The sequence below is a fragment of the Hyperolius riggenbachi genome, chromosome 6 (genome assembly GCF_040937935.1).
Source record: "Hyperolius riggenbachi isolate aHypRig1 chromosome 6, aHypRig1.pri, whole genome shotgun sequence".
NCBI lineage: Eukaryota > Metazoa > Chordata > Amphibia > Anura > Hyperoliidae > Hyperolius > Hyperolius riggenbachi.
Genome location: NC_090651.1, coordinates 133,330,534 through 133,474,712, shown reverse-complemented (window position 1 = coordinate 133,474,712; position 144,179 = coordinate 133,330,534). Strand labels below are relative to the sequence as shown.

Genomic DNA, 144,179 nt, shown 5'->3' with positions numbered 1-144,179 from the left:
TGGCCGCGTCCGCCGGAAGTGACGGGCCCGGTAACGGCGGTTCCAGGAAGCGGAGGATGGCGGCGTGGGAGCGATCCAGGCTTATGGGGCTGGAAGAAGCCCTAGGTATGTATAAAGGCTTGTTCTTTTTTTTTCAGCCCGTTCCTCTCTGGTTCCCTTTAAGGTGGCCAAACACCATACAATTAAAAGATCCAATTTTACACCAATTCGATAAATACGATCGGTGGTCCTGAAAAATCGAGAGTGAAAGTTTTTTTTTAGTTTTCGATCGAGAAATCTGATGGAATTTCCCGTTTATTTTCGTGGGTTTTTTTTTAGATTGGACATGTTGGAAAATTCATCCCAATTTTATCAAGAATTATATGGCATGGGATGGTGTAAGAGAACGCGGAAAAGCCGCCGCATGAACTGGCGGCAAGGCGGCTGATTCCGCGTCCAGCGTGGCGGTTTGTCCGCAGCAGCATGCGTCCAGCGCTGCGGTTTCTCCGCAGCAGCATGAGTCTGGTGTGGCTGGGTCTTTTAGTTCACATAGGCTGAGGAATACGCGCGCGCGCCGAGAGGCAGAGCCTTTATGTCAAACGGTGAGGGATCAGCTGACCAGGTAGGTCAGTTGATCTCAAGGCAGCTGACTATTGGTTGATCACATAGGGGTGGCGCTAGAGAGCGCTGCTCTATATATAGTCACTGCTGGGCACTTTCAGGTTGTCTGCCGTTGCGAACACTTACGTGGAAGCACTCAGACCTTAGTCAGATCCAACTGTGTGTTTGAACCAGGAGGACCTAGGAATTCACACTGAGCCAGATTACTTCTGTTTGTTATTGTGTTATCATTCTGTTATACCTCAGACCAGTTCCAGGGTGTCGAGACCACAGACCTCACACCGAGACTAGGGACTCTGTATTATCATTCTGTTATACCTCAGACTAGTTCCAGGGTGTCGAGACCATGGACCTCACACCCAGACTAGGGACTCTGTATTATCATTCTGTGATACCTCAGACTAGTTCCAGGGTGTCGAGACCACGGACCTCACACCCAATACTAGGGACTTGTGTTACCATTCTGTTATACCTCAGACTAGTTCCAGGGTGTCGAGACCACGGACCTCACACCCAAGACTAGGGACTTTTGTTACCATTCTGTTATACTTCAGACTAGTTCCAGGGTGTAGAGACCACAGACCTCACACCCAAGACTAGGCATTGTTGATATCTGTTATGACCTGTTGCATTTCTGACTTTCCCTCTGCTTTCGGATTCGGTACCTCGCACTTCTGATTACCTGTTGCCAGACCCTGCTCGCTTAGGATACCGAATCAGTCTTCTGTCTTTGTACCTTGACCTTGTACCTTGTCTCCTGACCTGGTAGTGACTACCACCTTCAGGTGTCACTCACTCACAGGTTAAGCCAACCTTACCCTGAAACTCCACACCTTTGGAGTTCTCAGGCTACTGGAAGGTCTCTGTTCCTCACAAAAGGCAGTATTGCCTGTACTGCCAAAGACCACCCGCTCCCCGGGTGGTCTTACTCAAAGTTATTACTGTTGCATCAAACACTCACACTATAAGGTGTCCAGAGGTTAGTTATACTTGGATTATCTGTGATTCTGCAGATCATCAATAATCAGGTATTATCTGTATTCTTGGTGATACTGCAGATCACCAATAATCAGATTCTCTCTGTGTGCTGACACCGATCGTTACAGATGGATTGTGAAATTGTATTCAACCAGAAAACACTGTATGTAACTATTTAGTACATTTTTCCCTTGATTTTTCTAACCTACCAATTTTTGGGACGTTTACAATCTTTTATCCCGAAATTGTAGCAATCTTAAAAATACGTGTGTGGTACCTTAAAGATTCTGATCGAAACTTCCAATCAATTGGAAAATTGGATTGGAATGTTCGAACCAAATCAAATTCAATAAATTGTATGGTGTGTGGCCACCTTTAGGCTAGGTCCGCAGTGGCCAGTTTTATAACACACTTGTTATGATGAGTGTAAACTGCAATGGAGACCAGATATAGACTTTAATACAAAACCTGCATGCAGCGTTGTTAGAAAAATGGGATCAGATACAATGCAGTACTGTGAACAGGCCCATAGATTTGTACGGGCAGTTAGTTAGTCATAATAGTTCATGGGTGGATCCAAAAATAACATAACAGCATAAAAAACAATGGTTGCATTTGTAGCACATATTTTCTACCTATTCATTATGTCTCATACACGACTGGGGTACAAGCAGCGTAAAGTGTACTGAGCAGCTTTTTTTTCTTTCTTAAAAAACAAACCTCCAGAACCTGAGGGGTGCGGGGGATGCTCCATCTTCTTCTGCCGGCATTTGTAATCCCCAGGTTGAGTCACTCGTGCACACTGAGATGCATGCTGGGAGAAGAAGTCAGGGCTTGCATCTCCCAGACTACATCTCCCGGCATGCATCACGGCATGCGAGCACAACCCTCACCCTCTTCAGGTATTAATGAGCTACAGCAAGGAGCCAGCCAGATACTATCAGTATGTTTACTGCCAAAAGTACCGATATGCAATATACACAACTGAGTGCATTATTAATTAAGGCAAATGTATTATCATATACATTTTGTTTATAAAATAGGTGGTGGAAATGGGACTTTCACAGTCTCACTGAAAGTCCAGAAATAAGAATAATTCCTCACACAAGTCATTTGAATGAAACAATGGCTAGCTTGATCACGCTATATGAGTAGAATTCCGGTACATCTTATAGCACCACACGGCTGGTGGAGACTCATTCATACAGAAGGCTAGATTGTACGTCTATATAACAAAAAAAAAGTGTCAGTTTCCATTAAAGGAAAGCTAAGTGTGTAGAAGAATGCACATGAGCATTCCCATAAATACTGGTAACCCTTGCATTGCAATGTTAGCTTTATACATTGCCTGTACCACACACACTAGCTTTGACTTTACCTTGTGCTGTTATTATTTGCTTGCTTATTTTTCATGTAGCCAAATTCTTTCCACTTGACCCCTTCATTCCCTCCTTCTTTCTTCTCTCCCTATTATTTCTGCTCATTCCTCCACTAACTCTCCTCCTAACTACCGCTCGCCGTTCTCCTCCCCTCGCCCTGTGGCTACTGTTATCTGCTGGAGCTTTGTCTGTGCGAATTATCTTCAGCCTGGTTCCATGGTCGTTGGTGGCTAAATATAGGCAACAGGACACGTCTGCCGGGCACAGAAGCCTTCACATGGTCATCGCCCAATGTCCCTACAGTGGAAATAAAGTGCCACATTGAGCTGGCCGTGTAGCCACAGGCACAAGACATCCCAAACACATAGAGCAGAGACACACTTGTGATTGGCTCGGGGACACAACCAGACAGCACCTTATCAGTGCCGCTCTTATGGTTGTGTATCACTATCTATATCATCAGATACATATACATACTCCACACATCCTCCCACTGTCTCCTGGGCTTGTTCTCACTGCTAGCGCTTCAGGATGTGTTTTTCATTAAATGGGAAGGTTAATGATTTCAATTATGTAAAAGGAAGGCAGCTAAATGCCTAGAAATAAACCCTTATGTGGGAGGGAGGGAGGCAGCAGAGTGGAAATGTCACGCACATGTACTTTCTAACAAAAGCCAATGTAAAGCTCATCACACACAAGAGATAAGCAAAAGCAGCGAGTTATTATTAGAACACAGACTACATGTTCGCTGACTGCTAGAGAGAATATCACCACTAAAAGAGGTTACTTGTTCGCAAATCAAATAGCCAACATAAATATTGCAGTTCTGATAGAAAATCATCAGAATAAACCACTTCCCACTTCTTTTATATCTTCAGAATTTCTCTATAGTATTTGAAGCTTAAAACAACTAGAAATGGGTTAAAATTGAACTATACCCAGTGATAAAAACTTAAGCCTTGTACACACGTTAGATAAAAATCATTTGAAACGTATGACGAATGACAGATATCTGTACAGCGGGAGACATGGCAGCGCTTTCATATAAAAGCGCTGCCATGTCTCCCACTGTACAAATTGAACGTAAGTATATCTGTGGCTAGCTGCATTCATTGCTTCAATGTGTATTCAAAATCTTTTAGATTAGAATTAGTACATAATTGCATCTGTTTTGCATTCAAGGCATGTATTTAGGGGCTCTGCATGCCTCTGTTGGTTTCCATTTCAGGTGCAGCCTTGAGCGCTGTCATTTGTTTGCCTGAATGACAGATATCGCCAAAACGAACAACAATCATTATAAAAATGGGTTTTTAAGAAGTTGGCGCTACACAGTATATTGAACTGTTCTACATAAGTAGAGTACGGATGTCGCCTTCCTTCCAAGGAGCTACTGATGAGTCATCTTATGACGAAACATGTTGGGCGGATCTGGATGCGGAAGTGACAGCTTGTGAGGAGGAACACGAGGTGGATGCATGTAGCTGAATCCCTCTGGTCGTGGCGTGCTGATAACTGAAGGGAACACTACCTGAGCCAGCCAATGCGCACCATACATAGAGAGCCCATCCAAAATCTCTAAGCAGATGTCTTTTTAAGGAATTTGTAAGAGCAATATTTTTTATAATCAATAAATGCCGAATGGTTTTACACTATTTGAGGCTTTTCTGATTTCAGAAAAATACTGCAAGAGGTTATAATACAAGGTGTGAAGAGGATTTTTATCTTGAAACCCAGTGCTGATTTTGATGCTGATACTACTTCAATTCATTACTGAAGTTTAAAGGATACCCAAACTGACATGTGACATGATGAGATAGACATGTGTATGTACAGTGCCTAGCACACAAATAACGATGCTGTGTTTCTTTTTTTCTTTCTCTGTCTGAAAGAGTTAAATATCAGGTATGCAAGTGGCTGACTCAGTCCTGACTCAGACAGGAAGTGACTACAGTGTGACCCTCACTGATAAGAAATTCCAACTATAAAACACTTTCCTAGCAGAAAATGGCTTCTGAGAGCAAGAAAGAGCTAAAAAAAAGAGGAATTTCTTATCAGTGAGGGTCACACTGTAGTCACTTCCTGTCTGAGTCAGGACTGAGTCGGCCACTTGCATACCTGATATTTAACTCTTTCAGGCAGAGAAAGAAAAAAAGGAACACAGCATAGTTATTTGTGTGCTAGACACTGTCCATACACATGCCTATCTCATCATGTCACATGTCAGTTCGGGTATCCTTTAAGCTGCGAATTTGCCAGAGAGGTGTGGAACAGCCTAGTGTGTCGGAGCATTTGTTGACCTACATATAGGTCAGAGGATCTGGTGAGTCCCCATACATTGGGTGTGGTGGTGGACTATCAACAGTGTTCTATAAAGAGATATGAATTGTGAGTGAAGATTTATCTATTGTTGGACAGTATTGGATGTGTAGCGCAGCATTATATAAAATGTAGCCAAATTACTGTAGCTAACCGTTGATTATGTAGTAGTGTCTCAGTTATTCAGCACTGACTGATGCCAGATAAGTGAGCTTTTTCGTTCCTTGAGATTCAGTTTAAAAATATACCTATCTAAAACAGTACTATACCCCCTCTATTTACAACCATGAAATCTGTATTTAATGATTAAAATACAGTAATTAAAATTAATTTAAAATAAAGTAATTGAAAGCCGTGGATCCCAGTCTTTAAGCACATCAGAGTCCAAAAAAGCCTAAAAAGCCTAAAAAGTTGGCCATCACCATTGCGGTTTGTGCTGGTTGGTTGAGACTGCTGGTTAGTTTAGTTCCGAATAACCAAGACTCTACTCTATATTTTATCATCATATGTGCCCCAATGCACCTCTGCTCTGCATCAGTATGATCAACTCACTTATTCAATGTCCCATCCAGTAGGGCAAATTCTTTTTGCTTCTTCAATACTTTTAATATAAGGTTGTGAGTGAAGTTCTACTCTCTAATATTGGGTCAAACTGAAAAGTCTGTAGTGGATCTCTTGAAATTATGGATAACCGAGCTAACTATGAGCCTCGCTCTCCTTCCATCCCTTATTCAATTCACCTTTTTCTTCTAAGTTTTCTCCTAGGAGATATTTTTTCATTTGCTGTTTAAAAATAACTTCTCAAAACTTTGCAATTCAAACAGTACCAAAAAGTAGAAGAAAAAGTACTGCCAAAATTATTTACTTGCTTGCTGGTGGCTTAAAAAGCATTTTATTGATAAATATGTCGCCTTGGGGAAAACTTGGGAGCAGTGGCGTAGATGTTGAGCTATGGGCCCCGGTGCCAGTTTTTCATTGGGCCCCCCCAAGCACTCTATACGTAACAATTGATACGGCGCAACAAAACCTGCCAAGGTCATCTACTGCAGGGGTCCCCAATCACCGGGCCGCGGCCCACTAGTGGTCCGTGGGCAGTTTTCTGATGGGCCGCGGCGGATCTGGCCTTTCTCCCTCTAGACTCCCCCCCCCCCCCACCGGGGCCGCCGCTCCTGTTACCTTATGAGCGGGCGGCCGCTTCCTTTCTTATATTCCCCGTAGCCGTTCTCCTCTTTGCAGCACCTTCACAGTAGATTCTACTGTATTAGAGGTGCAAGAAGGGGATGGGGAACGATTACTACTATTCAAAGCATCTATAGAAGTGATTATTACCACCACAGGACCAATAAACAGCTTATACTGTGGTTTAGGAAGGGCCCCATGGGGCCCCTCTGGCCTAAGGGTCCTGATGCGGTGGCTACCTCTGCAACCCCTATTGCTACGCCACTGCTTGGGAGGAAAAGTGTATTGAATAAGGGCCCTGGGCCCATAAGCAATTAACCTTTTCTCCTGGGTTTTCTTCTAGGTGGTAATTTTTTTTATCTACTATTTAAAATAACTTTCCAGCATTAACAAAGTAACAAAAAGTAGTTGAAAAAAATATTTTGTGTGTGTTTTTTTGCTTTCTGGGAGTTTAAAGGGCATTTTATTGACATGTTGTAAAAATATCAACTAGGAGAAAACTCAGGAGAAAAAGTTAATTGCATATAGGTCGCTGTGTGCTATTAGCTCCTCCCCCATTAGGTTGCTCTTTTTAAAATCAAAATTCAAGGGTTTTCTCCCCCTTCCATACTGCAAAACTTGCCTTGTATGCCAATCTGTCATGTCAAAATGTAGATCCTTATTGTGCTTCTCAATATGTTGCTGCATATGTTAGCTTTTAGATTTGTATTAAGTTGTGTCCTTAAATTCCTGGATTTGGATCAAGATCTTTTTATATTCTAATTAATGCTCACAATGTCTTCCTGTTCTTATTCCTGCATTATTTCCAGCATTTCTCTGTAGCATGATTCAAAATTATTGCATCTTAGAAGAAGTCGATTTTCTAGAAGAAAAATCGTTGTCCTAGATCACAAAGCAGCAAAGTTATCTTTTGAATACTGTTTATTATACTTGATCTTCCTTGAAATATGGTCAACAGGAGCTTAATGGAGATATAGAAGTTGAAACTTCAGAGAATCACATGTCATTCAAGGAATAAAAACTTCCATTTTTAAAAACTACATATCAGAAAACATCATAAAATCCACGTATATATATATATATATATATACACATACATATATATATATATATATATATATATATATATTATATATATCCTCTATAATAATCCCTAACTGTCCCTGCATCATCCTCCTCATGGCTGTGTGTCCGTGGTTTTGCGCTACTGTTTTGCGCATCTGTAGCCGACAGGAGAAGGACGATGGGGACAGAGGGAGTGGGCGGCCATTGGGGAGAGCGGCCGTTGGGGAGCGCGGCGGGGAGCTTCTTGGCCGTGCACGGTGGGGAGCGCGGCTGTGTGTCCCGACGTCATTGCCCTAGCGCCCGTTTTATATATATATATATATATATATATATATATATACTATATGTATGTACTGGGTATATATATATATATATATATATATATATATATATATATATATATGTATATGTAAATATATGTATATATATATATATATATATATATATATATATATATATATATATATGTATATGTAAATATATGTATATATATATATATATATATATATATATATATATACTGTATGTATGTACTGTGTGTACATATATATATATAATATAATATATATATATATATATATATATATATGTGTGTATATATATATATATATATATATGTGTATATATATATATATATATATGTGTGTGTGTGTGTATATATATATATATATATATATATATATACCTATACCATAGTGGCTGGATAGTGTACTGGTTAAGGGCTCTGCCTTTGACATGGGAGACCATATTTCGAATCCTGGCTAGGTCAAGTACCTATACAGTAAGGAGTTCAAGGCAAGACTCCCTAACACTTCAGGGTGGCCTCTTGAGCGCGTCCCAGTGGCTGCAGCTCTTGAGCGCTTTGAGTCCGACAGGAGAAGAGCGCTATATAAATGGTCGGATTATTATTATTATTAACCATGGCTGGTTCATGTGCAAAATGCCATTACATCACCATGTTCAGTTTTACAAACCACATAGAGCAGTAAATGTAAAATGCTCGGTAAATCACCACATTCGTTATTTTAGACTTTTGTGTGCTAATTCATAAAAATGTTCAAAGGTGCGGTAGAAAAATTTACAGGCTTCAATAGACAAAAACAGCAGAGCAGTGTGAAGCTGTCTGTTTTGTTACAAGTTGTTCTGAGCAGTGAGGGCATTACAATAGTAAGAGACATCCCAACATCCCTTTAGATGTACATGTTTGTTATACTGTTTTTGTTATACTGCCTCTGCTCGCTCTGAATATGTCTTTCTTAACATTTTATTTATTTTCCACAGCTTAGATGAACTCCAAGAAACTTTAAACATGCCCTGCTTAGATTATTTTCCCACTTGTTCTTCCGCATCTTCAAACAGGAACCTAAGGGGTTAAACGGCCAAACGGCCGCAAGGGAAAGGCCTCTTCTGTTCCTTTCTCTCTGCTCGCTGCCTGTGGGGTATAAAAGCTAGTTCCACCCGAGAAGCCTGCGCAACCTATCAAAATCTGATCATCGGGACTTGCAGGAAACAGGCACTGTTTCTATTGGCTTCTGCTCCTGTCAGTCATAGCTTATCCTTCTCTGCTTGTGTGAATCACGGCTGGCTTCCCACAGACTCTCCCACAGTATCCACTCTGATTTCACCACACCAGAGGTGCCGGTAAAATTTCATGCTTTTACGGGATGTTCTAGTCCTTATGAATTGACATTTACTGACATTTGTTGAGGTATTTACCGCACAAGTCGGTAATTTACCTCACTGCTTGGTAATTTCAGATTTTCATACAGTAACAGCCTTTATGAATTGAAATTTTCCTAAGCACTCGGTAAAGTCAGCTGTTTCCTGCATTACCAAATGCGGTAATGCTTTATGAATCGAGGCCAAAGGGTAGATAGAAGCAGTTCTCTTAATAGGATTGGGGTATCACCTCCTTTAATAACCTCTGAAAGAGTGACATTATAAAATTTGTAAACAATGTGTTTGCCAAGGGCAAGCACTTTTAGCTCGACGTGTTTAGTTAAGAAACCTTCACTTCCTCAGGAGGTGTTCAGCCCTGGATTGGTCAAGGTGTCCTGAAAGGAAAATATACACAGAAATACATATCACATTGTCCAATCAAGGCCAGGAGATCATGAAGTTGCTGGCAGAAATGTGGCTTGGTTCACATAATGTCGGACCAAGACAAACCAGGTAGCATATCCTATGTGCTGTACCCTCTCTAGTGGTCCATTTAGGTGTTCTCATAAAAATCACTCAAGACAAGAGTGTCCATTGTGATGCCACAATAGACAATCCTGGATATGTTACAAATGGACTTTGTGAATTAGCCCATAGGAAAGCATGGGTCCGTTCTACATGTCCAATGCTGCCTGATCTGGAAAAAAGTCAGTCAGAAGATCTGATGCAAACTAAGCCTAGACTAGGTTGACAGGAGTCAGGGAAAATCTACTATTGGCAAAGCAAAAGTCACCATCTCTGATCCTTCTCAGCAAAAACCTGCAGCAGGTCACCTCTGTGAATAAGATATGGTATGGCTATGTAAACATGCAAGATATTTGTTCCTAAGATGATTAGAGATTGCCCGAACGGTTCGCCGGCGAACGGTTCTAGGCGAACTTCCGAGGGTTCACAATCGCAGAGAACCGCGAACTTTACCGGAAGTTCGATTCGCCCCCATAGTGCACCATTAGGGTCAACTTTGACCCTCGACATCACAGTCAGCAGGCACATTGTAGCCAATCAGGCTACACTCCCTCCTGGTGCCACTCCCCCCCCCCCTTATAAAAGGCAGGCATCGCCGGCCATTTTACTCACTTGTGTGCCTGCAGTAAATAGAGAAGGGACAGCTGCTGCAGACTCTCTCATAGGAAAAAATTAGTTAGGCTCTTGTAGGCTTCTTAGTTTGCTCCTTGCTGATTCTTATTGCTAAAATAGCAACCCACAACAGCTCTTTTGAGAGCTTATCTTGTTCTTGTGATCTATTTTTTTTTCTGTGTGTCCCACTGACACTTGTGTTGCATGGACAGCCTTGATAATTCATACTGTGTGTGCCACTGCCACTCCCAGCACATTCAGTGACTACTTGTGTGTGTGACAGGTGCACATTACCCATCACTGCATATACCTACCTGTTGTTCACTGTGCACCCACCCACCTACGTGAGCGCACTGTGCCTGTCCGCTACCTGTCTGTGTGTGACAGGTGCACATTGTAATACCCATTACTGCATATACCTACCTACCTGTTGTTCACAGTGCACCCACCTACCTATGTGAGTTGAGCGCATGCAGTGTCACTGTGCCTGTCCGCTACCTGTCTGTGTGTGACATGTGCACATTGTAATAACCATCACTGCATATACCTACCTGTTGTGTTCAGTACACCCACCTCATCACTGCATATACCTACCTGTTGTGTTCAGTGCACCCACCTCATCACTGCATATACCTACCTGTTGTGTTCAGTGCACCCACCTTATCACTGCATATACCTACCTGTTGTGTTCAGTGCACCCACCTCATCACTGCATATACCTACCTGTTGTTTTCAGTGCACCCACATACCTACGTGAGTGCACGCAGTGTGATATACCACTCCGTGCATACCTGTTAACTGCACCTGCGTGACTGCACATTGTATTAGTCAAGTCAGTGCATACCTTTCACTTTATCCCCCCACCCCCCTGATATGGACAAAACTGACAAAACAGGTAGAGGCAGACCAGGAGGAAGGCCACCCGGCAGGTCTGTGCGAGGTTGCGCTGATGTGATTTCGTGCTGCCCTGGATCAAAGTACAGTGCTCAGAAGAAGGCACGTCCCATCAACTCCCAAGATTGTCCGGACGGTGGGTGACTATTTAACACAGAACACCTCATTTTCCGCAGCCACCAGCACTACTCCAAGTACTACATCCGCTACATTTGACAGTTCACAGGAGTTATTTGGTGGGGAAATCACTGATGCACAGCCATTATTGTTACAACCAGATGAAGGCGCTAAGCAAGTTACACCACCTCATATGTCTGAGTTAGGCGACACTATGGACGTAACATGTGCAGAGGGGGATGATGAACTACCTGCTGTTGGTGCAGTTTTGGAGGTGTCTGAGGCAAGCGAAGCTGGGCAGGATGATTATGATGATGACGATGATACGGATCCCACGTATGTTCCCAATAGAGGAGATGAACAGGCGGACAGTTCAGAGGGAGAGTCAGAGAGGAGTAGGGAGAGACGAGTTCCTGAAAGAAGAAGGGGGAGCTCGTTATCAGAAACAGCTGGTGGCATTGTCCGGCGGCATGTATCGCCACCTATGGACAACCAGCCAACATGCCCGTCAACGTCAGCTGCTGATGCCACCATAGTGCCATCACCCCAGGGGGGCTCAGCGGTTTGGAAATTTTTTAGTGCGTCTGCCTCAGATTGGAGCAATGCCATCTGTTCTCTCTGCCTCAAAAAATTGAGCCGTGGAAAGGCCAACACTCATGTAGGGACAAGTGCCTTACGAAGGCACATGGAGAAAAGGCACAAATTGCAATGGGAAGAGCACCTAAACAAAAGCAGCACACAAAAGAAAAGCCACCCTCCTTCTCCTCTTCCTCCTTCAGGTGCAGCATCTTCAGCCGCTTTCTCCCTTGCACCTTCACAGCTACCCTCCTCCACTCCACCTCTGCCCTTGAGCAGTTCCTGCTCCTCTGCCCACAGCAGCCAGGTGTACGTGAAGGAAATCTTTGAGTGGAAGAAGCCATTTTTTGCCAGTCATCCCCTTGCCCGGGGTCTGACAGCTGGCTTGGAACTGTTAGCTTGCCAGCTGTTACCATACCAGCTGGTGGACTCTGAGGCCTTCCAAAAATTTGTGGCCATTGGGACATCGCAGTGGAAGATACCAGGCTGCAATTATTTCTCTAAAAAGGTGATACCCAAACTGTACCGTGAAGTGAAGAGGCAAGTGGTGTCATCTCTGGCACACAGCATTGGGTCAAGGGTCCACCTGACCATGCATGCCTGGTCTGACAAGCATGGTCAGGGCCCCTACATAACTTACAAAGCCCATTGGGTCAACCTGGTGACTGATGGCAAGCATGGAGTACGTGGCTGTGCAGCAGACCAACTTGTGACACCTCAATGGCATGCAGGCAGGCCTCCTGCCACCTCCTCTCCTTCTCCTCCTGCTACATCCTCTTCGCTATCATCCTCCTCCTCCTCCTTGGCTAAATGGCAGTTCAACTCTACTGGTGCTGCAATCTCCTCTCCAGCTACACAGCCGCATCTCCCTAGGGCCTATGCTGCATGTCAGGTACATCTTAGACATGTCTTGCCTCAAAGCGGAGAGTCACACTGGACCAGCTCTCCTGGCTGCTCTTAACCACTTGAGGACCTAGGGCTTTCTACCCCTTAAGGACCGGCCACTTTTTTTCCATTCAGACCACTGCAGCTTTCACGGTTTATTGCTCGCTCATACAACCTACCACCTAAATGAATTTTGGCTCCTTTTCTTGTCACTAATAAAGCTTTCTTTTGATGCTATTTGATTGCTCCTGCGATTTTTACTTTTTATTATATTCATCAAAAAAGACATGAATTTTGGCAAAAAAATGATTTTTTTTAACTTTCTGTGCTGACATTTTTCAAATAAAGTAAAATTTCTGTATACATGCAGCGCGAAAAATGTGGACAAACATGTTTTTGATAAAAAAAAACCCATTCAGTGTATATTTATTGGTTTGGGTAAAAGTTATAGTGTTTACAAACTATGGTGCCAAAAGTGAATTTTCCCATTTTCAAGCATCTCTGACTTTTCTGACCCCCTGTCATGTTTCATGAGGGGCTAGAATTCCAGGATAGTATAAATACCCCCCAAATGACCCCATTTTGGAAAGAAGACATCCCAAAGTATTCACTGAGAGGCATAGTGAGTTCATAGAAGATATTATTTTTTGTCACAAGTAAGCGGAAAATGACACTTTGTGAGGAAAAAAAAAAAAAAAAAAAGTTTCCATTTCTTCTAACTTGCGACAAAAAAAAATGAAATCTGCCACGGACTCACCATGCCCCTCTCTGAATACCTTGAAGGGTCTACTTTCCAAAATGGGATCATTTGTGGGGTGTGTTTACTGTCCTGACATTTTGGGGGGTGCTAAATTGTAAGCACCCCTGTAAAGCCTAAAGGTGCTCATTGGACTTTGGACCCCTTAGCGCAGTTAGGCTGCAAAAAAGTGCCACACATGTGGTATTGCCGTACTCAGGAGAAGTAGTATAATGTGTTTTGGGGTGTATTTTTACACATACCCATGCTGGGTGGGAGAAATATCTCTGTAAATGACAATTTGTTAATTTTTTTTACACACAATTGTCCATTTACAGAGATATTTCTCCCACTCAGCATGGGTATGTGTAAAAATACACCACAAAACACATTATACTACTTCTCCTGAGTACGGCGATACCACATGTGTGGCACTTTTTTGCACCCTAACTGCGCTAAAGGGCCCAAAGTCCAATGAGTACCTTTAGGATTTCACAGGTCATTTTGAGAAATTTCGTTTCAAGACTACTCCTCACGGTTTAGGGCCCCTAAAATGCCAGGGCAGTATAGGAACCCCACAAATGACCCCATTTTAGAAAGAAGACACCCCAAGGTATTCCGTTAGTAGTATGGCGAGTTCATAGAAGATTTTATTTTTTGTCACAAGTTAGCGGAAAATGACACTTTGTGAAAAAACACAATTAAAATCAATTTCCGCTAACTTTTGACAAAAAATAAAATCTTCTATGAACTCACCATACTCCTAACGGAATACCTTGGGGTGTCTTCTTTCTAAAATGGGGTCATTTGTGGGGTTCCTATACTGCCCTGGCATTTTAGGGGCCCTAAACCGTGAGGAGTAGTCTTGAAACGAAATTTCTCAAAATGACCTGTGAAATCCTAAAGGTACTCATTGGACTTTGGGCCCTTTAGCGCAGTTAGGGTGCAAAAAAGTGCCACACATGTGGTATCGCCATACTCGGGAGAAGTAGTACAATGTGTTTTGGGGTGTATTTTTACACATACCCATGCTGGGTGGGAGAAATACCTCTGTAAATAGACAATTGTGTGTAAAAAAATCAAAAGATTGTCATTTACAGAGGTATTTCTCCCACCCAGCATGGGTATGTGTAAAAATACACCCCAAAACACATTGTACTACTTCTCCCGAGTACGGCGATACCACATGTGTGGCACTTTTTTGCACCCTAACTGCACTAAGGGGCCCAAAGTCCAATGAGTACCTTTAGGATTTCACAGGTCATTTTTGTTTCAAGACTACTCCTCACGGTTTAGGGCCCCTAAAATGCCAGGGCAGTATAGGAACCCCACTAATGACCCCATTTTAGAAAGAAGACACCCCAAGGTATTCCGTTAGGAGTATGGTGAGTTCATAGAAGTTTTTATTTTTTTGTCACAAGTTAGCGGAAATTGATTTTAATAGTTTTTTTTCACAAAGTGTCATTTTCCGCTAACTTGTGACAAAAAATAAAATCTTCTATGAACTCACCATACTCCGTACGGAATACCTTTGGGTGTCTTCTTTCTAGAATGGGGTCATTTGTGGGGTTCCTATACTGCCCTGGCATTTTAGGGGCCCTAAACCGTGAGGAGTAGTCTTGAAACCAAATGTCGCAAAATGACCTGTGAAATCCTAAAGGTACTCATTGGACTTTGGGCCCCTTAGCGTACTTAGGGTGTAAAAAAGTGCCACACATGTGGTACCGCTGTACTCAGGAGAAGTAGTATAATGCGTTTTGGGGTGTATTTTTACACATACCCATGCTAAGTGGGAGAAATATCTCTGTAAATGACAATTGTTTGATTTTTTTACACACAATTGTCCATTTACATAGAAATTTCTCCCACCCAGCATGGGTATGTGTAAAAATACACCCCAAAACACATTATACTACTTTTCCTGAGTACGGCGGTACCACATGTGTGACACTTTTTTGCAGCCTAGGTGCGCTAAGGGGCCCAACGTCCTATTCACAGGTCATTTTGAAGCATTTGTTTTCTAGACTACTCCTCGCGGTTTAGGGCCCCTAAAATGCCAGGGCAGTATAGGAACCCCACAAGTGACCCCATTTTAGAAAGAAGACACCCCAAGGTATTCCGTTAGGTGTATGGCGAGTTCATAGAAGATTTTATTTTTTGTCACAAGTTAGTGAAAAATGACACTTTGTGAAAAAAAACCAATAAAAATTAATTTCCGCTAACTTTTGACAAAAAATTAAATCTTCTATGAACTCGTCATACACCTAACATAATACCTTGGGGTGTCTTTTTTTCTAAAATGGGGTCACTTGTGGGGTTCCTATACCGCCCTGGCATTTTACAGGCCCAAAACCGTGAGTAGTCTGGAAACCAAATGTCTCAAAATGACTGTTCAGGGGTATAAGCATCTGCAAATTTTGATGACAGGTGGTCTATGAGGGGGCGAATTTTGTGGAACCGGTCATAAGCAGGGTGGCCTTTTAGATGACAGGTTGTATTGGGCCTGATCTGATGGATAGGAGTGCTAGGGGGGTGACAGGAGGTGATTGATGGGTGTCTCAGGGGGTGGTTAGAGGGGAAAATAGATGCAATCCATGCACTGGGGAGGTGATCGGAAGGGGGTCTGAGGGTTTGGCCGAGTGATCAGGAGCCCACACGGGGCAAATTGGGTCCTGATCTGATGGGTAGGTGTGCTAGGGGGTGACAGGAGGTGATTGATGGGTATCTCAAGGTGTGATTAGAGGGGGGAATGGATGCAAGCAATGCACTGGCGAGGTGATCAGGGCTGGGGTCTGAGGGCATGGGCGGGTGATTGAGTGCCCTAGGGGCAGATAGGGGTCTAATCTGATAGGTAGCAGTGACAGGGGGTGATTGATGGGTAATTAGTGGGTGTTTAGGGTAGAGAATGGATGGAAACACTGCGCTTGGGTGGTGATCTGATGTCGGATCTGCGGGCGATCTATTGGTGTGGGTGGGTGATCAGTTTGCCCGCAAGGGGCAGGTTAGGGGCTGATTGATGGGTGGCAGTGACAGCGGGTGATTGATGGGTGGCAGTGACAGGGGGTGATTGATGGGTGGCAGTGACAGGGGGTGATTGATGGGTGATTGATAGGTGATTGACAGGTAATCAGTGGGTTATTACAGGGGAGAACAGATGTAAATATTGCACTGGCGAATTGATAAGGGGGGGTCTGAGGGCAATCTGAGCGTGTAGGCGGTCGATTGGGTGCCCGCAAGGGGCAGATTAGGGTCTGATCTGATAGGTAACAGTGACAGGTGGTGATAGGGAGTGATTGATGGGTGATTGATGGGTAATTAGTGGGTGTTTAGAGGAGAGAATAGATGGAAACACTGCGCTTGGGTGGTGATCTGATGTCGGATCTGCGGGCGATCTATTGGTGTGGGTGGGTGATCAGATTGCCCGCAAGGGGCAGGTTAGGGGCTGATTGTTGGGTGGCAGTGACAGGGGGTGATTGATGGGTGATAGGTGATTGGCAGGTGATTGACAGGTGATCAGTGGGTTATTACAGGGAAGGACAGATGTAATTAATGCACTGGCGAATTGATAAGGGGGGGGGGGGGTCTGAGGGCAATCTGAGCGTGTGGGCGGGTGATTGGGTGCCCGCAAGGGGCAGATTAGGGTCTGATCTGATAGGTAACAGTGACAGGTGGTGATAGGGGGTGATTGATGGGTAATTAGTGGGTGTTTAGAGAAGATAACAGATGTAAACGATACATTTGGGAGGTAATCTGACGGCGGGTTTGCGGGCGATCTAATGGTGTGGGTGGGTGATCAGATTGCCCGCAAGGGGCAGGTTAGGGGCTGATTGATGGGTGGCAGTGACAGGGGGTGACAGGGGGTGATTGATGGGTGATAGGTGATTGGCAGGTGATTGACAGGTGATCAGTGGGTTATTACAGGGAAGAACAGATGTAATTAATGCACTGGTGAATTGATAAGGGGGGGTCAGAGGGCAATCTGAGCGTGTGGGCGGGTGATTGGGTGCCCGCAAGGGGCAGATTAGGGTCTGATCTGATAGGTAACAGTGACAGGTGGTGATAGGGGGTGATTGATGGGTAATTAGTGGGTGTTTAGAGAAGATAACAGATGTAAACGATACATTTGGGAGGTAATCTGACGGCGGGTTTGCGGGCGATCTAATGGTGTGGGTGGGTGATCAGATTGCCCGCAAGGGGCAGGTTAGGGGCTGATTGATGGGTGGCAGTGACAGGGGGTGACAGGGGGTGATTGATGGGTGATAGGTGATTGGCAGGTGATTGACAGGTGATCAGTGGGTTATTACAGGGAAGAACAGATGTAATTAATGCACTGGTGAATTGATAAGGGGGGGTCAGAGGGCAATCTGAGCGTGTGGGCGGGTGATTGGGTGCCCGCAAGGGGCAGATTAGGGTCTGATCTGATAGGTAAAAGTGACAAGTGGTGATAGGGGGTGATTGATGGGTGATTGATGGGTAATTAGTGGGTGTTTAGAGGAGAGAATAGATGTAAACAATGGATTTGGGAGGTGATCTGATGTCGGATCTGTGGGCGATCTATTGGTGTGGGGGGGTGATCAGATTGCCCGCAAGGGGCAGGTTAGGGGCTGATTGATGGGTGGCAGTGACAGGGGGTGATTGATGGGTGATTGATGGGTGATTGACGGGTGATTGACAGGTGATTGACAGGTGATTGACAGGTGATCAGGGGGATAGATGCATACAGTAAACAGGGGGGGGTGGTCTGGGGGGGGGGTCTGGGGAGAATCTGAGAGGTGGGGGGTGATCAGGAGGGGGCAGGGAGCAGGGGGGGGGGATAAAAAAAAAATAGCGTTGACAGATAGTGACAGGGAGTGATTGATGGGTGATTAGGGGGGTGATTGGGTGCAAACAGGGGTCTGGGGGGTGGGCAGGGGGGGGGTCTGATGGGTGCTGTGGGCGATCTGGGGCAGGGGGGGGAGAAATCAGTGTGCTTGGGTGCAGACTAGGGTGGCTGCAGCCTGCCCTGGTGGTCCCTCGGACACTGGGACCACCAGGGCAGGAGGCAGCCTGTATAATACACTTTGTAAACATTACAAAGTGTATTATACACTTTGTATGCGGCGATCGCGGGGTTAACATCCCGCCGGCGCTTCCGTATAGCCGGCGGGATGTTGCGGCGAGCGAGCGGTGACAGGCGCCGGCGGAGGATCGCGTCACGGATGACGCGATCGCTCCGCCCATGCCCTTAAATGGACCGCCGCCTCTGTGGGTGAGGCCGTCCTGCAGGGCTCCACTTCCCCGCCGCCCCTGTGTAGTGGGCGGTCGGGAAGTGGTTAACAAACAGGTGGATCAGTGGCTGACTCTGCACCAGCTGGAGATCGGCAACGTGGTGTGTGACAACGGCAGCAATCTCATTTCCACGTTGAATTTGGGAAAGCTGACACAAATGTACCCTGCATGGCACATGTGCTGAATCTAGTCATTCAAAGATATTAGTAGGTGAACAGAGGCGCCAGAAGGATAAAATTTTTAAAAAATTGCTGGGAGGAAGTGGTGGACTCGCCTCCGTTAAAGCAGACACCAAGGACTGTAAATATATAGATATACACATTTATTGAAAATACCCCAAAGATGCTAGTCATTCAAAGATTTGTGTCAAAGTACTCAGGCTTAGAGGACATCCTGAAGCAGGCCAGGAAGTTGTGTGGGCATTTCAGGCGGTCTTACACGGCCATGACACGCTTTGCGGACATTCAGCGGAGATACAACTTGCTGGTGAGACGCTTGATATGTGATAGCCCGACTCGCTGGAATTCGATCCTGGTCATGTTCTCTCGCCTGCTAGAACAGGAGAAAGCTGTAACCCAATACCTATACAATTACAGTAAAAGGACACAATCTGGGGATGTTCTGGCCCAACAACTGGACACTGATGCGAAATGCATGCAGGCTCATGCGGCCGTTTGAGGAGGTGACCAACCTGGTAAGTATTTAAAAAAATAGATGTAAGCTTTAACAATGGTAGAGAAAGAACCATTGAAAGTTGATAAGGCAGTCAGACATTACCTGACATCATTGAGTGAGGAAGAGCAATCTCGCCATGGTGCGCACCAGTCCAGCGTGGCCATCACTGCGCAAACAGCTGTTTGCGGTGCGTTACACAGTGAGTTTGGTGTGTCAGTGTGAAGCAGTACTCTACACTCCCTGATTGATGTATACACATGCAAGATGTTTTAAAGCATGTTAGGCCTGCAATTTAGCATTCAATATGATTTCTGCCCTTCAAACGCTGCTTTGCGTCCAATCCAGATTTGTCTCCGGGACTTTTGGCGTCTATCCCACTCATCCATGCAAAAACTCAGATGTTAGACCCCTTGAAACATCTTTTCATCACTTTTGTGGCCAGCATAAGTGTTTCTATTTTTCAAAGTTCGCCTCCCCATTGAAGTCTATTGCGGTTCGTGGAAGTTCACGTGAACCAAACTTTTGGCGGAACTTCGATAACCGAAAATCGGAGGTTCGGGCCATCTCTAAAGATGATCATTCATGATTGTTTCTGGCAAAAAAAAGTACAGGTGTTCTCCAATGTTTTGTGACTCTTCATGACATAAACAGCTGCTGATGTAGGGAGCCTCCTCTCATCTTCGACTCATTATCGCCCTCTCCTCTACATAGAACAGTACTCTGACTGCTTGGTGACTACTCCAGCTGACAGAAATTAAGCGTCTATGCCAGACATGGGCAAACTTAGCCCTCCAGCTGTTGAGGAACTACAAGTCCCACAATGTATTGCAGGAGTCTGACAGCCACAGTCATGACTCATAAAGGCAAATGCATTGTGGGATTTGTAGTTTCTTAAAGGGAACCAGAGACGCCAGAAAAAAGATTTTATACATACCTGGTGCTTCCTCCAGCCCCATACGCACGGATCGCTCCCACGCCGCCGTCCTCCGCTTCCTGTATACGCCGGTACCGGGTCCCGTAGTTTCGGCCAGTCGGCGTCAGCACGCGGCCAATTGTCCACATCACAGGGGCTCCCAGCATACCCTTACACGTGCGGCTGCATACTGCTCAGCCGCACGCATAAGGATATGGAGGGATCCCCTGATCATGCGGACAATTGCCCGCGTCCGCCGGAAGTGACGGGACCGGTACCGGCGGATCCAGGAAGCGGAGGATGGCGGCGTGGAAGCGATCCAGGCTTATGGGGCTGGAAGAAGCCCCAGGTATGTATGAAATTTTTTTTCTTTTTCCATGTCCGGCGTCTCTGGTTCCCTTTAACAGCTGGAGGGCCAAGTTTGCCCATGCCTGGTCTATGCCAAACTTTACTGTTGTTTTTAGCCACTGAGAGATTTTCCCATTGACCTGCCAGCTCAGTCTGATGCTACCAGTATGTGTCATTCATTATGCTGCATGTAACGTTAGTAGACCAGTAAATACAATCCATACCAGTAACTGCACACCTGGACATTACCACTAAGAATTTGCATATTGCCTTTTCCAACTATACGATGCAACTGGCACATAGGCTGATAAATGCCATTAAGACAATGGGCTCTATTCACAAAACTTCTCATAATGTCTTATTTATCACCTAATTATTAGAAATAACCTTTCAGCACATTTACAAGTAAAATAATCACTCAGAGTAAGTTGTTCCTGATTAACTTCTTTTCAATATTACTTTTCTTACCTTAATTGTTTTATATTTTTGCTCTTTGGGAGCTTAAGAACGTAACATAGATAAGGTGAGAACAGAGGAAAACGGGTGAAAAAGCTTTGTGAATCATGCCCAATGTGCTCTTTGCTTATCCTCACTGGCTTTGCTGCTAAATGTCATTTTTTTAATTATTTTAAGGCCTGGGACCCATTTGAGATTTTGCCACTTAAAAGCAGAGCGATTTCAGGGAAAGCAATTTTGGGCCCTGCTTTCCGTTATTAAATCTCTCTGAAAATGCTGCATGCAAGGTGACTGTGAATTTGGCAAATCGCAATCGCCTCTGTGGGCAGGGCCAGCACCACCATATGGGCAAAGTGGGAAATTCCCCAGGGCCCCAGCATCCATAGGGGCCCCCAAGTGTCCACGCCCCCAGCATTACAGAGGCAGTGGGGAGAGGCACAACCACCCCCTCCAGGTTCCAGGCATGCAGGTCCATCTGTCTCCTCTGACGTGTTGATGCCCTGCACTTCCTGTTTCTCACATTATGCACTGGAGCCCAAATGGAGAAGCAGGAAGTGTCGAGCAGAAACACTACTGAGGGGACAGATGGGACCTGCAGCTCCTGAAACTCGGAGGTGATGATTGTGCTGCTGCCTGTCACCCACTGCCTCCATAACATTACTGGGGTGGGGAAGGTCATTAGGGGCACATCTGGCTACAATAATACAGGGGGAGGGTTGTTAGGAGTGTAACTGGCTACTATACTGGGGGGAGGGAGGAGGCGCACATCTGGTTACTAAACGGGGTGAGGGGGTTGTTAGTTGCACATCTGACTACTATACTGGGGGGGGGGGGAGGGAAAGTGGGTGTCAGGAGGGCCCCTTTTACCCTGGGGCACCTTGTAGCTACAGCTGGCCCTCTCTGTGGGATAAAGACCATTCTCTTTCAGTAGCGAAACAGTTTTGGAATCCCCAGCGATTTCTAGAAAGCATAAATCGCTGCTGAAAGCGTTCTAGTGGGCCCCAGTTCTAAAGGAACTGTTAAAGCTCAGGCTACCTACAGACTTAACATAGTTCCCCAATCATGGCTGAACGTTCAATGGTCATATGCCAGTGGGTCCTTACACAAACTTTCAGTGAAGCTGGACACATATGGCAGGTTAGCATAGCTTTCATGATTACTATTGTGGTACTACTGAAAAGCAGCTGGTGGCGATGTCTGCTCCCAACTATCCCCTGCAGTCTGCATTACAGAGACAGGACTGCACAGCTAAACCTGCTAAGTGAAGGCTATACATACAGTATATATGCAGTTCTCCTTGCATCACTGTGTGATGGAATTCTCCTGCACTAATCACACTGGTCTGCAAATCTCAAGTACAGCAGTCTGCAGGAATACTCAGCTTCCAGCATTGGGAAAAATGGCTGATTCCTACTTTACTTCCACATCCATGCCTGCACTGGTAGTTATTCTTCATTAAATCATAATAACACAAGCTCTAATCCCAAGATAAATTATGTTAAGTTATTTTAGCAAAAAAATGGTACTGATGGTTTCATAGTTTAGTATTATGAAACTGGACGATTTACAACCATATGATGTTCTCTGCTTGTCAGGTCAAGTTATTGTTTGTGATTTGGGGTGGTTTTGTTATTTTTGTTTTTTGTCCTAACTTGTCTGATCTACCTCAATCTAGTGGAAGATGATGGTACTTTAGAAATAAAATAATAAAGTACAGTGTAATAATAATAATTGAATATGAAAGTTTAGACTTTAGGAGCTGGTGCCACATTTTGCAGTCAGAGATAAAGGTATGCAGTGTTCTACCTGGAGCCTTTTAGACGGCCGCTCCACCCAGCGAATTTTGGGGAGTGGCCAGGTGTCATCAATCACTTTTATACACACTCAGCTGTGAGGTGGATTTTGTACAGTGGGCAGTGGATGTGACATTGCAGCCAGCACGCTGTCACTCTCTGTGTCACTATCTGTGTGTGTGCGTGGAGGGTGAGATTTTCCTCCCCACCCCCCTCAGCAGTGGTAGCAATCAATGTGACTACTTTCCCATCCAGTATCACCCAGCAGTATCAACCCCCACCTTCCCCAGTCAGTAGAACCAGGCAGGGCCGGATTTACCATAAGGCACGTGCCTACAGGTGCCTGATGATGTAAAAGCGTCTCACTTCCATCTCCCTGAGTAGCTCCCTCTCTTATTCCCTATGCAGAGTCCAGAGCAGAGCGTAGATGAGAGGTTACTCACCCAGCTGTCATCATTCCACTGACTAGATCTCACTGACTAGATCTCCCTCCAGTCAGGGGCACCTTAATACTGAGGATAGCTCTGGCTACCTAATACTAAGGGCCACTGTAGCTACCTATGGCAGGCAAGGGAAGTAAGGGAAGAATGACAGCAGGGACAGTCAGCACACTTGTGGTGTGATTTGTAGGGGGTTTGTAGGTTCATGGAGTCAGTGTCAGACTGGGAGGTGGAAAAACTGAGGATATCCAACTGCTGGCCAAGCAGCAGAATCCCTATGTTATCACTCCCAATAGAAACCTGCAGCAAGTCTTTACTGTGAGTTGTAACACCTGAATACTGCTGCTTGGCCAGCAAGTGGATTTCCTCAGCTTTACCGCCTCCCAGGCTAACACTGCATGGAATGCGAAGTCTAAGGTGCCAAGACATCTATATAGTCTATAGTCTACACTGAGCACCTACATACTGCAGAACACTGGTGACTGCCAGGGGAGCGGTGCTAGCCTCAGCTGCAAAAGGAGAGGAATGAAAAAATCCCTTTTTCTCAGGAGCCCTGGCTAAGTGGACCTGAACTCTTGCACTGGACAGAAGGAAAACAGAGAGAAATGCACTGTATATGTACTTGGAGAGCCTGTGTAATTCCCCCTCATCTGTGTCTAATCACAAGTTGTAATATGATCCCTTAGCTGTGTCAGCTGACTGCCACGGCAGAAAACTCATTTGTAAATACAGCATGTTAACAATATGTCTGCTTCCATGAAAGCAGGAAGTAATCAAACTGCAGATTTATTGCAGGATTTGTATCAGTTGTAACAAAGACATGTTTTTCTGTAAAGGTTACTATGCTGTTGCTTATCTTTTAGGCCCAGTGCACACCAAAAACCTCTAGCAGATCTGCAAAACGCTAGAGGTTTTTGAAACAGATTACAGAGTGATTCCTAGGCATATTTAGAGAGGCTTTCTAAACATGCCTATCGTTTTTTGGAGCGTTTTTGTGTAGCAGATTTCATATATTGTTACAGTAAAGCTGTTACTGAACAGCTACTGTAACAAAAACGCCTGGAAAAACACTCTGATCTGGCGTTTTTCAGAGCGTTTTTCCTTTACTTAACATTGAAGGCAGAAACTCCTCAGAAATCCTAAAAATGCTGCAGCTGGGAGTTTGCATTTGGGGAAAAAAACGAGCCGCTCTGGTGTGCACCGTCCCATTCACTTTCATTAGCCAAGCGGTTTTCCCCCTGCAAGCGTTTTAAAAACCGCAGCAGAACCGCTCTGGTGTGCACCAGCCCTTTGAGCTGAGATAAAGTTCTGAGTCCAGGTCCACCTTACAAGGACAAAGCCTGTGAGCTGGTATACCCATACGGGCTAACCAGCACTATATCTAATATGGATGGAGCCACACAAATGTTACATAGAGAGTGGAGAGTAATGATAAAGTCAGAGCTCAGTAGGGTGCCTCCAATGCAGCTTTACTGTTGGGAGTTTTTTTTATGCAGTGATCAAATTCACTTTAAGGCTGCTTTCACAGTGGGACATTACAGGCGCACGTTAGAGCAGCCTGTAACGCAGCCCACCGCACAGTAATGAAAAATCAATGGGCTGTTCACAGTGCCCACGTTGCGTTACATAGTAACGCTGCGCCACCAGACAACGTACTGCATGCAGTACATTCTAAGCGGCAGAGCCGCGTTAGACTGTTTGCACATGCTCAGTAACGTTGGGGAGGAGCGGAGAGCGGCCAGGCACATGGCTAATTAATATTCTCTGCACTCAGTGACGTGCAGTGTTTACTTCCTGGAGCGGCCGCTCTGTGCAGCGATTGGCCGGCGGGACCACATGATGCCACATGCGCACAAGAGTACGCATCACGGCATCACGGACGCCAGAGTGAGCTGCACAACGCGGCTCACTCTGACGTCCAAAGCAGGGAGCACCAGGCGTTGCGTTAGGGGCACGTTATGCGACCATAACGTCCCCTAAAACGCAACGTCCTGATGTGAAACCAGCCTAAAATCCAACTCAGTTTAAGATTGAAGGCAATTTCTAATAGTATTAAGGTAATAATAGCATTAAAGTTTTAAAGATGGTAAGTGAATATAAATAGTATCTGTTTCATAGGCCAAGTGTGTTTCCCACTGCACTACAGCTTGGTTCCTTTCCTCCCTGGATGCAGCTAGTGAAAGGTCAATCGGGTTCTGCATTACAATAGAAACAATTGGCCTTATGCAATTAACTTTTTTTCCTGCGTTATCTCCTAGGAGATAATTTTTGCATCAGCACTTTGCACTTGAAAAAGTACTATCAAAATTATTTTGAGTGATTTCTTGCTTGCTGGTAGTTTAACCACATCACCATTGAGGTTTTTTTTTTTCCCTTATGGACCAGAGCAATTTTTATGTTTCAGCGCGCATCCGTTTAATTCGCCAATATCTTTATCACGACTTATCACAACAAAATTATATATATATCTTGTTATTTTCGCCACCGAAAAAGCTTTCTTTGGGTGATACATTTTGCTAAGAATTGTTTTACTCTAAATGCATTTCAAACGGGAATAATAATAAAAAAAAAAAGTTCAATATTTCTCAGTTTTCTGCTATTATAGTATTAAAATAATACTTGCTACCATAACTAAAACTCACATATTTTATTTGCCCAATTGTCCCAGTTAGTACACCATTTAAATTATGTCCCTATCACAATGTATGGCACTAATATTTTATTTGGAAATAAAGGTGCATTTTTTTTCAGTTTTGCATCCATCACTATTTACAAGCCCTTATTTTCAAAAATAACAGTAATATACCCTATTGAAATATATATTAAAAAAGGTCAGTTCCTAAGGTAGCTATTTATGTTTTTTTTTATGCAAAAGTTTTATTTGCTTATTTATGGGAGAGTGTGGGAGGTTAGGAGTTAATTTTAAATTATGTGTAGGTCTTTTTATTGACATAAATGTATGTAGGTAAACGTTTACTATTCAGCCACAAGATTTCCGCACACATTTTCCTCCTGCCGTGTACTTATAGTACGTGAACAGGAAGTAATGCATGCATGTGTAAATAAGTTTGTTACAATTATGCCTACGATAATGAACATGGGGACTTAGATCAATGAAAGGGATCTCCCCTCTAACGATCAGAGGCGAGAACACTGCGGGAGCGAGCAGTGGCAGGAGGCATATATCAATGCCCACGGGACGGGATCGTAGGTTAATAGGAATTTTATTTAGGTGTGAAAATATCACCTAGGAGAAAACTCAGGAGAAAAAATGCATATTATTATTATTATTAATTTATAAAGTGCCAACGTATTCCGTGGCACTGTACAAAGTAAGAAACGAACATGGGGTACATAATAATACAGACAATGGTGTACACCAATATACAAAATACATAATTAGTGAAAATAAAAAAATGATACAAAATACAGAATAAAAAATACAGAATTGGTAATGACAGTGATACAAATAACATGATGAATAAAATGTATAATAAATGTATAATAATTTCCAAGACACAAAAGGGGGAGAGAGCCCTGCCCTTGCAAGCTTACAATCTAAAGGTATGGGGCCAATGTATCTACATCTTGCATTTGTAGGTATCAGAAGTATTCGCCAAGTACAACGGGGGTTGTACCTGGATTTGTTTGGGGCATATACAGGGTCGGTGGGACCAGAGGGGTAGTCTGAGTGCTTATTGAGCAGCCTGCCATCTGTGGCACTCAGACACTGCACAGTGAGTACGCCATCTTTCCATGGGGTAGGGTAGGGACAAGATGCCAAAATGAATGGAGCCCACAACAAATGTACGCAGACTGTTCTGCTGGCCATAGTGGTGGAGTGAAGATCAGCAGCTGTAGGGCCATGAGAAACCCTGACAAAGGCAGCAATAGTAGGCCTGGCTTCCCTAGACGACCGAGCCAGAGATGGTGGTCTGGCTTCCTTGGGGGAGGGGGGGGGGGTTACAGTCAGCAGTGGTGTCAGGCTCACCTGAGCAGTGGTGGAGTTCCAGGGCACCTGGCAGAGGCAGACAACTAAGTCTGTGGGCTCCAAGACTGATGCAAACTGGCTCACTTGGCAATCCTCTGTGCTGCTAGGCTGGGATGCACTACGCATGCTTTGAGGCAATCGCAAAGTGCAACGATTTCATGGAGCGATTGTGATTTGGCTACTGTAGCCACCGCAAGCAGCGTTTTACGATCGCTCTGCTGCTAGTGCCCCCCCCCCCACCCATAGGGATCCACTGGTGTAGCGCCATCGATTGGCAAGTGCTGTCAAAGCGCTCCTAGTGGGTCCCAGCCCTAGAGCAGATGTAGGACCTCAACTTGCTAATAGAAAGCAGGGAAGATCCTATTTCTATACATAACAATGAATTTATTTTAAACAGTTCATTTATAATTATTAGTCAATATTTGCTCATTGTAAAATCTTACCTCACCCTGATTTACATACTTAAATGTATCAGTGTATATTTGCTACTGGCAAAGTGAATGGGTATAGAGTGTTTGTTCATCCCTATGTGAAGTGCGGAAGAATATCACCTGATTTTCTGGAATGCTCTGGGTCAGAAGGCTGAGTGATATCACAACCTAGGCTAATCATCAAGGGGAGGAGGAAGATGAAGAAGAGGAGGAAGAGGAAAAATAAGATGGAGGAGGAGGAGATCTCTGAAGCTAAAACCAGGATAATGGGCACCTTGAATCATTTATTCTGTTCTACTGCATGTTGATGCCTGGATAGGCAGGTGCACAGCTGTAGGGAAGCATAACTACACAATGGCTTTTCCAAAGGTAATACTGTATTTTTAGGGGTGTGATTATGTAATTGTTCATGTTATTTATTTGAATTCACATGATTGACATATTAGCACTCGATAAAGGTAGGCTGAACCGTTGGGTATTTTATGCTATGGTACTAAAGCTATAATTACTGAAATCCAGGTAGACACCTGGTCATTCTTGTCCTTTGCCTTTGAAAAAGCCATTGTGTAGCTATGCTTCCCTACAGCTGTGCACCTGTCTATGCAGACATAAAGAGGAACCGCGATGACATGTAGTGGAACACTTATGATTCAGTTTGGTGTTTTAGGTGGGCTTTAATGTATCTGTGCTCGGTTTTGTTCATACTAAATATGTTTGAGAATGTGAATACATATTTAATATACTTTGATCATATTTATGGGTCATTACGTTGCATAAATAATACATTAGCTCTAACAAGCTGCAAAAGGTTTAGATCGCAATGATAATTAATGGCTATTATTGGAGTAAACAAACAAAAGTAAAAATTATCACAGAAATCTTCTGGAATGGTAAAACAATTGTGTAACTGTGCATTCCATGGCCATGGACATAATGAAGATTGGAATTTGCACATAAACAGAGTATAATTCAGATATTGTAATTCTTTTAGATGCTGTCCCCATTTTTAATCCACAGGAAATTCAGTACTGTAAAAAAAAAAAAAAACAGACACTGTTTTGTGGATCAAAATTGTGTCTTATAATCATTTATGTTCAGTTGGTGCCCTCTAGAGGTCAAAAGTAAATACTGACTGAATTTCATGCCAGATGTAAGCATAGGTGTATGACACTAGCCTCTGTCTGTGCAATGATCCCAGAATGCAGAGGGCACATCTGGTCACAGGGGCATGAAATGAAGTATTGATTGCACTTCCATACATTCCTATAATTAAGGAATACATTGTGTTTGAAGAATTGCAAGGTGATAATATTCCACAACAAAGGAATTAGACTGACTTTAGTTTGAAGGTAGCAAACGCCAAGGAGCGCTCCAATAGAGCATTACTTTTTATTAACGATTAGTAAAAAAAGGCGTAAGGATACCAAAATGCACTGCGAGAGTACAGGTGTGCCAACAATGCACTGCGAGAGTACAGGTGTGCCAACAATGCACTGCGAGAGTACAGGTGTGCCAACAATGCACTGCGAGAGTACAGGTGTGCCAACAATGCACTGCGAGAGTACAGGTGTGCCAACAATGCACTGCGAGAGTACAGGTGTGCCAACAATGCACAGCGAGAGTACAGGTGTGCCAACAATGCACAGCGAGAGTACAGGTGTGCCAACAATGCACTGCGAGTACAGGTGTGCCAACAATGCACTGCGAGAGTACAGGTGTGCCAACAATGCACTGCGAGAGTACAGGTGTGCCAACAATGCACTGCGAGAGTACAGGTGTGCCAACAATGCACTGCGAGAGTACAGGTGTGCCAACAATGCACTGCGAGAGTACAGGTGTGCCAACAATGCACAGCGAGAGTACAGGTGTGCCAACAATGCACTGCGAGAGTACAGGTGTGCCAACAATGCACTGCGAGAGTACAGGTGTGCCAACAATGCACTGCGAGAGTACAGGTGTGCCAACAATGCACTGCGAGAGTACAGGTGTGCCAACAATGCACAGCGAGAGTACAGGTGTGCCAACAATGCACTGCGAGAGTACAGGTGTGCCAACAATGCACTGCGAGAGTACAGGTGTGCCAACAATGCACTGCGAGAGTACAGGTGTGCCAACAATGCACTGCGAGAGTACAGGTGTGCCAACAATGCACTGCGAGAGTACAGGTGTGCCAACAATGCACTGCGAGAGTACAGGTGTGCCAACAATGCACTGCGAGAGTACAGGTGTGCCAACAATGCACTGCGAGAGTACAGGTGTGCCAACAATGCACTGCGAGAGTACAGGTGTGCCAACAATGCGATCTGATCCAGCAGATCAACCATTAGCAGCCGGTAAGTGGAGGCCACGGGACACCTTGTGGACAAAAGTGCAGCACATCTTTCTTTGCATTTTGGCGCATTTAGAAGCAAATTGTCTTCAGACTTATTGAAAGGGCTTTTAATCTTTTTCTTTTTAGAATTGTGAATACTGTAAAAGGTAATGGCTTAGTGTAGTGCTTCCCCACTTTTGTTTATTTGCTGCACATGTCGTGCACTGATGAGGATCAGTCCGAAACAGTCTGTATGCATGTTGGATTATCGTGTCTCTATAATATTTAAGAGGATCTGCATAAAAAAAAAAACTCGGTGGGGGGGGGGGGGGGGGGGAGGGGGTACTTACCTCGGGAGGGGGAAGCCTCTGGATCCTAACGAGGCTTCCCCCGTCCCTTTGCCGGGAACCCCCGAATCGCGGCAAGGTAAATATTTACCTACCGCTATCCTGCGCAGGTGCACTAGCCACTCTTCATCCGAGTTAAGGGGAAAATAGCCGAACCCGATTGATCCAAAATGCGCACGACAGCGTGTATTGTGGGAACAAGGCCTAAATGTTAAAGCCTGATTTTAAAAAATCGGTTTGTGACTTAGACTATGTTTTAGATTTTGGCCCTTTACGGGTTGAGTTTGACACCCCAGATTTAGACAATGGACTAAAACCTGCCAGTTTGCCCAGCAAGCTTCTTTTGAACTTCTTCCAACATGCATTCTGCATCCCACACATGCTTCCAGCATGCACCCTGCATCCCACACGCTTCCAACATGCACCCTACATCCCACACATGCTTCCAACATGCATTCTGCATCCCACACATGCTTCCAGCATGCACCCTGCATCCCACACGCTTCCAACATGCACCCTGCATCCCACACATGCTTCCAACATGCATTCTGCATCCCACACATGCTTCCAGCATGCACCCTGCATCCCACACGCTTCCAACATGCACCCTGCATCCCACACATGCTTCCAACATGCATTCTGCATCCCACACATGCTTCCAACATGCACCCTGCATCCTACACATGCTTCTATTATGCACACTGCATAGTGGGCTAGAGGATGGACCTGAGGTTACCTTAGGGGTGGTGGAAGGGTGGATTATCAGCAGATCATATTGGCTTGCTGTTCCCTGGTGTCAGAGGTTGAGAAAGGAGGGGTTGAAAGACAGACCTCTTGCTTTATCCAAGGCCAAGGGGCCAGTCTGATTATCTCTGCTATACATAGGAGAACTCCAGGCTCTGCTGGAATTTCTAACCAAGAAGCCTAGTGTAGTTTACACACACATTCAGCCGGTTTAGATATTTATTTGCAAAATAAAAAAAAAACTTTTAAAGTGGAATGAAACCCAGCATTTCTCTTTTGCTCTAAAAGATTACTTACAGCATATAATATATACAACACAATTGATTTTTTTTTTTAGTAAAATAGCATTCAAAGGGTTAAATCACAGGACTGACTTTTTCTCCTGCAGGGGCAGCCGCATCCGAACTGGTGATAACCTTATCTTGTGATTACATTCTTCACTTGATACAATTAAGTAAACATTCTCTGACTGTGCAGAAACTTCGGCTAATGAGTCCTGAACTGAAACACTGCTCAGAAATCATTACTGGGTGCATTTACAATAGAAATACAACAGTTATGAATAAAATGCACCAGCAGCTTTCAAAGTAAATAAACTGAACTTGAGGAACTTATAATTTCTAAATGAATAATAATACTTGTGCACAAAAGCAAATATTATAATTGTATGGGTTATAAAAAGTAGGAAAACACATTTTTGTTGAATATTTTGTTAGCGTTTCAAACCGCTTTAAATAAATATCAAATGATGCGAAGCAGTTTAAAAATGTCTACATTATACTGCATTAATAAATTCATTAAAAAAAAGTTCTGCTTCTTTATAAACAAAGAGCAGCACTCTAATGTATAGCAACCCTTCACATGTAAGCAGAATAAGTAAGGCTACGTTTCCACTGCAGTGTTACATTTTTGCATCCCAAAAAATCGTACAAGATTTCTCCGAATGGTGAAAATTTGCATGTAAATTTGTACGTGTTTTATGCAAATTTTTGTACCTGAAAATTTGCATTAGTCAAATTTAACATAATCTGCCTAGTAACAGCTAAGTCATGACTGCTGATAACTTCCTGTAACCATGCATTTAATGAGAATTTTCCCACAAATAACGTGAAAATTTGCATTGCTATGAGATGCCAATTTATTTATTTATATAGCGCCGTCATATTACGCAGCGCTGTACAGAGTATATTGTGTTGTCACTAACTGTCCTTCAGAGGGGCTCATAATCTAGTCCCTACCACAGTCACATGTCTATGTATGTATCGTGTAATGCATGTATCATAGTCTAGGGCCAATTTAGAGGGAAGCCAGTTAACGTATCTGTATGTTTTTGCGATGTGGGAGGAAACCAGAACATACAAACTCCTTGCAGATGTTGACCTGGCTGGGATTCGAATTGGGGACCCAGCGCTTGCAAGGCGAGAGCGCTAACCACTACGCCACCGTGATGCCCATGCAAAGCATTATACGTGAATCGCGAGCCGATATGCAAAAAAGTGAAGCATTCCCTATGTTTTCGATCAATAAATCCAATCAAATCTCCCATTTTTGTTTTTGATTTGTGGAGATTGGACGTTAGAAATTTCAAACCAACTTTATCAAGAATTGTATGGTGTGTGATGGATTGTCAATTACTTGATGTACAGTTCCAATTATTTTTTTTCTGAGCTTTCAATTATTTTATTCATGATTGGGGAAAAATTGAACTTATTGTGTGGTGCATTGATCAGATTTTTGAATTGTTACAATCAGTCAGAAAAATTGGTTGCTATTCTTGAATTGAACAGATATTTAAAAGATTTAATGGGTGTGGCCATCTTTCCTTGAACCAGAAGTGCAACGCATTTTGCAGGCCGAGCCCGCTTCATCAGGTAATAAACGTGGGGACAAAACAAAATTCCGGCAATAGCAGGTGTTGCGCCTCAGGAATTCTGTTTTGTCCCCACGTTTATTGCCTGATGAAGCGGGCTTGGCCTGCGTAACGCGTTGCACTTTTGGGGTACTATATAATAAATGTGATTGCTACTTTTCAGTCTTTTGTGTCTGCTTTATGGAGGTAAGTCCACCACTTCCTCCAAGCAAATTTTAAACGTTTTATCCACTTTTATTCTGCTGGCGCCTGTTCTCCTACTGCAAAATCGTGTCCACCCCTGGTGGAGGGGTGATCTACCCCTTTTTCTCATCTACAGAGAGCGAATTCTTAGCCTTGTGTGAGGACAGGTCTAATCTCCTCACCTGCTTATACAGTGGTTGCCTGTGTGGTAACCCACGTTTGTGAATATATTCTTCTCACTGATTTGCCTTACTTCGTTTATGTTTTAACCTACTACACTATATTAGGCTCTCGGTTTCTCTACACTTTAGCATAGAACCAGCATCACTGCAGGCCGCTTCAGAATAGCCAGGAGTAAAAACACAACTTTCATCATTTTTCCTAACGATGGTTTAAAATGTCATATGCAATTTAATTACCTTTTTTTTTTTAACTACTACTTTCTACGACTACTATTACTAACTTTCCACGACCTCCTCGAGACCACCACTGGACAGCAGGACTCTTTGAATAAGGTTACTCTCTATTTATGGATGTGCATGGCACACATGGAATTGTCATAGAACGCTCCTTTTCTCTACAGTACAGACTGCAGTGATACACTTCCTATGGTCTACAGTCTACAGCGTTTGTATATTGTGTGCCTCCGAGGAAGCGGCTTTTTGGCCATGAAACATGTCAGGCAGTCTCCTTTGTAATTTGGAATCCTGAAATTGTGTCCGCAACTTAGAAGATTTGTGATTGAAGAATAATAGTGAAATTTTTCATAAAAAAACATTTTTTCCAGTGGATTTTGCTTGTTGCTACATTGTGGGTGGGACAGAACTAATTTTTATTGTGGTTGTTAGGACTTTCTGAATGTTCATGGCTGTGCTCCCGTCTGTGGACGAGCGTGACTGCACTGCTAAGGACGGCTCATGCTTGCGCAGCAGCACGGACCCTCTGGCTCGGCGAAAGCCGAGCCAGAGGGCTTGTTGATGAAGAACAACTGCACCGCAAAAGTGCAGATGGTTCGCACCTACGCAGTGTGGCTATTCTCCATTGACAGGCTCTTATCAAGGAGTCCCAGCAATGGAATGGCAAAGTGGACGGGGAAGCCTCTGGACTGTTTAGATGCTTCCCTATACTAACGTAAGTATCTACATTGGGCACGTTTTTCCTTACAGGTACACTTTTAAGTTATCTACATACTATTCTCATTTATAAAAATAGAGAAGAGGAAAGGTAGGAACTGCTGGCAGTCAAATTCATTGAAATCAAATTAATGACACCCATTTCATGCTTTTATGGAGCCTTGGTAGAAGTACACAAGTGCGTAGCCTGCACCACCTCCACATATCGTTACAGCACCTGCACCAATATGTGCATTGTGATGATGACAATGGCCTCGATTCATAACGCATTACCTCATATAGTAATGCAGAAAACAGCTGACTTTACCGAGCACTTAGGAAAATGTCAATTCATAGGGGCTGTTGGAAATGGAAAGCTGATATTACAGAGCAGTGAAGTAAATTACCGACTTAAATTCATAAAGACTACAACATGTGGTAAAGCCCATAAATATTACCTGCACCTCTGATGTGGCCTAAACAGTGCAGAGACTTTACGAGACTGAAAGAGGCAGAGCCAATAGAAACAGCCCGTCTCCTGCAAGTCCCGCTGATCGGCTTTTGATTTGGTTGCAAAGGCTTCTCGGGTGGAACAAGCTTTTCTATCCCCCAGGCAGCGAGCAGAGAACGGAACAAAAGAGGTTTCCCCTGGAGCCCTTCAGCTGTTTAGGTTCCTTTTTGAAGATGCGGAAGAACTAGTGGGGAAATCACCTAAGCATGGCATGTGTAATGTCTCCTGGAAGTTCTTCTAAGCTGTAGCAATTAAATAATGCGGTAATTTAACATCCAGATTTTTTTTTTATCGCACAGCCTTTTATGAATCGAGGCTATTATGTGTGATGTTGCAAACTTCATAGTTATAGAATACAATTCCTTGCCAGCGGTGCCAACTTTTCCTGTTCTCTGCTATACTTACACTGGACTTCTAAGGTTTTGGTAGCTCCAAGCAGCCCATAACTTGAGGCCCCCACACCCCTTCCATGAATGTAGTAGCGTGGCGAAAAATGGGTGTGATGCCATCAGTGAAGAAAGCATTGCGAAGCGCCATGGTGAAAAAGTGGGTGTGGCCAAATCATGATGTGGGTGGAGCCAAATTATAGCAAAATACAGGTAGTCCCCGGTTAACATATAGAATAGGGTACATTTGCCCTCAGTATACGTAGTGAGCTATAGGTACTGCAGAATAAGTTGCCAGGTACATGTAGTGCCCTCAGTATAGGTAACAAGCTATAAGTACTGCAGTATAGGTAGCCAGCTACATGTGGTGCCCTCAGTATAGGTGGCAAGCTATAGATGCTGCAGTATAGGTAGCCAGCTACATGTGGTGCCCTCAGTATAGATAGCGAGCTATATGTACTGCAGTATAGGTAGCCAGGTACATGTGGTGCCCCAGTATAGATAGTGATCTATAGGTGCCCTGTATAGGTAGCCAGGTGAATGGGGTTCCCTCAGTACAGATAGCGAACTATCGGCACTGCAGTATCGGATCAGCTTATTTCGATGCGCGTCTCTAAGAGCCGAGTGCTGAAACTGGGCACCCCTTTGCAGCAATGCTATGCTGCGTGGGGCGCGTAGCGGTAATTCGGGGCTCTGGCGGCCGCCAGACCCCGAATTACATCTCCCTCCGAGACAACTCGGAGGGGGAATAGTATTTAACGCCTCCTCGGAGTTTAGCGGCAGCGGTGAGAGCTGTCATTCGGCTCTCACCGTGCCGAACTGAGCGGCGACGAATCAATATGTACCCCTGCAGTATAGGTAGTCAGGTACATGTGGTGCCCCAGTATAGATAGTGATCTATAGGTCCCCAGTATAGGTAGCCAGGTGCATGGAGTGCCCTCAGTATAGATAGCAAGCTATAGGTACTACAGTACAGGTTAGTGACTTACATAAACTCGTTCTAACGTGGACTCCTCTCGCCGGGCTCTCCTCTTCCTCTCATCGCCTCGCCATGAACTATCGCCATGGTTACTTCCGGCGGCACCTCTGACGTTATGAGGTGCGCCACTGGGTAACCATGGAGACAAGACGTGATCTCAGTGGCGGAGACTGGAAGAGAGAGTGGGCCCGGCAACAGCAGGAGAGTGCAGCGAGAGGAGTCCGCACAGGAACGGGGCCACGTAAGTTACTGTGGAACCCCGGGGTTGCAACATGCAGATCGGCGGCCACCAGCAGCAGAGCTTATACGCTGGCGGCGCCCCTGTCTCTGGGCATCTATTATCATTTATATTTAAAGTTTATACGTTATTTAGGCTATGAACTTTATTACTGAAAATACGTAATAAGCAAGTCTTAAATAAAAACCACTAAAGGTGATATATTTTTTGTAATGAAAAAACAAACACTAAGGGCCTGTCTCCAATCGTTAGTTTTTCTGTGGGTCAGTTTTCTGCATGAGCTGTCTGACAGTTTTGCATTGCTGCCAATTGTTTTTCTGCATGTGAAAAATGCATTAAAGTGTAAACTAGCCCACTGATTGACATTGCTTGCAGTTTTCCTGTGTGGAAAATGCACAGAAAGACTGATGAGTGGAGACAGGCCCTGATGCACAAAGTACACTGACATTTAAAAAATAGAACGGACAACACACATAGAACTGAATGCACATTTTAAGACAATAGGGTGTGACGTGGCGGCGTAACCTCCGATTATCTCCGGCTTAATCTCCGACTGAGCTCAGCCATTTTTTCACGTTTCCGCTCAGTGCTGCGATCATACGTTTTTTGCAGATTGTCGTGGTATTGCTTCAGAGCATTTTTGAAGCTTGCCATAGTATCCTGCACAGAACAGTGAGAGATTAAATGGAAGAACAGCGATCTAATGCAATGGGTAAGGTACGCAAGAAAATCATCAGCTGAAAAGTCCAACACAACAAAGACAACACTTGTTCTACATGAATTTTGTTGCCGATACCTGGATTATTTTGACATTCAGATAATGTTAGATTTATCCTCCTGATTGTACGGTCCCAGAACCCTAAACCTAATGCCCACTCAATATCTGGACTAGAATAAAAATAAAGAAAAACTTTACATTAGAGATGGTCGACGAGATGAAAATAATTCTGACTTGCATACAAATATAAAAGGTTGCACTGTGATACTTACACAGTTTCTCCCTACAGGTAATTTGAGGCGCCCCTGAAGATTAGGGTGCCGCCATAGCATGGTGCAAGGAGGTTAACCCTGTTCAATCCTTTTTCTTGATAACTCACGTACCGCCAGCACTGAGTTGTTGGGGGGGGGAGGAATTGATGATTGGCTGCAGGGTTTTGAAGGCTCTGTACCTTCTTACTTCAGTGCGACGAGGTGATTAGACATCAGTGGCAAGTAGCGGGGCCAGTACCAGCTCATGCACTGTAGCCCCGCCCCCTTGCATGAGCACCAGCAAATTTGTTATTTCACGGCGCTCTGTGCTGCTGGAGGGAATCAAAGTGATGGAATTTGTCAGACACTTTGATGTTTATTGGCAACAGCGCCATTTTGGATCTATCGAGGAAAATGCCTAAGTCAGACATAGTCCAACACAGGATTAGAAAGGGTTCATTTGGACATTGGAAATAAAAATTGGTGCTCCAGAAATGCAGAATATCAGCGGAGGCCCTGGCAGGGGTAAGTAACCGGGCGCCTGGGGATTGGCTATTACTTTAAGTAGCTTGATCCCACCTCGGCTGTAGTGTTAGGTAGGTAGGAGGGAGGTTAGTTCTCCGGTGCCTTGCCATGCTTGCTATGTGCTGAGTTCTGCTTCAATAGCTACCTTGCTTGGTAAACAAAAAAAATGCTGCAGATCTGCAATACTCACGTATAAGCCTCCTCCCCAGTATAGCCCCCTCCACAGTAGCCAGATGTACCCCCATTATAAGTTATCCCCTCTCCCTATAGCCAGCTGTGTCCCAAGGATGATACAGCTCTGTCTTAAGACGCCCACAGGATGGTGTGTCAGATATGAGACACAGCGATTGCCACACAGGAAGAATCCCCAATCATTGCACTAATGACACGTTACTTCACAAGTCACGGGACACAAGTATTCTTAAGCAGCGCACTCTGCACACCATGTTGCAGGGGATGGGCAGCAGGGAGCCAGCTGGCAAGAGTAGGATCACTAGTGCAAGATCCTTACACACGCCAGTAACAAAACCTGCTCCACCATCCTTTCTGCTCCACTGATGACTCGCATATAGGCCAAGGGGTAACTTTTCAGCACTTAACTTTTTGTGCTAAAAATGAAGGTTTATACGCGAGTATATAAGGTAGTATCATAGGAACTTGGTGGCCTTTCAAAGTGGCTGCACTTCAACAGTCCTCATGACCTGGTTACCTTATGAAGCCAGAGAAGTACCCTTTGAGTCACATTTAACATTGATCACACAAAATACTTCTTGGACCTACTTGATATTCCTTCTTCTTTCTTTCTGCCATATCAATGAGCTGTTCCTTTTTACTGTTTGTCTGCTGTATCTCTTGAAGAACTTGTGACACCCGCCCACCCATAGCCTGTCTCTTCTCCTGGATGCGATTACAGCTCCTGTGTACAAAGACGAAAGGGTTACACCAAAACAGACTTACTGAAAAATTACACCTTGTCCAAAAATGTGCTATAAACATGCATCAATGCTGCACAAATAATTTCAAAATGTAATGTTATCAAAAATGATATTTTCATTTCAGTTTAAAGTCGTGTATGAATATCTAGAACGGTTGATAAGTTCAGTTTATTTTCTACTATGGAATGTGTACTCTGTGTTGCACTATTTCAGAATAGTCAGCTCACTTATTACCCTGTCTAAAGGCATAATTAGCTGTACAGTCCAGGGATGACTGCTGCTTATTTTCTACACCTGAACAAACTGAGTGACTGTAAGGAAGTTCTGACACTTCCATTTTTGTTGTGGTCATTGTGCTCAGAATTTGAATTCATATTTCCATGGTAAGCAATCTGAAAACAATGTGTGGATCGTAGCAATATACAGTATATGACTGAACTGAAAGGGTAACAAAAGGTGGATTTTCACTTTAAAGTGTACCTGAGGCAAAAGTTTTACATACCTGGGACTTCCACCAGCCCCCTTCACGCAGATTGGTCCCTCACAGCTGAAAGCTTACTGAATCCTCCAGTAGAAGTTCTGTCATCTTCGGCCAGTCGGCGTAGTACGCTCGACTAGCCGAAGATAACCATCCAGGAGGCCGAGGACGTTGGCAAGGGGGCTGGAGGAAGCCCAAGGTATGTAAAATAAAAAAAAAAGAAGAAAAAAAACAAAACAAACAAAAATAACTAACTCAAAAATGTCGGTCTTTCGCTGGTTTATCTCCTCTAGCTTCTTCTGGTGTTTTATATCAATTTTAGCTTGCTTCTCTTTTTTCATGAGAATGGTTCTCTTAAGTTGTGTCTCTTCAGATGATATAGACTTTAGCTCAAGGGTGGATTTTACTTTTTGGTCCTCCAATTGTCTCATCTGCCGAAAAAAAAGGCAAATTTTTTTTTATTGATATAAGCAGTGAAGGGACTAAATACAGTCAAGCAGAGGACACAGAGGAATGTACATTAATATACTGGAGTTAATATCAGGTACCTGTTCTTGGATCTTGCGGTATGTTTCCAGGCCTGCATCCATGATTTGCAACTTCCCATTGTAAGCCTGTGTGTCAGACAGCCACAGGCCAGCCAGCGACACCCTCTCTCTGTAATGCTCATAATTCTCATTTGTTTCTAGCTGCAAACAGAACAAAATAATCCTTAATTTTACTGAAGTTACGGCAAAATACGCAGTTTGAAATATGCGCCAAATGTCGTGCTTTAACTTACTCTGGCTTGCTTAAGCCTGTGCACGTTTTCCTTCATCCTCTCAGTCTTATTTTTACGCTCCTCAGGAGATTCCACAATCTGGGACTTCATGCGTTCCTGTTCTTCCTTCATTGTAGCAATAGCAAGCTTGTGCTGGTTCTGCGACACAAGAAATGTTAGCAATTAAAGGGCCTCTCAGAACTACAGTCACCACACAAATTATTAGGTGCAATTCAGTTTGCCAGCAGCTTTTTCTTACAACTCAGGGTTCAGCTAAACTCAGCCTCACTTTACTCTAAAGAGCACCCTTAACTTCCCTTCCCAAAATAAAAAACAGAAGTTTGCCTTCTTAAAACAGAAGGTATTTACAGCTATTTAGGTTGGAGGCAGCATGGGATGTCTCCTATGATGCATCACTGCTGAATATGCAAATAATCCATTGTTGTCCCTGTAAGTTAAACACACCTCCAGATCCGCTGGAATGCAATGATGTGTTAGCTTGTTAATATTACAGAGCCACACTAATCCAACATGCATGGCATGGATTAATGTGGCTCTTTTTAGCCACTTACACACTCCTGGTTCTTCATGAGCTTGCTGGGTGCTTCCCAAAATAAAGAAGGATCTATACTAAGGAAGATCCAAAGTAAAAGTAGACCTCTTAAATGAAAGCATATACATGGAGACAGACCGGGCATCAGTTCCTTTAAGCGCTTTATTGTATCGTCTTGCCAAAGAGAATAGCAGTAGTACATTCACAACAAATCAATATTGGATGCATCAAACCTGCATTGGTGAGGGTGTCGGGGGGTGCGAGATTCGGGTGACCAGGGTTGAATGGACACGAGCACGTGAGCAAGCGCCAGCTGGGCGCGAAACGGCTGTAGTGCCGTCCATTCATCCCTGGTCACCCGAATCCTGCACTCCCCTGACACCCTCACCAATGCAGGTTTGATGCATGAATGTACTACTGCTATACTCTTTGGCAAGACGATACAATAAAGCACTTAAAGGAACTGATGCCCGGTCTGTCTCCATGTATATACATTAATAGACTGTTGTTCACAGAACTTGGAACCGGTTGCACATTCCAGAGCCTAAGCTATATGCCACTGTATGGGTGTCCTGGAAAGGGGAAGTGATCACTGAACGTAAAGCAAGTGCAGAGCCTGCCTTCCACCTACACGGACTGGGTCTGAGTGCCGAGTGGTTTTAACTGCTCTATACTGTACCACTTAAATGAAACCTTGGTTCATATGCAGTCAATTATGAATCCAAAAGGTCCGCACACTCACTTGTAGAACAAGTCTGCTTTTATTCAATAGGCGTGACACAATTCCATTCTCCCCGGGACCCCGAAACGAGTCGTTGGCTTATGGAATGGAATTGCGTCACACCTATTGGATAAAAGCAGACTTGGTCTACAAGTGAGTGTGCGGACCTTTTGGATTTATCATTGACTGTATGTTTGGTCCTGTACCTCTATAGTGGTGTGAGATTCTTATTCTGGCATTGGTTCATATGCAGGTTAGTGCACAGTGCAAGTCCCCCTCCCCCCCTCCTACCAATGTACAACAATGATGAGTGCTATGCAGCAGAGCATGATCTGAAGAGGCCCCACCCATGTGCCAGTATCTTCTGGATCCTCTGCTGCTGAAATCATCCAGCCTTGCTTTCAGTCCTGCTTTTCACTGCAGACATGAAGATGAATATTGGCAATGGAATGCATGGCACAAAGTGTGGTTAGATGATATCAACAGTACAGGAATTACAGTTTTGAGATAGAAAATTTAGTTGTCTGTTGCTTTCTGAAAGAAAAAAAAAAGAAAGAAAAAAAAGTTTAAAGCCCTAATTCTCACTTTCATTTTTTTCCCCTTCCTTTATTGTTATTAGAAGTGAATGGGGACTACGCAGTTACTCATACATTTTTTTTTCACATTTGCAGATAGGTGTTAGAAAGAAATTGCCTTTGGAAAAGTCAGCCACATGACCCTCCTCAGAACACAGCCATCTCCTGACCATGCCTAAGTAAAATCAATAATGCAACAAAAAATAAACATTTTTTTGTGATCTTTAAAGGCAGATGCTGTATAACTAAAAGGCCTTGAACATCAGCTGTAAGCCAGTGTTTCTCAAACCTTTCCTCATGACTCCCTAAGGCCAGAAACCCACTAGAAACGATTTTCTGAGTGCTTAGCGATTTGAAAACTCTTGCTAATGCAATACTATAGGTTGGATCCCACTTGAGGGATGCGATTTTATAAAAATCCCCCATTGCATAATGCATTGCATTAGCAAGAGCTTGTTCAAATCACTAGCGATTAGAAATCGTAGTGGGTTTCTGGCCTAATAGTGCAGGCAACCTCACTTATGCACAGGTGGGGTAATAAGTGTCTCAGTTACATGGAATCTACTTAGCTGAGACACTAATTACCTATGCATAGGTGAAGTTGCCTGCAAAACATGCACCATTGGGGAGTCGTGAGGACAGGTTTGAGAAACACTGGAGTAAGCATTGGATATGTACCATTAACTTAACTACCTGTCCCCATGTCGTTTCCCCACCACGTGGTCTTATCCACAGATAACGGTAAACAAGATTTCATCTGTAAAACCTTCACTCACCAGTTTTTTACTGTTCTCTGCAAATTCCATTTTTTTCTGAGCCAGTTTTTCTTGGAAAGCCATCTACAGGAGAATAAGTGATACATTTAGTACAATAAATTACACACAAGAAACACATTAATTTCCTGACTATGACCACAGGTCTCATAATCTCAAGCTTCTGAAAATTACTATAATTACAAACAAAGGCGTTTTTAAAGTTGCCCATGCGCACCCCTGCCGAGCGTCATCTTGCCGGTCGGTGTAAGAGTCCTGTGCATGCACGGTTCTCTAAGACTGAACTGCACATGCGCAGGACTCTTACACTGGTCGGAGTGATGATGCGCAGTGGGGGGCGCACAGGGAACTTCAGCTAAAGTCATCGTATTACTGGAGCCAGGATCAGGACCACGGAAGGGACCAGGAGGACGACGAGGGGACTTTGCAGGCTACGGGTTAAAATCTCCCGGCACAGGGGACTTTGGAAGTCTTTGGGAGCACTCGGGCTTCCAAAGACAGGCAGTTCTGTACTGCACACCTGCGAGTTCACGCTCGTGCAGTACAGAGCAATCCCGAGGGCTTCCGAAGACTCCCTAAGCCCACCCAATGTAGAAGTGAGCAGTCTCTGATCGGTCGAAGGCCGCTAACGGGGGAGCCTGCGGGGGAACACGGGGACCGTGAAGGCTCTAAAGGACCCAGAGCCGTCCCTCTCCTTAGGGGAGTATCTGTTTTTCATTTTTATTTTCATTTCAGACTGGAGATTACTGGCTAGGATAACATAGAGCCCTATCCACTAAAAAAAAATAAAAGGAGAGGAACATCACATGGTGCTGTGCTAGGGGGCACAGTACAGGCACAGAGGCTGGTGATAGTATGCAGAACCAGAGGCTGGTGATAGTATGCAGAACCAGCCCCTGTGTCCTAATAGCATTCTTAAAACCCACCTCGGGTTCTCTTTAAAGGTAGGATAATAGCAGTGATGTCCTGGAAGATGCCTAGAAGTACTATTACTGATAGTCAACTTGGAATTTCCTCAATCATCCTCCAAAACGATAATAGTTTTAAGCCACCTTTTGAGTAGAATGATAAATTCTGAGTGGGTTCTACTGACAGGGGGGAGTTGTCTCTTTACCTTTTCATGAGTTTTAGAAATGTAATCCTAAAAATAGTCTTTTTCAATGTATGCAAAGCCTAAATAGGGACTGAGAATAATAATAAAAAAAAATACAGCAGATGAATCCTCAAAACTTTGGTTCTGTCCAAGTATGCCACAAGCGATTGTCTCTAACGGTAGCCATAGACTGTCTGGGACTTTTTTTGCCTTTTCGCCCTGGATACAAGTGGGATTACTCAATTCCTAATCATTTTTTTCTGTGGTATTTCCAACCAACAGTCTATTCTGGGAAGGGGTTTCCCCAAAGGGAGGTAAAATAGCAATTTCTAAAGGATCTCGGTCTTTACTAATGTTTCAAGTTATTTGACCAACTGGTCAAATACGCCTCCAAGAATCCTACTGAAGGCTGTGGAAGTACTGAAGCCACGAGTACTTCAGAAGACGACCGGGTATTGTGCACATCCGAGTCCAGGCTTGTGCATGCGTCTGTCCTCAGAAGCTCTCGGGGAAGTAAAGTTTTTACTGTATATGCTCTGCCGGTTTTGTCTTTTGTGTGTGTGTGTTCTAGGGGATCCTCGGCCATGATCACTGCTTGAAAACGCCAAGAAAGAGTTGTCAGATAGTTAAGGTAAATCTTAGCGGCCCATCAACCGTGCAATTCGACAATTACTGAATCGGATGAAAAAGAGTGCAGCCAAGTGCATGCACGATCGATGACGCAACCAATTTCGGGCTGAGCAAGTTGATCAGACATACTGCAAGATGTCGGGCTGTCATGGTCGATTGGGTGCGCAGTGATAACAGCAAGCTATAATCGGGAAGCGCAACAAATGCGACAAAACCCCCAGTACAGTTTCTACAGTGTATAAATGTGCATGTACTGTATGTGTGCATGTATACATTACCTGTCCTGTGTCGCATTGCCCGTCAGTCTTCTGAATATGCCACTCCTCCATTAGCCCTAAACAAGCGTGTGTATAGGACTAAAGGAAGAGCAGCAGATTCGGAAGACAGCACCCATACATGTACATTTATACATTAGGGGAACAGTGGTGAGGTGGCAGATGCGGTGGACTTCCCGAAAGATTTAAGCATGAAACTGATTGGGAATCAGACTGCGGTGTATGGGCAGTCAACAGATCTCTCTCTTGGTCGAACTGCCCATACATGGTCTGATGTATGGGTACCTTTAGTGCCCAAAATATACGTCTTTGCTAAACTGTGCAGTGGCAACAGGATTGTGGGAAGTCTTTTCTGTTATTTGCATTTGCAGATAAGCTTGTTACTGTAGCTTAACAGTAACAAGCTTATCTGCAAATACAAATAACAGAAACCTCCTATTTCTGATACGATAAGGACACTCTGGCCAGAAAGTAATTTAATCCTCCTCCCTTTGAACAGTATACACAGTGATTTAAGACAGTTATCTAGGTGATATTTGCTGGGGGAGGGGGGCCAGTAATCTGTAAAATAAACAGGAAATTAACACTAAGCTGGGTAAAAAAAAAAGCAGAAGAGATGTCACTTTTGGCATCACAGCGAAGCAGTAAAGATGGAAACCAGAAGAAATATTTTATTTTTTCATATCACATTTTTCTTAAATCTGTCAGTGAACACTAAAAACAATAGGATAGGTAAGCTAAATAAAAATTTCTTATTGGATGATTTATTTTTTTTCAATTAATATGGAGTTACATCCTAGGTTAATGACTATTGTACCCTGAGACAATTTCACTGTTATTACCATGTAACATGTGTAGCTTAATAATTGTAAAATTATGCCAACTTAGGTCTGCTGTATAGTACTATGAAGTTCAATAAGATATTAAAAACAAAAATAAAGTGGAATTACTCACATCTTTTGTACGATACTCTTGACTTAAAACCTGCTGCAGTTCTTGAATTTCACTTGAAAGCGTTTTGAACTCTGCTTGTTGTTCAGGTGGGATTGTCCTAAAGCAAGAAATTGGATCAAGGTTTACAGCTTGCAGAGGGGCAATGCAGACAAGTAAACAAGCAGGTGAAAATGACTGATCAGTTGTGAAAACCTCTCCTATGAGAAAACTTGGGTACAAGTTAGTTGTATCGGGCCCAGTTTCCACTAGCCGCCGAGCATCCTACGAGACGCGTGGCGGCACTTCCTCTTCTGTGAGTAAACAGCCGAATCCAGGAAGCCCCATGTATATCTATTTTGTGCGAATTTGCACGAAAACTGACAGCAATATCAGCCGAATTCCTATTGCAAGCGATCCTGCCGGCGGCACAATTATTCCCTATGGCAGGGTCTCCCCTCACGATTTGCCTGCAGGGGAAACTCTAGTGGAACTCCGCGCTAGTGGAAACATACATTTAGGGCTGAGATGAGAAAACTCAAGGAAAAGTTTAGTCGGGGCCTGGAGCATGAATGGTTGTCTTGGATGAAGAAAAATAAAATCTATTGTCTGCAAGTAGCTTCACTGCATTCATTACAAACCAGATAATGAAAGCAGCCTTCACTCTAATTATACTGAATTAGCACAGGACCTCTGTGAGACACATGGAAACTGCTCCTTGTGGAGTGCGCTTATTCTGACAGCCACCTTATTCCATTCTGCGCCAGCTCTCTATGGAAGGTTGTTTTTTATAAAGCACAGCAAACAAAGTTTATACCACTATCCTCATGGCCTGCAGGTTTTGTTACAGCAGCAGGGTCAGCCATACTATGCCAGGCAAAAAACACATATATGAGTAGATAACTACTTGTTTCCTATTACATGACAGATGTATTGCACTGTCCACCTTTTGGATTTCAGTGAATAAGGATTTTATATAGTAAATAAAGAGAATTCTGTTCCTGGCATTTGCCATTTTGATTCCCTCGACTGAAGCCAATCCTGATGTCGTTTCCCTTACTTTCTTCCTCCTCCTATAATCTGCACTGTCATAGCTAGCTTGCTTTGTAAACACGTTGGAGCACATACATTGATCGTGCTTCAGCTTCACACTCAACTGCATTCAGCCAATCAGTGAGGAGCAGAAATGTGGGAAGGGTAACGACAAGCTTCCTTCTCTCCATCTGCAATGTACCAAATAGAGCCAGTCTGACTGGGATGAGATTACTGCAGAGACATTTCTGAATAGATTGGAGTGCTTGCAATGCAGGGTCAAATGTTCCAGACAGGGATGCTCACTGGATGCTCTCACAAGTAATCATGAGTGATTACTCGTGATTCAAATGAGGTTTAATTGGCGCAGGTGTGCGGCGGGGATACAAGGGGTTCCAAAGGGCTAGCACGCGTCCTATTGGTCGCATTGCAAGTCTCACACAGGCGCACTTCCTCCTTCAACCCGGAAGGAGGAAGTGCGCCATGTGAGGCTTGCAACGCGACCAATAGGGCGCGTGCAAGCTCTTTGGAACACAGGGCGGTCAGCAGAATTATGAGTAAATAACCTCTTGTATCCCCGCCGCACACCTGCACCAATTACACCCCATTTATGAGTAATCACTCGTGAGAGCATCCAATGAGCATCCCTGGTTCCAGGCTACAAACACAGAGCAGTTGGTAAATGGAACTTATTTTGTGGCTGACAATCCCTCTTTAAGGGTACCTTAACAAAGGTTCAGAAAATCTGCAGCCCTCCTGGAACATTTGTGGAACATCCCATTTTACCACATCATGCAATCTGGATGAGCACATGGCAATTGAACTGGTTCCTACAAGACTTACGTGAGTTTCTCTTTCTTAGCTTCCAACTCTTGAATGGCCTTCTGCTGCTGGCACACATTTTCCAAAGCTGATTTCTGGAATAATACAGAATACTATAAGTCCAGTGTAACGTAAATGTATCAAAAAAAAAAGTGTTAAATCAACCCTGAAGTAACAAGTAACACAAAAAGATGCATGTGAAGTCTCAATCCTACTTAGGACTATCCTGAGTGCAAGGTACAGATAAGAAGTTCAATAGTTCAAGGTTTATCTGAAAAAGTTAGCCATACATCTAACGATGATGAGCAAATTCGATCAAGAGACAAATCTCTCTCCAGTTTGATTAGAGAGTTGTGCCAGCTGCCCATACACCGCGGGATGATTCCTGATCAATTTCATGCTGACCTTGCAAGTGCCCGTTACTCCAGCCACCACGTGGGGCGCATGTATGGAGCAAGAATTGTGCCCGGAGCCATCGGAGGACAAGCGGCTGCCACGGACAGGTCATATACAGTGCACTGGGCACATTACACATAGGGAGGACAGCATTGGGGGTTTTGTGACGTTCGTCCAGATATCGCTCGCTGTTACCACTGTGCACCCCATCGAGCAAGTCAGCCCTACTTCTTGCAGCATGTCCAACCAATTCATGTGACCAACTTCGGCCCAAAATTGGTCACATAGTCGGCTCGGCATGCGCTTGGCAGCGCAGATTTTCATCCAAATATGATTATTATAACTGAATCAGGTGATCAATTGGCCACCTTAAGAGTGAAATGATGAAAAACATAACTGTTGTCCATCTTAGACAGTCAAAACGTCTAACTTTATAGTCAAAATAAGAATATGGGAGGTCAAGAAATCCCTATCCTATACAATAATACCTGCGTCATCCTCTTTCCCTGTCTGTGTGCCCGTGTTTTTTTGTACTGCGCATGTGCGCAGTACAGTCAACTGTTGGGACAGGAGGCTGGGCCAGGGAGCAGGTCGGACAGGCGGGTGCGCCTGCGCACTGACTGGCGGAGGTGGCGCATGAAGAGACCTAGAGCCCAAACTAGTTCAAGAATAGGACCGAAGATACAATTGCTTCTCGTCAGTTTGTTTATTTTCACATCAGGATTTATTTTAAACTGCAAAAAAAACAACAACCTGAAGTGGTAGTCTGTGGTCCCTTTTATACAGGACAATGAAGTAAAAAAAAAATGCAGCTTACAGTGAAGTCAAGGTGGCAACAATATTAAAGTATAGAGCGTTATGGACTACCTTGTAAAACAATTCTAGTTTCCTGGCTATAAGATTGATCCTCTGATTATAACATGGTCTAATTCACTTACAAACAGCACATACACAGACTAAGTTTTCTGGGTCTCCAGAGATGCACATTTGTTCCAAGGGACAATGACAAGTATCTATAACGAATATCAGGAGATGATTAAAAAAAAAAAAAGTGGCTCACACACACTTGTGAGGTTGCCACAGTATCGGGCAACCACTGGACTTTCTTCAGAGGTTTTTTTATGTTACCATATGTTATTGCACTGCACATACAACTGTTTGGTCACCTCTCTGCATTGTAAGGGAACGGGTTATCTTAACAAACTTTGTATAGGGTTTGGAAAAAGGTCACCTTTCCTTGGCAATTAAACAGCATGAATGCTTGTTTCCACAAGTTTTTCTGCAAGCAATAACATTACATCGCACGAACTTTCCTGATCTCAAATGTATCGTGATTACCATGTAAATTGTGGTAGCTCTTTTTCAATTATGCAATTTCATCTTGCAGTGCATGTTCCACGTTTCTTGCATTTGCATTAAAGTTAATAGGAACAATAAGAAAAAACAGCCGATCGTATCATAATTGCACAGCAGTGCATTTGCGATTTTCAGTGGAAAAGGGTCTTTAGTGTAAATGGAGGATTATGGGAAGGTTTCCATTTCCATTGGGGAGACGCGTACATTTCCAAATCGGAAGCGGCACTTATGCTAAATGGCATCCGAATCACAATAGCCGTGCCATGCATGGCTATGAGGATTCAGATGCGGTCTGAGAAAAAAAGAAGCAGCCAGCACAATTTTTATTTATTTGGCCACACAGGATTTAAATGCAGCCAATTGATTTCAATAGGCTGTGATTCTGCATCCGAAATTGTATGCAGGAAAACGCCTCGATTCGGGGCTAGTGGAAATGGGCCTTTATGCACAGAGCGCTCAACTCCCGTTCAGCAAAGAGGTCTAACCGCACAGCCAACAGCCAGGCCTCAGGGAGAGGAAGCTGGACACGTACTGCTGAACTACAGAAATATGCTGTTAGGAGACAGCCAGGGCACAACTATACACAATGCAACATTCCCTACTGTCAGGATTCAGATTTAGAGGGGCTTTAAAAAAGTATTCTGCCATATGCTGAGATCACAGGTTTTAAGTTCTCCTGTAAAATGCCATTTGCTTGACTCTGATGCTTTTGCACACAAGGATGCAGAGTCCCACACTTGCTACAAGTATGCATCCGGCTGAATGGGAACACCTTATCTGCATCCATGTTCCTGCTCAGCCATTCTGTATGTGTGAAATATAAAGGATCAGCACAGTAACCAGTCACCTCATGTCACGGTTCATCTAAGACAACGAAAGCATTATGAAAGATATATGGTTCTTCTTACATAGCTCATACAGAATGCAGAATACATCTCCAGTCGGGTCTTCCTAAAATGGAAGAAGTTGACAATGCCACTTAGTAGGTAGAGAGTTCGTTTTCCTTCTGAATGTACAAAAAAAAAAAAAAAAAAAAAAAAAAAAAGGAATAAAATAGATTAGTCACATAAATGCTCATCAAGGAGTACATTAAAGACTAGCTCAAGTATAAAAAGACAGAGCCTGTCACGACAGGAGTAAAGGTGAAATAGTTCACAGATTCAACGTAACCAGCCCCACTCCTTGGGAATGTAGTCACGACCATGTCTCCAAAGTCTGATGAAACTCTTTGGAAACCTCCACCTGCATTGCAACACAGATATGATAGCCAAAGCCTCAGCAGAGTTTTGTAACAAAACAAAATAATAAACAATAAAACAATAATAATAAATTTCCCAGGATCAGGAAAGTATTTAAAGAGAATCTGAGGTGGAATTTAAACATTAAATATATATATATATGTTGCTTCCTTCATCCTTCGGTTCTCAGCTCTCTGCTGTTAAGAGCCTTGGGAGCAATCACAGAGAGGCGGAGAAATTCCTAACATCGTGATAGGGTACAGAGAGGCAGTAAAAGGGCATTCCTAGCATTGTAATGGGATACAGAGAGGTGAAGGGGCGTTCCTAACGCTGGAGTGGGCATTATGCAGGAGTGCCTTTCCTGCAAACGACACCCCTTCCTGGCTTAGGCTACCAACAGCATGCCTGTGTCCCATTTATGAAGTATTATCCACCTCGGGTACACTTTAGCCCTGAGTCCCCCAGTCCTGTAGCAATAAGACAAAGTCTGGCATTACAGGCTCTGTCCTTTTCTTACTTTCAGTAAGTAAAATAGTTTACAATACTAAATCATACTTACTGGGATTTAGAAGATCAGACGGATGGAAATCATTTATACGGCACATTGGAAGGAAACTCGCCCTTAATAAAAAGACAAAATAAATATTGTTACTTCAGTGTTTTCTATAAAGCACATCAGTATTACACATAAAATGTGTGTTTGCGGTGCAATGCCCCGTCGCACAAAATGACTAACATATGACCCAGTGGAAAAATGCGCCAATAGGGTCATGTGCATAGTGCGCCACCCCCCGCCCAGTGACAGACCTCCTACTGGACAGGAAGTACGTCACTGGTATTGCCAGGTTTCCCTGCCGTATTCCAGTCTTTCCATGCATGCGTGCCACCACCATTTTTAAATTCCAGTGTCACCCCACTGACTTTTGCTGCATTGCCGCAGAAGTTGCCTGTAAAGTGCTATTGACCTTGCAGTGGATGGTGAGGTGAGTGTGTTAAGCCCCATTGCCTTGCATTGCAGTTGTGTTACCCCGCAGTAAAACAGGGTAACACAATACAGATTTTCAGTGCAAGTGTAAAATGGGCTTGATACATTTTGCACTTGAGGGTATACTGTTTTTAAAGAGACACTGAAGCGGAAAAAAATATGATCTAGTGAATTGGTTGTATACTATGAATAATTACTAGAAGATTAGCAGCAAAGAAAATATTCATATATTTTTATTTTCAGGTATATAGTGTTTTTTCTAACATTGCATCATTCTATAATATGTGCAGATTACACAACACTCAGCATTCAAAATGATTCTTTCAGAGCAGTCTGTGAACTAATGACCTCTCCTCTGGCAGAGAAAAAGTAAATAGTTCAATAACAGTTGAGATAATAAAAGTCAGAAGACAGCCCTCTCCGAGACTTTGAAAGTCGTAGAGCTTAATGGCTTGTTTGCATAGAGATAACAACTGGAGTTTCTTAACTCTTCCTGTACTGGAAACAATTAGACTGATGTATCTAATTTTAATGTTTTATTTCTTAGCTGTACTACACATACAAATCATAATATCATAATTTTTTTCCGCTTCAGTGTCTCTTTAAATACATGGTATAAAGCAAACGTTAACTGCTCTGTTCCTTTAGAGTTCAACAGTAACACTGCCACTGCTACACAGAAAATTCTGAGCCATGCAGCATTTTACACACACGGGCTGGAAGCGCAAATGAAAGGAACCTGGTAAAATGCATAACATAGAAGGGAGAATAAACTCCAACGGAGCACTGGTACTTCAATCATGGTCTTAAACAGCCCACATTTCACTTTTATACATTTTTTTACTAACATTTACAGTATATTTAATATAGTCCTTTACATGTTATTTTTCTTTCTCATTTTGTTTTGCACAGTTTCCACTTTATATGCTAATCAGCCACAACAGTTACACCACTGGCAGGTAAAGTGAATAACACTGATTATCTCAATACAAAGGCATCTGCCTAGGACTCGGCTATATAAAGCCCTGTACACATGCTAGATGAACGTCGTTCGGCAAGGACTGGAACCCAATGCCTCGGAGCGAGGCTGTCAGACCCTTGCTCTGTTCCTATGCAGAACAATGTTCTTGGTCGCCGCTTGGCCAAAGCAATTCACCAGGTTACATCCCTGGCTGAGAGGGGTTGGGGGCTGCTGTATACCCGCTGGATTCTCAGCGGTGGTGGTAGTTATTAGCCGAGCTTCATCTAGCATGTGTACAGACAGAGCTTAACGTGCAAGTGAACAGGCATTTCTTGAAGTGAATGGTTGGGAAGCGGGAAATGCCTTTTCTGAGATATCCAGTTGTCAGGCTAAGTTCCCACTTGAGCCGGACTGTTAACAGGAGTGGACAGTGAAGTGGCAGCTCTAATGGGGCGTTGTGGTCCTGATAGTGCCCAGATAGGATGCTTTTCTACCACAGGCTATATGGGAAATGCTCTTCAGGGAAGAAAACCAGGCAAGAGTGCATTCCGCTTACTGCAACAGATCCAGCCATTGCAGAATGACAAGTTTGAATGGATTCCATTTTCAAGATACAGCAAAGTCCCTGTTATCCGGCACTCACAGGGATTGGCTGAGGCCGGATAAGTGGGCTTTCTGGTTGCTTGAGACTGAATGTAATAAATAGGCCTAGTTAATACAGTACAATCCCCAACTCTGTATACATATCATGAACTCTGTATTAAATGGAAAAATACAGTAATTGAAAATATATTAACCTTGTGAGGGCCATGGAATCCAGTCCTTAAAGAGAACCTGAACTGAAAATGTAAAGTCAAAATAAACATAAACACGTCATACTTACCTCCTGTGTAGTCTACTCCTCAATCCCTTTCTCCTCTCATGCGTCTGGTTTGTCCACTAATATCAATGGAATTCTCTGTCCTACATTTTGAAAATGGCCATTACCCCATAACAGCTTCCTGGTCAGCACACTGTTAAACTGTAATATCGCCCACTTGAGCCATAGGGAAACATGGACATTACCTTGCACATTCAGTTGTAACTGACAGCAGCTGAAATATAACTGACAGCAACGGCAGCTTCCTGCACCAGCTGGAATGTGTGCAAAGGTACGCAAGCCGGCCCGCTGACTCCGAGTCTGCAAAAACGAAAGTAGCTGGCGGCGGGGGACCGGAGGAGCCATGAGTGACTGCGAGGGCATAGGATGGCTGCAGGGGGCTGGTAGATGCCCCAGGTAAGTGAAACTATCTCTCTCTAGTACACATGCTAGATATCGCGTGAGGATTTAGTTCAATACACCCTTATGCTAAATTGAAGTACCATATACTCAAATACAAGGTGACCTCGTATATAAGTCGACTCCATTATTCAACTCTCTTAAGCTGGATTTTTTTATTGACTCAATATAAAAGTCTACCCAGCAAAGATAATGGCTGCACTTAAGGCTCAGGAGGGGTTAATGACCGCACTGCATACAGTATTGCAGCTTTTAACCCCTCCTGTCCCTTAAGTGCAGCCAAAACCATCTCCAGGCCCCCAAGTGATGCAATTATTCACTCGCCTTTATGCAGCCTAGTATTCTTCCCCCCCCCTGTTAATTTTTGTGGCCAAGACTTTCAGACCTGTGTTTTCTTGGCATTACCTTTCCTCAAAGTATCACTTACCACAGGGTAAATTGTTGCAAATGGGAAGGTCACTATTGGAACACACATTACTCAGTGTGCTCAGTGTAGCCTGTGACTTGTGTATAAGTCGACCCCTATACTTTTATGAAGTGAATCAGACCTAAATTTCTAGACTTATACTCGAGTATATACAGTAATTACCTTTTATGTAATACACAAATAATCGGTTTCTCTAACAGATTTGATTGATCAGGACTCGTTTCCATCTGCACGGTTTTAGCCATGCTTTTGGAAACGCAACACAGTGCGGATCGCAGGGACATCAGAAACTGCACTGTGATTCACTGAGCAATCACAACGCATCATTGCATGCATTTCGGCACGTTTGCCCTACGACCATATTTATTAAAAATGAGTGGGATCACAAGCGCATCTGAGAGAATCGTGTTGCAATGCAGTACCGTGCGTTACCACGGCTACCCGCAGCGTGCTGATGGAAACGAGGCCTTATTAAAAAAAAACGGTAAAATAGAAAACATAATTAAGAGAAATACATACATGTGCTTCATCATGTAAGCCAGGGAAGAGTAAACTTCAACAAGATGTGGGTACTGAATATCTAAATCCACAGGCACCTGAAACACAGACAGCTTATAAGCAGGGAGAGAAAAAAGAAATCTACAACTGGTTACAATACAGTTAATATTTTGGCAGATGACAAACCACTGTACTATAAAGGCAAGTTTCCTACTAACAAAAACCCTGACTCATTTAGCTACACACTTTGCAGTTATGAGGATACCACTAGTGACAGCAAGGAGGAGATCCTTAACTGTGCCCCCATTATAGGGACACTACTGGCGACAGTGGGACTGGGAAGATGCCAGGACTGGTGATAAGGAAAACTATGGCAGTGAGAGCAATGGAGGAAATCATGTGTCAGCAGAGTAATGATGGGAGAGTGAATGTTCCCTCAGGTTATAATCAAATCAACCCTTTCTTTTTTACCTCTTAAAACCAGGTAAAATGCTCAGTTTATACTAGTGTACATATGATACCTTACAGCAGTGCTGTCCAACTTCATGGGCATGGAGGGCCATTTTTTTTTCAGACCCCATGGTGGAGGGCCGAAGGTTCTTGCAGGAGCCGCAGCCCACCCCCCACCCCCCCCCCCCCCCCCCGCAGTAAAAAAAAATGCAATTAAAGGACAATTAGATTGGCAGCACTTTCCACAAAATGCAATGCAATTGGCAGCAGATCCCCACAAAATGCAATTCAAGAGGTCATTGAAGTTGCGCGCGCTGAAAAACAAGGGTTCCTTTCAGTGTAGAGCGGCGCGCGTAGTGCGCCGAAAAATGGGTGTGGCCATGGACCGGAATGTGGGTGTGGCCACGGGTGGAGACAAATTTACATGAAGTTAGCAATGTGGGACATTAGATCAGGACAGTGGTGGCGAATCTTTTGGAGGCAGAGTGCCCAAACTGCAACCCAAAAGTCACTTTATCGCAAAGTGGCAACAGCAATTTAAACTACATACAAACGTTTTAAACTCATACATGAACATTATGGAAAATCCAAGTTGAAAATAAACTGTGAAGATAAACAATTTCATCCATCCTACTCCTGAAAAATGTATTCTTTTTTTTAGAACCTCCCAGTTTTATTTTCCGTTTTAAAAAGCTAAAAATGTAGGTTTAATGCTATTGTCTCATATGATGATGATTCAGCTTTTCCCATAGTCTCGCAGTTAGCAATCATGAGGCCCCCAACAAATCATGAGGACCCCAACAAGATACATTCAGCAATCATGATGCCCCCAACAAATCATGAGGCTCCCAACAAGACACATTCAGCAATCTTGAGGCCCCCAACAAGACAAATTCAGCAATCATGATGCCCCCAACAAATCATGAGGCACCCAAGAAGACAAATTCAGCAATCATGAGGCACATAAATAGACAGCATTTCACATAAATAGGCAGAATGCCCCCTTAATATGGTTGACACCTCTCACCTGGCTTTTAAATTCTCCTCTACTGGCTGCTGTGCCTGGCTATACTGTTTTTGGCTGGATTGGGGATGATGTGTGGGCTGAAAGGCCTTGCAGTGATGCTGTGGCCGGGCTGGCGGTGATGCTGTGGTGTGGCCAGCTGAGGTAGTGACAGGTGCCCCCCAGTTAGATAGTGGCAGGTGTCCCCCCAGCTGAGGTAGTGACAGGTGCCTCCCAGTTAGATAGTGACAGGTGCCCCCCAAGTTAGATAGTGACAGGTACCCCCAAGTTAGAGACAGGTGCTTCCCAAGTTAGAGACAGGTGCCCCCCAAGTTAGATAGTGACAGGTGCCGCCCAGCTAGATAGTGACAGGTGCCCCCCAAGTTAGATAGAGACAGGTGCCCCCCAAGTTAGATAGAGACAGGTGCCCCCCAGCTAGATAGTGACATGTGCCCCCCAAGTTAGATAGAGACATGTGCCCCCCATGTTAGATAGAGACATGTGCCCCCCCAAGTTAGATAGAGACATGTGCCCCCCAAGTTAGATAGAGACATGTGCCCCCCAAGTTAGAGACATGTGCCCCCCAAGTTAGAGACATGTGCCCCCTAAGTTAGATAGAGACAGGTGCCCCCCAAGTTAGATAGCGAGGTGTCCAGTCCCCGTTACCTTTCATCAGCGCTGTCCTCTCCCATGTCCCCGCTGGCGCTGCCTCAGCTCAGACCTCACAGATCGCGGCGACTGAAGAGAGCAGAGTGCGCATAGCACCCGCGCGGAGGAACTTCACATGCGGAAGTGACTAATCATGCCACGTCCGCATGTGAAGTACTCCGTGTATGCGGGTACTACACATGCGCACTCTGCTCTCATCAGTCCCCGCGATCTGTGAGGTCTGAGCTGAGGCAGCGCCAGCGGGGACACGGGAAAGTGCACGTTTTGAGATTGCAGGCATGGCGCCTATAGCGGAAGCCATGCCTGCAACTCAGGGAGACGAGCGGGCCGCAGCTGGAGGCCTGGCGGGCCGGATGCGGCCCGCGGGCCGCCAGTTGGACAGCGCTGCCTTACAGTAGACTTGAACTCTTGCACAGGGCACAAGGAAAACATAGAGAAATGCATCCTGTATGTATTAAAGGGAACCTTAACTGAGAGAGATATGGATATTTTCTTTTAAACAATACCAGTTGCCTGGCATCCTGCTAATCTCTTTGGCTGCAGGAGTGGCTGGATTACACACCTGAAACAAGCATGCAGCTAATTCAGTCTGACTTCAGTCAGAGCACCTGATCTGCATGCTTGTTCAGGGACTGTGGCTAAAAGTATTAGAGACAGAAAATCAGCAGGAGAGTCAGGCAACTGGTATTATTTAAAAAAGAAAAATCAAGTTTAGCCTGTTTAATTCCCCTTCATCTGTGTCAAATCACAAGCTGTAATTTGAGCTCTCCCGTGTCACCTGACTGCCACGGCAGATAAGCTCATTTGAAAGCACAGGATGTTAACAGTATGTCTGTTCCCATGAAAGCAGGAAGTAGAAACACTGGAGATTTATTGTAGGATTTGTATCAGTTGTAAAAAAAAGAAATGTTTTTCTTAAAGAGACACTGAAGTCTCCTAAAAATCATGTTTTTAATTAAAAAATGTGTTTAACATCGTTGCCCTACCTAAACCTATCTAAATCCCCCCTTCCTCTCCCCTTCCTCTCCCCTGCAAAATCCACGACTTTCTTGGTCGTGGATTTTGCTGCAGTGCGAGGCAGAGCTGAGCCGCAGCTCTGCCTCCATGCCCGTCTATTAGCCGCGTATCTCCGCCTCTCCCTCTCAGTGAAGGAAGACTGAGAGGGGTGGGGGAGAGGCGGCGATCTGGGCTGACAGACATGCTGAAAGGCAGAACTGCTGCTCATAGCTCTGCCTCTCACAGAAGCGCTGCCCGGATTGCCCCCTGGCAAATTTGGGAGTTAGGCGGGGATGGGAGTTAGGCGGGGATGGGAGTTAGGCGGGGATGCGGCGGTTTAGGTAGGGCAAAGATGTTAAACACATTTTTTAATTAAAAACATGATTTTTACGAGACTTCAGAGTCTCTTTAAAGGGTCATTATGCTGTTGCGTATCTTTTAGAGCAGGGAGGAATTTCTGAGTTTAGGTCGCTTTAATTTAAAAAAAAAAAAAAGTGTTCATGTTGCTGCCAGTCACTTGATTTGACCAAGTGCTAAAAAAATAACTCCATAAAAACCTCCTGCTTTGTGCTGTAGCAGGAAGAAGAAATACTTGAGCTCTTGGCCTTAAAACATATCAATAGAGATTTCAGCATTAAATTTAAAGAAAAAAAAAAGGGTGTGGTTTGTGGTTACAGTCAGTTTTATAAATTCATAGTTGGCAGAAAACTGAAATGAAATTTATTTTAAAGCCCTCCTGAATGAGAGGAGTATGGAGACTGAAATATTTATTTCCTTTGCAGATTGCCTGGCAGTTCAGCTGATCCTCTGCCTCTAATGCTGGAAATACACGGTTAGTTTTTGAGGCAGATAGATGGTTAGATAGATAATTTCCGACATGTCCGATCTCACGTTCGATCGTTTTGCCTCTCCATTCCTGATAGAAGTGAATGGAAAAAGCTAAGAAAAATGAGCGGAAGATAAGAGGATTGACTGAAGAATCGAGTGGCAAAAACGATCAAGCGGAGAATCGAGCGGCAGAAACTAACCCTGTATGCCCAGCATTATACATTTAGCCATAGACCCTGAACAAACACGCAGATCAGATGTTCTGACCAAAGTCTGACTCAGCTGCATGCTTGTTTCAGGTGGGCGATTTAGACTCTACTGCAACCCTGCCAGGAAGATCAGAAGCACGCCAAGCAACTGTATTGTTTAAAAGGAAAAACGTTTTAGCCATTTATTTAGGAAAGGGTTCTTTACAGTAAGATTGATTAAGATGTGGAATGCATTGCCACAGGAAGTCGTTATGGCAAACTCTATACCTGCATTTAAAGGGGGCTTAGATGCTTTCCGTGCGTTGAAAGACATCCATGGCTACAATTACTAGGTTATGCCTAATGATGTTGATCCAGGGATTTTATCTGATTGCCATCTGGAGTCAGGAAGGAATTTTTCCCTTTTGGGGCTAATTGGACCATGCCTTGTGGGGTTTTTTTCGCCTTCCTCTGGATCAACAGGGGTATGTGGGGGACAGGCTGGAATTGTACTTTGTACTGGATGAACTTGATGGACGTATGTCTTTTTTCAACCAAAATAACTATGTAACTATGAAACAAATATGGCAGCCACCATGTGCTTCTCACTTCAGGTGTCCTTTAAATAATATTAACTTAAAAAATTGTGCAATCCATACGGGAAAATAAATAAATATGCATTTTAAATAAGAAAAAAAAATACACTGCCTGCAGCAGCGATCAGAGCCCGCCAACAGAAAGCTCTGTTGGTGGGCAGAAAAGGGGGTGGGGAGAATTAATTTGTGTGCACGGTTGTGTGGCTCTGTCTGCAGCAAGCAATTAAAGCTGCAGAGCCCTAATTTGTAAAAAAAAAACAAAAAATAGCCTGGTCACTAGGGAGGTTAAATCCTGTGGTCCTCAAGTGGTTAAAGGGAACCGGAAGTGTGACGGATATGGTGGCTGCCATATTTGTTTCATTTTAAATGATGCCAGCTGCCTGGCAGTCCTTAGTAACACATGTGCTTATACTACAGTAACTACTATAAATTCAATTTCTTTTTATACGCCAAATTATAAAATTCTGAACCTACCTGGCTAATCCATAGGGATTGTTTTTAGAACCAGTTCCAATGATAACAATTTAAGAAATACTCTAAAGTCTGTCATTTAAAGTGTGCCCAAGGCGACATGAGATAATTGTGTATGCACAGTCCAAAACATTAATAACCAGGCTGTTTTTCTTGTTTTATTTTGCTGCCTGAAATAGTTAATTTTCAGGCATGCAAGCGACAGCTTCTGTCTTGTTGGTAATATAGTAATCCTCACTGATAAGCAAGGTACAGCCATAAAAGTTTTCCTGGCAAAATAAAACTTGAGGGCAGGAGAGAGGTAGAAGTAGGTCAATAGTAATGGGACACTTAATAGGCAGACAATAAAACATTCAATCTACTTTGTAAATGTTTAAATATAAAATAAAACCATGGGATACCTAAAAAAAAAAAAAAAAGTCATTTTTAGGAGAGGAGGATAAACAACTGTTTATCTCATCAGTTTATTTTCACCTGGGTTCACTTTAACTGCTTCCGGAGATTGGGACCTGTAATCCCTGCCAGGGCGTAGATTTCAATCATTGCGCCGTATGATCCCCCCCCCCCCCCCCCCCCCTGCCGTCGCTATGACAGGAGAGCTCCGTGAGATGGTCAGATTTCATTGCCTCCTGACCCTGTGATCACATCTGACTCTGAGCCCCAAACGTTGCTCCGACTCCACAGCTCTGGTTATAGGTGTGTGATTTAAACACTAAGAAAAACCAGAAGGATAAGTAGGATGCCAGGTGACTAGTATTATTAAGGCTACTTACACACCAGGACGTTGCGTTTAGAGGACGTTATAGGGCACATAACGTGACCCTAACGCAACGCCTGGTGGTGTTGGAGCAGGACGCTACCAAGAGCCGTGTTACAAGCAGCTCTTGGTGCTCCTGCTCTGTCAGAGGCGCTGCGGAGACCTCGTGAGCGGAGCTCTCCGCATCACGTGGTCCCGCCAGCCAATCAGCGGCCGCTCCAAAGAGTGAACACTGCAAGTGCAGTGAATGCCAAGTAGCCATGTGCCTGGCTACGTAGCGGCCTCTCCCCGCCTCCTCTCCGCCCCTAAAATAAAAAAAAAAATTCACCCATACTGAGCATGTGCAAACAGTGTAACGCGCCTTAGCCGTGTATAAAGTACTGCATGCAGTACGTTGTCTTGACGTGAAGCGTTACTGTGTAACGCAACGTGGGCACTGTGAACAGCCCATTGATTTTTAATTGCTGTGCGGTGGGCTGCGTTACAGGCTGCTCTAACGTGCGCCTGTAACGTCCCACTGTGAAAGCAGCCTTAAAGCGAAATAAATATGTCTGCCTCCATATCCCTCCTCATTTCAGGTTTCCTTTAATGATCACATCAGTACGGAGCATGATAAAGTATGAGTAAAATAAATAAATAAATAGAATACAAAAAAAAAAATTCACGATAGATATAAGACATACCATGTAAAACTGTTCCATTCTGAAGTTGTAAACTTCTTGCAGGGCCCGCATAAAGATCTTCTGAACCCATTCTGGCTGTAAATCAGTCATAAATGACAAAAATGGAGAAAAACAATTTCAATATTAAAAAAAAAATTAAGGAATATCATTGTTATAACTTAAGTATGCCTCAGTTATTTGGACTGAGTTTAGGTAAAAGGCTTGGTTCACAGAGTATCTTGCAACAAAGAGGCAGGTACATGCACCTTCCGGTACAGGTACATGCACGTTTGGACCGCAGCGTGACCAAGCGTCCTGTTGGACACGAAACGGCCATCGCCGATCCATTTGCAGCCTCGACACCCACTTCCATCCCCGCACTGGCAAACATGTCGTGACAAGGTGATATTTGCCTGATGTATTCTTGATGCCACACATGTTTTCACTTGAGAATAAATGAAGCTGGGTCACGGAAGGTGCATGTACCTGCCTCTTTGTTACAAGATTGTCACGCAAGTCTTCCTTCCTACATTAGGTGCACACGTTAGTAGCCAGTGTGAATTCCTGTGTGTAGGTGAATCTCAAGCGGGGAAGACCAGGCCTGACAAGAGTATCCACCCACAAATCCTCCATTCATTGTTCATTAGGAGTGCCACACTGATCTTTTCTTTCTTTATAAGTATTGGTTCACAGAGTGATACCTTTAAGAAGAGTTTCTTGCAGAAGAGAGGATGCAGGCAGTTACCAAGAACATGTCCCAAACATGTCCCTGGTGAAAGGCCACAGGCCTAAACTGCCCCAGACCGTTAGACGGCAGAAAGGTAAACATAGCCAATATTTACCAAACATGGCATTCCTTGTATGTAGGTTAGAAAGCATTCGGAATATTAATTAAGTAGGTGTGTGTCATGACACCACAAGGGGTCTGAGCCAATTGTAGGTTTGGGGGGATGGCTCAGAAGATGTCACAGTTAACTCTTTGGTGACCGGTATTAAAGGGGGTCACAGGCTGAAGAGAGACAATTCTTCTCTTTGCTGGCTTTCAACCACCTTTTACTCTTATTTGTGTTATGTCATTTTATATAACTGTATGCTGTATATACGTAGTGTAGATGGAACGTAGGATAGACATAAGAGGACACCTGATTTCATGCAAGGGAATCAAGAAGCTGCAACGAAAAAGACTTACTACAGAATAATCTGCTTGGCTAAAGATGTAACGAACTGTATCTGTATATTTGTTTACTGAAAAAACACCAGAAAATTTGAAGACGCCTAAGAAGTTCTATCTCCTATACTGCTTGCTGTGATGAGAGTCGAGTTCTCACACTTCCTGTGAGTTGCAGCTCTAAGGAGTTGCTGGTGCCGAACAAAGGTGTTGTGTTGTTGCCCATAGCAACCAACGTATAGTTTTTTACAATAATCAAATCCCTATCACAGCCATTATGCAATTTATTTAAGGAGGCACTGTAGTGACATACATTATAATACTTCTTAAAACAATAGGAAATCTGCAATAATTTAGCTATAAGTGAACATTTGTGGTTACCCACAATGCACTACTACTGAATATGCAAATTATCCCTTTTCGCCCTTGGTACGCCAAGCAAGCATCCAGAACCGCTGGTGCATAGCAAGCCTATTGCTTTAAATTTTACACAACCATATCAAACCCACATGTAGACAGCCTGTTTCCGACTTTTGGTCCTCATCAGTACATGGCAGGGATTGATAAGGCTGTATGAGATAGGGCTTGGACCAGTACAACAGAGTAACCAAGCAGCTCAGGGTGACCCAAACTACTAGGAATGTATAGCTACTAGGAGGGCTTTTTAGTCCCTTTTATCCCCCTATACATTCCTAGTAGTTTGGGTCACCCTGAGCTGCTTGGTTACATTATAATACAGTACATTATTTAGGATACCCACTCTTATGTCATTTACCCTCGTTTCAGCATAAGAAACACTTCCTATTTATATTGGTACAGCCTTGCCCTCTCCTGGCCGTGGCCTAGCACCTGTTTAATGGACATGCTCTTTAACTAGTGACTAAATAATTAAGTAATACTGTTCATAATTTATTAAAGAGAACCTGAGGCAGAAAAAAAAATAGATACCGTCCTCCTCCAGACCACGGATTCTGTCTGGGACCCTCTGGAAGTTTCCTCCCCTTTTCGCACAGCGTCATACTGCTATGACTGCACGATAGCACAGAGCCGCTTGTAGGCTGCAATTCAATTCATAGCCATGGGTCAAGTCATTTACCCTCGTTTCAGCATAAGAAACACTTCCTATTTATATTGGTACAGCCTTGCCCTCTCCTGGCCGTGGCCTAGCGCCCGTTTAATGGACAGGCTCTTTAAAGAGAACCCGAGGCGTGTTTAAAGAATGATATCTGCATACAGAAGCTGGATCTGCCTATACAGCCCAGCCTCTGTTGCTATCCCAAACCCCACTAAGGACCCCCTGCACTCTGCAATCCCTCATAAATCACAGCCATGCTGTGAGGCTGTGTTTACATCTGTAGTATCAGTCTCAGCTGCTCCCCCGCCTCCTGCATAGCTCCGGTCCCTGCCCCGTCCATTCCCTCCAATCAGCAGGGAGGGAAGGGATGCAGGCGGGGACTGGAGCTCTGCAGGAGGCGGGGAGAGCAGCAGACTGACACTATAGAGATAAAGACAGCCAGCTCTGACAAGCTGTTTGTCAGCAGCGTGGCTGTGATTTATGAGGGATTGCAGAGTGCAGGGGGACCTTAGAGGGGTTTGGGATAGCAACAGAGGCTGGGCTGTATAGGCAGATCCAGCCTCTGTATGCAGATAATATTCTTCAAACCCACCTCGGGTTCTCTTTAACTAGTGACTAAATAATTAAGTAATACTGTTCATAATTTATTAAAGAGAACCTGAGGCAGAAAAAAAAATAGATACCGTCCTCCTCCAGACCACGGATTCTGTCTGGGACCCTCTGGAAGTTTTCTCCCCTTTTCGCACAGCGTCATACTGCTATGACTGCACGGTAGCACAGAGCCGCTTGTAGGCTGCAATTCAATTCATAGCCATGGGTCAAGCAGTAAGTCATAACAATAATCAAACCACATCACTCCCAGCAGTTTAGCACTAGCAATTAACTTCCATAACAGGCAAGGTACACCGGATACGGGCAGACAATTTGGGAAGGAACCAATCAAAGTGGTCCTTGGCTGCTCAGAAAACACTTTCCTCCAGCAGCACTGCCGGAGTGAATAAGAAGGGAGCGTGGCAGCATGCACCCGTTTCAAGGGATGCAGGGCAGTGTATGTGTGCTCGGCCTCTGGGGATGTCGCGGCAGACAGTAGGGGGAGCCGGCTGTTAAGGTTGGCTCCTGGAAGAGCCAGAGTCCCACCGAAACACTGCTGAGGTAAGTTTGTGACAAGGACTACATCAACCAAGCTGAGGCAAATTGTACTAACACTACAAGGCAAGCACTTATGTTTTCTTGGGCGATCCAACTCTGGTTACATCTGAGAGCGGCGAACAGTTGTGGAATCTTGGTCGATCTCATTCTGCATGCACTATCTGAACCAGGAGTGTAGGCAACTGACAACAGCTCAGTGTTCAATGCACCTAAGACAAGTAAGTTGTAAACTCGTGTAGACTTGACACAAGAGCTGACAACAGTTTCACATGTTCACATTAAAATTATTCAGCATCCTTTTCCTTTCCGCTGGGCTCATTGGTCTGGCAAAAATTGGTCCAGCAGCTTATTTGCGATCCGTTCAGCGGATCATGCAGAACGGATCCATTCGAACGGGTGAATATGAAGAGATCCATATGTTAACATTGGATCGGTTCCCATCTGTTACGATCCATTCCCTTTTGATCTGGGAACAGAGCGTTTTATAACACTAATGTGAACTGGGCTTTATTATAGCTGAAATAAAAGGCAAAAAACACTTTCCAGATAAAATTTACTGTATTAAAGTGACTATTATATGTGAAATAGGACATTTCAACCTACTATTTTTTCATTAAGACTTAATACATCAGGATTCTGAGTCAAAGCATTTATGTTAACCCAAAAATAGCAATCAACTTCAACTCCAAAGCCCAGCTGAAGATCATCCACATTGCCTGAAAACTGGCCATGTTTGTGACTGAACTGGTTATAGAAATGTAGAGTTAGGACTCTAGAGCTCCTACCTTAGGGTTAGGATAGATGTCGTTCTTGGTAAAGTTTTTAGCTTCAGCAGGTGTTAGGATATTCTGACGACCGAAATTAACCAGATCTACTGCTGGAATCAAAGGGAAAGTCATTTTATCCATGTTTGAATCAGGAGGTCATCAGGCACAGAGGCAACAGAATAAGATGCCTGGAAAAAAACAAACAAACATACATACATTTACTGATCAACTCAATATCACTTGAATATGAGGAATCAAAACTGGGTCAAAACAGGATTCAAAATTCTGTATATTATTTCATGAGATTGTATATCTGGCACTTACTGTCACTTATTGCTTGTCATTATTATTATTACTAGGATAGCAGATATTCTCTAGCCTCTCAGTAGATGTCTACATGCAAAATTCATTTGATTAGAGAAAAAGGAAGCTTATGTCCACCTGTGTCAAAAATGTTTAGAAGGGATACGGAAGAGGGAGGTTAGAATTCAATTGAGTGAGGAGGTTAGGATTAGACTCCTAAAATTGGATGTGTGTACGAACCTTAAAGTAAACATCAGGCATTTCAATAAAAAACAGATATACTTACCTGAGGCTTCCTCCAGCCCCTGGCAGCCAATGTGTCCCTCGCCGCAGCTCATTTCCAGTCGGTGTTCGGGGTTCCCTCCGTAGCAGCTGCCGGACTGGAAAGGTCGGCGACTTTTGCGCCTATGCGAGTGGTCGCACGCTCACTTGGCCAGGAGGGTCATGCGTAGGTGTAAAAGTACAAAGCAATGGAGTGGCACTCACCAAAAGCAGGGACCGTGTGCCCAAGCCCAAAAAGACTCCCGTACTCAGGGGACCACAGTCCAAAAAATAGATGGAGGCTGGCACCACCAAGTAGTACATATGCTCTTTTATTGCATCAGCAAGATGTTAAAATGCTTTGCTAGGCTAGTAGTGACAGACTTCTGTTTCTGGCTAAAGGGCTCGAGAACCAGCAGTCTGTCACCACTAGCCTAGCAAAGCATTTTAAAGAGAACCTGAACTGAGTAAAATTCACATGAGGTAACTTCAAATGAACATTACATAGTTATCTTGCCATCTGTTCCTCTCAGAAGCTCACCATTTTCTTCTGACAATAATCCCTTCTAGTTCTGACAACATTTTGTCAGAACTGCAATATATCAGTTGCTGTCAGTTATATATCAGTTGTTGTCAGTTATAGCTGAGTGGACAACTGATATGCCCGGTAATGTCCATGTTTCCCTATGGCTCAAGTGGACGATGTTACAGTTTAACAGTGTGCTGACCAGAAAGCTGTTAGGTGGTAACGGCCATTTTCAAAATGGAGGCCGGAGAATTCCCCTGATCACAGTGGACATACAGGACGCGGGTGAGAAAAAAAAAAAAGAGATTGAGGAGTAGACTACATGGGAGGTAAATATGACTTGTGTATGTTTATTTTGACTTTTAATTTTCAGTTCAGGTTTTCTTTAAACCCTTGCTCATGCAATAACAGAGCATATTAACTAATTGGTGGTGCCAGCCTCCATCTTTTTTTTGTTAGGTGCAGAAGTACTGGGCCTGCAAAGAATGCTCAAAGCCACAGGAGCGCAACCAGTGCAGAACAGATTGTGCAGGTAAACTCTTGTACTACATTGCAAGTGATAAAGCTTGACCAATCAAAATTGGATGTGTGTATGCACTCAAGTGCATATACACATCCAATTTTGATTGTACAATGATTTGCCAATATCACCTCAATGTAGTTTAGAGCTTACCTACACACTCTGCTTATAGTATTTACAATCTGATGGCCCTCATACTACATTGGCCAGCAGTTGACCTACTAAAACTGAACATGTGTATGCCACCCACGTTGTAAGGTGTGTCTGATTCCTTCTGTGACTCTAGTACCAAGACAGGAAACTATGTATACACACACTTTCCTGTGCCGTTCTGTGAGGGGAAGAGGGGGCATGGCTATATTGCACTACTTAAGGGGTAAGCATACTGTTGGGATTTCTGAGCAAAAATTCCCTGTTATGGGCTTGTGGGGGGAGAGCAGGGGTTATGGTGGGCGCACTGTTGGGGGTGATGGGAGTTTTGGTATGGCATATAGTGGGCATCAACATTTTGCCAGGTGAAAGGCTCTGATCCTAGGTAAGGATTCTTTCACACTACATCAGTTGCTGTCAGTGATGTGCAAGGTACTGTCCATGTTTTCCTAATTCTCAGTTCATGTAATACAAGCTTTAAAGAGACTCTGTAACAAAAGTGTCAGCCTTATTTCTTCTATCATTTAAGTTCCTATACCTGTTCTAATGTGGTCTGGATTACTGCAGCCTTTTCTAGTTGCGCTGTCTCTGTAATATATCTAATCTTCTTTTCTTTGTCAAGCTTTGTCGACCCAGGGAGGAATGTGCTGCCTCTGTTGTAATGAATACAAGTTATGCACGCCCCCTGCAGGTGTGCTTTGTTTACTCCTGACAGATAGTGTCTCTGCTCTCAGTTTCAGCTTGTCTGTGATGCAGTTTGTGAGGCTGAGGGGAGAGAGAGCTACCTGTCACATGCTGAGAAACTTTGAGAAAGCAGGTAATTCACCATGTAATAAAGACTTGTAGTATACTGCAATATGAAAAAAAAAAATTCTCTCTCTCTATGTATATGTATATATATATATATATATATATATATATATATATATATATATACACGCTTGCACGCACGCACGCACGCACACACACACCACTTTGGAAACGGCAAAGAGGGACTCGATTGGTATGTTTTTTTTATTGTGCAAATCGGACAGTACAGATTCTCTTTAACCGATCAGTTAAAATGCATAATTTTTCAGCATACACTGTTAGGCCTGGAACCCACTAGCTGAGCTTTTTTTTTTTTTCCTCAAATGGTTTTATTGTTTTTCATAAAGAATTTTGGTCAGTAATCAATATGAATTTCAAACAGGTAAATGTGCCACATGCACCATATGAGCAGCGCTTTTCTAAGCACTTTTGATTTGTGGAACCACACTCATAGCATTACATTAGCAAGAGCTTTTCAAATGACAAGGGCTAACAAAAGGCGGCTTAGAAAAGCACTGCTAGTGGGTTCCAGGCTTTACAATAATAGCAAATCCAGTCCAAGTTTGCTGATAACTAATATCGCTACTGGCGATGCCTTAAGCCTCATCTACACGGGTAGATGAGGCTGCGATCCGGCGGCTCGATTAGCCGCCGGATCGCCTCTTCCGCGTGCCCGCCGCGCCGCATTCGATTCCCCGCTCGTCCCCGCCGGCGCCGCTTATCTTCCGCTCGATTCCCTGCCATTGTCCCCTCGCGGGGAGCGAGCAGGGAATCGGCGGTGCGGAGATCCGTCCTGTCGGATCTTATCAATCGAGCCGCATCAGCGGCTTGATTGATAAGGAGCATCGCGGCCGCATCTACTTGTGTAGATGCGGCTTTAGATACTCAAGCCCCCTTTATCTACATGACAGCACTTAACTATGAATTTTTTCTTTGTGGAAGTTGAATCACACTGCATTAACTGCCAGAGACACTGCAGTCTAGTCAGGGCTGGAGCTTTCATAGAGGCAAAATGCCAGGGCCAGCTATCCCAACTGTACTGTGGTAGACCAGCAGGGGACCCCTGCAGAGTTTTCAGCAGCAGAGCAAACTCACCTGTCTGGCTGGCGTGCTCCTCCATAAGTCCATGCACGTCCGTCTTCATCCTCACAAGGGCAGCTCTTTTCTATGACCCGGGGGCATGTTATTATGTAATAACATGCCCCCGGACCATGTAGAATAGATGCCCCCCTGCGAGAATGAAGATGGGCGCACATGGACTGCTGGAGAAGCTTGCCAGCCAGGTAAGGTCGCTCTGCTAGCTACCAAGGAGCCCAGGAGCCTTGCCAAAAAACAAAGGGGGGTACTTATCCGTTAGCCGGGCGCATCCTCTAGGTGGCGACAAAACTCCACCAGAGTTACATCTTCCCTACTATCCATGGCGGCCTGGAGGGGGAATAGTAATTAGCGCCACCTGCCGGATGCGCCCGGCTAACGGATAAGTGCCCAAAGGGGCTTCTATTGCCACTCATTTGGGGGGGGGGGGCCCGGGAAGCCCCCATTATTTTGCCCCGAGCCCCACTATCGCCCAAGGGGATGGGGTCTAGTACCCGACGAGCCACATAAGTCACAGGTGTGTGTATACACCTTCACATCAACCTTCCAACCCTCCTGCCTAGCACTACCCTATCCCTCTCTTCCCTCTGCCTAACATACCTTAGGCCCTGTTCAGATTACACACGCGGACGGCCATGCGTGCGGAACGCAACGCATGTGAACACACGCCATCCGCGCTTGTATGCGCTGCGTAGCTGATCCCATCACTGAAAAGTGAATGGGACAGTCGTGTGTTTTTGCAAAAAATGCGTGCAGCATGCGTTCCCGGACCACACAGGTCTGGAACGCATGCAGTGTGAACATCAGACAGTGCACTCTATGCACTGTCTGATGTCGTGCGTGTCGGCCTCCCGCACGCATTTCCAAATGCGGCTGGAAACGTGTGCAGTGTGAACCGGGCCTGAGGCCTGGAACCCACTACAAATCGCTATAGCTAGCATTTTGTATGAGCGTTTTGTAAGCGATTTCATCAGCCTTTTCTGGCGATTTGGGTAGCATTTTTAAAAAGAGCAAGCCTTTTGCCAGCGAACGTGTAGCGATTAGCTTTAAATTCGGATTGGTCCTTTCAATTAATTTTAATTTATTTACAGTGTGCAGTTATTTCAAAACACTAGCAAAATCGATCTGTGTAGTTTTGACGAACGATTATGCCAGCGTTTACATACTTTACATTGCAGAAACATTAAAAATGCTGCATGTCCTGCATTTGCGATTTTGGCAATCGCTTCAGTAGAATTTGGTCTATCCATTAACAGCTGAGCATTTAGGTACGGTGACCATACGTCCCGCTTTACCCGGGTCGCGTCCCGCCTTCGGGGGGCGCTGTCCCAGGCTGCATGAGGTCCCGGGAAACCGGCCTCGGGACTCTGGCCACCGTACAATGAACTAGACGCTGCGCTAGTTCATTCCCCGCAGCCCCGCTCCAGCCTGCATTGTCCTCCTCCGGCAGGCACAGCAGGGCTACGGGAAGATGGCGTACAGGGCTCCGCCTCCGGACGCCATCTTGCCGTAGCCCTGCTCTGCCTGTGAGAGGCTGAGCGGGAGATTGAAGATTGTCCAGGCCAGGGGGAGCTGCACACACCAGAGGCCGGCTGCGTGAGGGGACGTCTTCTGCCAGGTGAGTAAATGCTTTTTCTTGCAGGTGAAGTGTTTGCCCACATTGGGCTCTATTCTCAAAGAGCCAAATTTTCCGCAAAATGTTACCGCTATATTCCCGCCAGCGGTAAACTCCGCATTTTTTCCACATTCACTAATATTTTCCGCAGGTTTTCCGCATGCGGGAAAAAAGATGCGGAAACAGGCATTATTCATGCGGGAATCATGCGGTAAAAAGGTCGCATGAAAAAGTGTTTAAAAAAAAAAAGTTAAAGTCCACCAAGCACAGCCCTTAGGCCCCATACACACATCAGACCATAGTCTTTTGAAAATGAAAGATCACAGACCAATCTTACCACCCTTCATGTAGTATGAGAGCCATACTCTACACAGTCTTTTATATGGAGCTGAACTCCACATCAGAAAAAAATCTTTGCAAGATGCTGCACACACAGATGCTGTACAGACACAAAAGATCAGTATCTGCAAAAGATCTGTTCCTGCCAAAAATCCATTCCTGCAAATTGCAATGATAGTCTATGAGATCTGCAGATCATCATACACACATGATTTAACTGACATTCATCTGCAGATCAGATCCACCAGGATGGATTTTCAGATCTGCAGATGATTGCTTGATCTGCAGATGAATGTCAGTTAAATCATCTGTGTATGATGATCTGCAGATCTCATAGACTATCATTGCAATTTGCAGGAATGGATTTTTGGCAGGAACAGATCTTTTGCAGATCCTGATCTTTTGTGTCTGTACAGCATCTGTGTGTGCAACATCTTGCAAAGATTTCTGTCTGATGTGGAGTTCAGCTCCATAGAAAAGACTGTGTAGAGTATGGCTCTCATACTACATGAAGGGTGGTAAGATTGGTCTGTGATCTTTCATTTTCCAAAGACTATAGTCTGATGTGTGTATGAGCCTTTAGCCTCCACACTTCATTAAAGTCAATGGGATGCGGAATATATCACCTACTACTTGTAGGTGATAAAAATTCGGTAATTAACGAAGAAATGATGCGCCTGAACATCTTTGAGAATTGATCTTTTATTGCGGAAAATACCGACTTTTGCGGAAATTTTACCGCATGAATCCCGCACTTTTATCACACTTTTTCCGCATGCGGAAAAAACATGCGGAACATTTTGAGAATCCCAACTTGCCGGTATTTTGGGTGCAAACTTCCCGCATGTACTTTACCGCATGCGGGAAGTCTTTGAGAATAGAGCCCATTGTGTACATTTTGTACTGACATGTTTGCCCAAATTGTGTTCATTTTGTACTGACATGTTTGCCCGCATTGCGTTTATCTTGTACTGACATGTTTGCCCGCAGTGCGTTTATCTTGTACTGACATGTTTGCCCGCCGTGCGTTCATTTTGTATTGACATGTTGCCCGCCGTGCGTTTATTTTGTACGGACATGTTTGCCAAAATTGTGTTCATTTTGTACTGTCATGTTTGCCCAAATTGTGTTCATTTTGTACTCACATGTTTACCCGCAGTGCGTTTATCTTGTACTGACATGTATGCCCGCAGTGCATTTATCTTGTACTGACATGTTTGCCCGCAGTGCGTTTATCTTGTACTGACATGTTTGCCCGCAGTGCGTTTATTTTGTGCTGAAATGTTGCCCCCATTGCGTTTATTTTGTGCTGACATGTTTGCCCCCATTGCGTTTATTTTGTGCTGACATGTTTGCCCCCATTGCGTTTATTTTGTACTGACATGTTTGCCCCCATTGCGTTTATTTTATGCTGACATGTTGCTCGCAATGCGTTTATTTTGTGCTGAAATGTTGCCCGCAATGCGTTTATTTTGTGCTGAAATGTTGCCCGCAATGCGTTTATTTTGTGCTGACATGTTGCCCATTGCGTTTATTTTGTGGTGTCTGGGGTAACTGTTGCTGCATTTATTATTTAATGGTCATAGTTGGCTGCTTTGGGGTTATGGCATACTATTAAATAGCATCACACAGTTTCTGCACACCTATGATGTGAATCCATGTTTGACCACATCACGGCATAAACACTGCTTTCTTATGCCTCGCTGTTGCATCATTACGTTAGCTCCGCCCATAGAATGTCATGGCCACGCCCATTATTCACACGCTGCAGACACATTTTTCGGCGCAGCCCCTATTTTTGGGCACGGCGCGCCCCCCCCCCCCAGGTTGAGCCTACAAAAATCTGGTCACTGTAATTTAGGGAAATCGCTAGCGTTTTAAAACGCTCACAAAATCGCTGTATTAGGTTCCAGCCCTTATCCTGTGTTTTAAACTGTCCTCTTCTCTCCTATCTAACACTAATCTGTCTTCTGGGACACACATTCATCCAGACTGTACAAATTGGTACAACATCAGTATGCTGAAATATTGACACACTGGCTCTGAGCCTGCCATAGATTAGACACACACACCCATATAAAGAAACCCTAATATGCTATACAAACATCACTTCAGTGTTGATAGCACAACGACTCCTGCCTGTTAACTAAATCTACGCACGCAGATCTCCCCGCCAGCCAAGCAATAGCAGCGGCAGCTTACGTTACTTACTTTAGATCGCTGCATACAGCCGTTTTTGTTTTCCACCGGGAACTTTCGAACCAAGCCCGGCCCTCCTCGTGACGTCATTCACCAGCGTCTGGATCGCATGTGCGTTCCACGGCTCACTATCAGGAAACGTAGTAACTTTTCATATGCAACTCCTTCATTTTAGATGCTGGTTATTCTTATTCCTTTATTTTTTATTCTAGCTGAGGTAACTGATATCGGGGTTTAGTGTACATAACAGCGGCATTATCCAGCAACATCCATCATAAGCCACAATAAGTATTACACACAGCAGAGAGGATTTTTAGTTTGGATGGAGATAGGATGTAAAAAAAAATAAACAAAAAAAACAACAACACGCTGTTTTCCTGATCCGTAAAAAACTGTAGAGATGCATATGTACGGCTGAACTTTCCCCTGAAGACTATGCTGGGCTGCGGGCTCGGTCCTCGCTTCGCTCGGACAACTTTTTATTCTAACTCTGTCCACTTGGATAGTGGAGATTGCACATCAGCACACAGGCAGCTAACTGGGGTTGAAAAGGTTAATGCTGCTGATGGGTATTATGGGGTTAACCTCCCTGGCGTTCTATTAAAATCGCCAGGGAGGCTGCGGGAGGGTTTTTTTTAAATTAAAAAAAAAGTATTTCATGCAGCCAACTGAAAGTTGGCTGCATGAAAGCCCACTAGAGGGCGCTCCGGAAGCGTACTTTCAATCGCCTCCGGCAATCGAAAGTAACAAGATAGGCCGCAATGAGCGGCCTATCTTGTTTCGCTTTCCTCGTCGCCATGGCGACGAGCGGAGTGACGTCATGGACGTCAGTCGACGTCCTGACGTCAGAGCCGCCCGATCCAGCCCCTAGCGCCGGCCGGAACTGTTTGTTCCGGCTGCGCTGGGCTCGGGCGGCTGGGGGGACCCTCTTTCGCCGCTGCATGCGGCGGATCGCCGCGGAGCGGCGGCGATCGGGCAGCACACGCGGCTGGCAAAGTGCCGGCTGCGTGTGCTGCTTTTTACAAAATTGAAATCGGCCCAGCAGGGCCTGAGCGGCGACCTCCGGCGGCATACCCCGAGCTCAGCTCGGGATTACCGCCAAGGAGGTTAATATATGCCCTGCATGACTTTGCACATGCTCAGTAGCATTTGTATGCTATTCTGTCGGGTATGCTAAAATGTTGGAATACTGGTGTGAGCCAAGGCCACATAGGCCTTGGGCACCACAGGATCAAGGACGAGTGGGCAGCAGGGTATACTATAGTGATGGGTCGTATGCGAACGAGCCGGCTCTAAGAGCTGGCTCTTTGCTGCGAACGACAAGAGCCGGTGTTTAACTGGGGTTGAAAAGGTTAATGCTGCTGATGGGTATTATGGGGTTAATGTATGCCCTGCATGACTTTGCACATGCTCAGTAGCATTTGTATGCTATTCTGTCAGGTATGCTAAAATGATGGAACACCAGTTCTCAGTTTTGAAAGAGCCGATGCCTCAGCCGCCCACACAGCTCTAATTTGCTGTGTAATAAAGGGCGCTGAGGCATGCTGGGAGATGTAGTCCTCTTGAAGCTTGTAGGAGTGTATGGGGCGGAGCAGAGCAGTAGTAGGAGGGATTGCCCAGTCAGAGAAGCAGTTTGGAGTTGTCATGGAGACGGGGGCGGGGCTTTTACTGATTCTGAGTGGTGTCTAGTGAATTTTAATGAAGAGCTGATTCAGAGCCGTAAGAGCCGGCTCTCTAATGGGAGCCGATTCAGAAGAGCCGATTCTCCAAGAAGAGCCGGAATTCCCATCACTAGTATACTAGGGGAACGGAACGGTCACCTTGCTATCTATGCTGGAGGGAGGGGGGGGGGCTCTCTATACAGAAGGGGGAGAGGGATGTAACCTCCTGGCTTCTTATAGTGGGGGGAGGGGTCATCAGGATACCTATACTAGAGGGAAGGGGGTTCATCTAAACTGGAGGAGGGGGGGGGGTCATCTTCCTACCTATAATGGAGTGAAGGGTCAACAGGCTACCCATACTGGAGGAAGGGTCACCTAGCTATCTTTACTGGGCCCTGGGGGGAGCAGCTGCCAGAGGCGTATCTGGGTAACATGGCGCCTATGGCAAATACTGAAATTGCGCCCCCCCAACACACACACACACACACTGAAATTGTGACACACACACACACACACACACACACACACACACACACACACACACACACACACACACACACACACACACACACACACACACACACACACACACACACAGTTACACCATCAGATAATTCATCAAGTAGTCACATGCTGACCAATAAAAATAAAGTTGTAACAGTCAACCAGATAAAATAAGTAGCCAGGTGCCTCACAATAAACAGATTAAGCAGACAGATGCCTCACGATTAGTAGCCAACAATCGGAGCAGTGCTTTTCAGCGCTGCTAGATTTGGGCGCAGCCAGCGCCGCCATAGACTGTAATGGGAATCAGTCTATAGCGGCGCTCAGTGAGGAAGGTCGGCTCCGTCAGAAGACGGAGCCGAAGTTGCTTAAAAAACACAATAATTCGGCCTCCAGCAATCGCTGGAAGCCGAATTATTTCATTCCCCCACTATCCATGTCGGCCTGGAGGGGGAATAGTAATTAAAACGCCCCGGACTTGTGCAGAAGCAGGACCAGCCATTTAACAGCTGGATCCTGCGCCCAAGTCTACCAGCGCCGTATTCAAATGTACGCGCCAACAATTAGTAGCCAAGTTCATCCTGGATACATAAACAGCCATGTTCACCAAATAAAAGAATTAGGTAGCTATGTGCCCACAGATATCAGTATTAGGTAGCAAAATGTGCCCCTAGATATTTGGTAGTCATAGCGGTCCCGCAATTGCTTGCTGGGTGCAGGCCAGGGGCAGGGTGCAGGTTGATGCAGATTGCAGCAGGGTGAAGCAAGGTACAAGTAAGGGCAGGCTGCAACATAGGGTAGGTGAAGGTTAGGGCAGGCTGCAGATTGTTGGTTGGGGTATATTGCAGCGGGGTGCTAATTGGGGAAGATTGCAGCAGGGTGCAGGATGTGGCAGATTGCAACAAGGTGCTGTTTGGAGCAGGGTGTAGGTAGATTGGGTCAGGGTGCTGGTTAGGGTAGTGTGGAGGCTGGTGGCTGGGGAAGGGTGCTGGTTATAGGGCAGTGTACAGGCTGGTAGCTGGGTGCAGGGACAGGAAGCAGGCTGGTGGCTGGGTGCAGGGACAGGAAGCAGGCTGGGTGCAGGGACAGGGAGCAGGCTGGTGGCTGGGTGCAGGGACAGGGTGCATGAGAGTGGCTGGGTGCAGGGACAGGGTGCATGAGAGTGGCTGGGTGCAGGGACAGGGTGCATGAGGGTGGATGGGTGCAGGGACAGGGTGCATGAGGGTGGATGGGTGCAGGGACAGGGTGCATGAGGGTGGATGGGTGCAGGGACAGGGTGCATGAGGGTGGCTGGGGGGAAGGAACAGGGTGCATGAGGGTGGATGGGTGCAGGGACAGGGTGCATGAGGGTGGATGGGTGCAGGGACAGGGTGCATGAGGGTGGCTGGGAGCAGGGACAGGGTGCATGCTGGTGGATGGGTGCAAGGGCAGGGTGCATGAGGGTGGATGGGTGCAGGGACAGGGTGCATGCTGGTGGATGGGTGCAGGGACAGGGTGCATGAGGGTGGCTGGGTGCAGGGACAGGGTACATGAGGGTGGCTGGGTGCAGGGACAGAGTGCATGCTGGTGGATGGGTGCAGGGACAGGGTGCATGAGGGTGGCTGGGTGCAGGGACAGGATGCATGAGGGTGGCTGGGTGCAGGGACAGGGTGCATGAGGGTGGCTGGGTGCAGGGACAGGGTGCATGAAGGTGGCTGGGTGCAGGGACAGGGTGCATGAGGGTGGCTGGGTGCAGGGACAGGGTGCATGAGGGTGGCTGGGTGCAGGGACAGGGTGCATGAGGGTGGCTGGGTGCAGGGACAGGGTGCATGAGGGTGGCTGGGTGCAGGGACAGGGTGCATGAGGGTGGCTGGGTGCAGGGACAGGGTGCATGAGGGTGGCTGGGTGCAGGGACAGGGTGCATGAGGGTGGCTGGGTGCAGGGACAGGGTGCATGAGGGTGGATGGGTGCAGGGACAGGGTGCATGAGGGTGGCTGGGTGCAGGGACAGGGTGCATGAGGGTGGATGGGTGCAGGGACAGGGTGCATGAGGGTGGATGGGTGCAGGGACAGGGTGCATGAGGGTGGCTGGGTGCAGGGAAAGGATGCATGCTGATGGATGGGTGCTTTTACAGACCTCAGATCGCGGCGACCGATCCATGCCAGGTAGTGCTAGTTGTTCTCCTCCTGGTGCCGCCCCCGTAGCCTGTCCCGGAGCCTCTTCTCATGTTATGTAAATAGACCTCCTCAGATCACAGCGGGCGACCACGTCAATGCTGCCTCTTGGTGCCGTCCTCGCCGCCAGGCTGTCCCCGATCATCATGTAATAGTAACATACTTCAGATCGCGGAAACTGCAGAGTTTACAGCCCGCGCACGCTACCCGGTGCTCAATGTATTCAAAATGCGGAAATGACGTCATAGGTCAATGACGTCACTTCCGCATTTGGCCAAAGTTCAGTGCGGATAGTAGCGTGTGCGGACTGTACACAGCAGTTGCCGCGATCTGAAGTATGTTACTATTACAAGATAATCGGGGACAGGCGGCGGGTGCAGGGGCGCCACCGGGAGAGGAGGCAGACGGCAGTGGCGAGGTAGCATTGGGGCAGGCATGGCGCCCATGCAGCATGGGCGCCCAGGGCACCAGCCATGCCTGCACCCCTCTAGATCCGCCACTGGCAGCTGCAGATAGTGGCCTTGGGCGGTAAAGAGTACAAATCCAGCCCTGTGCATGCTGTGTGTTTGCAAGCTTCCTGCAGGTGCACTGGAGCAAATGACAGTCGATGGTAGCACTTCCTGTCAGCTCCCCATATAAGGGGGTGTATATTAATACATTGACAATCTATCACACACTATACAATCTTTAGAAAAATTTCCAGCATTCCGGATCGATAAAAATTGAAAAAAATGGGAAATCCGATCAGATTTTTCAGTCGAATGAAAAAAAAAAAAAAGCTTTCGTTTTTTTCGGTAGATCCATATTTATCGAATTGCTGTAAAATCGGATAATTTTATTGTACCGTATGTGGCCACCTTAACCACTTGCCGACCGCACACTCATAACGTGCGTCGGCAAAGTGGCAGCTGCAGGACCAGCGACGCAGTACTGCGTCGCCAGCTGCAGCCTAATTAATCAGGAAGCAGCCGCTCGTACGAGCGGCTGCTTCCTGTCAAATCACGGCGGGGGGCTCCGTGAATAGCCTGCGGGCCGCCGATGGCGGCTCGCAGGCTAGATGTAAACACAAGCGGAAATAATCCGCTTTGTTTACATTTGTACGGCGCTGCTGCGCAGCAGCGCCGTAAGGCAGATCGGCGATCCCCGGCCAATCAGCGGCCGGGGATCGCCGCCATGTGACAGACCACATCCTGTCACTGGCTGCACAGGACGGATAGCGTCCTGTGCAGCCCGGAACACCAGGGGGAGGCAGCAGGCAGGAGAGGGAGGGGGAATTTCGCCGCGGAGGGGGGCTTTGAGGTGCCCCCCCCGCCACCCACAGCAGGCAGGAGAGATCAGACCCCCCCAGCACATCATCCCCATAGGGGGGAAAAAAGGGGGGCAATCTGATCTCCCTGCCTGCACCCTGATCTGTGCTGGGGGCTGCAGAGCCCACCCAGCACAGATCAATCAAACCAGCGCTGGTCCTTAAGGGGGGGTAAAGGGTGGGTCATCAAGTGGTTAAGAGAGGCTAGCCTGGTAGGCTACATACGATTTTTACTTCAGTTCCTATTTCAGCAAGTGATCAGTTTGGTGTTCAGATCTAGATCCACTGGATATACAGTAGAAGAAAGGTAGGGTACACACTTAAAAGGGACCCGGAAGTAGAGCTTTAAAATGAAAATCCACACCTGGAGTTTCCTCCAGCCACCCATAGCCTGTGAGGTCCCTCGGGGTTCCCTTCATAGTCTTGCTGGCGGCCCCGTTAATGCGGCGACTTTGGTCGCAGTCGTGTGCAACTGCACATGTGCGGCACGCATGTGCACCCGGTTCAATCACGCATGCATCGCCTTAAGCCACCTGCGCATGTGCAGTCCGGTCTTAAAAGAACCGCGCATGCGCAGGAGGCTTACGGATGGAGCCAGGTGCGTGGACAGGCCGTGTATGCGTAGTTGCGCATGGCTTTGGCTGAAGTCTCCCCACTAACAGGGCCGTCAGTTGGACCGTGAAAGGGACCCGGAGGACGCAGAGGGACATTGGGGGGGGGGGGGGGGGGGGGGGATTCTGGAGGAATCCTCAGGTAAGGGCCGATTTTCATTTTAAAGCTCTGCTCAGGGTCCTTTGGTCAAGTTTTTCAAATTCCGATCATCTTTCTAATTGCTTATCAACCAGTTATGATTTTGAAAGCACATATATATAGAACAATAGCAAGTATTTTGATTGATATGTTCCAGCCTGACCGATTTGCTTCTAATTGAGAAACAGACTGATTTGAAAGGACAACTGTAACGAGAGAGACATGGAGGCTGCCATATTTATTTCCTTTCAAACAATACCAGTTGCCTGGCTATCAGGGCCGGCGCTCCCATAGAGGCAAAGGGGTCAATTGCCCCGGGTCCCCAACCTCTGCAGGGGCCGCGCGCTGCCCTCCCTGTCAATGCTGCTCCCCGGGTCCCTGCGAGTATGCTTCCTGTAATCACCTATCTCAGCAGGCAAGCAGGAAGTGGCTGCATATACTGTGCACTGTGAGGCTGGCACGCTATCTCCTTCCTACTCTATGACCCGGCGCATGTTTACACATTACGCGCCAGGTCACAGAGAAGGAAGAAGACAGTGTGCCAGCCTCAGAGCAGAGTGCATGGAGTGTGCAGCCGCTTCCTGCCCGCCCACTGAGATAGGTAATTACAGGAAGCATACTCGCAGGGACCTGGGCAGCAATCGGGTAACAGCGGGGGGGGGGGGGGTTTATGACGTTTCAGGCAGGGGGGCCCCACACTTAAGTTTGTCCCAGGGCCTTGGGGCTCCGTAAACCGGCCCTGCTGGCTATCCTGCTGATCCTCTGCCTCTTTTAGCCATAGACCCTTAGGCCTGGTGCACACCAAAAACCGCTAGCAGATCCGCAAGATGCTAGCAGAATTTGAAATGCTTTTTCTTATTTTTCTGTAGCGTTTCAGCTAGCATTTTGCGGTTTTGTGAAGCGTTTTTGGTGTAGTAGATTTCTGATATTGTTACAATAAAGCTGTTACTGAACAGCTTCTGTAACAAAAACGCCTTCAAAACCGCTCTGAACTGCCGTTTTTCAGAGCAATTTGCAGTTTTCCTATACTTTACATTGGAGGCAGAAACGCCGCCGCAATCCAAAATCTGCAGCAGCCCGGGAGTATGCGTTTCTGCAAAACGCCTCGCGCTCTGGTGTGCACCACCCCATTGAAATACATTACCCTAGCGTTTCCACGTCCGCAATCTGATCTGAAAACGCTGCCAAACCGCTCTGGTGTGCACTAGGCCTTAACAAGCATATGCAGATTAGGTGTTTCTGACATTGGGCATGATTCACAAAGCTTTTTTACTTGTTTTCATCTGTTTTCACCTCAGCTATGTTACATTTTTAAGCTCCCAAAGAGCAAAAATATATAATGAAAGGGAACCTAAACTGAGAAGGATATGTATTTTTCCTTTTAAAATAATACCAGCTGCCTGACTCTCCTCCTGATTCTGTGTCTCTAATACTTTTAGCCACAGCCCCTCAACAAGCATGCAGATCAGATGCTCTGACTGAAGTCAGACTGGATTAGCTGCATGCTTGTTGCAGGTGTGAGATTCAGCCACTATTGCATCCAAAGAGATCAGCAAAGCTGCCAGGCAACTGGTATTGTTTAAAAGGAAACATCCATAGCCCTCTCAGTTTAGGTTCCCTTTAGGCCTCTTTCATAGTGCGACGTTAAAGTCGCACGTTAGAACATTTTATAATGCAGAGTAACGCACAGCAATACGAAGTCTGTGCGACATTCACAGTGCACATGTTGCGTTGTGTGTAACTTGTAGCAATATTTAGAAAGTGCTGCATACTGTGCGTTTAGCAATAATTTTGCTGTGTTATGTGTGTTGCACATGCTCAGTAAGGTTTTTTTTTTTTTTTTTCAAAATGTAACGCATGTGCCGTTTTCGTTCCATCACTGGGCGACGAAAACGGTGCACCAAACGCAGGGCTAAAGAATGTACTATAACTTCCAAGTTATAGTCTTTCAATGCGTTGCATTAGGGGCACGTTATGCGACCTTAACATCGCATCAAACGCAACGTCCCACTGTGAAAGAGGCCTAAAGGTAAGAACAATGGCAGGGAATCGAGTGGTGATAAGGAAGCGCCGGCGGGGTCGAGTGGCAATCGATCCGCGCGGATGAGCGGGGATGCACCGGCATCGAGCCGCTGGCTCAATCCGGCGCATAAAATCAGCCGTGTATGCCTGGCATAAGTCTTCAAACAATAATACCACTGCCACTAGGGCCGATAAAATGCCCCCCCAATATAGCGATATTAGGTGCCCCTCTTGGTAGCATTGTGAGCCCTCTGCCCCCCCCCCCCCCCCTTATAGCGATGTTAGTAGAGCGTTGCCTTTAACTCTTCACCCATGACAGTATTGATCAAGTTCAGGTGTCTTTAAGATAGGAGACTTGGGGGCCCATATAGCCAGCCTTGCAATTGCCCAGTTTGCCACTAAAGAATCGCTGGCCACTTATAGCTTTGTACTACTTGATGCAGTAGACAACTTTGCAGCCACTCATTGCACACTGCTGCCACCCACACTGGAAGTCTAAAGATAGTACAAAAGTTCCCCCAAAGCTGCTAATAGCAATCTGGCAGGACATATTGCTCTTGCCTAATGGGTATTGTTACTGCAAGAAGTTCTTTTGGAGTTCCCACAGCAGACCACTGTACGCACATCATCAACCTCCTGTCCCCTATATAACTGAATGACCCGTCTGTACAGGTCTCACTCCTAAGTTGCAAACTAAAATGATCCTTCAAGATCTGATATAATGATCTCAATAGTACAAAATGTATGTGTGGCCTACATCTGTGATTGGATGGTTGAAAATTAGATCTCTTCTGCTTCCTGTTTTCACCTATATAGAAAGCAGGAGGCAGCCACGATCAAAGAGGATTAATGAGATGCAAATTGTTGCAAACATTGTTTGCAACTTGAAATTGGACCAATCAAATACAGTTGCCGAACAATTTGGATTTGTCTAACTCCAAGCTATGTACAAATGGCAACAAAATTTGCACCAAGGTGGAAAAAAAAATCAATTTATCAATTTATTATCAGAAATTTTCAATGAGATGCAAATAATTGGGAGTTAAAGGAAGCCCGAGAAGAGGGGTAAAAGTAGATTTTTTTCTTATATGGGCTTCTTCCAACCTCTGGAGTCATTCAGGCAGAGGCGTTTGCGAGGGCCCTAAGAGATCCGGGGCACTTTTGGGCACTTCAGCCGTAAAAATGGGAGTGGCCATGCACAGGAATGTGGGTGTGATCATGGGTGAAGCCATATAGGCAGTGCCACTTAAACATAACTAGGCAGAGTTACCTGGCTTTTGTGCTAGCTTGATGCCAGGTTGTCTTGCAGCCCCGCCATAGCATTCCCTGACCGTCTAGTGGACCCCCTCCCATTGAGGCACCACAACTCTTAGCATGTCTCCATAGAAGAACTACAGCTCCCTGCATGCCACCATAAAGGCATCACAGCACCTAGCATGGCATCACATCATCCAATATGTCCACATAGAGGCACCCTAGCACTCAGCATACCCCCCATTGCTATGCTGTGGTGCCATACTGGTTTCTATGGGGCACACTGGATGCTGTAATGCCATGCTGGGTGCTGTGGTGCCGTATTGGGTGCTGTGGAGTGCCATGCTGGGTGCTGTGGTGGTACTGTAGGACATGCTGGGTACTGTGTGGTGCCATGCTGGGTGCTGTGGTGCCGTATTGGGTGCTGTGGAGTGCCATGCTGGGTGCTGTGGTGGTACTGTAGGACATGCTGTGTACTTTGTGGTGCCATGCTGGGTGCTGTGGTGCCTCTACTCTGCCTGGGGAAATCCGGGGGAACCACACAATTGATGCGGGGCACGTGCCACTGATCTTTAAGGCTAGCAACGCCCCTGCTTTCAGGTCCCTAGGTCCCCTGGATCCCCTCCAATGCTCCACTGTCACAACTAAAGCCCGCGACCTGGCTGGGTTGCGTACCACATGGCATGCGCTGATCTTGCTGTATCCCTCCTTGATCGCCTTACTGTCGCCAGAATCAGTGCGCAAATCACATCCGGCAATGGGTTCATGGAGGAGCGTGGCCAGGACAGTACATATGCCGTAGCCTTGAAATACATGGGGGCTGGAAAATGCCTCAGGTAAGTCAACTTTTTTGCCCTTCTTTTTAAGTAAATATATTCAGCTTGAAAATGGACCAATCATATGCCACAGCAGCAGCATGTGATTGGTTTGGTTTCAAGCTGCATAAATTATCATAAAAATTGGCACCTGATGATATTCAACCCATTCTTTTCTGCTTGAGGAGAATTAGTGCAGTAAAAATTGATTCCTATCTCGTTTCAACCATGTGGATAACTGACAAAATAGAACAGTGGTGACAATTCTTTAAAAAAAAAAAAAAAAGGCGTACGTTATAATGCATACAGTGAAAATTCCAAGTTTATTTAACTGCCAGAGAATTCTGACACCTTTTTGTTTTCTTTGCACATAGTGACAAGCTTTCCTTGTAGTCATGGAGACGTTTCAGCAGGATCTATTCCCTTTCTCAGCAATCTCACACATTGCTGCCTTTCTAAGTGGAAAATGAGTTGCTCAGTCATTTTAGCTGACCAGTACTAATGAGATCTCCTGCTGTTAGGCCAGAACACGCAGCCTTCACAGCCGGGTTTTTGGAATTCAGTCTGAGCACTTGCTTACATAATCATCCATATTCACATGGTTACACCCTGATTGGACAGTGAGAGGTTTTGCTCCCAGGACCATCTAGTAATCAAACTCTCCCATCATTTACTGTCTGCCTGCCTTTTTGCTGCACGTCTTACTGCACTATTGTTTTAGCCATTTTTAGTTGAAAACTTGATTTAGCATATGTATCAGTGGCCTTGCAGTGTAATGTTATTAATAGTTACCTTCCCCTTTCAATATGCTACAAGCTGTAATTTTTCTGGCTTGGCAGATCATTCAAAATATGCTTACTCTGAAATATGAAAGTAGTGCTTTCTTTGGTGAGCGCCACATCCTAAACTTCCTTTACACACACAGAGCAGTTCATCTATAGTAAGTATAATCTACTTATAGTAAACTCTGATACAGTAAACTTAAAGTGGAGCTGTCAGCCATACTATCTCAGAAAAAAACACATATATAAGTAGATAAATACTTGCTTTACTTACATAACATATGTATTGCACTATCTATATTTTGATTTTTTTTTAGTGATTTTTCAATAGTAAAAAAAGAGAAAATCCTTCTTGGGGATTTTCCATTTTGTTTGTGTTTATCTTGAAGCCAATCCTGACATAATTTCCTCCCTTACTCTGTCTGTGTATCATTGCCCATCCCCTCCCAGTCTTCAGACGCTCCTAGCTCTGCATTGAGAAATATTGGCCAGAGAGGAAAAGAGGTGTGGGAGGGGAAAGCAGGAAGGAAAGAGGCTTCAGCCAATCAGACTGCATTAGTTAAGTCTGAGGGGAAAGAAAAGAAGAAAAAAAAATAAAACCCAGCATGCCCTGCAACTTCCTTTGTGTGGCAGATGTACCAAATAAGAGCTAGGGAACTGGGGAATGATGTTTTATGGAGAAGGAAAATAAGAGTGATTTTTTTACTTTTGGATTGCCTGGTTAGCATCCTTATTACTTGTTTACCAAATAAAAATAAAGAATTGATTTTTTTATTTTTGTCTGACAGTTACTCTTTAAGGTCCAGGTCCCGGCCAAGTGCCATTATAAGCATATGGGTGTAACACCTGGTATAGTAAACACTGATATAGAACTTTCTGGTATATTAAACCTGTTTTTTATCCCCTGCTGCATTCTGTATCCAGCTACAATGTAAAGTGGGCGAGGGCATGCATCATATGTTAGTTGGAGACCTTTGAGCAATGGTTGGTGCCTGCTTGCTGTCTCCACTCTACTCTATGCTAGCATGGATTACATCAAAAGCACCAGCTGGTGAGACCTATGCTTCCTGTGTAAGCTTCTGCCTGATTACTGAGGCAATTGCCCATCATCTGTGACTTGCTTGTGCATGGCTGCAATGCTACAGTATCATCCAGGCTTCACAGAAATGTGGATAGAAGAGCACTCTATAAGTACTGTACCTGCATTAACTGGTGAAACCTATGCTTCCTGTGCAAGCGTTGCATAATTATTACAAGCACATCCCTGCATATTGAGCGCTGTGCAATTTGATGTAGCTTAGGCGCTGTCTGTGCTCGCTTGCTGAATCATTAAAAAGCAAAAAAGTGCTCCCAATTATTAACTGAATTAAGATACAGTACTACTTAATGTGCTTACGGTAAGTATAACAATTTCTGATATAGTAAACTTCTGATATAGAAAACTACTTTGACCAGTCCCTTTGAGTTTTGGGATTCTACTGTATATGCTTTTCCAATAACTAATTCACATTTGATACAGCTGCAGATACTGTGCACATTGCTATGGCAAGTGCTTCTACTTGTGTACCTTCCCCTGTTACTTAAAGCCGTGAGTAAATATTGATTCTCATAGCCCTGATGAAGAAGACCCAGCGGTGGCACCGAAACATTGTCTGAAATTGTTCAATAAAACTCTCTATATACAGATACTGACTGCAGTCTTATATCTTATTGAAGTAGAGCAGGGGTCATGAACCTTTTTGGTTGAAAGAGCCATAAACGCCACAGATTTTAAAATGTATTTCCCTGAGAGCCATACAATGTTTTTCAAACTGGGACAGTGCGCAGAGAGCTCACGTCCCTGTTGCCATGGTGATGTGTATACAACTGATCCGCCGGGCAGCGGAAGTGTCAGACACGTCTTCAGCTTCTCTTGGGTTTCAGTAACATCAGCAATTTCCCAGACAGGAGAAATACAGACTAACAGCTTGTAGAATTAGCTAGCTGACTTGGGGGTTGATTCACTTTGTAGGATGAGATCCCTGCACTTTGGCCCAATTGACAGGCAGCCTATTGGGCCAATCAAAGTGCGGGGAACTCGTCCTACAAAGTCACTGGACCTGGCAGGGTCCAGAGTGGGACAATTGGAGCAACTGTTCGTTTTGGGGGTGAGCACGAGTAAGTTAGTAGTGCACACTACAGCAGTAGCGTGCCTACTCTGAAAATTTTACTTGCGCTGCTTGAGCAGTGTAGCATAGTGAATCAACCCCTACTGATTTGTCTGTGAGTCAGATGCAGCCAGGGCCGTACTGGTCCGCCGGGAGCTCGGGAGTTTGCCCGGGAGGCCCCGCCTCCACGTCTCCAGTGGGCCCCGGGGCCATTAAACAAAGTAGGCACGTGCGTACAGGTGACCCATTTGTGAGAGACGGGACCTTCCTCCATCCCTTCATATCAGCGGCAGTGGCGGTGGAGACTCTCATCTAGAAGAGCGGCGGTGGCGGCAGGCTGGCATAGTCTTTCAAAGTTACTATTAGCGGCATCCTCCAGTACTTGTGCAGGAGCGAGCGGCTCCATGACGTCACTCAGCACTGCCCCCTGAGTCCTCTCCATGGTTACAGTGCCTGACTCTGTGTGTGACCATGGAGAGGATGCAGGGGGCGCTGCTGAGTGACGTCATGGAGCCACTTGCTCCTGCACAAGTACTGGAGGATGCTGCTAATAGTAACTATGAAAGCCTATGCCAGCCTGCCGGCGCCGCTCTTCTAGATGCGAGTCTCCTGCTCCGCTGCCACTGGTATGAATGAAGGAAGGGAGGGAGGGTTGCCGCCATCAGAGTCCTTCTTCTGCCCCCTGAGTCTCCCTCAGCCGCTCGGGACATCTGGGAGAAGGAGGATTTGAACTTGCTCCAGGTCCGCTCCCTCCACCTGGAGCCCCGCTGAGACTGTGAAAGTGAACTCTGAGTGAAAGTGAACTCTTGCACAGAACAGGACTGAATGAAAGTATAGAGAAATGCACCCATACAGAGTTTAGCCTGTGTAATTCCCCCTCTCCTGTGTCTAATCACAAGTTGTAATTTGATGTTTCCGTATGTAGCCTGACTGCCACTTCACATAAGCTCATTTGAAAAGCACAGAATGTTAACAACATGTCTGTTTCCATAAAAGCAGGAAGTAGACACACTTCAGATTTATTGAAAGATTTCCATCAGATTTTCTTTAAATGACATTATGCTGTTGCTTATCTACCAACTTACATACCCCAACTTACTGCTCTCTATACCTACCTGCTACGCTCTTCCACCTACCTGACCCCACTGACTGCTATCTGTGCACTCTATACCTACCTACTGCACTCTTCTACCTACCCACTCCCACTGACTGCTCTCTGTGCTCTCTATACCTACCTGCTACACTCTCCCACCTACCTACCTACCTACCTACCTACCCACTCCCACTGACTGTTCTCTGTTCTCTCTATGCCTACCTGCTGTGCTCACCTACCTACTTACCCCCTCTGACCATTATCTGCTCTCTATACCTACCTGCTGCGCTCTCCCATCTACCTACCACCACTGACTGCTCTCTGTGCTCTCTCTACCTACCTGCTGCACTCTCCCACCTACCTACCTACCAACCCCCACTGAATGCTCTCTGTTCTCTCTATACCTACCTTCTACGCTCTCCCACCTACCCACCCCTACTGATTGCTCTCTGTGCTTTCTATTCCTACCTGTTGAGCTCTCCCACCTACTTACCCTCACTGACCCCTCTTTGTGCTCTCTATACCTACCTGCTTCACTGTCTGACCTACCCACCTACCTACCCCCACTGACTCCTCTCAGTGTTCTCTGTACTTACCTACTGCACTCTCCCACCTACCTACCACCGCTGACTACTCTCTAGGTTCTTTATACCTACCTGCTTCCACCCACCTACCGCCACTGACTGTTAGTAATATAAGACTAAATTTGGTCAATTCCATAAGTCGTTGGTAATATCTGCACATTGGTCTGTATTACCAAATATCTGTATTATCTTGTGTGATTTTGTTAAATAAGAAAAAGGGGCGTGGTGTTAGGGTGTGTGGCCTGTTATGTGGTGGAGCTTAGGGCGTCAGAGCTTGTGTGCCTATAGGCTCCTGAGCTGTAAATCCGGCCCTGTCCACCACATTTTTTTTCCCCTCCGGCGGTGGTCCCAACTCTAATCCCTCCCTCACCTCGGGCCCGCCCTCCCTCCCTGACTCCTGTCAAGCGCGGTGGCGGCCAAAGATTCAGCAACAGGCCCCGGGATCCAGCAGAGCAGACGCTAGAGCTCCAGCCGCCTGGTCCATGCTGTCTCCTCCTCTGCAGTCTGCAATGCTGCTCGCACTTCTACCTGATTCAGTGCGAGCGGCACAGGAGGAGACAGCGTGGACCAGGTGGCTGGAGCTCTAGCGTCTGCTCTGCTGGACCCTGGAGCCTATAGCTGAATATTCCGCCACCACCGCGCTTGACAGGAGGGAGGGGGTTGCCCTGAGGTGAGAGAGAGAAGAAATGAGTCAGGTCCCCCTCCTTCCCTACCATAATCTAATGTCCTACCAAATTTTATATATATATATATATATATATATATATATATATATATATATATATATATACTTTACAAAATTTCTAGAGGACACGCGCATGTGAGTACAAAATGTGGGTGGTGGGGGTCGGGGGGTAGAAGCGATCGGTCAGGGGGGAGGCAGCGGGACCCAGGCTAAAGCTTTCCTGGTGGACCCTTAGTGTCCCAGTCCGACCCTGGATGCAGCCATCAAAAAGCCACATCTGGCTCCCGAGCCAAAGGTTCCCTACCACTGAACTAGAGTAAAACCTGTTCACGGTAGCTAAAGCTTTCATGTTCTGTTTGTGCCATGTCTTGTAATAATGCCGCCATGCCACACCGATGACTGTTCTGTTGGCCGTTAGGAAATTATCTGCAACTTAGCTTTCTCTGCTCACTCAAGCCAACCGCCAGAACACACATGCACAGTCCAAAGGTACACTTTTAATTTCTGTAAGTCCGCTCTCTTTGATTAATTTTGGATTGACTTCCAGGTGGATCATCTCTTTGTGAAACCAATCTTATGATTTTACAGATGTCTATACAAATTAACAGGTCAAATCATGGGGCAGCACTGTGGCGTAGTGGTCAACATCTGCAAGGAGTTTGTATGTTCTCCCTGTGTCTGTACGGGTTTCCTCCGGGCACTTCTCCCACATCCCAAAAACATACAGATAAGTTAATTGGCTTCCCCTAAATTGACCCTAGACTACGATACATGTACTACATGATACATACAAAGATATTTGACTATGGTAGGGACTAGATTGTGAGCCCCTCTGAGGGACAGTTAGTGACAAGACAATATACTCTGTACAGCGCTGCGTAATATGTCGGCGCTATATAAATACTTAAATAAATAAATGTTGCTCAGAATACAGACATTGAAATAAAGGTTTGAAATACTTTTTATAAAATATTTAGAGGTTCCGGTCTTCTATGCATAAGTCCTATAACAGTGTCTCCAAAATATTTAATGAATGCATTTCTAAGCTTTATTGGTCATACATGAGTGATGATCCTTACCTAATCCTTCTCCCATCCCTTATACTCACTGATACCCTCAAACTTCCACTAGGAAGGGAATGGTTTTGGCAATAGGTGAGGCAGGGGGCGGAGTCTTGGGAGTAGTGCTGGGTTTCTGGGGATGCAGTGTGGGGCATTGTGTATGGGAAGGAGTCACAGGTTTGACTCCACATGCTGTGTGGCGCAATGGTGTGGTCACTTGAAAATGAAGATGAACACTCCCTGACATGAATATTGGGGGAATATAGAGGTTACAAAATTCTGCTCTCTTCATTCTAGCTTTTGGGGGATATGCTTCAAAGTAGCAAGAATCTGTGGAAAACTTGGGAATTGATCCATGATAGATGGCTAACATGAAGCCAGCAAGGATCAGCTATTGTGAAATCCTCATTCTTTAACCAGAGTCAAATGCCTTCTCCCATCAGATGACCTACCTAACAGGGGTGAGCCTGTGGTGCCTAGCGCCTGGGTGCAAGATTTTCTCTGGCGCCTATGGGAGTGGTTAAATTAACCGCGCCCAACCACATAACCACACCCATGTCCTGCCTAATCACACCCACACCTTCCTCATGCATTTGATACACCATTCCTACCCCTCTTCCATGGGCTTGCTCATGGCTGGCTTTGGCTGCCTACGCGTCTGCTAGTCTCTGGACTGACTCAGGCTGAGAGGCTCTGCGAGTGCGACGCAGTCACACACTGCGTATTTATGGCTGCCTTCGGCCACCCTACTGTTGCTCACTGTCGTCGGCTCCTCCCCCAGCCAAGCCCAAGCGTGAGGTGGGCTGCCTGTATCTTTCCCGTTGCGCCACGCAGCCTGCCAGTGTTGCCAACCTTTCATGTTATTTTTTACTGACAAATACCTAAAAAATTACTGACAAAGATTATTTTTACTGACAAAATTTCCCCACTAAATGCACATAAGAGACAGCGTTTCACCAGTAAATGCACGTAATGACAGACAGCCTTTCATCAGTAAATGCACATAATAAGAGACAGCTTTTCACCAGTAAATGCACATAATAAAAGACCGCTTTTCACCAGTAAATGCACATAATAAGAAACCGCTTTTCACCAGTAAATGCACATAATAAGAAACCGCTTTTCACCAGTAAATGCACATAATAAGAGACAGCTTTTCACCAGTAAATGCACATAATAAGAGACCGCTTTTCACCAGTAAATGCACATAATAAGAAACCGCTTTTCACCAGTAAATGCACATAATAAGAGACAGCTTTTCACCAGCAAATGCACATAATAAGAGACAGCTTTTCACCAGTAAATGCACATAATGACAAACAGCCAGTGTCCCCAGTATATGTAGCCAGCCTGGACCCCCTTTAGGTAGTGAGTGACAGGGACCCCGTTTAGGTAGTGAGTGACAGGGACCCCTTTAGGTAGTGAGTGACAGGGACCCCTTTAGGTAGTGAGTGACAGGGACCCTTTTAGGCAGCGAGTGACAGAGACCCCCTTTAGGTAGTGAGTGACAGGGAGCCCTTTAGGTAGTGAGTGAGAGGGACCCTTTTAGGTAGTGAGTGACAGGGACCCCTTTAGGTAGTGAGTGACAGGGACCCCCTTTAGGTAGTGAGTGACAGGGAGCCCTTTAGGTAGTGAGTGACAGGGACCCCTTTAGGTAGTGAGTGACAGGGACCCCCTTTAGGTAGTGAGTGACAAGGAGCCCTTTAGGTAGTGAGTGACAGGAACCCCTTTAGGTAGTGAGTGACAGGGACCCCTTTAGGTAGTGAGTGACAGGGAGCCCTTTAGGTAGTGAGTGACAGGGACCTCTTTAGGTAGTGAGTGACAGGGACCCCTTTAGGCAGTGAGTGACAGGGACCCCTTTAGGTAGTGAGTGACAGGGACTCCTTTAGGCAGTGAGTGACAGGGACCCCTTTAGGTAGTGAGTGACAGGGACCCCTTTAGGCAGTGAGTGACAGGGACCCCTTTAGGTAGTGAATGACAGGGAACCCCTTTAGGTAGTGAGTGACAGGGACCCCCTTTAGGTAGTGAGTGACAGGGACCCCCGTTTAGGTAGTGAGTGACAGGGAACCCCTTTAGGTAGTGAGTGATAGGGACCCCTTTAGGTAGTGAGTGACAGGGACCTCTTTAGGCAGTGAGTGACAGGGACCCCTTTAGGCAGTGAGTGACAGGGACCCCGTTTAGGTAGTGAGTGACAGGAGCCCCCCCTCTAGCCGCCGCCGCTCCCCCTCACCTTGCAGCCAGCAGACCTCATGATCAGCAGGTGACCCGACCAGTAAGAGCAGGGTGCCGGACGCACCCGCTCTATATGCGGAAGTGATGTCAGTTCCGCATATCAGTGCGGTGTGCTAGGTCCTAGCGCCCGCACTATTGGTCGCCGCCTGATCGAGGTCTGACGTGCTAGAGGGGGGGAGGGAGCGGTGGCTAGAGGGGGGGAGCGGCGGCCAGAGGGGGTGAGCGGCGGCCGGGCAGCGCCTGTCGGAGACAGGTGCCTGGGTGCAATGCACCCGCAGCACCCGCCCAGGCGAGGCCCTGCTACCTAAGATAATGCAATTCTGTCCTCTCAGCTCACATTTCTCCCTATTTTTGTAAACCCTCTGCTTGTTGCCAGTAAAATGGATTATCCATTTTAAGGTCTGTGCTGATTTTTGAAGCTTTGAATATCCCAGCTTTCAGAAACTTGTTGGAGACCACAGGATCCATACACCCCTTCACACAACCAGTGGTCTGCAAGCCAATCTAACTTGGTGATTCCCGGGATTCAGTTAAAGGATACCCGAAGTGACATGTGACATGATGAGATAGACATAGGTATGTACAGTGCCTAGCACACAAATAACTATGCTATGTTCCTTTTTTTCTTTCTCTGCCTGAAAAATTTAAATTTATCAGGAATGTAAGTGGCTGACTCAGTCCTGACTCAGACAGAAAGTGACTACAGTGTGACCTTCACTGATAAGAAATTCCACTTTGTATCTTTTCTTGCTCTCAGAAGCCATTTTCTGCTAGGAAAGTGTTCTATAGTTTGAATTCATTATCAGTGAGGGTCATACCGTAGTCACTTCCTGTCTGAGTTAGGACTGAGTCAGCCACTTACATACCTGATATTTAACTCTTTCAGACAGAGAAAGAAAAAAAAGGAACACAGCATAGTTATTTGTGTGCTAGGCACTGTACATACCCATGTCTATCTCATCATGTCACATGTCAGTTCGGGTATCCTTTAAAAACATGGCTAACAGGAGTTCTCACATACAGCCTCAACGCTACATAGCTTGGTTTCACAGTCAGTCTGAAAACCCATTTTTTCACTGGGGCGACAAGAATGTTTTATTTGTGTATACAGCTCTTTTAAAATAAACCTGAAGTTAGAGGGATTTGGAGGCTGAGGCAGACATATTTTCCTTTTAAACAATACCAGTTGCCTGGCTATCCTGCTGGTCCTCTGCCTCGCCTAGCCATAGACCCTGAACAAACATGCAGATCAGATGTTTCTGACAAAAATGTCAACATTTTCTGCATGCTTGTTTTAGTTGTGTGATTAAGACACTACTGATGCCAAAGATCAGCAGGACTGCCAAGCAACCAGTATTGTTTAAAAGAAAATAATTACGGCAGCGTCCATATACCTCTCCCTTCAGGTTCCCTTTAAGCTCCAGGAAGCAAAGAAATAAGTGCTAGAGAAATATTTGTCTGCAAAATGCTGAAGATCATGTGAGAAAATGTGATCTGAGATCAGAACACTAGATGGCAGTATTGTGCTATTTTTGATATTGTTGGCCCTTTCCACACCAGCATTCAGGATTGCAAAGTACAAGAGCCCTTTTCCACTGAGATTGAGCTACGGATCACAGCTACGGATGCTACGTTAACATAGGAATCATGAAAAGTATTATCCACTATAGCGACTGTATTTTCTGTAAATCGCAATCGCTTTTTAGAGTGATTGTGCTTCAATGTTAAATGCAAAATCGCAATCGCATAACAAAATTGATGAAAAATTGTTTTTGTTTTTGCCTTCATTTTGGCCTCATCTGATAATGAATTGCTGGGTACACTGCAAAATATAACTGAATACACGTCAAGATGCAGATGTGGTCAGGCACAGGCGGCCTTGCATTTTACACAAATGCATGGCACCTGCATTGTTCTGTTGCAAAGCTGACCCCATTCATCTATACTGAATGGCACAGCACTGCATTGAACTTAAAATGTACGCATCAGTGCATTATGGTGGCTGCATAGTGTACTGGTAAATGACACCAGCTACAGTGCTGCCCATAATTATTCATACTCCTGGCAAATTTTTACTTAAAGTTACTTTTATTCAACCAGTAAGTAATTTTTTGACGGGAAATGACATAGGTGTCTCCCACAAGATAATAAGACGATGTACAAGAGGCATTATTGTGTAAAAAAACATTTCTCATCTTTTATTTACATTTTTAGCAAAAAGTGCCCAGTCCAAAATTATTCATACCCTTCACAAACTGTCAAGGTCTGTGGGAAAATCTAAAGTTCTATACCATTCCAAATAGTCCAAGCTGTTCTAAAGCATCCTAATTACCCTGATTAATTGGGAACAACTGCTTTAATCAACTCAACATGTGGAAAACAGCAGCTCTCTGCAGTTGGTTTGTGGACAGTCATGGCTAAAACAAAGGAGCTCAGTGAGGACCTGTGGCTTCTCACAAGTCAGGAAAGGACTACAAGGCCATTTCTAAATGTTTTCACATTCCAGTGGCTACAGTGCAAAGTATTATTAAAAAATTCAAGATGTTCCGCACTGTTGAAAATCTTAGAGGATGTGGTCAGAAGCCAAAAGTGACACCTGTGCTGGCCAGGAGAATAGTGAGAGAGGGGGAAAAGAATCCAAGGATCACCACCAAGGCCATCCTGGTGTATCCGGGCTCTGCTGGTGGCAATGTCTCAAGGCAGACAATCCAATGGACACTGCACACTGCTGGGTTCCACAGACGCAGACCAAGGAGGACCCTATTTCTCCAGACAAGGCACACAAAAGCTTACTTGGCCTTTGCAAATGCACATCTGGACAAAGAAGAATACTTCTGGTCTTCTGTGTTATGGTCAGATAAAACAAAAATGGAAGTTTGGACACAATGATGTTTCCTTCATTTGGCGTAAAAAAGGAGAAGCCTTCAACTCAAAGAACACCATCCCCACTGTCAAACGTGGTGGGGGAAATCTCAGAGGATGTGGTCAGAAGCCAAAAGTGACACCTGTGCTGGCCAGGAGGATAGTGAGAGAGGTGAAAAGAATCCAAGGATCACCACCAAGGCCATCCTAGTGAACCTGGGCTCTGCTGGTGGCAATGTCTCAAGGCAGACAATCCCACGGACACTGCACACTGCTGAGTTCCACGGATGCAGACCAAGGAGGATGTCACTCCTCCAGATAAGGCACACAAAAGCTTGCTTGGCCTTAGCAAATGCTCGTCTGTACAAAGAAAACTGTATTATGGGCAGATGAAAAACAAATTGAATTGTTTGGTCACAATGATGTTTCCTTCATTTGATGTAAAAAGGGAGAAGCCTTCGACCTAAAGAACACCATCCCCACTGTCAAACATGGTGGTGGAAACCTAATGATTTGGGGGTGTTTTTCAGCCAATGGACCAGGGAACCTAATCACAGTAAACAGCACCATGAAAAAAGGGCAATACATTAGGATTTTCAATGACATCATCAGGCAGTCTGTAGAGAAACTTGGTCTTTGCCACCAGTGGACATTTCAGCATGACATTGACCCAAAAAACACAGCAAAAGTGGTGAAGAAATGGTTAGCAGACAACATTAACGTTTTGGAGTGGCCTAGGCAGAGTCCTGACTTGAATCCAATTGAGAATAGCAGAGGGAGCTAAAAATCAGGGTGATGGCAAGAAGACCCTCCACCCTAAAAGATTTGACGCTCATTGCTAAAGATGAATGGGCAAAAATACCTGTGGAGACATGCAAAAAGCTGGTCTGCAATTTGACCCCCCTGGGCCATATGCAATTCACCTTTTCTCCTGAGCTTTCTCCTAGGAGATAATTTTTCATCTCGTATTTTAAATAACTTTTCAGCAATAAGGAATTGAAAAAGTACCAAAATGTAGTAAAATAAACTATCACAATTATGTTGAGTATTTTCTTGCTTGCCAGTGGTTAAAAATGCATTTTATTTACATGTTATAAAAATATCACCTTGGAGAAAACTCAGGTGAAAAATAGAATTGCATATGGCCCCTGGGCACCTATGCAATTCACTTTTTCTCCTGAGTTTTCTCCAAGTTGATATTTTCACACCCTGTTGATCAAGTACTTTTTAAACTCCCAGCAAGCAAGAAAATATACAAAATAATTTTGACAGTACTTTTTACTACTGCTTTTGGTAATTTTTCAATTGTGAAATGCTGAAAAGTTATTTTAAAGAGAAGATGAAAAATTATCACCTAGGAGAAAACCTAGGAAAAAAATTAATTGCATATGGCCCCTGGGCCCATATGCAATTCACTTTCTCACCTGAGTTTTCTCCTAAGTGATATTTTCAAACGTGTCAATAAAATGCCTTTTAAATTACCAGCAAGCAAAAAAAATACTTAAAATAGTTTTGAAAATACTTTCACACCTACTTTTTGGTAGTTTTTCAATTGCAAAGTTTTGACAAGTTATTCTAAATAGAAGATAAAAAATAATCACCTAGGAGAAAACACTGGAGAAAAAACTAATTGCATATGGGCCCTGGTGTCTTACACACGGGGCCATATGTAATTCACTTTTTAACCTGAGTTTTCTCCTAGGTGATATTTTCACAATTTGTAAATAAAATGCATTTTAAATCACCAGCAAGCAAAAAAAATACTCAAAATAATATTGATAGTAGTTTTTCAATTACTTTTTGGTACTTTTTCAATTGCAAAATGCTGACAAGTTATTTTAAATACGAGATAAAAAATTATCTCCTAGGAGAAAACTCAGGTGAAAAGGTGAATTGCATTTGGGCCTCTCTCTCTCTCTCTTCTCTCGCTGGCCCATATGCAATTCACTTTTTCTCCTGAGTTTTCTCCTGGGTCATATTTTTAAATTAATTAATAAAATGCATTTTAAGCCATCAGAAAGCAAGAAAACCCTCAAAATAATTTTGATAGTACTTTTTCATTTACTTTTTGGTGCTTTTTTAGTTAAAAAGTGCTGGAAAGTTATTTTAATTTAAAGATGAAAAATAAACTTCTAGGAGAAAACTCAGGTGAAAAAGTGAATTGCATATGGCCCTCTGTCTCTCTCTCTCTCTCTCATCCACTATCTGCCAGCTGTTCCATTGTGCATTCTGGGAGCTGGCATGGTGTTGTTTTGCTGCCTGGTAACTGCACTGTGCATAAAATGCTTACATGTGGGTATTACAATGGCTGCATTCAGCTGCATGCAATTGTATCTGGAAGGCACTCATTGATCTGTAGATTGGATGTAGAAGTGCAGACTAATGCTGGGGATACACGGTACGTTTCTGTACCGTGTATCGACCAGCTGATCCGGCCAGCTGATAATATTTAGCTGGCCCGATCATGCCGCTCGACCCGCGCCCGCTCGATTCCCGCCGGCGGACAATGGCAGGGAATCGAGCGGTGATAAGGAAGCGCCGGCAGGGACGAGCGGCAATCGATCCGCGCGCACGCACAGACGAGCGGGGATGCGCCGGCATCGAGCCGCTGGCTCGATCCGGCGGAATAAACTAGCCTTGTATGCACGGCATAAAGGTGGCCATATATCAGATGACTTGGTGGCCGATTGACGATCCAGACGTGCTGCAAGATGTCAGGCCGACTTGCTTGATCGGGTGCATGGCGGTAACAGCGAACAATATCGGGACGAGTGATGAAACCCCCTTCACTGTTCCCGCAATGTATAAATGTGCTATAAGTGTGCATTTATACATTAGCTGTCCTGTGTTGCGATGCCTGTTTGTCTTCCGCCGTTTTCCTATTAGGCACATACACGCTGCTGGTGCATAGCATGCCGACATGTGACGTCACACACACGCCACGCTGGCAGCGTGTATGAGGCTAATTAATGAGCGGTGGAAGACAGATGGGCACCGCAACACAGGACAGGTAATGTATAATACTGATCCTTTAGCACCTACCTGTGCACTGCTATCATCTCCATCTTTGAAGCACAAATTAAGGATTCTCCATGTTGGAAGCAATAAAGTAGTTTAATGCTCAACGTACTGTGCTGGATTTCCTTCTTCTCTTAGGGCTAATTCGGACTCCAAGAGCTTTTTAAATGCTAGTGATTTGAAAAGCTCTTGCTAATGCAATGCTATGGGGGAGTTTTACAAAATCACATCATTCCAGTGAGATCACACATATTACATAACATTAGCAGGAGCTTTTAAAATCACAAAGAACTTAGAAAAGCTCTTGTAGTGCGAACAAGCCCTTAGATGGGTAAACTGAGTAAATATACTTTGAATGGCTATGCTAGGCAATCTCTCATACTACATAAAAGTGATAAATCTGTACAATCAAGATTGTATCATTAGTAGGCACCTTTGGAGTCAAGCAGTTGATGAGGTAGACATGGCACGGGTAGTAAGAAAATAATCATTATGTTCAATCAGCAGCCAATATACATAGCAGCTGAATCTCCAGCCGCAGATGTGTGCAATCGTGGTGAGTGCATGGGAACTGCAGCAATTCTACGTCACATCAGGAAAGTGGGGACATAAGCACAATCTAATTTAAAGTGTACCGAATGCAACATGTATCAGCTGAAAGGATCATGACATTGTGTGCTGGAGCCATTCTGGGGGGGAGTGTGTCCGAGGCGCTGTGCGTCGGTGGTGGTCCGGAGTGCACTTTGATTATGCTCATGACATTTTGAAGAGCTTTGATAGATACTTGCTTTTGAGGACGGTGCGGATCCTTTCAGCTGATACATGTGATCCCTGTGACTCCAGGGGTGATCCCGGCACGTCAACTATCCATCAGGTGCTTATGTAATTGGACTACTTGATACCGGAGGCAACATGTGACATGATGAGATAAACATGTACAGTATGTACGTACAATACAGTATGTACAATACAAAACATATTAATAGCCAGCAGGCCAGGATTTACATCACAGGAGCCTGTAGGCACAAATGTCCTGGCACCTTAAACTTCACCCTCCATTGTAAGAACCTATATGTTGGTTGCTATTGGCAACAGCACAACACACCTTTTACTCCGGCACCAACAACTAATTAGAGCTGCAACTCACAGCGATAGCATACAGGAGATAGAGCGGAGACAGACACCTTCACCTTTAAGGGGTTTATTCAGCAATCAGGCATCTTTTGTTACATGTTGATTTCTTCAGAGTATAAACAGTCTTTCCTATGTCCTATGTACATCACATATATTTACAGCATACAGACATGAAGCTATTATTCTAAATAGGAAGCGTAGAGAGACTTCCGGTTCCGGCGCCTGGATGGTAGGAGGCTAAGTGCGGAGCTCCGCTGACCGAGCTGACTTCCAGAGCTATCCGCAGCAACTAAAGCGCCCCCACATACCTGTCACTGTCTCGGAAGGAAGACAGGACCATCCTGCAGCCGCAGATCCGCTTCATGGATCGCTACCTGACGCGATCATCTAGCAAGCAGCAACAGACAGGTACAGAGGAGGAAGCCGCTCCCAAGATGGCCGCTGACCCCTCTCCTACACCGCCCGTACAACTTAAATTCCTGACTCGGGACACGCAGCAGCCAGCAACATGGGACTCAGAAGACGAATCACACTCAGAGATCCCAGGTGAGAAGGAAAGCGGGGGTATAAATTATCAAAAGCTGGCAGCAGCGGTAGTGGAAAAATTGGCCCCAGAACTAAATGCCTCTATACAAGCGGCCATAGACCACTCTCTTAAAGCGGTACATGGCATACTACAAGCACACTGCCAGCGCATGGATCATGCTGAGGCCGCATCCAAAAAATCGAGGACGAAAGAGCTGGGGAGGAGAGGGGGGACAAACAGCTCAGAGAAGAGCATAAACAGATGCGTGAGAAATTGCAGGACCTACAAAACCGGTCGAGACGCAATAACCTTAGAGTAGTGGGACTGCCTGAATCTATGACTGCACAAGCCCTGCGCGACTTCTGTGCATCCACTCTTCCTAAAATGCTGGGCTTCAAGCGGGGATGTAAGGTAGAGCGTGCACATAAGGTAGGCCCCCCAAGGGCCGCAGCAGATAAACGCCCACCCCGTCTAGTACTAGCCAGATATTTGGATTTCGCCGAAAAAAACTACCTATTACGTGCCTATAGGGAGCTTGATCACCCCCTGGAACACCAAGGCACACAGATCTGCATTTTCAATGACTATTCAGTGGAGGTGTCCAAGAAGCGCCAAGCCTTTAATCCAGCATGCGCTCTCTGCAACCCCAAAAAATGGAAGTTTGCACTTCAGTACCCAGCGATACTAAGAGTTACCGACGACACCGACACCACTCACACCTTCCATACAGTTAAAGAGGCCTTGTCATTCCTCCGCACGAATAACACCGATCCAGCTTGATATGATGATCTTACGCTATTTAAAAGGCATATTAAGGCAGGGGGCGCTGCCATTAAAATTCACAGAACACATGATGGTATGTTAACTGGTTACGAGGCTTTACCGACACTTGGCGAGGTGAGCCCAACTTACATTTTTGACGTTACAAGCCAACATGAAGAAACTTCTCTACGTTCAGAGCTAAAGTTTACAACTGGATGGTGACTCGGTTATGGAGTCACAGGGATGAGGAAATCATCCAGGGAAGAAGTGGAGTCAAGTGTCTGCGTTTTTGTTTACTTTTTCATTAGTTTTTTTTTTTTTTCTCAGTACTGCTACGAGTGAACTACACCAAACAAGGAGAGCAGGGGGCGGTTTAGCTCCTACCATTTGTTTTTATGCAGCACTGGGGTTAGAGTTAAGGGGGAGGGATCTGGGAGGGTTTTGTCATCTCTGGGTACATGACATCTCTAAAATATGTGTGTTAAGTATATTGCAGCATAACTTGATCCATAGCCGGGCAGGGATATGAGTCTACGAGTCACTTCATGGAACGTCAAAGGCCTAAGATCACCTGGAAAGCGGTCAATAGTATTACGTCACCTTAAAAAAATTTACTTACAGGAGAGCCATCTGATGGAAGATCAATTCAAACACATGCGAAAATCATGGGTGGGTCAGGTCTATGGGTCAGAATCTCAGGGGCGAAAGTCGGGAGTACTGATCTTGCTCCACAAATCCCTACAAGGTGAAGTTATTGAAAATAAATCTGATAAGGAAGGGCGGTGGCAGTGGATCAAGTTACACCTAGCCGGTGAGGAAGTGATAATCTTTAATGTATATGCACAAAATGAAGTTGACAAGTCTTTTTTTACAGAGCTGATGTCTGAAATTTTAATAATGGGTAGGGCTAAGATAATTCAGGGAGGAGACTTCAATGCCATAAGTAATATCCATGAAGATAGGTCCAGAACAACACCAGTTAGCAATTTGACACTTACTAAAACACAAATTCTTAGTGAATATACCTCCTCTACATCTTTGTGTGATAGCTGGAGAGCGCTGCACCCGGATGGAGAGGAATTCACGTTCTATTCTACTCCTCATAACACCTGGTCGCGCCTCGATTACCTATTGAGAACACCTTTTCTTATGTCACAGATACAGTCAGTAGAAATTCTGGACCTGATCATCTCTGATCATGCCCCTGTACAGCTAGTATTCTCCCCGCAAATACCCAGAGGGCAAGATATACTTTGGTGCTTCCCATCCTACCTCTACGAAGACGAAGGCTTTGCACAACTTCTCACACAGTGGTGGTGGGAATACAAGGACGATAATAAATCACATATACAAGATATTTTCCTGTTTTGGGAAGCAGCCAAACCAACGTTGCGAGGGAGAATTATTGGCTATGTAGCCGGCAAAAAGAAAAAAACACATGACGCATATATGACCGCAATGGAAGAATTGCGTAATGCCCATAAAAATGTTCTTAATAATCCTACTCCAGAGGCACGACTGAAATGGTTAGGTGCAAAAAAGATAGCTGACACTAACTTTAAATTGAGAGAGAGATACTTACGATCATATAGAGATCTCTATTATTATAAGTACGGGAACAAGATGGGCACGTTATTATCAAAAATGGCCAGACCCTCTCACTTGGCAACGGTAATTACTAGTCTCTGCTCCAATAAAGGGTCAGCTCCAAAACGACCTCAAGAATATTAATGTAATTTTTAAGGACTATTATAAAAATTATATACATAACCACAACATCATGACGCGACTTAACCAAGCATTCCATGGCTAGACCGAGTTCCATTACCCTCCTTGTCTGACATAGATCTATTGGAATTAAACGCACCAATCACCCCTGAAGAGGTCAGTGGCACAATTAAAAGATTATCAAATAAGAAAGCCCCAGGTCCAGATGGGTTTAGCCCAGAATTCTATAAAATGCTGAAGTAAGAAATTGCCCCCTATCTAGCAACTTTTTTTAATAAAATATTAAAAGAGGGACGCTACCCGGCGTCAGCAAACACGGCCTATATCAAATTACTACCTAAACCTGGGAAGGATCCCCAAAATCCAGGATCATATCGCCCCATATCTTTGATTAATCAAGATCTAAAAATACTCTCTAAAATGATGGCAGATCGATTAGCCGACGTATTACCTAAACTCGTTAGCCCCAATCAGGTAGGATTTGTGCGTTGTCGCTCAGCAATAGCAAATATATGCAAAGTCCTCCTGGTCCAAGACTATGTGAAGGCTTACCCCAAGACATGTAGAAATTATGCACTCCTAATGATAGATGCCGAAAAAGCCTTTGATAACGTTAATTGGAAATGGTTGGAGGGGGTACTGGATAAGATGAACATTAGAGGGGATTTTAGAAACCTAATAAAGGCTATGCACACCAATCCATTGGCCCTCATATATACCCCGGGCTTTTTATCAGAAACATTTATATTAGAAAAGGGGACAAGACAGGAGTGTCCTTTATTCCCACTCCTCTTTAATCTTGCCCTAGAACCCCTAACCAAGATTTTAGATCAAACTATCCCAGGTATGGGAATTGGAGACATGGTGGTCTCTCAGGCCATGTTTGCTGACGACATTTTAATATTTCTAAAGGATCCAGAAACCCAATTAGAAAAGACCCTAAAACCTAACTAGTGAAATAGGGGCCTCTAGTGCAGTGGTTCCCAACCTTTTCCGGCCCGGGGAACACTTTCTGACCAAATTTTTCGCCGGGGGGGGGGGGGGGGGGGGGTGCGGCTGCATAGCTAGCATAGTTGCCCCAGTGTAGGGAGTTTAGTTGCCTCAGTATAGCTAGTATAGTGCCCCAGTATAGCCAGTATAGTGCTCCAGTATAGCCAGTATAGTGCCCCAGTATAGCCAGAATAGTGCCCTAGTATAGCGCCCTAGTATAGTGCCCAAGTATAGCCAGAATAGTGCCCCAGTATAGCCAGTATAGTGCCCCAGTATAGCCAGTATAGTGCGTATAGCCAGAATAGTGCCCCAGTATAGCCAGAATAGTGCCCCAGTATAGCCAGTATAGTGCCCCAGTATAGCCAGTATAGTGCCCCAGTATAGTGCCCCAGTATAGCCAGTATAATGCCCCAGGATAGCGCCCCACTATAGTGCCCCAGTATAGCTAGTATAGTGCCCCAGGATAGCCAGTATAGTGCCCCGGTATAGCCATTATGGGTAGGTGGTGCCCCCCGCTGTTATTACCTTAACAGCTGCCGCTCTCCCCTCTCCGGCGCGTGTGTTTATTCAAGCAGCGTATCTCCCGGCTGCTCTGTGTGATCCGGCAGGAAGCATGGCAGCCGCTTCCTGTAGCGGTGATATGTATCGCCGTTACTATGGTAACCGAGCCCTGCTTCCTGCGCATCACACACAGAGCAGCCGGGAGATACGCTGCTTGAATAAATACATGCGCTGGAGAAGGGAGAGCGGCCGCTGCTAAGGTAATAACAGCGGCGACCGCGGGGATGGGCGGGAGGGGGAGAAGAGGACGGCACACCAGGCAACGTCCCGCAGCACACTAGTGTGCTGCGGAACACTGGTTGAAAAACGCTGCTCTAGTGGCTTCAAAGTAAATGTATCTAAATGCGAATTGTTATTCTTGTCACCCTTAGCCCCCAAAACAGGATTAGCGCATCTACCTGTTAAACTGTGTTCCTCTTTTACATACCTAGGCATAAAAATTCATAAAGATCCCAACCTTCTATATTCACTAAATTATACCCCTTTGTTTACAGATCTGAAAGGCCAATTATTAAATTGGGAGAATTTGCCAATCAATTTAAAGGGGAAGAGCAGCACTAATCAAGTCAGTAACCTTTGGAAGACTATTATACCCACTCCAAACGATCCCCTTACTACTGAAACATCTTGACATACAAGACTTAAATAGAGCATTCAATAGGTTCCTATGGAAAAACAAAAAAACAAGGATAGCTCTCACAAAACTATCGTTGCCTAGGGACTGGGGAGGATTGGCGATTCCTGACATCAGACGCTACAACTTGGCTTGCCTCACCCGACACATGAGGGACTGGCTACATAAAACCAGTATTTATTCTAATTATGCATTGGAGGCATCTTTCTCTGAACCCTGGTCACTGATTGGACTACTTCATACGCCTCAGAGATGTATGCCACCAAAATTAAAAAATAGAAGAGTGATCAGGGATACAATAATGGCATGGAGAGCTTTACGGAAAATATATTCTGTCCCGCAACAGATCTCTAAATACATGCCGCTGTGGGGTCACCCAGGGTTCCCAGCAAGTTTACTGCATGGAGGCTTTCTCATGTGGCAGGAAAAGGGAGTGGAGTGTTTGGGACACCTCTGCGATTTGCGGAAGGGGAGACTTATGACTTTTCAAGGAGTGAGAAACAAATTCAACATACCAAAAAATCATTTTTTGTTTTACGGCCAACTAAGATCATATGTCATGAGCAAAATAAGAAACATAGCTAGTATAGCTACCTTAGATTCTTTTGATAAGTTTCTTGCTCCTCATATACTCCAATTGTCATTATCAGAAATACACGACAGATTGCAAGAGATCAATCTGCAAGTGAAAGCCCAGAGAAATCTGTCAAAATGGGGTAAAGACATCATAACAGAAAATCTGGAGGATAAAATCTTGGAGGGATATAGATTAGTCCATAAACTTATCCCAGGGGAAACATGGAGAGAATCTCAGCTTAAATTAATTCATAAGGCAAAATATGCCTATAATATCAAATACCGCTCGCCTCCCTCGTATTATTCTCCAAGGTGTCCCAAATGCTCCCTGCAAGATGCAGATCTATTCCATTGCCTCTGGTTGTGTCCGGTGATTGCCAAATTCTGGAAAGAAGTACTTGCTTTTGTCAAACAAATGTGTAAAACTGATTTAGAAATGTCACCGCTTTTACTTTTATTTAACTATTTTGAAACCAGAACCCAAACCGCAGCAACGGATAATCAGTGCTCGGCGGGCCCAAGCAAACTAGCCCATATAATAATTATTGCAGCACGCAAGGTGATCTTCAATAGATGGATATATCCCAGTACACCTACAGTGTGGGATATCAAGAAGGAGCTAAACCACCTATTCTGCCAAGACAAGTTAGAGGCTATAATGCACAAAGACAAACAAAACAGCAGTTTCTTTAAAAAATGGAAGCTTTATATCTTGTCATCTTACTCGGACATGGAAATAAGGGAGTTGATGGAACACTTCACCTATACCGGATGGTACCTTCTTGAGAAGCTGTAGGGCTCGTTGGGTCGACTCAATATATCTTGAGCACTAACTTCATGGAACTTTACCCAGAGATGACAGGGGGAGGGGGGAGGGGGGTGGGAAGGGTAGTATGGGGATTATATATCTTGTACTATTTTTATGGATCTGAACATCTACTAGTTTACTATGAAAGATGCAAATTGCAAAGCATATCTGTTATATACCATAGATGATCAGTACTTGCAATGACGTTCCCTGTACATCATGGTGTTGGAAAATAAAATTTTGTTTAAAAAAAAAAAAAAAAAAAATAGGAAGCGTAGAGAGCAGGATAGCATGCAGAAGAAGAAGAGCCCTCTGCCATCCCAACTCTTACTTTTAACTTTTATATGAACATCAAAGAGTTAAATTCTGACATCACCCGAGCCATACCCCCAAGCCTACAATTGGCGAGCATGGGCATGTGACCCACTTCATCATCTAGTGCGCCAGTGCTTTATGCCCTAGATGCATGGAATGCAATGTTTTCCAAATATCGGCTTTGTTTACTGTTTCATAGTCTGAATGTCGGGACATTTAGACCTGAAAACATATTTTGTGTCCTTCTAGAGGAACATGCTTCTTGTAAATGATTGCATAATTTCTCTCTGAGAAACTATGCTTAAAGAGACCCTGCATCTCAAGTCTTTACTAGACTTTAGTACCTGAGGCTAGAATTCAAGTATACTTACATTCTAACATCCATGAACCTACAAACCCCTGCCAAACTGGACCACAAGTGTGCTGCCTGTCCCAGCTGTCACTTCTCCCTTACTACCCTTGCCCAACATGGGTAGCTACAGGTGCACCTTAGTATTAGGTAGCCAGAGGTAATCTCAGTATTAAGTAGCTAGAGGTGCCCCCAAGTATTAGGCATCTAGAGGAACCTCAGTATTAAGTAGCTAGAGTTGCCCCTGACTGTAGGGAGATCTCACCAGTGGAATTCAGAGAGTATAGTGAGTAACCTCTCATTTACACTCTCATCGGTACTATGCATAGGGAAGAAGGGAGGGAGAAGCACTCAAGAAGGGAAGTGAGCCGCCTTTCCATCATCAGGCGCCTGTAGGCGCATGCCTACAGTGCCTTATGGTAAATCTGGCCCTGATAACCAGGCTGTTTTACTTGTTTTATTTTTCTGCCTGAAAGAGATAATTTCTAGGCATGACAGCTTCTGTCTTGTCGGTACCTTGTCGGGAATATAGTAAACATCACTGATAAGTAAATTACAGCTACAAAAGTTTTCATGGCAGGCAATGCAACTTCTGAGGGCAGGTAGAGATAAAATACATGAACTGTTGACCTTTTTATAACTCTAGGACTCTTAATAGGCTGCCACTGATTAGTAAAACCTTCAACCTACTTTGTAAATGTTTAAATATAAAAGAAAATAATTTGATACTTAAAAAAAGGTCATTTTTAGGAGTAGGGGGGGATAAATATAATTGTTTATTTTCACCTCGGCTTCACTTTAAATTTATGTGGTCCTGAGGTGGTTAAACCTGTTTTTCTTCTTTACACCATCAATGGGGAATCCATCATCTATTTATAAGTTAAACACCTGGATTTTAACCTTTAGCACAAAGCAATCCGCTTACTTCAGGCTGCAGTTGCACGTTGTCTCAGGTTGTACATTATTATTCTCTGTACCATCATCCATAGAGAGTTATAATCTGCATAAAACATCTTACCCACAGTCTCCTAGGAATTGGAGCTCTATGCAATGTTCTTATCTCTGCTAATCATTTCTTCAGCATTTAGGTCCTCACAGCTGTTCCCCCTCTGAGCTCTCGTGATTATGGAAATGACTGAACCTTGAACTTGAATACAACATACATTAAGTGCCTTTCTTTCACTTACCAGTAACTGATTTTGTCTCAGCATAATTAACAGCTCCTATCTCTGATTATATACACTACTGATAATATGGAAATTTATTGTTGCTGGTTTCCTTTATATATCTCTCTCATGACTGGGATGCACTTTCTAAAACAGGATATGAAAGAATAATGTAAATAATATTACCAGTAATGAAGAACTTAGGGGCCTTTCACACATGACAGAATTCGTATGCGAATTGCGTTTTTCTTATTTGGTGTTAGAAACACTTCTAATGTAAGTCAATAGCATCCCACGTATTGTGCGATTTAACACAAATTTTTGCATTCAAATTTTCTGTAAGAAAAAAATGGCCTACATTTATGCTTTTTTTTCAGAACGGACATGCAAATTACATACAATGTAAGTCAATGAATGTAAAGCTAATTACATACAAATTCATGTAAATTAACTTCATGAATATGCATGGGGAATCGTAATGTAAAAAATTGCATAAAAAATGTGAACTAAAAAAAGAATTGGATGTGAAAAAAATGCAAAACACAGAAGCGCAAATACGATACAAGGTCTGAAAATTGCAAGCATAAGGGTGAAGGTACCCTAACTCTCATGTCCCTCCTGAAAATGTTAAGAGTAAAAGAGTTAAGAGTAAAACTCTATATATCAGTGCTACACTAACCATTTTGCTAACTTATGTGAGACTAACCAGAACCCTTACCTGTTTCTCACTTACGGTACTTTGCAACAACAAGCTGTCAGTGATATATCAGTCAGTCAGTCACATTGTATCAGTCAAGCTTGTCATTCCTCTGGAAGCTGTTTTAGCTTCTGATTGTGCATGTAAAAAGGTTTGGGACTGGAAGGTGCTGAACTGAAACACCAAGAATTCTGGTTCTTTGTCCTGGTCTCTTGAGAATAGCTAGAGCATCCAAATGCAACAACATAGCATGGGACAATGCATACATCAAATAAGGGCGCCAGGAAAAAAGGGCACGGAGAAATTTGTATTATGTATTTTTATTCATTTCTTTCTCTTTTTGTTAGATAGCATGATAAATATGTTAAAATAACGGTATTGAAAAGGGTGCGGGGTGAATCTGCAATTGCAAAATATTGTCCATAATACTGTCTAGAATAATATATTTACAGTTGTAATGAGCATAGTAAAACATTGGTAAATATTACCTTAATATTAACACTTAATTCTCAAATTGAAACATTTTTTCTTAGACGAGCCCTATTTATTTGGTGCCTATAGCCAATATTTTGCATTAGCCCCAAATAGTCCATTAGCCGCAAGCACCCAAATTTCCTGATTCCTGGGACGACCACCAAATGTGTATTTAAAAAAAGAGTGGAAAGTGTGTCCAGCGATGTGGAGATTTCATTTTTTTGTGACATGCAGGGCAACATAGGAAAAACTTTAATCCTTCAATCCACAGTTTAGTGGGGTTCCTTCATGCTGTCTGTGCTGTAACAGAACCACTAAGTGTCATTTGTGAGGCTCCCGACACAATATTAAAAGCTTCCCAGAAAAACATAGTAATGATGTCACGGAAAAGAAAAGATTTTCTCATGCAGTTTGAGCTTCGACTGTTGTCACTTCAGCAAATTACCTTATGCTAGGTAAACACGATGCAATTTTCTGACGTATTTACTGTCAGATCGATTATTTCCAACATGTCCAATCTGATTTCCGATCAATATTTCGATTGATTTTCCGTTCACTTCTATAAAAAATCGTTCTGAAATCAGATCGAACATTTTGGAAATAATTGATCTGACAGTAAACCTTTAAATAAATTGCATTGTGTACACCTAGCATAAGCCATGCATTGGTCTGCTCTCCAAGATCGTGTTTATCAGTAGCCAAAAACTTGGTTTTCTTAGTAGTTGTATAAATACCCTTGTGAGGTTCTTCCTAACAGAACAATAGGAAGATTGCACAACTGTGACAAAAGGCGCTTGGTGTGGTCTTCCTAAAAATGAGGCAGAATAGAGGCAGTAGGCCCATGGATGGGTCTTCTTGAGAAAATATTAGCTGGGCCTCAAAGTAGAGGCAGAAGACCCTTAAGGAGGTCTGTCTAAAATATTAAAATATTTGAAACAAAAAACCTTTCTAATAGTCTTTACAGAAAAAAAGGTGTTTCCAAAAAGAAAAAAAATATGCAAATTTCAGATTAAAAGCAGAAGATCTTTGGAGGCTTCCTAACAAAAAATAGCCAGGCCTTTGAGAAGAGGCAGAAAGCTACTTGTGGCTCCCTCACTTTAAGGTCATGAACCCTTTATTCACAAACAGGGAAGCTGAAAGCAAAATTTAACTTCAAATAAATGTGACATCATCTATGATTCATAATAACAGGCATGCTACCAGTGTATGTGGCCATTTTGTTGGTGTTGTCGGCACTGTGCACAGATAAGAACAAGGTCATAGTATTTTCAGCCTTAAAAGTTTTTTGTCAACTCAGCAAGACAGCAAAAATAACTGTCAGAGAATATACATTTCTTATATATGCTTTGTTTGCATAAGCTTCAATAAAACCCCTCCTTATTTCCATGTGCAAGTTGTACTATAAGACCTCCACTCATTTTTCTTCTATTTTCCCTTTTCTTCGGAAGCTCATATTTCTGTAAATGTATATAAATATACTGTAAACATATTTATTTAAAGGATTCTTTTTCTTTTACATTTGGGTGAACTTTGATCATGTGGGAGCTGTACTGGCCAAGGTTAACCAGCTATAGAACTATGGAAGCAGCAATGTATATTTCTGCATCTGATTTTCCCATCCTAGTTATTGAGGAAATTGTTGTTATTGCTACTAGCAGAGGATGTATACATTTTAGGAGTTTTATGGCTGTGGTATAAATAAACGGAATAAGCTAGTACTGTGCTATAGCTGTGGTATGAAATAGCTTATCCCTCTAGGCATATATGCATATGTATGAATTCCAAGTACAAAAATAGAATTTCCTCAGGATTTTATAAGCTGCCTGTGAGTACTATTGAGAGTTTTCTACGTTCTACATTTACTGCAGTTATTACTCTCCCTTGTGGAGTGGATTAGCTCACTATCATAGAGTGTCATTGCTAGCAGACGAAGGGGCACCGTCCAGTCCTTCCCCTGTTAAATAGATTTATGTGATGGGGGGAGATTCAAACTATGTAGTACTACCACAGGGAATGATGACAAGTGTTTGAAATATAAGAAGCAACTGCCAGACAGAGATTGTCCACCTCATTGTTAATATCTGTGTACAAGGCCGTATTTTTAGTCAGACCACAAAGGCATGAGCCTAGGGTGGCTGCGGCCCAAAGGGGTGGCTGGACATGGAAGACAAGGCTGAAAATGGAAAAGGGAGGCAACATATGGAAGAACAAAACATCAAAATGAACTTCCGCACACTCATGCAAATCCTCATGCGAATCCATTTACAAAAATCATGCAGCAATCAATGCTGTCCCTACAGCTAAGTTAAAAGCTGGGATCTTCGTTACAAGAATATAGTCTCTTGCGTAGTCACATACACTGCGTAGAGGTAGCCCAGTGTCTTATGTGTCCTAACTCTGGCCCTGTAACATGCATAGCACAAACATGCACGCATTCAGCGCATCAAAAGCTATACAGGGAATAGGAGCACATATCCTTAACGTCCCCCCTGGGACAGATAGTGCATCTAACTAATCCTGCAAGGGAGCTGCTGATATTTACATACTGTATGTACCATGCGAACACACCAGCAAGCTGTGTATGAAGATCACTAATAGGGGAAGAGGGAGAGCACTAGATAAAATCCTAGCCACAAAGGATCAAATACAATTTAAAAAACACAAAATCCAGGCTCCTCACCTTGAGCTAGGACATGTAAACACTTGTAGATTTAATGGGGAGGTGCTGGAAGGGGTGTAGCAAGCAAAACAGCAAAACATCAAAATGAACTTCCGCACACTCATGCAAATTCTCATGCGAATCCATTTACAAAAATCATGCAGCAAGTTAAAAGCTGTGATCTTCGTTACAAGAATAAAGTCTCTTGCATAGTCGTATACACCATGTAGAGGTAGCCCAGTGTCGTATGTGTCCTAACTCTGGCCCTGTAACATGTATAGCACAAACATGCACGCATTCAGCGCATCAAAACCGATCTAGGGACCTCTTCCCCTATTAGTGATCTTAACACACAGCTTGCTGTTGTGTACGCATGTTACATTTGTAGGTACTAGCAGCTCCCTTGCAGGATTAGTTAGATGCACTATCCGTCCCAGGGAGGACGTTAAGGATATGTGCTCCTATTCCCTAGATAGGTTTTGATGCGCTGAATGCATGCATGTTTGTGCTATGCATGTTACAGGGCCAGAGTTAGGACACATACGACACTGGGCTACCTCTACGCGGTGTATGTGACCACGCAAGAGACTTTATTATTGTAACGAAGATCCCAGCTTTTAACTTAGCTGTAGGGACAGCAATGATTGCTGCATTTTTGTAAATAGATTCGCATGAGGATTTGCATGAGGAAGTTGTGCGGAAGTTCATTGTGATGTTTTCCTGTTTTGCTTGCCACACCCCTTCCAGCACCTCCCCCATGAAATGTACAAGTGTTTAAATGTCCTAGCTCAAAGTGAGGAGCCTGGATTTTGTGTTTTTTAACATACAGAAGAGGGCAGCAGCTGTACATGAAAAAGAGGGGCTGCTGTACATGGATGTTAAACATAAAAGAGGGAGCTGCACATAGAATGTGGGAGCCACAAGAAAGCTGGCCTAGGAGTGGAAAAAGTATAAATTCAGCCTTGTCTGTATATAATGGGGCAATTCCTGTTTCTTACACAGATTTGAGAAAGAACCACCATATATAGCTGTGTGAAGAGGTGTGTATTCCAGAGGAGTCCAAAGACTTCCTACAGATACAGGAAAAACACAGGGAGAGAGCAGGAGCCCCTTATGGTGTAGTATATTAATGTAAAGTTCAGGATAAATACAAAGTGATGAGATACTCACAAAGGTGGGTTGCAAGACCAGCAACCAAAGTAGAAAAACAAGTGAGGAAATCCCATCCCCACTCGGGCTCTTTGTCTTCAAATGTATGGGTCGCACTCCAGAAAAAACGATTGTTTGGGTACGCAAAACAAACAATTGATAGCAACCTCTAATAGCCTGGTGCCTGTAAACAATATCACTGGCAGGGAGCCCAAAAAAATAACAATGGATGTAATAAATATAAAATGGCTTACCTCTAAGAAGAAGGGGCAACGCCAATATAGGTAGGACATTTTAATAATCAGACACAAAAAAGATAACTCGTTTCGCGGAGCACAGTCAACTTCCTCAGATCAAATAAAGCAGTGTCTGAATAGCAAGGATGCAGAGCTTGGAGCGCCTTTTTTAGTATTTATCCAGAACTTGACATTAATATACTACACCCAGGGCCGGCCCTAGACTTTTTGCCGCCTGAGGCAAATTTTGAAAAAATTGACGCCCTCCCTGAGCTGGAGGGGTAGCTGGCAGGACGGGGGTATTGGGCCTAGCGGTGGGGAGGGGGGTCGGACCCCCCCTCCCTCGCCTGGGTCCCCCGATCTGCGCTCCCCTCCAGCTTTAAATGTAGCGTAAGCAGCCGACAGACAGTAAGAGGCACGGGCGGGGGATCACTCACCTTCCTCGTTCCAACGTGCGCTCCACTGACGTCACTTCCTGCAACGCCGGCCACGTACAATACAGTGGGCAGCGTTGCAGGAAGTGACGTCAGTGGAGCGCACGCTGGAACGAGGAAGAAGTGAGTGATCCCCGCCCGTTGCCTCTTACTGTCGGCTGCTTACGCTGCATTTAAAGCTGGAGGGGAGCGCAGATCGGGGGACCCAGGCGAGGGAGGGGGGGGGTCCGACCCCCCTCCCCACCGCTAGGCCCAATACCCCCGTCCTGCCAGCTACCCCTCCAGCTCGGCAGCCGGCCCCCCCGCACCCACGGACGGGCGGATGCCGCCCCTAGAACTTTACCGCCTGAGGCAAAAGTTTCACCCCGCCTCATGAGCGGGCCGGCCCTGACTACACCATAAGGGGCTCCTGGATTCTCTCTGTGTTTTTCCTGTATCTGTAGGAAGTCTTGGGACTCCTCTGAACTACACACCTCCTCACACAGCTATATGTGGTGGTTCTTTTTCAGATCTTTGTAAGAAACAGGAATTGCCCCATTGCATACAGACAATGCTGAATTTATACTTTTTCCACTCCTAGGCCAGCTTTCTTGTGGCTCCCACATTCTATGTGCAGCCCCCTCTTCTATGTTTAACATCCATGTATAGCAGCCCCTCTTTTTCATGTACCGCTGCTGCCCTCTTCTGTATGTTGCCTCCCTTTTCCATTTTCAGCCTTGTCTTCCAATATATTTATTACATCCATGATTATTTTTTGGGGCGCCTTCTCCCTCCCAGTGACCGTATATAGCTGCCACTTATTAATTGATCCTGCCCACTGACCATGTCATGTTGTGCATAGAACGGCAGTTTGAAGGTTAGGCAGATGTCACATATTGCAGGAGCAATATTAGGTTGGAAATTACCCATCACATTTTGCTAAAAGCATAGTAGTCTATATAGCATCAGTAAGGCATTTTATGGAATGTGTAGGCTTCAATATCAAGTTTGTACATACCCCTGTATGGCCTTGGCCATCGTGCCAGCACTTAGTTTCAGGGACTTGCCAATTTTCCTATAGCCTAGGCCATCTTTATGTAGAGGAGCAATTTGTTTCTTATGAAATTCAGAGAGTTCTCAGCCAAGAGGTGCCATGGTGACCTTCCAGTGACCAGGGTGAAAGCGATAACACCAAATGTAACCCCATTTACACCTTAGACCTTGTAACTTGGAACTTTTACATTCTTCACATATTAGTGTTCTCAGTTTTGTTGAAGTTCAGACATTAAAGCAAACCTGAACTGAAAAGTCAAAGTTAACATACAGTGGAGGAAATAATTATTTGACCCCTCACTGATTTTGTAAGTTTGTCCAATGAAAAAGAAATGAAAAGTCTCAGAACAGTATCATTTCAACGGTAGGTTTATTTTAACAGTGGCAGATAGCACATCAAAAGGAAAATCAAAAAAATAACCTTAAATAAAAGATAGCAACTGATTTGCATTTCATTGAGTGAAATAAGTTTTTGAACCCCTACCAACCATTAAGAGTTCTGGCTCCCACAGAGTGGTTAGACACTTCTACTCAATTAGTCACCCTCATTAAGGACACCTGTCTTAACTAGTCACCTGTATAAAAGACACCTGTGCACAGAATCAATCAATCAAGCAGACTCCAAACTCTCCAACATGGGAAAGACCAAAGAGCTGTCCAAGGATGTCAGAGACAAAATTGTAGACCTGCACAAGGCTGGAATGGGCTACAAAACCATTAGCAAGAAGCTGGGAGAGAAGGTGACAACTGTTGGTGCGATTGTTCAAAAATGGAAGGAGCACAAAATGACCATCAATCGACCTCGCTCTGGGGCTCCACGCAAGATCTCACCTCGTGGGGTGTCAATGGTTCTGAGAAAGGTGAAAAAGCATCCTAGAACTACACAGGAGGAGTTAGTGAATGACCTCAAATTAGCAGGACCACAGTCACCAAGAAAACCATTGGAAACACATTACACCGCAATGGATTAAAATACTGCAGGGCTCGCAAGGTCCCCCTGCTCAAGAAGGCACATGTGCAGGCCCGTCTGAAGTTTGCCAATGAACACTTCAATGATTCTGTGAGTGACTGGGAGAAGGTGCTGTGGTCTGATGAGACCAAAATAGAGCTCTTTGGCATTAACTCAACTCGCTGTGTTTGGAGGAAGAAAAATGCTGCCTATGACCCCCAAAACACCGTCCCCACCGTCAAGCATGGGGGTGGAAACATTTTGCTTTGGGGGTGTTTTTCTGCTAAGGGCACAGGACAACTTAATCGCATTAACGGGAAAATGGACGGAGCCATGTATCGTGAAATCCTGAACAACCTCCTTCCCTCTGCCAGGAAACTGAAAATGGGTCGTGGATGGGTGTTCCAGCACGACAATGACCCAAAACATACAGCAAAGGCAACAAAGGAGTGGTTCAAGAAGAAGCACATTAAGGTCATGGAGTGGCCTAGTCAGTCTCCGAACCTTAATCCAATAGAAAACCTATGGAGGGAGCTCAAGCTCAGAGTTGCACAGAGACAGCCTCGAAACCTTACGGGTTTAAGAGATGATCTGCAAAGAGGAGTGGACCAACATTCCTCCTAAAATGTGTGCAAACTTGGTCATCAATTACAAGAAACGTTTGACCTCTGTGCTTGCAAACAAGGGTTTTTCCACTAAGTATTAAGTCTTTTATTGTTAAAGGGTTCAAAAACTTATTTCACTCAATGAAATGCAAATCAGTTGCTATCTTTTATTTAAGGTTATTTTTTCGATTTTCCTTTTGATGTGCTTTCTGCCACTGTTAAAATAAACCTACCATTGAAATGATACTGTTCTGAGACTTTTCATTTCTTTGTCATTGGACAAACTTACAAAATCAGTGAGGGGTCAAATAATTATTTCCTCCACTGTACACACATCATACTTACCTCCTTGTAGACTTGTAGTCTACTCATCAAGCTATTTCTCCTCTCCTGTATCCTGTTTGTCCACTGCAATCAATGGAATTCTCCATCCTCCACTTTGAAAATGGCCATTACAGCAGCTCGATTGATAAGAAACATCGGCACGTGTAGACCAGGCTTTAAACTGTAATATCGCCCACTTGAGCCATAGGGAAACATGGACATTACCTTGCTCATCAGTTGTCCTTCTAGTTATAACTGACAGCAAGTGGTATATAACTGACAGCAGCTGATATATTTTTGTTCTGACAAAATCTTGTCAGAACTGAAAAGAATGGTTGTAAGAAGAAAATGGTGAGCTTCTGAGAGGAACTGACAGCGAGGTAAGTATATAATTATCAATATTATTATTTATTTATAAAGCGCCAACATATTCCGTGGCGCTGTACAATGTAAGAAAACAAACAAGGGATACATAATGATACAGACAATGATATACATCAAATATGAACACTGATACAAAATGCAGCACTGCTGATTACAATTGCAAATTTATCATGATGACTAAAATGTATAAATGTCTAACAGAGTGCAAGCAATTAAATTAATAAATATAATATTCATTTGCAGGTACATCATGTGTTTATTTTAAATAATTTTACTGTGTGTTGAGTTATTTTGATGGGACAGAACCTTCCCAATGTTATACAAGCTGTACTACGTTACATTTGTATCAAAGTGGTATATCTTGGGCCCGTTTCCACTATCGCGAATCCGCATGCGTTGCCCGCATGTGGATTCGCACAGTCAGTACAAGTGGATGGGACTGTTTCCACTTGTGCGTTTCCCCGCACGTTTTTCTGTGCAGAAAAAATCTGCAGGGTAGGGCCCTCAGAATTCGCCTGCGTGTGGAATGCAGGCGAATCGCACGCAATGTATTTAATAGGGAAATCGCATGCGTTTTCCCCATGCGTTTTTTGCCGCGATTTCGCATGCGATTTCGCATAGGTATTAATGTTAATTTACACAGGCAATGACATGGTTAAATTCGCATACAGCCTTACCTATGCGAAATCGCGGCAAAAAACGCATGCGGAATCGCACCCGCATGCGATTTGCCTGCGGTGATTCGCCGGCGATTCCGCAACGCTATAGTGGAAACGGGCCCTAAGTGCTGTCCCATGTGCTCACTTTTGTGAGATACTGCAAGTGCTTATTTTTTAAGGCAAGAGCTAAAGCTACACCTAGACAGTAGTCTTTTTGTCATCTGAAATGATGATCAGTATGATCAGTTTACTTGCCTGTTTGGACATTCAGTGGTGTCTGCAGCTCCAGCAAAATCGGTTCCGCCAAGAGCATGCCTGATCAAGGATTCAACCAATTTCAGTCCAAAATTAGTTGCATGAATTGATCAGACATGCTGGAAAATCTGGGGCCGACATGCGGGAAACCCATGGCCGTTCCCCCACTAATGATATATGGACCTCCGGGTGCCCGTGCATTAAAACTTTACTTGTGACACGCCGTCTCCGTGTTCCCACTCTTCTTCCTCATTGCCATCCCACATTGTGGCTGGCGTATTGCATATGGGGCACATGGATGACGTCATACACCACCAAACACGTGGGGCACCAATGAGAAAGAAGTGTGTGGACACATCGGCGGACATTTGGGGACAGTGGACAGTCTTATGTATTATGCACAGGCACTGGGGGGGGTGATCCATCCTGAAGGGTAACATCGGCCGAGGCCAATTCCCAAAAGATTTCATGTTGAAATTGATTAGGAATCGGCATGCAGTTTATGGCAGCCAACAGGGCTCTCTCTGATCAGATTCTATCAGAGAGAGATCTGTCTGTTGGCCGATTGGTCGCCAAAATAGTGTGATGTATGGCCACCTTAATTCTTCCCTATCTCTTTGTACACCAGGGCTTTCTGCTTTTTCGAGTGTCCAGCTTTCTGTACCCAATGGCTGTAGCACTGTCACCCAAAGGAACCCTTTCAGTTAAAAGACATCTACAATGTGTAATCTGCTTAGCCTAGCCTAGCGTTCTGATTCCCGCGGCCCTGCAGCCGCGGGAATGTTTTTGCACATTTTTTTTATCATGTAGCTAGCCTAGCGCTAGCTACATGATTCTCTCCTCCCTGCGGCATCCCTCCCACCCCTTCGATCGCCGCCGGCGCCAAGACCCGTCCGGAAATCCCGTTCTGAATGGGATTTCCTTGAGGGCTTCCCCCGTCACATTGCGACGAACGTCGTGACGTCATCGACATCATCACGTCACAGGGAGTCCCGATACACCCCTCAACGCTGCCTGGGGTCTTGGGGGGGGGGCCTGTATCGCAGCGGGTAGCGGCGGATCGGCGGCGAGCGGTGGCGTTCAGGTAGGACACGCAGCAAGCAAAGTGCTTGCTGCGTGTTTAAAAAAAAATTATTCAAATCGGCCCAGCGGGGCCTGAGCGGTGATCTCCGGCGTCTTTGGACGAGCCTAGCTCGTCCAGAACACCAGGGAGGCTAATAGCTTGACTGATAACTCTATCTGATGCAAAAGCCAAACGCTGATTTCACAAGCTGCTGGTGTAACCCCCAAGAGAAGGTTACAAAGTGCTAATGTATTTTTATGTGTGTGGCGCCTTTAATCCTTAGACGCCCAATTTGTGGAACTAAAACGGCGCATGAGAAGGGAGTGTAAGCGTCCGCATGGTCGCATAGCCCGTTGCTAAGCGACCAGAGTATGCAAAGTAGGGAACTTGCTAGACCTTTCCAGAAGCCCTGCGTGGCCTGTTAGAGAGCTATTGCGCAGGCGCAGAGGCAGGAGATAACAGGGTGTAGCCGGAGGGAACTGGCTGAGACCGAGAGAGTGTGCCTGAGAGAGGATAGGATGTGACTTAGACCAGGAGCTGGCGTTGCAGAGCGGGAAGGAGGTGGACAGGGACACAGACCGTAGCAGTCGTCCAGAGAGTGAGAGGGGCCCCCAGCGGCCACAGAAGTGACCAGCGCAGAGCAGTAAGGACAGCGGCAGCAGGTTAGACAGTGACCGGAGGCGGCAGACCCTGCCCAGACCGGAGCTAGGCCAGAGACTACAGACAGATGAGTACAGGCCTGAGTGCCAACTACAATCCACAAAGTGTGTTCAGTTAGTAGCCAGTGCTCAGCGGAGGCTTGCTGTAGTTAGCAACCCGGCCAGAACCTGAAGAGGCCAATTCTGTTCTAAAGTGGTGTGACTAGAGACTGTTAGTGTGAGAAAGCTTTCCACACACAGTGACATTGTGCTAAGAGATGTTATTGCTGATTATAAGAAGTGTATTGAGTGTTCAGGCCTAGCTGCTGCTGTGAGACATTAGTAGTCACCCTAAAGGACCCACATAGCTGACTCAGCCCCCGCTTTGCATTGAGTCCTGGAATATGAAGTTTCTGTCAAGTCCGTTTCAAGTCAGGAGATAAGTTACAAGTTCTTCAGTTGATGTGTACTGCAGAATTACCGAGAGTTTGAGATTTAAAGAGAACTTGACAGTATTGAAGAAGATAAGAGGAGGAGGAGTTACATTGCATCTTGTCATACTAAAGTGTGCTGCAGGAGAAACCAGGTGATACCTGATCCAAATACAGTATACTGTGAAGCGGATTGTTGTACGAGAAGACCTTTGTAGCTCAAATACTTCGTGTGTAACTAACCTTTTTATTCTGCAGCTTTTACTGGAGCACCGGCAGTGAAGACCAGAAGATTGTATTATTTGACCTTTGATGTGCAAGGAATGTGTATTGTGACATTGAAGTGTATTTGGTTGATTCATTTATACAGTGACCACTGTTAGATGAAATGATCAAAGATTTATTCGTGACCTGAGTCAGTGTCTGGTGGATTCCACTCAGCCACGTGCCTGGTGCTAACGGATAAATCTGGTTACACTGGTCCTAAAATTATATATATATATATTTGTCTCTAATCACAAATTGTAATTTGATCTCTCCCCTGTGCCACCTTACTGTTTCTGATGTCTGCCCGGATTTTGTCTACCCTCTGCCTGCTGCCTGCACCAACGTCTGCCTGGATTTTGTCTGCTCTCTGCCTGTCTTATTTGTACAATTTCACAATTTTTTAAGCTTACTCATACATTTCATTAATCCCACAATTTTGTGTTCCAGTCTTTTATTTTTATGCAGAATGTTTACCAGGCTTTTATTTTGATATATTTTGGTGAGTTATGACTTAAGAATTGGAGGCCTAAGATTCTTGAAAAAAATGTACCGCTTTTGACTCCAGACTTAACTCCAGACAGAAATGCACCACCAGGGAGGTTATCAAGGCTTTGTTGAACTGTTAAACAATGTCGCAAAAAATCGCCGTAAAAATTGCGTCATTAAGCCATCAGATGCTGTGTTTACCACTTCAACCTGTGTTTAAAAAAATATATATCTATAACTGGCACAACAAATACTGTAATAAACATAGCAGTGATGAGAAACAAATGCGCTGTGTATATATATATATATTCAGACAAATTCTTTCTCAATAAAAACACAGTTCACACCACCCACGCTGGTCCAGTACATGTAATCAATGAAGATGAAAAATTTTACATCATTCTAGAATTCATCCAATTATTATTATGCAGATTGCTTTCAGCCAGGAGCTTCTGAGATACAGAAATTAAGGTTATTAAAGCCTATTCCAAAGCACTGATCCCACTGGTATGCGCGCTCACTGCGGAGATCTCACTTCAATTTCTAAGCAGCTCCATCCCTACTAGCATATAATTGCCTCTGAACAATGCTTGTTGTTGTATGTATAGGCTAGAAGGCTAATTTATGAACATGCAACAGCGCTTGGGAACTCATAGGTTATTTATTTATAACAAACGGCAGCAGAACTGCTTAATGTAAACATGTTTCCACTTACGCTGAAATAGTCACAAAAAATGAGAAGTACACACTGGAAAAATGCAGAAACGTTTCTTTTACCTCCTCGTGAAAACTAAAGTGCAAAACAAAATACAATTACCAGTGTATTCAGAATCATCATTATCATTTAACAAGCTCAAGTCCCAGCACAGCTGCATGGACAGAATATTAATTTAAGTTAGTTATATTTAAAGGACCATTATTGCTAAACATTTTAAATACATACATATAAAATGTATATTTTTTCCAGAGTTAAAAGGACTATAAAGGATGCCCAAATGTACTGTTGTAGATATTAGCAATGTCTTAAATGGAAACCTATGGCGGCACCCAAATTAATTAATGCGCGCTGCGCCCAAAATGTACACGGCCTCTCACAGCAGCTCACCTGTCACCTCAGAACACAGATTTGAGGTAACACAGAACCGCTGTGAGAGAGGCTCAGCTAGGGAGGGGCCGGCATCTGCTAGCAGACTATAGGAATCATCAAAAGCACGTTATGATTTAACGTGGCGGGGAATCAGTTTTTGTTACGCGCATGAATCACTTGCGTATAAGGAAAAAACGCACTCGTCACCATTGAAAATCATTGTGTGTGACACATGCTTTTCAACAAAGTCTTACTCTTTACTTAACAGTGTTAATTGTTTTTATGAATGATCAGTGTTACTGCCTTTAACAGTCATCATTCAAGTATAAGCTAAGTACCCTTGTGAAGATGGATCAGGGAGCAACCAGCGATTGTTCCCCGGATACATCTTCACTACCTTTGTAACAATGGTTCAAACGATTGTTTTAAACAATCGCGGTAAAAATTATAGCAAGCTGAGCGAGCGTTCATTCATGATGGTTTTGATCGGGGCATAGAAACATTGTTTCACTAATTTTTGTTAAACGGTGTTGCACAATATTACAAGAACAGAGGCGCTCAGTGTTGATGATACTGGCAGATGCTGTTTACTCCTATCCAATATTACAAGAACGATTGTTCAACATGAAAAAAGTCACCTGTTGCGAAAAGTTGCTGCAAAAATCACATCATGTGTATGGAACTTCTGGGACACTTATTGGTTCAGGTGCCCCATGATCCCTTGCAGGAATCATTGCTGGCTTGGTAGGGCATGAACACTGTTTAATACTATGTTTACACATTCTTTTAAAAAAAAATATTTTTTTTTTATCAATGATCACTATTACAAGCAGTAATAGTGATCACTGTGGGACACTGAGGACACTGATTGGCCAAGCGATCCCATGATCCCTTGGGCCAATCCCTGCAGCCACAGGGGTCAAGGGATCACATGATCCCTTTGACCAATCAGTGGTGCAGTATGGGGGTCCCGTGCATGCACATGTGTGATCATTACAGGAAGTAGCAATATACTACTTATCAGGGATGCTCATCCGGATTCCGAATATCCGAATAACCCGGATATCCAAACTTTTTTACACTATCCGATTCAAATTCCGGATTTTTTTTAAATCCGGATAGCTATCTGCGGATATTTGGACGCATAATCCGGATATCCGCGGATATTGCAGATATCCGGATCCGAAACCGATTACAAAGATAAAAACCACCCTCCTCCTCCGCCTCACTGTTCATGGATCTTGTCTTTCAGGGATTTGTAGGATGTCAAAAGCAAGCTCACATACATTGGCCAGAAATCGAACCCGGGCCAACTGCTTGGAAGGCAGCTATGCTCACCACTATACCACCAACATTACAGGCTGAAGCCAGCCAGTTCACTCATCTCTTCAACTACAAGAAAGGCCCAGGAGTAGTCTTAGCTACCGTAATATCTATGTTACGGCAGGGCCCCTATTACACTTTCTCTTACAGGGCTATGGAAACCGTTTTGCCCATGCGATAAAGCGAGGTGCAAAAATGAAATCATGCCTAGCAGAGGACGGTTCCGATCCATCGACTTCTGGGTTATAGGCTCAGCACGCTTCTGCTGCACCACTCTGCTGCCACACAGTGAATGCTTCATTGTAGGAAAAAGCGGCATTAAACTTCTTGGAGCAGGACTTACTTCCTCCCTCCAAAAGACACACATGCATCCCCATAAAACCATTTAGCAGCAACTGCGTGCACAGTCTCTGTGGTGTGGGTTACAGGGATTGCCCTAAGGAGGGGAAACTAGACTATATGAGGCGGGAGGAGGCATCCCAATGCGGACAACAATATTTAGTGTGATGTTAATAAAGGAACAGTCTTACCTCAAGATGGAGGTTAAGAAATAATTTATTGGATACCGATATAACAACGCGTTTCTTGGGATTCATCCGCTTCTTCAGGTTAATGAACAGTGTCTTTGCAGATTGCAGAACTGATTTGTAGCATCATTATATTGGTTTACAATAAATTATTTCTTAACTTCCATCTTGAGGTAGGACTGTTCCTTTATTACCACCATACCACATATTGTTATTCGCATTGGGGCGCCTCCTCCCACCTCGTATATCCATTCTTATCCGTTAAATTGCAGCTAGCAGCTGAGAAGCTGTGGTGTTCACTGACATTTTCTGTCATCCAGTTTTCATATTTTAGTTCCATGTAAATGAGAAGAATGTGGAAATTTAATGATGGTACCTTCCTGGCTTTTTCCACTAACAAGAAGGAGGATAGTACACACATGTTCCTGTCTCCTTACTGAAAAACACAATATGCAACAGAAGGAAAAGCTTTGGAAAAATGCAGTCCAGCTATTTAACAACATCAAGGCTGTCACTTCTCAGCCACCACAAGCATGAGATAGAACTTTATGTAATGGTTATTTGGGTATGTGTTTGAAGCTAAGGAGTTTGCGTCATCACATGCCACATGATCTGGTGGACACTGCTGTCTTTATGTTGGTGATGTGCAAAGTGGCAGGGGCATTACCTGAGAAATTAGCTAAACATTTCCTGCCATTGTGAGCAAATGTACAGATCTTAGGGGAGATAAAATCCTGGTAGAATATCCTCAGATACAGTATGTAGAAGAGCAGTTGTAGATAGCAGTGTGACGATTAATGCCACTACTCAGATGACTGATTATTGGTGATCTGCGGAACCACCAAAAATACAGACGCTATACTCGATTATGTGTGACCTGCAGAATCACCAATAATACCAGTATAGCAAGAACGAGAGCAGAGCGTAAGAGTGTGTCTGGTGCCACCGTAACTCTACTGGTTTTACAGGACCTTACCACAGGAGTTGGTAAGGAACACTCAGGACACCAACAGAACAGACTAGACACAAGGCCTCCTAGTGGGGCTGGAAGGTACAGACAGATAAATATGGTTCTAACGGTCACCTGTGGAGCAGGTGATTCAGACCTTACTGCAGTCTCAGAGATACAATTAACATGGCTCTAATGGTCACCTGTGGAGCAGGTGATTCAGACCTTACTGCAGTCTTAGAGATACAAATAACAGAGATACAAATAACACGGATCTAATGGTCATCTGTGGAGCAGGTGATTCAGACCTTACTGCAGTCTCAGAGATACAAATAACACGGCTCTAACAGTCACCTGTGGAGCAGGTGATTTAGACCTTACTGCAGTCTTAGCAACAAGTTCCTTCCGTAGTCTGGACTCTCCACGGTGAGAAGTCAGACAGGGAGAGGGAAGGACAGAACGTGAGTGACACCAGAGAGAGGGTGTCACTAACAGGTCTGGCGTTCTGCAACAATCGGTGTAACACAGAGAGGGTCTGATTACCGGTGAACTGCAGTATCACCGAGAATGCAGAACATACCCGATTATTGGTGATCTGCAGTATCACCGATAATCAGATATATAAGCTAACCTCTGGACACCTGAGTAACGAGTGTTTGGTGCAACTGTAATGTTTTGAGGGCTGCACCTCAAGAGCAGGTACAGGGCAGCAAGGAGTACTGCGCAAGTACTGATTCCTTCCGTAGACCTAGACTTCCCTTAAGGGAGGAGTCAGGCTGAGCGCAGGAATGACAGAGCGTGAGTGACACCAAAGGTAGTGTCACTAACGGATCTGGGAACTGCCTCTAACAGTAAGGTCAGTTCTCGCGGTCGGGCAAGCCAGGTCGTAAACACACGGACAGATAAAGTACAGATTCAGAAGGCATAGGCGGAGTCTAAAGTACAGGCAGGGTTCGGCAACAGGGTATCAGAAATATCGAGGTACAGAATCAGGAGGCAGATGCGGAGTCTAGAGGTGAGCCGGGGTTCGGCAACAGAGTATCAGAATAGCAAGGTACAAGATCAGAGTTTCAGAAGAATGGTCAGACAGGAAAACAGGTCATAACAGATAATCACAATCAAACTAGTACTTTAAACTATCAACAGAATCTAGCTAAGTGTGGATCCCCGGCTCCGGCCGGTTCTAGCACACTTTGGGATCTGACTATGGTCTGAGTACTGACACACAAGTGTACACGACGACAGACGAAGACAGAGTAACAACTCCAGGTTTAAATTCTGACAGCAGATTCAAGCAGCCCCGCCCGAGGGGCTGAACCAACCTGCAAGGAAGATTGACAGGTGGAAGTCAGCTGACCACAAAGTCAGCTGATCTGTCTCCTCTGCCCATAAAGGTCCTTTAGCTCCATGTAAAGGTCCTTTTGCTCCATGTGCAGGCGTGTGGACCCAAGCTGCTGCAACAGAGATCCCTGTCCCAGCTGAGTCGGGAAGCGACACCCAGGATGGCTTGGCCAGAAAGGTGACATCAGGTGTGAAAGCAGCTGCGCTGCTTTCCACCACAGAGGTAACGTTTAAGATCGTTACATTACCCCCCCCCCCCCTGAGGCGTGGACTCCGGACACGCCCCAGACAGGTCCCCAAGAGACAATGATTGCGACGTCCTCATCTCATACCCATACTCTTCCCCTGATCAGGTACCAGAGTCGAGGACTGTCCTGTTTCAGATTCTGGATTTGGAACAAAGTATAAGTTACTGCATTTCTCGCATTCAGAACATAAATACAACCTCTCAACAGTGCGAGATATCTCATGAGTGACAATCGGTGCATGAGGCACAAAACATTTCCCACACTCAGAACATGAATACGTCTTCTCATCGGTGTGAGACTTCCAATGACTGAGAAGTTCGGTGTCATTTACAAAACATCTTACACACTCAGGCGATGAATAAATCTGTCCCCCGCAGTGTGAGTTTCTATGATTGACAAGACCTATGTTATGTTTAAAACATTTCCCACACTCAGAACATTAATGTGATTTCTCATCAGTGTGGGACTTCCCATGACTGAGGAGTTCTTCCTCACATACAGAACACCAGTACAACTTCTCACCTGTGTGAGATTTCCCATGAGCCACAGGTCGCAGTTCAGGTACAAAAGAGTCCCCACACTCAGAACATGAATATATGTATCCCCTAAAGTGAGGCCTAATATGATTGACACGATCTAAATTATGCTCAGAACATGAATGTGGTTTCTTATTACTTAGAATCTGATCAGATAATGGAACTGAGGACTGCACCGTTTCAGACTTCTGAACTTGATTTGCTGCAATAAGCAAGCTCGACCCCTGTGCAGCAGATCCATGACTATAATTAGAGCCATCACTCTCATACAGTTCGGAAATGTTATCCGCATTGTAGCTCTCAATCTGTTGTTCTTCAAAACTAATTTCCGATCCCAGTGAGGTCATACTTCCCCTAAACGAGTTCTCACCAGAATGCGATTTCTCAAGACTTTCTATGATTGAGGAGATCTGTATAATATACAAAATCCTCTTTACACCGTGAACATGGAAAAGATTTATCAGACGGACGGGAGGTATCTAAATCGGGGAAAGACTTGAGCGACAGACTTCCCACCAGGAGTTCAGATACACCAGCACATGGTTTCTGGAGACCGGGATCTAAACAAGTACCAGATCCAGTATTTCCCGGAGATGGCAAAACAGACTCCTTAGAATTCGAGCCTCTCACCATCCCCCCCAAATTTTTTCTTAACTTTTTCTTGCAATTCTGTACCCAATGATCTTTTTGTCCGCAATAGAAGCAAACACCCTCTTGGCGTCTTCGCATCCTCTCCGATTCAGATAACCTAGAGTGATGCCCTAAGAATTTCCCTGGTGAGGGCACTCTAGATTCAATTACAGGAGGGGGTGACACAGGTGCGATAGAGGTTAAAATACATTTAATTGACTCAGTTAGTTGGTCAACCTGAGTCTGCAATGTATTAACCGTTTTCTTGGTACTCATTAAGAGTAGCGGTTAACACATCAATCCGTTCACCAAGTGTCACCATGTTTTTTCTGGTCTGTCGTTCTGTGACGATTAATGCCACTACTCAGATGACTGATTATTGGTGATCTGCGGAACCACCAAAAATACAGACGCTATACTCGATTATGTGTGATCCGCAGAATCACCAATAATACCAGTATAGCAAGAACGAGAGCAGAGCGTAAGAGTGTGTCTGGTGCCACCGTAACTCGAATGGTTTTACAGGACCTTACCACAGGAGTTGGTAAGGAACACTCAGGACACCAACAGAACAGACTAGACACAAGGCCCCCTAGTGGGGCTGGAAGGTACAGACATAAATACGGTTCTAACGGTCACCTGTGGAGCAGGTGATTCAGACCTTACTGCAGTCTCAGAGATACAATTAACACGGCTCTAATGGTCACCTGTGGAGCAGGTGATTCAGACCTTACTGCAGTCTTAGAGATACAAATAACAGAGATGCAAATAACACGGATCTAATGGTCATCTGTGGAGCAGGTGATTCAGACCCTACTGCAGTCTCAGAGATACAAATAAAACGTCTCTAATGGTCACCTGTGGAGCAGGTGATTCAGACCTTACTGCAGTCTTAGAGATACAAATAACAGAGATACAAATAACACGGATCTAATGGTCATCTGTGGAGCAGGTGATTCAGACCTTACTGCAGTCTCAGAGATACAAATAACACGGCTCTAACAGTCACCTGTGGAGCAGGGGATTCAGACCTTACTGCAGTCTTAGCAACAAGTTCCTTCCGTAGTCTGGACTCTCCACGGGGAGAAGTCAGACAGGGAGAGGGAAGGACAGAACGTGAGTGACACCAGAGAGAGGGTGTCACTAACAGGTCTGGCGTTCTGCAACGATCGGTGTAACACAGAGAGGGTCTGATTACCGGTGAACTGCAGTATCACCGAGAATGCAGAACATACCCGATTATTGGTGATCTGCAGTATCACCAATAATCAGATATATAAGCTAACCTCTGGACACCTGAGTAACGAGTGTTTGGTGCAACTGTAATGTTTTGAGGGCTGCACCTCAAGAGCAGGTACAGGGCAGCAAGGAGTACTGCGCAAGTACTGATTCCTTCCAAAGGCCTAGACTTCACCGAGGGAGGAGTCCGGCTGAGCGCAGGAATGACAGAGCGTGAGTGACACCAAAGGTAGTGTCACTAACGGATCTGGGAACTGCCTCTAACAGTAAGGTCAGTTCTCGCGGTCGGGCAAGCCAGGTCGTAAACACACGGACAGATAAAGTGCAGATTCAGAAGGCAGAGGCGGAGTCTAAAGTACAGGCAGGGTTCGGCAACAGGGTATCAGAAATATTGAGGTACAGAATCAGGAGGCAGATGCGGAGTCTAGAGGTGAGCCGGGGTTCGGCAACAGAGTATCAGAATAGCAAGGTACAGGATCAGAGTTTCAGAAGAATGGTCAGATAGGAAAACAGGTCATAACAGATAATCACAATCAAACTAGTACTTTAAACTATCAACAGAATCTAGCTAAGTGTGGATCCCCGGCTCCGGCCGGTTCTAGCACACTTTGGGATCTGACTATGGTCTGAGTACTGACACACAAGTGTACACGACGACAGACAAAGACAGAGTAACAACTCCAGGTTTAAATACTGACAGCAGATTCAAGCAGCCCCGCCCGAGGGGCTGAACCAACCTGCAAGGAAGATTGACAGGTGGAAGTCAGCTGACCACAAAGTCAGCTGATCTGTCTCCTCTGCCCATAAAGGTCCTTTAGCTCCATGTAAAGGTCCTTTTGCTCCATGTGCAGGCGTGTGGACCCAAGCTGCTGCAACAGAGATCCCTGTCCCAGCTGAGTCGGGAAGCGACACCCGGGATGGCTTGGCCAGAAAGGTGACATCAGGTGTGAAAGCAGCTGCGCTGCTTTCCACCACAGAGGTAACGTTTAAGATCGTTACATGCAGCGTGCCAGTTTTTTTTTTTAATTAAAGGGAACCTGAAGTGAGTAAAATTACTTAAAATAAACACATGATGTACCTGCAAATGAATATTACATACTTACCTCGCCGTCAGTTCCTCTCAGGTTCTAAACATTTTCTTCTTACATTGATCCCTTCCAGTTCTGACAATATTTGGTCAGAACTGAATTATACCAGTTGCTGTCAGTTATATATCAGCTGCTGTCAGTTACATCTGAATGTGCAAGGTAATGTCCATGTTTCCCTATGGCTCAAGTGGGCAATATTACAGTTTAACAGTGTGCTGACCAGGAAGCTTATGGGATAATGAACATTTTCAAAATGGAGGACAGAGAATTCCATTGATCACAGTGGACATACAGGACACGGGAGAGGAGAAAGAGATTGATGAGTAGACTACACTGGAGGTAAGTATGATATGTTTGTGTTTATTTTGACTGTTCATTTTCAGTTCAGGTTCTCTTTCACTTCTACATTTTATAGAATCTGTATAATGCCTACCAGAGCCAGCTCGAGGGCAAAGTGGGAGAAAACGCGGAAAAGCCGCCGCGTGTGCTGAAAACAAGGTGGCTGATTCCGCGTCCGACGCGGCGGTTTGCACGCGTAGGCACGCGTCTGGTAATGTGGCAGAACGCGGAAAAGCCGCCGCATGTTCTAACAGCAAAGCGGCTGTTTCCGCGTCCAAAGTGGCGGTTTGTACGCAGCAGCGTGCCTTTGGAGTAGCTGGGTCTGTTAGTCCACATAGATGGATGAAGAGCTACGCGCGCGCGGGCCAGAAGTCAGGACCTTTATACCAGCAGGGGAAGTGTCAGCTGATCAGGACGATCAGCTGATTCCTGCTGGACTCATGATTGGCTGAGTGGCTCGGGCGGGGCAGCAGAGTTCAGCTACTATATATTCTGCTTGCTTGTCAGTTGCTGGTTGTCTGCCATTGCAAACACTTTGTGGAAGCACTCAGACCATAGTCAGATCCTTACAGTGTGTTTGAACCAGGTGGACCTGCTAATTCACACTGAGCCAGATTACCTTGTACTATTATTATTTGTTAGACCAGTTCCAGGGTGTTGAGATCAAGGCCCTCACACCCCAGACTAGGAATATTGTGTATTTTCTGTGTATTCTCTAGCATAGTTCCAGGGTGTTGAGATCAAGGCCCTCACACCCAAGACTAGGGAACTGTATTGTCTTTGTGTTATATTCCAGACTAGTTCCAGGGTGTTGATGATCACGGAACTCACATCCAAGACTAGGGAATTGTATTATCATTTATGTTATGCTCCAGACTCGTTCCAGGGTGTTGATGATCACGGAACTCACACCCAAGACTAGGGAATTGTATTATCATTTGTGTTATGCATCAGACTAGTTCCTGGGTGTAGAGACCACGGACCTCAAACCAAGACTAGGCATTGTTTGATATCTGTTTCTTCCTTGGGAACTATCTCTCTCCCTTAAGAGATAGTCTCCTGACCTGCTAGTGACATCCACCCTTCAGGTGTCGCTCCTGTGCAGGTTCCTCCTACCTTCAGCCTGACTCCACCCCTTGGAGATTCTCAGGCTGTTGGAAGGTTCCTGTGTCAGCATAAGCAGTATTCCAGACTGCTTCTTATCACCTGCTCAGCAGGTGCATTACTCAAAGTATTACTGTTACACCAAACACTCATATGCCTATAGGTGTCCAGAGGTTAGCAATATATCTGATTATCGGTGATACTGCAGATCATCAATAATCGGGTATATATCTGCATTCTTGGTGATACTGCAGATCACCAATAATCAGATTCTCTCTGCGTGCTGACACCAATCGTTACACAAAGCAAGTGAGACAGTTGTCTTAGGTCGTATGACTTTAACGTGCTTTACTTTTGTTATTTATTTATGTTTAATAATTCACTTGTATCAGAGGCGGGACAAGGTCCTCCAGCACCCAAGGCTGAGATACCAAAGTGCGCCCCTTCATCCCTCCCACCCCAGCCGTCGCTCACTGATTGCTATTAGACTAAGAGGTGCCACAGGGCCCACAACCTTCCCAACACCTTAATATCTAGTTATCTGGCTTGCAGTGACTGCCATGTATCCCCTTTTCTTATTTCTTTCTGCTTCAAACACAATTAGGAATGACAGCTGAATGAATTCTGCGCCCCCTTCTACACTGCGCCCTGAGGCTGGAGCCTCTCCAGCCTATGCCTCGGCCCGGCCCTGACTTGTATGTCAGTGTCACATGGCCCGGGGCCCCTGCTTTTCATGTGCCCAAGTGTATTTTGTTATTTAAACTCTCACTTATGCAGCTCCTAGGGACAGGTCAGTGTAGGGAGGGGAGACACGGAGAGGGATACTTGCACGCAGTGCCCCCTGCTGGTCACACGATCTATGATTGTGTGCGACTGAGATCTCTCTCCTGTCTATGGCTGCCTGTTTCAGCTCTTGCTGGTTTTAGTACTGCAGATAGAGGTACACAGGTATTTGCATCTTTTTATTAGTTGACCGGCTGGAGTGTGCTTTTGTTTCCTGTGTTTGGCATCACATGACTTCTTGTAAGCCTTTTGCAAAATGTGTTTGCATTTTGAAAAATGCATTCCCATTCACTTGAGTGAGAATCGTAGAAAAGTCATGGCAAAAGCACCACAATTTTTTGCCACAGATTTGCAGCGATTCTAATTCTTTTCAATGGGAATGCGTTTTTCAAAATGCAAATGCATTGCAAAACACCTGGCAGTATATCTCAGCATGTTCTGTGACAATAGCTTCAATTCACTTGACATTACCGAATGCGGTAAAGCAGAAAAAAGCTGATTTTTCCAAACATTTTGTGAAACCTCAATTCACAAAGGCTGTTACTGTATGAAAAACTAAAATGACTAGTGAAGTAAATTACTCAGTTGTGAGGTAAATAGCTCATTAAAAAAGCAGTATAATTTACCTGGGGCTTCTAGCAGCCCCCTGCAGTCATCCTGTGCCCAGGCTGTCCTTCTGCAACCCTCCAGCGAGCCAGCAGCAGCAACCCCTTGAAAGCCAGTCCAAGGCTACTGCGCATGCGCACACCCTGATTACGCTCTCGTTGACAGAAGCATTCTGCACATGCACAGTACAGATTTTCCTGTACTGTGCATATGCAGAACACTGCCGTGTATAGAGATGCGATGAGGAGTTACGAGACTGGCCATCTTTGCAGCACGTGGCTGGCCGGAGGTTCGCAAGGACAGCTAGGGCACAGAATGACTGAGGAGGCTGCAAGGAGCCCCAGATAAGTTAACCTATTTTTTTTTAATTTACTTAGGATTTCCTTTAACCTTCCTGGCGGTAACCCCTATCAGCGCCAGGCAGCGGCAAGGGGTGGATCGGGACTCCCTTAGACGTCACGACGTCCATGACGTCGGTGACATCATCCCGCCCCGTCGCCATGGCGACGGGGGAAGCCCTCCAGGAAATCCCGTTCTTTGAACGGGATTTCCTGATCGCCGGAGGCGATCGGCGGGGCTGGGGGGATGCCGCTGAGCAGCGGCTATCATGTAGCGAGCCCTTGGCTCGCTACATGATATAAAAAAAAAAAACAAATCAAAAAAACGGCTGCGCTGCCCCCTGGCGGTTTTTAATATACCGCCAGGAGGGTTAATGCCAATTGAGATGTACGGTATTTTACCCAGTAATGCTCACTGGATGCTCTCACTCAATTACTCGTGATTCAAATGAGGTTTAATTGGCGCAGGTGTGCGGAGGGGATACAAGGTGTTATTTACCCATAATTCTGCCGTCCGCCCTGTGTTCTAAAGAGCTTGCACACGACCGCGTGCAAGCTCTTTGGAACGCAGGGCGGACGGCAGAACTATGGGTAAATAACACCTTGTATCCCCTCCGCACACCTGCGCCAATTAAACCTCATTTGAATCACGAGTATTCACTTGTGATTACTCGTGAGAGCATCTGGTGAGCATCCCTGATTTTACCTCCAGCCTGGAGCTTTCGGTAACAGTCATTCGGAAAGTTAAGAAGGGAGGAAACAGATAGCAGAGAAAACTATTTAAACTATTTCTGGAATAAAGCATGTCGGTAATAAAAACATACTTCCTTAATTTCACAATATTTATATTATGTAGTAATTAAAAATATGTAGTAATTTAAAACAGTTTATAAATACTAATAGTTTTGAGCCAATTCAAATTTTATGTTCATTTTATGCACCTTGGACTTGCACTTTACTTGACAGCGTCATTTAAAAAAATACTTTCTGTGTCACATCTTTCATCCATTTTCCCTTAACTGCAATAATCCGGCAAATACTGAATGAAATATGGCATGATTCCTTAAAATACCAAACCAAATACTACATGAGGTAAAAATCTTAATGGATTGTCATACAGTTTTTAAGTAAATTGCCAAACTATTAGTGCATGTGAATTTGGAAAAAAAAAATTCTATACTCGCCGAATGTGATATGTTACCAACACTTTTTTTTCCCGAACTTGAATTGAAAGCCATTTTTGAGAATTTGTAAATTGCAGCAGGCTGGCAGGAAAAGACGTAATGGACCTGGACTAAGTACTGTGTGTTAGGGGGGAGGGTGTGCAAGTTGTCAGTGTTTACTTCATTTGAAGGGGCCACAGTTAATATTTTACAGATAGTCTTGAATATATATCTTGAAAATACTACACAATCCCTGCAATCTCAGATTCACAGGTTCTAATAATCTAGTCATACCCAGAGTCCACCTGAAAACTTTTGGCCCCAGAGCCCTCCGTCATGCCACTCCTACATTATGGAACTCCTTATCTCAGCAGATCAGGACAGCTCCATCTCTGGACGTGTTTAAATCCAGAATGAAAACCCACCTGTTCAGTATGACATTTGCAGAAATATAATTTTATGCTCTGTGTTAATACTTCATCCTACTACCAATTACTGGATCTGAGAGAGCCTAAAAATGTTATTGTTGTTATTGTTATTATGTGCTTAAAGGGATACTGTAGGGGGGTCGGGGGAAAATGAGCTGAACTTACCCGGGGCTTCTAATGGTCCCCCGCAGACATCCTGTGCCCGCGCAGCCACTCCCCAATGCTCCGGCTCTGCCTCTGGTTCACTTCTGGAATTTCAGACTTTAAAATCAGAAAACCACTGCGCCTGCGTTGCCGTGTCCTCGATCCCACTGATGTCATCAAGAGCGCACAGCGTAGGCCCAGTATGGTCTGTGTCTGCGCAGTAGACTCCTGGTGACATCAGCGGGAGCGAGGACACGGCAACGCAGGCGCAGTGTTTTTCTGATTTTAAAGTCAGAAATTCCAGAAGTGAACTGGAGGCGGGGCCGGAGCATCAGTGAGTGCGCCAACACAGGATGTCTGCGGGGGACCATTAGAAGCCCCGGGTAAGTTCAGCTCATTTTCCCCCGACCCCCCTACAGTATCCCTTTAATTATTAGTCAGAGTATAATAACACAATAGAAGATGGCATTATGTTGGGTTTGTTCTGGGAGGACAGCATGTAATGTTGCATATAGGGATGATCAATGAGATGCAAATATTCCTGAGTTCATGTAGGATTATGTAAATTTTTATGTAAATTTATCCATCTTGAAAAAGGACCAATCAGTTTTAACCTGGGTGGGACTTGATTGGTCCATTTTCAAGCTCCATGAATTTGCATACAAATGTTCATAATCTTGCATGAACTCAGAAATAATTTATTATTATTATTTTTATTATTTAATATTTATATAGCGGCGACATCTTCCGCAGCACTGTACAGAGTATATATATTCTAGTCACTAACTGTCCCACAGAGGAGCTCACAATCTAGTCCAGGCATGGGCAAACTCGGCCCTCCAGCTGTTACGGAACTAAAAGTCCCACAATGCATTTGCCTTTATGAGTCATGACTGAGGCTGTCAGACTCCTGCAATGCATTGTGGGAATTGTAGTTCCGTAACAGCTGGAGGGCCGAGTTTGCCCATGCCTGATCTAGTCCCTACCATAGTCACATGTCTATATTGTGCAGTGTATTTATTGTAGTCTAGAGCTAATTTAGGGGGAAGCCAATTAACTTATCTGTATGTTTTTGGGATGTGGGAGGAAATCGTAGTGCCCGGAGGAAACCCACACAGACACGGGGAGAACATACAAACTCCTTACAGATTTTGACCTGGCTGGTATTCGAACCGGGGACCCAGCGATGCAAGGCGAGAGCGCTAACCACTACGCCACTGTGCTGCTCTTATTGATAATCCCTAGTTGTATAGTGCAGGTATGCTCACACAGAACAGTCATTTTTGTACATAAGGAGCCTAGCATAAGATATGTAGTAAAGGTACTGGATGTACAAATAGTCTGCTTTGAGATCTAAGTTTTTACTGACTTTCAAGTCTCCTAAGTACCCTTCAGCGCAGATTGGAATGTCTGAACATTTATGGTTATTGACTTCTGCGGATAAATTAATGTAATAATCAGGTACAGGTCAAGAGGGAACTACATTCTTCTCCATTCATTTATTATCTTCTATTCTTGTATTTTGTGTTTTTGTAAATACATTTTTTGCCAATTCATTTCCTGCATCTGATTAAATCTTATTACTTTGGCTTGTCTGTTTCCTGGTCCAAATACTTGTGTTACGTCAGATCCCTCTTCAGTTTATTTTGGTCCAGACATTTAGAAATAGATGTAATATCTGTAAAACATTCCTTGGTAGAGCATTTGACGTGCTGAGTTGATATATGGGGTTTTATTATTCTCTCAAGATTGCTGTATTGATAATTGCCCTCCTTGTGCTTCGATTCAAAGCTGTCTCCGGTGACCTGAGAGACTGAATCTCCAAGCAACTTCCCTTTTATAGTGACAAGGTGGGCGTATCTGTCACGCTGCTTTTCCTCACTTCCTCCCAGAGTAGTAGTAGAGTGTTGTACCATGGTCCCCGGAGATGTTGGATGCATCATTTATGTATTCAAGAAGCCCCATATCAAGGTGGGCCAGGAATTTCTGCAGTGATTTTGTAGATCACTTTGCTGCTGTATTTTTGGAGCAGAATGCACATATGCTTTGTAAAGAATTATGTCATTTTATATATGTTACGGCCGGAACCCGAAGTCTAGCCACCTCGGGTTCTGTCTGGCCAAAATAGAAGTGGCCGTCTCACTGCGACTAAAGTGAGAAATGAAAAAAAGATTTCCTTATTCCCCGGTGGCCGACTAATTACTCTTTCAATGTGACAAATGAAGCCGGCTCATTAGCTCTGGCTCCTACCCCTGCCCCCTCCTATTCAGCTCTGGCAGCCAGGGATACCCCCCCTGAGTCCTTTGTCGCGGCAGGGAAGCAGGGATTCCTGCCATTCGTTCCTGCAGAGCGGGTGTGCTGGCAGAAGAAGCATGTCTGCAGCGTTTCCCCTCTGCTTTCCTGCCACACGAAGGACACGGGGGAGGGGGAGGCGTGTGTATCCCCGGGTGCCAGAGCTGAATAGGAGGGGGGCAGGGGAGGAGCCAGAGCCAAGGAGCTGGCTTAATTTGTCACATTGAGACAGTATAAGGCGGCCTCCAGGGAATCAGGAAATCTATTTTTCATTCCTCACATTGGCTGCAGTGAGACGAACACTTCTAGTTTTGCCCAGACAGAACCCTAAGTGGCCAGACTTCGGCCGTAACATATACAATAAATAAACCATAACAGCAGAAAGCCTTGTGGGAAAAACTTGCTGACTGCTGTAGCTTTTGAGAGAGTCTTGATCAGCTGAGCAGCTACTGGAAACAGGTGGAAGGGGAACAACCTTTACCAAAGCTACAATCATCCGGGGCTGGATTTATACACAGTTTGTACCCCTGGGCCAGCTTTCTTTCTTTCGCCGAAAAAAGGGACTTTGCTGAATCGCAATCGCTTGCGTTTATAGTGGAAAAGGGCCCTAACAGTATGATAGCATGTTGGCCTAAGCAGCAGACCTTAGCGTCAGCTGCTGCTTAGGCCAATATGCTATCATACTGTTACTTGTGATAAATTACAATGTACTGTTTTTAATGCACTTAGCACCTTGTACGTTTAGCACTTTTTGTTCACCTGAGGAAGGGGAATGTCGAGTTGTTAATGTAGGGGAGTGTATTTTTGTATGTATCAGTGCAGTGAGAAGAGTGAATTTATCGCTTGCAATGTAAGCTGAGGCTATTATCATTCATTTGTATCACCTTCCACTGTTCTACCACCAGTATGTGTTAGCAGTGCTACTACATTTTTTATCTTTGATCTTTCATTAAAAGTTTTTTTTCCCCTCTTTCAAGGATAATCTGTGTTTAAATATTTAAATCAGGTGTGTGTTCTGCCTTTACTCTGCACAGGAGACAGGGGGACACATTTACACTTGGGGGACACCGGCCAGGCTCCATCGGTATATATAACGAGCAACTTTGCCACCACGCACTAGATCACTGAGTTTTTTCACCATTCCTAGGACTGATCGTGCGGCCAATCATGCTGTGCCACCGATTCTCTTACAATACAATCAAATCAGAAGGGTGATCTGCCTGCAATATACAGTAATGTATGGGCACCATCACATCGCTTGGCAATAGGAAGGTTTGTGCGTAAGTTATAAGAGCGTGCGCTACGCTGACCGGACGGCGTGTAGCATGCGCTCGCTTTGTATTATCCTGCTGCTTGAGCGTGGTATCTTTTGTGAATCACCCCCCTTGTGTTTGTGATGCCACCCCCTTCCAGCCTTTACCTATCAGTGATGTTTGTGTGCAGGCTGAGCAGAAAACCTCAATAACAGAAATGAAATAACCATTTCTCTTTTGTTTATGCAATGCAAATTTTATTTAAAGTGTACCTAATGTGAATAAAAAGTGTTAATATATACTTAATTCCTATTTGCTCTTCTTATTGGCACCGTAGTACCTAAAACGTAACTTTTAATAATAAGCACTGTAAAATTAGACCATTAAAAAAAACACTACCAAGAACTAATATAAGGATAGATACGCACGTATGGAATGTGAAGTCAAATGACTGCAAAACACGTTGCAATAAATATATGCCTATGCAAATAATGCTTAGCATGTAGCTGGTTTGGATGTTAACTGTTGTGCTTTTCAAAACCAAAAACACCCAATACCATTCACACTATAGCACAAGGTAGCCATGCAGTCACTAGGTTGACCTATGTATGTAGGTCTGGTCTAAAATAAAGTTGGTTGACTGCACCATGGGTGTCTACCTCTACTAACAGTACAGTTGGGTTAACACATTTTGGTTTACAGTTGGATTAAGACATTGCCTAAACTATTTTAATAGGCGAAACATGTTGAAATTGTTTATGGGTGTTTGCTTGTTAGTATGGGGGTAGTCCTATCAATGTACTAGTATATATTGGTCTTCCTGACTTGAGGTATGTTAAAGTGTATCTGTTGGGCATAAAATTAAAAATCTATTTTTATCTGGTAAACAAGTAATAAGGATGCTAACCAGGCAATCACTATTATTATCACGCTAGGTATGAGGCGTATATACTGAGGCTCAGATTAATCGTACTCAAGAACGTAAGCTAGGGTCATACACGTGAGATCAGATGGCTATGGTACAAAAGGCTGAGACAAAGGCTAGGTCGTTAACTGGCTGGGGTCATACACAAGATATCAGATGGCTGCGGTACAATAGGCTGAGACAAAGGCTAGGTCGATAACAGGCTACGGTCATACACGAGATATCAGATGGCTGCGGTACAATGGACTAGGCAAGAGAGTGGTCAAAAACTAAAGTCAGCCAGTCTCATTAATATACAATAATTGAATAGTAAGTCGCATTGAAATACAATAATTTAGTTTTTTCACAGAGTGACAAAGTGCCCAGCAGACCAGCGTACTGATTGCTATTACGGGCATTGAGAGACAACAGCAAGGGGCTTAAATACACACAGGAAGGGGCAAAGAACATCCCCCAGAAAAAACAACCAATCAGTGAAGCCTGCAGGCAATGTGTCAGCTGACATGACTGTCAGCTGACTAATTACTCAAAGCGTGTCTGAAAGAATAAGAACCTTTCAGCGACGCGTGCGCCCGTCTAGAGGAGCGCTCAGCCACGTCCACAGGGGAGCTGGGGATGCCGCCGAAAGAAGACTCTCCGTCTCCGGAGCTGGACGCGACCTCGCTGGAGCCGCTGACAGGTAAGATCTTTACAATTACTTTTCTTGTTGATAAATGTTCATCCCCCAGTTTACCTGACTCTTAGTTGGTACACACAACATTTGATACACAAAAAGGAAGTTGAAGGGCATGCTGCTGGGTTGTTCTTTTTTGCTTCTCTACTTCCCCTCAGACTTAACTAATGCAGCCTGATTGGCTGAAGCCTCGTTCCCTCCTGTTTTCCCCTCCCACACCTCTGTTCCTCTCTGATTGGCCAATATTTCTCATGCTGAGACAATGCACTTTCTATAGTGAAGGGCAGGCAAATCAGGCAGAGGAGAGTAAGGGAGGAAATTACGGTACATCAGGATTTACTTCAAAATAGCCACAGTTAATATGGGAAATGCTAAGAAGAATTTTCTCCTTTTTTTACTGTAGAAGAATCACTAAAAATGTGGACGCTGCAATACATATGTTATGTAAGTAGAGCAAGTAATTACGGTATGTTCTTATATATGTGTTTTTTTTCTGAGATAGTATGGCTGACTGCTCCTCCTTAATCCAACTGTACTATTAGTGAAGGAAGACACTCATTGGGCAGTCAGGCAACTTTATTTTAGACCAGACCAGTTCATCCTTTCTGTAAGATACCTTCAGAGAGCCCAGGAAATGCTGTAGAGACTGAATAATACACTAAAAAGTTCAATGTTTTACTAGGAGTGCTTTTGACGCCATGTGATACACGTTGGACAATAACGGCAAAACCACGTACAGCTTGCGTATAATTCAGGCGTAATTCTACAGTTTACAAAAGGACATTCTGTGCCTTTGTTGATTAGTTGGAAGAATTTCCACCCCCCTTCAGCACACACCGGTAAATAAATATATCAGTACATCGCTTTATTTCATACAGTATCATCCATGCATTTTTAATCTTGATTGGAAGTTTAATTTAGTTTGCTACAGCTAACGTCATTAAAATACCACTTCCACCCTGCAGGTCTCTGTCCTCGCATACCCTGCTATTATCACTAAACCTTCTTTTTTATTTTTATTGTATCTTTCTGGTTTTAATCTCTCCCAGGAGCAAAGCTGCAGTTAAAGAGTATATTGTTTTTTTTATGGATGTTGAAAATTCGCTAGAATCCATTAGGATGCTCATGAAATAAAAATTCATCATAGCTCTATGCCTTATGGGAACTACAGCAGACTATAGCAGTGCTGTATAATTGTTTAGGGGATAAATGTTTCACAGGAGATGTTTAAAGAAAATTTGTGAAAATAATTCACTTAAAAAAAAAACTTTAGCTTTTATATTACATGAATACAAATTATAAAAATAATTTTGTATCTCTGACGTTTGAGAAAAAATTACCCAATATTAAGAGGGATATGGAGGCTGTTATATTTATTTCATATTGCCTGACTCTCCTGCTGATCCTCTGCCTCAAGCCGCTGACCCAGAATGAGTATGCAGATCACATGCTCTGACTAAAGTCTGACTACACTGGTTGCATGTTTGTGTAAGGTTTTTTGTTTTTTTTAATACGCTAATGGAACCCAGTAGTGTTGTTTAAAAAGCAACAGACAGGACAGATCATATATCTCTCTCATGGCAGTGCCATTTATAGGAATTAAAGAGGAACTTTAGCAAAATGGGTGAAAAAAAAAAAATACGTTGCAAAGTGAAAAGCTAAAAAATAGAAGACAGATCAAGATGTGATTGATATTCGCCATGCAATTTGCTCATGTTGTTTGATCCACAATGAGCCTTTACGTTATCATCTTTACTACTGGCAGACATAAGAAAAACAGACAGCACCAACTGCCATTATCTATAACCACACACTCTAACAATGCGATTCTATAACCATATCCACTAAGAATGCAATAGGCTAAACTTTTTTGTTTTGTTTTTTTTAATAGATGTACGTATGCAGAGAGAGATATACTGTTTGCTTGGCAGTTGGAAAAAGCCGTTATTTCCAGAAAACTGTCAGGACCTAGGTCTTGACATCACACAGTGGGAGGGGTTTCACCACAATATCAGCCATACAGACCCCCCTTATATATTATTTATTTATTTAAGTATTTATATAGCGCCAACATATTACGCAGCGCTGTACAGAGTATATTGTTTTGTCACTAACTGTCCCTCAGAGGGGCTCACAATCGAATCCCTACCATAGTCATATGTATGTATCCCCCGATGATCTATTCAAGAAAAGGTAAAGATTGCTCATGGGAAAAGGGGTTTCAGCTACTGATTGGGAGGAAGTTCAATCCTTGGTTACAGTTCCTCTTTAAAATCTGAACTGTGGGCAGGGTTAAGCATACCTCCAGGTGTTACTCATTTGCTCAGAGTAATGCTGGCATAAATGGCAGTTTGCAGAAGGGTGCCTCCTGCTTGTGCTCCCTTCTCCACTCTCATAGGATAATACATGCTGCTTGGCAGACAATTGGGCATGCCCATCTCTACAGTGGTTGTTGACAAACCGTCACCTAAAACACAAACATTCAGATTGGGCAACCAAAATTCAAAGCTTTAGGCAGGATTCACAATTGCAAAAATTCCTGTGCATTTTGCGAATGTGTAAATACACGTTTGCTGCATCTCTAATGAAAGTCAGTGGAGAATTGCTAGTGGTAAAGTTTGCATTTCTGCATTAATGTTTTCGCACGTCTGAAAAAACGTATAACCTGCAGCATAAATTGGCACATTACACGCACATTCCCATTGCCTTGCGGTAAAACTAATCATGTATAATAACTCACATACAAACATACATTTTAACACAAAAAAACGTAAGTATTTTGCAATAATAAATGTGAACCCGGCCTTGGACATTGATGCTTTCACAGCATGGTAGTGTTATTAGCTTCACTTCTGTTTTTTCTGCCTGTGTGCCACTCAGTCTGCCCAACTGTTCTCTCTGTCCTAGACATTCACTAGCCTACAGATCGCTGTCCCTGTTCTCTCAAGCTAGAACAATTGCAACATCCCAGGCTATAGTGATAACATCAGCAGCAGGAAGCAGAAGTCATCTTGCATACAGTAGGCACTGTGGGACGTGGGCAGGAAGAAGTTATGATCACCGATGACAGATTGATCCTATTGTTTGTTAAGACAGTGAACAGAAGTCTTTTGGTGTATAGAACAAGAGAACAAGCCTCCTATTTCCATCTGTTGTCTCTCTTTAGTTCTGACTAACTCCCTTCCTTTATGGTACATAAGTCCAGAGTGTTCTTGTCCTGAGAAGACACGAGAATGAACCACATACACACATACAATGTTTCCGGACACAAATGACATAGACAAAGTTTCTTTTTTTTTTTATATTCAAAGCATAGACAAAGTTTCAAGTAAATAATAATTATATTAAGAATTATTATAACCAGATACTGTATAATATATTATACAAATATAATAAAGTACACAAAATATAAAGTACATTAAATGTATAAAAATATATTAAAGTGACACTGAAGCGAAAAAAACATCTTATGATATAATGAATTGTATGTGTAGTACTGATAATTAATATAATAATATTGCATCATTCTCTAATGTTTGCAGTTTACTAAAACTACACTATGAATTTTAAATGATGAAACAGAGCAGAGCTAATGCCCTTTTGATCTCCCCTGCAGTAAAACCTTATCTGAAGTTGTCTTTCACTGTTTCTTTGATGTATAAGTGCTTCAGAAAATAGCACTGCTCTCTGGCTAAATTAGTCAGAGAAGCTCTTTTGCATAGATAACAAGTGAAGTTTCTTAACTCTTCCTGTACAGGGCCGGCCTTTGACCTGAGCAACCGGTGCGATCGCTCAGGGCGCCGGCTTCCAGGGGGCGCTCCTGCCGCCTGTGTTTTAATGCAAAGCTGCAGCCCCGGCTGGGTCCGTCTCGCTCCGCCCCCTGGTGCCGCTGCTGGGGGTGATGGCTGGGGGGCAAAGTTGGCAAACATGCCCGTGATAGAGGGGGAGCCGCGGGGAGGGCAGCCTGACCTCTCCCTCCCTTCCTCTCCGGGCTGCCCTCCGTGCTCCCCCCTCCAATGCAGACTGCAAAGAGAACAACTCACCTCCCTGGTTCCGATCGCCGCCGCCTCTTACTTGCCGCTGGTCTCCTCTTCTACATTGTCATTGATGCACACTAAACTTCCTGCTTAACAGGAAGTTTAGTGTGCATCAGTGACAATGTACATGAGGAGACCAGCGGCAAGTGAGAGGCGTCGGCGATCAGAACCAGGGAGGGAGGTGAGTTGTTCTCTCTGCAGTCTGCATTGGAGGGGGGACCACGGAGAGGAAGGGAGGGAGAGGTCGGGCTGCCCTCCCTGCGGCTCCCCCTCCACTATGAGGGGGAGGGACACCTACCTATCTAGCCAATACTGGGGGCATCTACCTATCTAACCTATACTGGGGGGCACCTACCTATCTAATCTATACTGGGGGCAGCTACCTATCTAGCCAATACTGGGGGCAGATACCTATCTAGCCAATACTGGGGGCACCTACCTATCTAACCTATACTGGGGGGCACCTACCTATCTAATCTATACTGGGGGCAGCTACCTATCTAGCCAATACTGGGGGCAGATACCTATCTAGCCAATACTGGGGGCACCTACCTATCTAACCTATACTGGAGGGCACCTAC

The 144,179-nt window shown here is 44.5% G+C and overlaps 1 protein-coding gene across 5 annotated transcripts; it reads right to left on the bottom strand.

Moving 5' to 3' along the window:
• Positions 1-36,991: 36,991 nt before the first annotated feature.
• Positions 36,992-73,428, bottom strand: NUF2 (NUF2 component of NDC80 kinetochore complex). 5 transcript variants are annotated; one of them, XM_068239955.1, is made up of 14 exons: positions 73,338-73,428; positions 65,526-65,695; positions 61,370-61,444; positions 54,750-54,826; positions 51,138-51,199; positions 50,249-50,346; positions 47,610-47,683; positions 45,759-45,855; positions 42,810-42,872; positions 40,206-40,343; positions 39,973-40,113; positions 39,680-39,855; positions 38,792-38,927; positions 36,992-37,177 (listed from the first exon to the last, which is right to left on the bottom strand). In XM_068239955.1, exons 2-14 carry the CDS (start codon positions 65,646-65,648, stop codon positions 37,049-37,051), a joined length of 1,389 nt encoding a protein of 462 aa, XP_068096056.1. In that variant the 5' UTR covers positions 65,649-65,695; positions 73,338-73,428; the 3' UTR covers positions 36,992-37,048. The 5 variants fall into 5 exon arrangements, with proteins under 5 accessions (XP_068096056.1, XP_068096055.1, XP_068096060.1 ...); XM_068239954.1 differs by lacking the exon at positions 73,338-73,428 and adding an exon at positions 73,232-73,318; XM_068239959.1 differs by lacking the exon at positions 73,338-73,428 and adding an exon at positions 73,287-73,304.
• Positions 73,429-144,179: the final 70,751 nt, after the last annotated feature.

Excerpts from the sequence above, each read along its gene's own strand:
- NUF2 (XM_068239955.1), bottom strand. The coding sequence starts at position 65,648 with ATGGATAAAATGACTTTCCCTTTGATTCCAGCAGTAGATCTGGTTAAT. Across the intron at positions 51,200-54,749 it reads GCTTACATGATGAAGCACAT|GGCGAGTTTCCTTCCAATGT; the intron begins GTATGTATTTCT and ends CTTTTTATTAAG. Across the intron at positions 40,344-42,809 it reads CAGAGAACAGTAAAAAACTG|AACCAGCACAAGCTTGCTAT; the intron begins GTGAGTGAAGGT and ends CTTGTGTCGCAG.